Here is a 144,179-nt window from a genome sequence, read left to right on the forward strand (position 1 = left end):
GATGCTACTTTGCTCAGAAATTAAAATAGTGCAATCCTAATGATTTAAGTCTTACCTCCTGAGAATGATCCTGGGCTGAATTCTATTTATCCTGAAAAGTTAAGTCCGATAACACGTGTTGACCTGATATATTGACGAGGTGTTTCTGATAAAAAATACAACTACCTGGTATTCTTAGATAAAAATCCAACGATTTAATAAATATATAAAGACTACTGTGATTAATAGACGTGTTATTCCAGGAATTCATTGCTGTGGGATATTTGCTCAATGAGCAATTGAATACTATAAAAAGAAGTTTTACTGCTGCTTGATTACACAAACAGAAAAAAATGCTTTCAAGTTTCCTGGACAATAAGAATCCCTTCAATGTTACGGAAAATGGGAAAAAGTAGAACCAGGCTTCTGGTCATTACTCTGGGAAAGCATGTTTGGATTAAGAGGTCTTTAGTACACTAATGAAAATGTTCTGGAGAATATTGGAAAGAAGTTTGGTGCTAATGGAATACGTAACACACACTTCACAAGTCAGCATGAAGTGTTGGAAACACTTGTCAAATTGGTTTCATGTGAATATGCCACCTGCATGTGCTAACTATCCCCAACCCCCACTAAAGTAAGATTCCTGCTGTGGGTTGACTAGGGTTTGCCAATCCTATCACGAGGACTACTTACTAATTAAAACTACACAACATCCACATTTAAAAGAGTTAAATTCATGGTCTAAAAATATTAAACTTAATATGACCAAAGGTGTTCAAGTCAAAATATTTGTAACTGATTATGTTACATCAGAGGATCACAGTGTGGTGTGTAATTAAACTCCTGATGGCCTTGAGGAGCAGAAGTGTTATCACAGAGCTACACATGTCACTACTACCATGTGAGACAGGCTGGACTATTTTAAAGCCTGCATTACGCTGACGAGAACTTCTCCAACCGTGATCCAGAGAGAAATTTTTATTCTATTTCTCTACAAAGTTGATTTGTTTCACTTATTTTCTTATAATTATAAAATAACAAGATGACTAATAAATGAGTCTTTTTAAACCAACTAAGAGCTCAGGTCATTATTTTTATTGGAGGAACACATACCTTTACAACCAAGTTTTAGAGAGGCAATCTTGGTTTAACAAAACATCTCTCAGGCATATATTTTTTTTAAATTTACACTTCAAGAGGCAAGATAAACAATTAAATTCAAACATCTATATTCAGTGAGCTAAGCAATGAATCATAGAGCAACTTGTTTTCAGTGTCAAGTTCACAGGAATATTAAATGTTCCTTGGTAACATTTTTATGCATTATATAAAGCATGCTATTTGCTTATTTGGAATGTCTATTTGGTGACCTAAGCTTACTGAATGCCATTGTAATAAGAAACAAAGCTAACAGCCACCTCCTCTATATTCTCTGGAGTTTTATACATCTCTTCTTTTATGGTGTGGGAAAGGGAGGGTTTATTTGGATTTACAAAGGGTTCAGAGTCAGTCACCAAAATTGAGATGAAATGTAGTAGCTGGAACACCAAGCTGAGAGCTTGATCTTTTTTTAATAAATTTATTTTTCTTTGATATTTTATGTATTAATATTTCAAATGTTATCCCCTTTCTGTGCTCTCCCATACCCTCTCCCCCTGCTTTTATGAAGATGCTCCCATTCCTACGAACCCACTCCAACCTTAACACCCTGGCATTACCCTACATTGGGGAAACAAGCCTTCCCAAGACTAAGGGCTTTTCCCCCTTTTGATGCTGGACAATGCCATTCTCTTCCACAAATGTAGCTGGAGTTACGGGTCCCTGCATGTGAACTCGTTGATTGGTGGTTTAGTCCCTGGGAGCTCAGGAGGGGTTTGGCTGGTTGATATTGCTGTTCTTCCTGTGATATTGCAAGCCCATTCAGCTCCTTCAGCCTTTTCTCTATCTCCTCCATTGGGGTCCTCTTGTTCAGTCCAATGGTTAGCTACAACCATCCATATCAGTAGGGCTCTGGCAGGACCTCTCAGGAGATACTCATATCTGGCTCCTGTCAGCAAGCACTTCTGGCATCAGCAATAGTGACTGGGTTTGGTGGCTGCATAAGGCATGGATCCCCAGGAGGTGCAGTCTCTGGATGACCTTTTCTTCAGACCCTGCTCCCCACCTTGTCCCTGTATTTCATCCTGTGACTATTTTGTTCTCCCTTCTAAGAAGGAATGAAGCATCCACATTTTAGTCTTCCTTCTTCTTGGGCTTCATATGATCTGTGGATTTTTTCATAGATATTCTAATTTTGGAGCTAATATTCAGTTATCAGTGAGTGGATACCATTTGTGTTCTTTACCTCACTCAGAAAGATATTTTCTAGTTCCATCCATTTGCCTAAGAATTAGATGTAGTCATTGTTTTAATAGCTGAGTATTATGCTATTGTGTAAATGTACCACATTTTCTGTATCCATTCCTATTTCGACGGACATATGAGATCTTTCCAACTTCTGGCTATTATAAATAAGGCTGCTTTGAACATAGGACCATGTTTTCTTGTTATATGTTGGAGCATCTTTTGGGTGTATGCCCAGGAGTGGTATAGCTGGATCCTCAGGTAGTGCTATATCCAATTTGCTGATGAACCACCAGATTGATTTCCAGGGTGGTTGTACCAGCTTGCAATCCCACCAACAATGGAGTAGTGTTCCTATTTCTCCACGTCCTTGCCAGTATCTATTGTCATCTGAATTTTTTTATTTTAGCCATTTTAACTGGTATGAAGTGAAATCTCAGGGTTGATTTGACTTGACTTTTCCTGATGATTAAGGATGTTGAATATTTCTTTAGGTGCTTCTCAGCCATTTGGTATTCCTCAGTTGAGAATTCATTGTTTAGCTCTGCACCCCATTTTAAGAGGATTATTTTATTCTCTGGAGTTTAAGGCCCTTACCTAAACATAGTAAAGTCAATATACAGAAAACCAGTAGCCAATATCAAACTAAATGGAGAGAAACTTGAAGCAATCTCACTAAAATCAGAGACTAGACAAGGCTAAGAAGTCAAAATATCACTATTTGCATATGATATGATAGTATACTTAAGTGATTCCAAAAACTCCACCAGAGAACTCCGACACTTGATAAACAACTTCAGCAAAGTGCCTGGATATAAAATTAACTCCAACAAATCAATAGCCTTCCCCTACTCAAAGGATGAACAGGTTGAGAAAGAAATTAGGGAAATGACACTCTTCATAATAGTCCCAAATAATATAAAATAGCTGGTGTGATTCTAACCAAGCAAGTGAATGATCTGTATGACAAGAACTTTAAGTCTCTGAAGAAAGAAATTGAAGATCTCAGAAGATGGAAAGATCTCACATGCTCATGGATTAACAGGATTAATATAGTAAAAATGGCCATCTTGCTGAAAGTAATCTACAGGTTCAATTCAGTCCCCATCAAAATTGCAACCCATTCCTTCATAGAGTTGGCAGAGCAATTTGCAGATTCATTTGGAAAAGACAAAAACCCAAGATAGCGAAACTATTCTGAACAATAAAAATCTTCTGGGGGAATCACCATCCCGACTTCAAGCTTCATTGCAGAGAAATAGTAATAAATATTGGTACAGAGACAGGCAGGTAGATCAAATGAATAGAATTGAAGACCCAGAAATGAATCCACACACCTATGGTCACTTGATATTTGACAAAGGAGCTAAAACCATCCAATGGAAAAAAAAAAGACAGCATTTTCAACAAATGATGCTGGTTCAACTGGAGGTCAGCATGTAGAAAAATGTGAATGGACCATTCTTATCTCCTTGTACAAACCTCAAGCCCAATGGATAAAAGACCTCCACATAAAACTACATACACTCGAGCTAATAAAAGAGAAAGTGGTGAAGAGCCCCATAGGCTTGTTCAAGCACAGGAGTGTATAGTGGACCATACAGCAGCCAAGGCATACTATAAATTACATTTATTCCAAGTTTTAAAATTCCACAGTCTATAGCAGTCTTAACAATGTTAAAAGTCCAAAGTTCAGAGTCTATTCTTAGATCCATCCATTCATTTAACTGTAATCCTTATAAAATCAAAAAGTAAAAAGCAAACCACACATCTCCAACATCCCAGGATATAGATTACCATTCCAAAACATCACAGTAAGGAAATACTGGACATTCAATGTCCATCGCCTTCACAGATTTCCACTGATCCCTGGGGAGGCATCAGTTCATTTCAGGACAGGAGAGATGGAGCTTCTAACTCTGTGTTAATACTCTAGACATCATGGTAGTCCCGTAACAATAGGAAAGATACAGTATTTTAAAGTAATTGTCCTTGCTGCTGAGACTGGGGCTCAGGGTTTTATTTGGCAGTCAGCTGGGGAAGAAACACTAGTCTCCAAATATTTTCAAACTTTTCTTGTTCCTTTTTATAAAAAAATAAAAAATAAAAATTAAAAAGAAAAGTTGATAGAGATGGTCCTCCTAGCTATGTGCAATGGTTTTTCTGAGCTGCCATGGTTCTCACCCACAAGGTTGGAAAAATGAAACAGAAAAAAATCCCAAAAAGCATCATGTTAGATTTTAGGCTTTCTAATTAGTCCACTGTCACTTGTTAATGTATGTTTTATATCTAATGTAGAGGAAGCTGTAATTCAGGAGCTGCTTGAGAAATGGATATCTCTTCATGTCATTGACAGTAAAAGTGAGCAAGGGTTATGTGATCATACTTTTTCATGGAAAATATAAAATAATTAATAAAAAATAGAAACAAACCAACCAAACAGCAACAGCCATAAAACAAGCAAACACAATTGAAATAAAAATACATGCCTGAGACAAAAAAAAAACAGAAATTCTACTGACATAAAGCTTGTTGGTGTTTGATAAATATCTACTTAAATATAAATATAAATAATATATATATATATTTAAAATCAAATGCTCCATTAAAATAGCATAAACTTCTTATATGTTACATGATTTTAGAAACAGCAATTTTAGCTTGGACAAATAATGAAAAATATCTGTGTCTTCAGAAATAACTTAAAGTATGATCTTCTTTAGGAAGGAAGGCCTTGCCTGAAACTCACTTTCACTACACCTGTTGAGTCCTCATGAACCTACTGAGTGCTAAGCCTTCCATTCCAGTTATCCACTACCAAACCTGGCTCATACATTTTACTTTTATGAACTGTGTTTTATTTATATCTCATCTTTAAATGTCACAATATGCAGTGATTATCCACCTCATTCTCTCCTGAGAATGGCTTTCAGTATCAGTCCATTTGTTCTTTTGAGAGTAACATTACAGGAGCTTCAAAGAAAAACACATGTAAATATGAGTATAACCTAGACACTTAGATGTGGCAAACCATCAAATTTGTCTAGTATTTTCGCAGGATTGGAAAGTTCTCTAGAATATTAAGGGCAGATAGTTCAACAAAAAGGAACGCAATATAGTCTGTAAGAAGATATGCAAATATTCTTTTGCTTACTTGCTGATATTCTTCCAGTCAGGTGTCAGTTGTGCTGTATAGCTTGCTTTGAGTAATGATTAAATTATAAAGAATTTAAAACAATCATAATTTATCCATAAAATATTTGCCAAGTTTTATCACTTATCCTTATTATTGGCAGGTGCAATTGACGTCCTTATATTCATACCGTCAGCAGTTTTGGGATTCATGCTCAGCACTTCCTGCATTTTAATACTTATAAAAGAGATATAAACGATAAGGAAGGAAGTAGAAGGAACTTATACATTGCAGTAATATTTTATGGAAGAAATTCGATATTATGAATCTCTAGTATTATTTATTAGTAAGAAATATAGGATTAGGAATATATTATAAATTGTTCTATCATATGAACAAAAATTCTAAGTATTTATTTCTTTAGTAGAATTCACATGCCAGTGTAGAATAAAAATTAATATCTTATATTTACTCCTACATAGGAGTAAATTGAAGCTTAGAAAACTTATTTGGTTTGCCAAAGGTCACAGTTCAGAGACTTCAGGACTAGTTCAGTTTTAAAGGCAGAAAATAAAATTTCAGTATAAAATGAAAGACAAGACCACCAAAATGACTTACATGCCACAGATTTATGACCTGAGATATATTGATATTTGCTTCTCATTTCTAAAAAGAATCCTGGATTATTGAATCATTTAATAACCTTTTCAACAAATTTTATTTATAATTACAAAGTTCTACGACTTCAAACAGAAATTGAATGTTACCAGTCATAAACCTTCTAGAAACAATCTTTTTCAAGCAATAAAAGAATTCAGATCATTGTTGAGAACTGATATTTAACAAATAGTGGAAATTAACTTAAATATTAAAATTATTCCATAGGAAAATTATACACTTGGGAGAATATTTTAAAATATTTCCCCTATTTTTGAGATGATAATATAATTATACATTTTTAAATGAATATCTCTGGCATTTTGTTATAGTGACAACCAGATGACCAACATTGTAAGAGTTCACCAATGTACCCACAGTAAAATAGAGAGCACCAAGCACAATTGTTGTCATTTCTGAATATAAGATATATTTTCTTTAGGTCACTAAAGTAATGCTTATACTATCTGAATCTTGCACCATTAATCCTGACACATCCTCCCAGAAAGTTCTTCCCCAGTCCTGAAATGCATTATAAAAGGCCCTCAAACTGGGTCTTCAGAAGGCTGTCTACTCTGTTATAAAGCCAAATGCTTCTGAATGTGAAAAAAACTACTGCTGAGGCTGATTATAAAGTTTTTCAGTCAGAAGTAAATTGTGTGAAATGCCATTCTAATATGTCCATTCTAAGAACCACAAGATTTCGGACAACACGAAATCAAGATTGCACGAATGACAGAAAACCATGTATATCACTGTGTTGGTTCAATTCTATACTGAGAGACACTAAAAATGTGCATTTTTTGAATGATGGTTAAATATTATTTAGTTCTAGGGAATGATACACACACACACACACACACACACACACACACACACACACACTAAATGTTTAAGTATATTGCCTCCACAATGACAAGATTATTAGGAATTGTGTTTATGTCTTGGCTGTAAGATTGACAAGAAATGTTTCTTGTTTTTACGAATGGGTAATTTACCTAGTGGATTTCTAGTTTTGGTGAAGTAGAAATCTACTTTCGAAGGATCTGTTTATTCTGCACTCTTTGTGCTTCAATCCATCAGCACAATTAAGACCAAGAACATATCCTAAGACCCTGGCAATTTTTCTCCTCTTTTATTGATAATTTTTAAGGACATGCTTCTAAGAACTCTTCACAGGTAACCTGTATCTGCCTCCCAAAATCAAATGTTTGTTTACTCTTTCAGAAGTTTAACGTGAACAGAAAAAGAAACCATTAGAAATTTGATTTCTTTACTCAGGATAATTGATCTTGGATAGAAGCATGTTTTTGAGAGTGTCTATACCTCATTTATTAGTCTACCTAAATGATATTCTGCTGTATGAATAGCTCATTTTATTCATTCATTAACAGAGTACATGCGTTAATTATAACACGATTTTACTACCTTTATGTATGGCGTTCATATTTTTCTACATGTGGGGATATACTAGTTTTGGCTTACTATGTCAATCATTGTCATATGACACCTGCCCTGTGACACTAGCCTATGACTGTATTGAAGAATATTGTCCTCTTGATTTTCAAGCATATTTTTAGTTGGATTTATGACTATGTTTATTAAATGAAATATATCGCCAAATAAAATTGTGGGTGGCAATTTACATCATTTTTAGATGTTTATGCCTTTGTTTATTACTGTAGAAGGAATCATAGAAACTTAAATCAATAACAGAAATTTGTGATTTTATAGTCTAGGAAATGTTTACTCTAAACACATTATCTTCATATTGAGCTGCATTATCTTCTGACCAGGATAATACACTTCATATTATCCTGTAAATCCCATTTACTGGAACAGTTTTCGAACAGTTTCTGTTGCTATTAATTTTTCTTTTCAATTTTGCCAGCCTAATACCACCTTCAGAGGACTCTGCCTCAGTGAGCTTATTCCTACCCCTCTTCTTTTCAGTTGGACAGCCATCCAGGTTCAAGGCTCTGTGGGTTTCAGTCACAAAAGATCATTGGTTGATTGACCTCTGCATAACAAGAATGATCAAAGTTCTTTCATTTTTATTTTCTCTCACTGCTGCTCCATGGTAAACAAACAACCACGCTGCACATTTCCCCCCAAAATGGACATTTCCATTAGGGGAAAATTCACTGGAATATAGCTTATGCCTTAGATTGAGTTTTCCATTGTTTAATGCAACACTATTATCAAAAACGACGTTGGCAGGAAGTAGAATATTCACATACTAAAAATATGTATATTTAATAAAATTATGCTCTTGTGATTCATCAGTACCCAATGTTGAAGCTAAAAATGTATGTGATGTATAAAAACTAATGAAAGTAACCATGAAATCCTTATATTTGCAATATTCAAAAAAGAAAACTTACTAAGTACTAACCCATCTTCAGAATATTGCTAAATATTATCTTTAAAATCGGATTGATAAAGTATACCTTAATTTCAAAACAGTTATTTCCAAGTCATATTTTAAGTTATATTATTTCTTTTGTAAACATATATTTATTTCTAGTGTCATTCATCTATTATAAAATACATTCTTTTTTTAGTGTTTAATTCCCAGGACAGAATTTGTGAAATATTTTGATTGAATTTTGTTGGTAGCAACAGCAAACTCATAATCTGGTGTGAGTTTCAGTTGATTCAGAAGATAAATGATTTGAAAATATAGTACCTCTCAAAATTCAGACTGTTTTGCTCATGTCTTAGTTTTTAAGCAGCTTGGTATTGGCACCGGTTCCATTGACTCTGTGTTGTCAACACGAAGAGAGATGCTGATTCTTCCATTTGTAATTTTTCAATCGTTCTCTGCTTAAGTGTAGGAACAATGCTTCTCTGTCCCACAGAGAGGGTTTTGCACATTTTAGCTACTGAGAATGACGAGTTACCGGGAAAGCCATGACACTTGAACAAAATATCCTGCTTTTCTTTAGGAAAGCCTTTTCCTTTTCTTTAAACATTTTGGTACATGCATGGAGATTCATTTACACTCCACACAGGAGGATTTGCTTCTCTGTGCTTTTGACTGCAACAATTTATTCGAAAGGCAGTTTATTCCGGTATTTACTACAGATGTATTAGTCCTAATGGGAGCTATTTCAAAGATATTACATTTTTGTATAGTGTATACTGTATAGAATTTTGTCCTCTTGATTTTCAAGCATATTTTTATTTGCTTTATGACTATGTTTATTAAATGAAATATATCAGCAGATAAAATTGTGGATGGCAAATTATATCACTTTTAGATATTTATTCCTGTTTATTACTGTAGAAGAATTATCAATACTTCCATTTTTAAAACTGATATTACATATTTTGATCATCTTATCTACATAATGAGGTAGATTTCATCTAGATGGAATCATTTAACAATTATCCACATAGTAAAATTTCAACTTACCATATTTGATTTGTTCTCGTCTTAATTGTTTTAGATCACTAAGGTTGTCCTTGTCTGACCTCAGTTGAAATGGTAAACATTTATAAACAGCACAATAACATTTTCTTTGATAAAATAAATGCTGAGGTTGAAACTGATGTTCGAGTGTCCAGTCCTAGAGCGGGAATCCATATCAGGAAAGCAAGAACTTAGATATGCTGCTAGATCTTCACAGCTATGCCTGCTCGTGGTCACAATGTGTGTCCCTTTGTAGTTGAACATCTCTTAGGCCTCAGGTAAGAAGCTTTCACTATAACAGGAAATAAGCAACAGTGTATCCGCCCACACATGCACACTGATAAAAGGTCTGCTGAATCTTCAAAATCATGATATTGTTGTCCCATCATCCAATATTTCTCCCCTTTTGTGAAGATCATAAGAAATAATCCAACGGTGTGATCTGTTCCTCTAATATTTAGGAGACAAAAAGAGTCAGGTTACTCCATGAATATGCTAACTACTTCTTCAATTATCACAAGAACATTTTAAAATCCATAATAAAACCACACAAGGCTGGTCCCCACTTACAGGCAGCCTACGCTAGTCTTTCATTGGAGTATTTGCTCTGTATAGCTCTACTTAATAATCCATTCATATTGTTTGTACTCCATTGCTTAATTAGTTCCCTTAAAAAGACCTCCATAATGTTTTATTTCTTTTTTTTGGATATTTTATATATTCACATTTCAAATGTTTTTCCTTTTCCTGGTTTCCTCTCCACAAACCCCCTATCCAATCCTCCCTCTCCCTGCATCTATGAGGGTGTGTCCCCTCCCACCCACGCAATGCCACCTCATCACCCTGGTATTCCCTTAAACTGGGGTATCAAGCCTTCACAAGATCAAGGGCCTCTCCTTCCATTGTAAGGCAATCCTCTGCTTCATATCCAACTAGAGTCATGGATCCCTCCATATATTCTATTTGGTTGGTGGTTCAACCCCTTGGAGTTCTGGGTGGTATTTTTGGTGGATTTTGTTGTTCTTGCCATTGGGTTGCAAACCACTGCAGCTCCTTCAGCCCTTTCCCTAACTCCTCCACTGGTGTCCCAGTGCTCTGTCCGATGGTTGGCTGCAAGCATCTGCTTTTTGTCATGCTCTGATAGAGCTTCTCAGGAGACAGCAATATCAGACTCCTGTCAGCAAGCACTTCTTGGCATCCGCAATAGTGTCTGGGTTTGGTGTCTGGATATGGGATGGGTCCCCACATGGGGCAGTCTCAGGATGCCATTCCTGCAGTCTCTGCTCCACACTTTGTCCCTGTATTTCCCTAAGACAGGTTCAATTCTGGGTTAAAAATTAGGAGAGGAATATGTACCCCCATTCCCCAATGGTGGACGATGCCTAACCTCTGGGTATGGTCTCTACAGGTTCTCCCTCGACTTTGTGGGGCATTTCAGCTAATCTCATGCCTCTTGAGTCCTGGGAGCCTCTTACTCTCCTGCATCTGGGACTTTGTGGTGACTACCCCATCCTCCACTGCTACACAACTCTCTTCAATTTCCTGACACCTTGTATATTATCCCAGTCTTCTCCCACACCTGATCCTGCACTCTTCCTCCTCCCCTCTCCTCTCTTCCTCTCAAGTTCCTCCCACCTCTACCTCCTGTGAGTATTTTGTTCCCCCTTCTAGGAAGGAGTGAAATATCTACACTTTGGTCTTCCTTCTTCTTGAGTTTCATGTGGTCTGTGAATTGTATCTTGGGTATTCTGAGCTTTTGGGCTAATATCTACTTATCAGTAAGTGAATACCGTGTGTATTCTTTTGTGACTAGGTTACCTTATTCAGGATGGTATTTTCTAGTTCCATCTATTCGCCTGCGAATTTCATGAAGTCATTGCTTTTAATAACTGAGTAGTACTCCATTATGTAAATGCACCACATTTTCTGTATCCATTCTTCTGCTAAAGTACATCTGGGTTGTGTCCAGCTTCTGGTTATTATAAATAAGGCTGCTATGAACATAGCGGAGACAGGGTGGGGATGGGGGTTGAGGTATGGGATGTGGAACAATTGGAGGATGTACCACGAGGGGAATAAAATCTGGAGTGTAAAAGTAAGTAAAAATTTTTTAAAAAGTTTGCAAGCATATAATTTGAAAGATATTCTCTGGCTTTTAAATAATTGGCTGGTGCTGGAGTCATACCATAAATTTAATTTCTGTCCTCCTTTGCGATGGTGGTCATTAGGCAGAGGGTTGGCTTATAACCTAAGGGTGCAGGTGTGTTGTGGAGGGGAAAATAACCTGGAGAAGCTCATCTTATTGAGGGGTAACCTGGAGATGCTTGTCTTGTTGGGGATTAGCCTGGAGATTAGAGCTAGGCTCGGGTTTTGTAGGGGGGCAACTTGGAAACCAATGTTAGGTAACAACCTGTTAATTTACCTAAGTTCAAACCTAGATCATGTTCTCTAAAATGGAGTCTGCACTTAAAAGATTTGACCTCTCAGTGGCTTAGTCTCTGCGAGCCCTGAGGGGTCTAGGTTTGTTGATACCGTTTTTCTTCCTATGGGGTTGCAATCTCCTTCAGCTCCTGAGATTATCCTACCTCTTCAATAGGGGTCCTTGTCCTCAGCCCAATGGTTGGCTGTATCTGCATCTCTCTCTCTGTCAGCTACTGGCAGAGCCTCTCAGAGGACAGCCAGCTAGTCTCTTCTCTGAGGCAAAACATGGAATCAGTGATAGTGTCAGGTTTGGTGCCTGTGAAGAGGATGAATCCCACATTGTGCCAGTCACTGCATGACTTTCCTTGCCTCTACTCCATTTTTGTGCCTGAATTTCTTTTAGAAGGACATATGCTTCACTATGTTCTTATTGGTATAATAGAATAGCAACCTTATTAATAATAGCCAGAAGCTGGAAATAACCCAGTTGTCCCTCAACCAAAGAATGGATACAGAAAATGTGGTTCATTTATACAATAGAATACTATTCAGCTATTGAAAATGAAGATATCATGAATATTGCAGGCAAATAGAACTAGAAAATATCATCCTGAATGAGGTAACCCAGACCCAAAGAACATACATGGTATGTACTCACTGATAAGTGGATGATAGTCAAAAAAGTACAGAATGCACATAATACATCTCACCGATACTATGAAATTCAACAAGTAGGAAGGCCCAAATGAGAATGCTGCAATCCTACTTGGATGGGGAAGCAAAACAATCACTTGAGACAGGGAGCAAAGGACCTGGGGAGAAAAGGGGAGAGGAAATAAAAGGGGGTGCAGGATCAGGTATGGAGGGAGACAGGAGAGAACCCCAGGGGGCAGGAGAATGAATGGAAATGTGCAGCTGTGGGTTGTAGAGAGGAGGGGGGAGACCTCTAGAAAGCCCAGAGACCTGAGATGTGAGAGGCTCTCAGAACTAAATGGAATGATTGCTGAAATGTCGGAGAGTAGGGAGATAAAGCCTGAAGAGACCATCTCCAATGGATAGACAGGGCACGCAGTGGAGGGATGGGTTACCCACCCATCCTGAAATTACCTTTTAGTAAGATGAGTAATTCAGAAGAAAATGAAACAGTTCTCAGTGTATACATTGTAGAGAGGAATTATTGTGAAGTGTGTTTACAAGTAGAATTTGTTCTTGCAGGTGTTAAATAAAACCTTTTAAATGACATTTGGTTTTGAAACATATACCACAAAGATTTTTTTCATCTGAAATATGCTTAATATTCAGTTTAATAAACATATATAATTATAACCTAAATTTACATAAGAAAATTTGTCATCATAAAGCTTCACTCAGCAAACATTTGTTGAAATCCTAAAGTTAAGGTGAACAGTTTTATTCAATGTTGATTAAAATGACATGATTCACCATGATTTAGAAAAAAAACTAAATTAAATCATATATTTACTCTAATCTTAAAATTAAATTCAGCCAGGCTTGGTAGAAAAATATCTGTAATTACTACACCAACGAGGCAGAGATAAGAGTAGCAGGGGTTTGAGTTGAGTCCAAGGTCCAAAGGAAACTCTCTACAGACTAGTGTGTGCTGATGAAATTAATTTGTAGGGTGCTTGTCTTGCATGTCAAAAGGCCCTACTAGAGCAAAAAGCAGTTGTAGGTTAACTCAGCATTAAAAAGTGAATCACATGTTAATATAAAGCATTTTTAAACAGTTGTTTCAGGACTTGTGGATTTAAATATATCTGAGTTCAGTATATTTATCTATCTTCCTGACCAATGGTATACAATATTTTTTCCACCAATTTCTAGCTTAGCAAGTATGGCATTTACAGTATTTGAGAGAACATATTTGAAAAAGAATTTCCAAAGGGGAAAAAATGGTCCACATTCATAGCATGTATGCAGCAAATGTTTTTGTATGAGTGTTTGACTAGATGGTTTTTCTTTTATTGAACTGCTGAAAGTTTACTTACTGTTTGAATTCAATTTCTAGTGTTTGTCTTCAAAATTTAATTCAGAAAGAAGGGTACTAACATTTAAAAGTAAAGTCAAGTACTTGTTTGCATACATGCTCTGTTGAAACAGGACACAGCCATGTGGACAGGCTAATCTATATGCCTTTAGGTTTAGCATCTTGAATTATAAACTTTCTATCTTAATCAAGAGTTTTCACCTGAATCTATCAATTCTATGATAGCAACAAGTATAGTGTTTCTCTGTTAATAGATCAAAAAATTATTATTAACATTACAAATATTGGAAGACAATTAGCAATAAATAAACATTATGATTTTATCATCACTACTTTCTATCTATTGACTATGTAACATTTAGTAAGCCTAATTTGCATAGGCTCCAGAGTAAAATTGACAAAAAAATAAATTACTGGCATGACATTTATAGTAATGAAAGTAATAAAGCATATTTATCTATGTATCGTTTGCACCCATCAGCTCATTATTAACAATAATGGACCTATATAAGAACAAATAAAACAAAGAGGAGAGACTTTGAGGAGAGTATTTCATATTTTAATTCAGTATATATTCTTGTATTTCTTTGATTTTTACATAGGATACTCATATCTGACAAAGTAAGTGTGATGAAATAATAACATTTTGCTTTGCATTTTGTACGTCCATATTTATATCTTCACTGGGAAACTTGCCATTGATTTCCAAACTGCAAAAATAACATTAAAGTTGAGAAAATTAACATAAAATTTATGACATATCTAGACTCAATTTGATTTATAGTTAAGGACAAACAAAATTTTAGATAACAGATACTAGACAAATAAAGTATATTAGAAAACTGAAATCTTCAGAGTCTCAATAGCAACAAAATTATGTCCATTCCTACTTACATTGTAAAGATAGGCTTCTCAAGTCTCATTTTTTTAAACTATGCTTATACTATTAATAGGTTAAGATTATCTATAACTTTCTTTAGCTTTAAATTCTTAGCACTATTTTATTAAAAAAATTTACCCTCAAGAAATCAATAAACATTTTTCTTAAACAAGAGTATAATAAACAACACACTAATATGTAAAAGAAAAAAACGCATCATAATTGAATGACATCTAGAATATGATCAATGACAAAATAATTGTAAAGGCCACTGCATGAAGTTAATACTTTCTAAGTTGTGCAAAATAAGCACATGAAAAGCATAAAAGAATTTGTAGCTCTATTAAGGACAAGAATAGGACAAGTTCCTCTTTCCAATGTCAATCTACTCACTTGAAAAAAGATAGGGAACTGTAAAGGAGTAGAATACTTACAATGATTTTTTAAATCGTATTTATGTATTTACTGTAAGAGTTCCTAAATTAATGCTGGTAATTTGGATTATATATGTTATATGTTGTACTCTAGGTTTAGAATTTCCTTCTTTTTTTTTTTTTTTAAATTGGATCTGATTCGTAGATTGAATTTTTTTCCATTAAATAAAAAAAAATCTTATGGCCTTTTGTGAATAATTGTATTTTGATATAACATATTTACAACCCAGTTTTCCTGCACCAATATTACATTTTATTATAAAGTTGTAGGAGCTTCGTTTTAAAATCCCATAAGAACAACAATACCAACCAACCAGAGCTCCCAGGGACTAAACCACTACCCAAAGATTATACATGGACTGACCCATGACTCCAACTGCATATGGAGCAGAGACAGCCTTGTTGGGCACCAATGGGAGGAGAAGACCTTGGTCCTGCCAAGGCTGGACCCTCAGTGTAGGGAAAATCAGGGCAGGGAGGCAGGAAGGGGTGGGTGGATAGGTTGGGGGAAAAATGAAGAATATAGAATTAGAAATTTGGGAAGCATTATGGTCTTATTTATTTTATACCCAATCAAGACTGTTCTCTTTTCTCTGGGACCGAACATTTAATTGTAAATGGAAATCTCTTAAAGAGTTCAATAATGTTAAAATAAGGTTGGAGTGATCTTAATCTAGAATGATTAAGCCAGTTAAACGGATGGATTTTTTTTGAATAAATTTAGACTCATAGACATGAGACAGGTACACACAGAAGTTGGCCTGTGAAGATATGAGAAGACAAAGGTTATATATCCTAATAACAAGATAATTAGTCATTAAGTATTTACTATGTCTAGGTGATTAATCCCTGCACAGCAAGCATGGCTTGTGATTGGAGCACAAGCAGCAGCAGCAACAACAACAAAAATAACAAACTGAAATGAGAGTAGAACAAGTTATTTCTTTACTGCACACTGAACTTGACATAAGCTTGGTGAAGAGGGAAATGAAGAAAGAGATTGTGTAAGGCCTATCATGTAGCATTGCCACTCTGACTGTAAACAATGTAGTAGACAGGTTTGGTGCTGCAATTCCCATCTTTACAGAAGTGAAAATGGATATAAAAGTATACGACATTATACAGTGGCTAAGAGGAATGAATCCCAGGACATGAACAGCTTCAGTAAGAAACGAATCTATTACATTAACGTATTAGTGAAGTGTGTGAAACTGGGATAATTACTATGTTCTGCATCCAGCTGAAAAACATTTATATTTAATTCCTGGTAAAGTCATCACACGTTTTTCAGAAGAAATTGTTGGGAAGGTTAGCATCTTAAAAGGAAAAGGTTAACAGAATTAACTAGTGGCAATCTACTACAAATACTAGTGTTGGATTGCGGAGAGCCAAATAAGGTATGGCCTGGAAGATGACTGTTAGATAAAGAATCATAAACGTCTAAAGCAACACATTACTAAGTTTCTGTTAGTAGGAAAAGTCCAGTTCCAGTGGAGGGGAATGTCAAGGAGGGTGGGAAGGAGGGTGGTTGGGGAGGGGGAACACCCTTATAGAAGAAGGGGAGGGAGTGGGGTAGGGAGCTTATGGAAGAGAAACTGGGAAAGGGAATAATATTTGAAATGTAAATAAAAAATATCAAATACAAAAATGAAACTTATCTGTCAGAGTTTAATGATTGGACAAGTAGACCTATTGGTTATAATTGATATAAGCTATGATGTACTATTAAAAATAGAAAAGACTAATCCTTCAGGGAAGTAAAAAATGAAAACAAAAACAAAACCAATAAAACTTATTACATTAGAATTTATAAAGACCATTTTCCTGTGGCAAGCCCATGCCCACATTTGGACTTGTGTTATTTCTTCTTAAGAGTCTTTCTTCCTCTTAACCCTGTGCTTAAGCATGGGAAATGTAATTTAATGTCAGCATAAACTAGGACATTGAGAAAGTCATTTTTATAAGTAAAGATACTCTATAGCTAGTTACTCTTAACAGCACCAGAAGGCACAGCCTTAAATCTACATAACAAACATCACCTTTTGATCTTTGGTGCCACAGAAACTTGCTAAATCACAAGGAGATAAAAATGTAAACTGCCTACTTCTTTTTTCTGGTTATAGCTGAATTTCATGTGAGTCTCTGATAATTGTTTTCATATTATTTGAGTGGGGTGTATGGGGTTTTCAAAGAACTATGGAATAAAACTTGTGGCTACTTCAATTTTTTTCATTAGTTTTCCTTGCATTCTAAAAATGATTATGTAAATTTATTTTTGAAATGTCTCATTAAAATGCCTGTGTGTATATTTGTAAATTTAAGTATTTGGGTGATATATAAAAAGTTCTGAAAAATATATACTGCTTTACAAATGTGAATATTCTCAAATTTTTAAAAGCTATTAAAAAAAACTGTGGGTCCATAAAATGTTTTTTAAGACTTTAAAATGTTACTTGTTTATATAAACGACATTCACGTGCAAGGTAAATATTTCCTTAAGGTATGAAATTAATATATACATAGACTTTGGTAAGGATTTTCTTTCAATAAAGATTAAAAAAATAAAATTTAACTCATTCATAGTCAATGGATAATGCAAGAAACAATGAACTCCCTCTCCCAAAATATTCTTAAAAGCCAAGCAAGATGACACATTCTTTTAATCCCAGCATTGCAGAGGCAGAGGCAGAGGCAGAGGCAGAGGCAGAGGCAGAGGCAGAGGCAGAGGCAGAGGCAGAGGCAGAGGCAGAGGCAGAGGCAGAGGCAGAGGCAGAGGAAGCAGAGGCAGAGGCAGAGGAAGCAGAGGCAGAGGCAGAGGAAGCAGAGGCAGAGGCAGAGGAAGCAGAGGCAGAGGCAGAGGAAGCAGAGGCAGAGGCAGAGGAAGCAGAGGCAGAGGCAGAGGAAGCAGAGGCAGAGGCAGAGGAAGCAGAGGCAGAGGCAGAGGAAGCAGAGGCAGAGGCAGAGGAAGCAGAGGCAGAGGCAGAGGAAGCAGAGGCAGAAGCAGAGGCAGAGGCAGAGGCAGATGTATCTCTGAGTTCAGGGCCAGCCTGGTCTACAGAGTGAGTTCCGGGTTACCAGGATTGCACAGAGAAACCCTGTCTTAAAAAACAATACAACGACAAAAATCCAAAACAAAAGCTATATGATCTTTGATGTTTTTCACAATCTACCTTTCTGCCCAACTAGGTGTGGCTCCTGTGTACTGTCTGCGCATGCTCAGGTTTCTGTACATTTTACACAGCACCAACGGGGTGATCTGAATCTTATTCCCAGGCCATAGTCACTCACATTTGGCTCTAAGTAATCTATATAGGACATTATAAATATAAATATAAATAAATATATACATATATTATTTTCCATATAATATAATCTTATGTCAATTATTTAGGGACAGGTAAACAAATAACAAATCAGTCCAAAAAGGCATTGACAATAGATAACAAAGGAAATAATTATGTACAGCCTCAGCTTGAATATACCATGGTAAGTTACAGAATGGGTTAATAACGTACTTGCTATTTTGGTTTCTGTGAGTCCACATGGGCCCTGCTCAGTTGAATTGTTTCCAGGTGTCTTCCATATGCTTGGACTCCTACAGTCCTTTCTCACTATTTTCCTCAGGGTTCCCTGATCTTTTGGTTGGCCATCTGATGGAGCGCTGCAATTTAGAATCTTTCACATAATGCCTGACTGTGGGTCTCTGAACTTCCTCCAGTCTGCTTCCAAGAGAAACCTCGCGGAGGATAACTGGACAGGGCAGAACTCTATGAGTACAACAAAATATCATTAGGAAACATTTTATGGATTTGTTTTCTGCCAGTCTTCTTTCGTCTTCCTTAGGTCTCTTGGCTACCCAGTCTCTGGATTTTGGCAATCCACATAGTGTAGGGCATGGGGCCTGTCTTGGGGCCTTAAGTTAAACCAAACAATGGTTGGCCACTCCTATATGCTCAGAATGACCATGGGCCCAGCACAATCTGCAGACAGGACAGATTGTAGGTGGAGGTTTTTGTGACTGGATTGGTGTCCAGGTTTTTCTTTCTATAACTTGCAGAATACCTTCTTGTGCCTGCAGACTAGGGTGTTGGGGCAAAGAATACAAGTCTGCACAAGCTCAACCTCTCACTATTGATTGAGTAGAAATTGTCCTTGGCAATGGAACCCTGCTATCAGTTTTCAGACCACTAGCTTCTGTCCTTGCAAAAGCCTGGGTTGTTAAGAGATCTCCTCTGGACCCCTTTGCCAGGTACTCGGCCAAATGCCATGCAGTCTCATCACTAGAAGCCATGCCTGGCTATAAAGATGGCCAATTCAGACTTAGTAACCTCCATTACTGTAAGTCCTCACTAAGGTTACCCTCATAGATTACAGCAAGTGTTCACTGTACTAGGTTCCCATGACCCCTACACACAAAGCCCCCAAATTCCAGCTGTTTCTCCCCACACTCTTTCCCTGCATTCACCCACTTGATCTCTCCCACCTCTGCTCCTATCCTTCCCCTGTCTATCCATGATATCTATTCTATTTCCCCTCCCAAGGACATCATGCTTTCCCCTATAACTCTCCTCTTTCTCTAACCTCTCTAGGTCTGTGGACCCAGATAATAGCTTTATTATCATAATTTAACAGATAATACACACCTACAAATGATTGCACACCATGATTTTCTGGGTTACCTCACTCAGGATGAGTGAGGTTTCTAGTTTAAGCTATCTGTCTGCAAAATACATAATGTCATTTTTTAAACTGCTGAGTAATACTCCACAGTGTAAATGTAGAATATTTGGTTTATACATTCTTCAGCTGACACACATCTACGTTGTTCCCACTTTGTGGCTATTATGAATGAAGCTGCAGAGAACATGATTGAGCAATTTTCCTTGTGGTAATATGGAGCATCCTTTGGAATATGCCCAAGAACGGTATATCTGGGGCTTGAGGAAAAATGAGAATTTTTTCATGAGTTTGCATGCCATTCTTGAGCAGGGTTCAAGCTAATCTTCTTTATATTGTCCCAAATTTATTATATGTGCTCCCGAAGTGAGTGAAAGGTTTGGAATTTTCAGATACCTTTTAATCTCACAATTAATCTGAGTCAAAACATATCTGATTTTAAGGAATGTAGATATAATTGACACTCCTTTAGTAATATATACATAATGCTAACAACTTTGATAACTCTAAAGTAGGTATACATTCAAGGACTATATTTTGATGTATAAAATATTCTTCAAGAAAACCTTTGAGTTACATTAGTGTATAAATAAGTTTGGGAATGTAAAAAGAGGTAGTGTATTGCAAGTAGCAAAAGTCATCATTAAAGCTAAATTTTCAGTTAAATATCAATGAGATGCATGTGCAAGACATGGAGGCATGTTGATTCTTGCAATCTGTATTACTGTACATTAATATTCAGTATATTACAAAATAATTTATTAATGTATTATCATTCTCAAGAAATTTGTTTTTCTGGGAGGATATTGAACTTGAGGACACCCATAAATTTAGCTACACAAGCTGGATTTTGGATGAAACTCTCAACCTCAAATAAAGTAAAAAATAAAAATAGCATTCAGTCTATGGTCTTGGGTTCATACAGCAAATATGAAAAGTTTCTAATAATAACGGATGCTGGATAGTCCAGTAGCACATGATCTTTAGTTAGTAGGACTGTCTTATAAATCCACTTTTCTTTGTGTGTGTGTGTGTGTGTGTGTGTGTGTGTGTGTGTTTATGTGTGATACATTTCTGTATCAACGGACAGATGGATTACATTGAAATTCTGGATAACTATCACAGGCTCACATGTTAACATGTCAAAATTTGGAGCATTTGAGGAGTAAACATTCTGCAGATAAATGGGTTTTGTTAGACTCTTTTCAATTAAAACATTCTTAAATATTTGCCAAAACAAAACAAAAACCCTTTCATTGCTATAGTGGAGTCTAAACAGAAAACAGCTCAGAAGAAATTTACACAAAATGGATTCTCTCAGACAACTCATGATCTAAAGTAGGTTAAGAAAAATTTATGACCCCAGATGAATTATCTCCTCAACAGATAAATATCAATAAGGAAAAAGAAAAAATAACTTAAATACTTTTTCTTTTCTTATGAGGGACATTTAAAAACACTATGGACATGTAGGAAAAGTTTTCTCATCAAAGCAGATTAAAGTTCCCTGCCCCACCAGTCTTTCCTATGTTGATGGGGACTTAAAATAACTCTTCTTTGTAATGTATGGTGGATTGAAATGACAATGAAGAAACCTAAGAATAAATGAGAATAAGAATGAAACAATCCTGCAAGGAATGAGTTTTCTATTGAAAGTCAACAAAAGTAAAATAGGAGTCTGTGAACATAAAACTGGCATTTTAATAATCAAACAGGGTATTTCTTGTTCAGTGTGAAGAGTTGTAATAATTGATATACAATAGACAGTAGAGAGGAAAATGGAATTCTCTATTATGAGGGACTAAAGAGTAATAACTTTTTATAAAGGAGAAAAATAGTCTAAGCTTATTTGAGCAAAATAAAATTCCTGACCCAAAAAGTAAAACAAGGAAAGAAACTACTTGAAATAGAAATGGTTCCTTCCCACATCTAAAATTAAATCTGTAAAAGTATCCTTAAAACAAAACCATCTAAGCAAGAAAAAGCATTTGCAAAACAACTTTTTTATTTTTACTAGTAACATCACTAGACTAGTGATATAAAATTGCAAAATCTGGTTTTTCAGGATCCATTGAAGAATTAGATATTATACAAATTTTAATAAACTTTGATTATGTCTTAAAAGCTAAATAGAATATGTATAAGGAATAGAGGAAAAGGTAAAGAATGTTGCTTTAATAATAGCAGCAGTCAAGGAGACAAAAATGAAGGCTAAAAGAGTAGTTATGGTGAGCTGGAAGTGGACAAAGACAGCATGGTTCCATCACCATGGACATCTGAGGAGTTCCATGAATATTGTACCACTCAGATAAAACAAGGTAGGATATGCAGAAAACAGCCCCAGGTTAAGTTAAGAAGAAGCAAAAGTCTAGAAAAATTACTGGGACATGATAATGGTAAGGAAACCCTCACTCATCTAATTTGAGTCTCTTGTCAGCTGACAGTCAAAATTCCCACATAGTCAAGCTCGGTCTAGATACAAACTCAAGTTGTCTAGAGTCAGCATTTCTTTTTGGTGGGGCATCTGCTATATAGTATTTAACACAACTCTTTTCCTTCCAGACATGATTTCTTTTACATACATATTTTGTAAAATAACAATGTTAAAGTAGTAATAAGGCATGCTTGAGATCTGAGCATGTGTAGCCTGTGGAGCTTTACATCTCCTGATATTTTCTGGGGCTCTCACAAGTGAGACTATAAGATTATTTACCACCAGAACATTGTAACTCCCTAAACTGTTCTGAGCTATCTTTTCGCTTTATTTTGCAAGCTCTAATTGTACTCAATTCCTGCCAACCTCCCTGTGATTTCACGTAAAGCTCTGTTAGCAACTGTTTGAGATATCCTTCAGTTGTCACTAAAATAGCATATGTGGCTCTTAAAGAACAATTAAGTTGACTCTTAAGAAGTCAACATCAGCACATGGGTCCAAGACTTTCCCTTAACAATTGTTCTTTCTACTCAACCCTCTGCTTAAATTTATTTCACAGCATTTCCTCAGTACAGATCAACACTGCTGAATAAAGGCTTATTCTAAAGTTCATTTTTGTGACCAAAATCCTGGCTTCACTTTAGTCGACGTATAGAAAACATCAATTTAACATTTTAGCATTTCCTATTAGATACTATAAAAGATTGACAAGGAATTAAAATATTTTCATCTTCCCTGTCAATACAAATGATTAATACACCACTGAGTCAAAACTTTATTTGCATAAGATCCCTGCTTAATCTTAGATCTTGAATGACCCCTTCCAGCTTTTCTTGTCTTTTTTGTTTGTTTGTTTTTAAAAACTTTTTTGCTTCCTTTTTAGAAAAGATTTATTTATATATTTTATGTATGTGAGTACACTTCTGATCTCTCCAGACACACTAGAAGAGATTCTGTTACAGATAGTTGTGAACCACTATGTGGTTGCTGGAAATTGAACTCAAGACCTCTGGGAGAGCAGTCATCTATCCATCCCCATCCTCCACTTTAACTCCTATTCTTTTAAATTTAGCAATCATGAAAGAATGAAATGGTACCTCAGCCAATGGGGAAATGACAGAGCCATCGTCTCTGTTAGAATAAAAATCAAGAGAGTCCTGTTCTCCTTGTGCCTGTGAGCCTGGTTTTGGTTCCAGCACAAAGCATTTTGCATAAACAATTGTCTTGTCGAGCTTCTTTCTTCCAAGATTATTTTTTGATTCTCACAGAGGTCTCTGAGAACTCATACTCTACAGAATGTCACAGGGTATGCTGTCTCCAACCTAGGAATCTGACAGCATTCCTTCACAGGAGAACTTTCAAAAGTCACAGTCAACTCTCTAACAGCCTTCACTGATCAATTAAACTTTAGCATTTTCATTCCTTGTCATGTGGATGATTTCCATCAGCCCATTCCAGCTAAAAAAAATAATTTTTTCCTCAGTCATTAGGAGAAAAGGCACATTTGTTGAAGCTTTCCATCTGTGTGTGTTAATGAATTATTTATTTCAGCTAGCCTATAAAATTCATCTATGTTACCTTCCTCCATCAACAGCAAATACTATAAATGCTTGCAAGAAAATGAATAGAAGAGGGAAAGAATTATTGGGGGAGACAAATATAATAGAGAACTAAATATGATTAAAGTGTGTTTTACATAAAACATGCACATAGTTGATGAATTGAAACTCATTATTCTGTAAACTTTATTTATGAACTATTTTTAAGGACAGGTGTTATTCAATTAAACTTAGTGATAGAAACATTGGATAAGTTCAATACAAAGATACAAAATTAAAAGAAAATAGTATTCCTTACTCCTTGTACAGTTTTTGAATTCAACAAATGAACAAAAATCATGAAAAGCTTGTCTTCCTCAATCTGAGTTATTTTGTCTAATAGAATGTCTCCACTCTGTGAATACTACTATCCATCATGCAATAATTCTTTTTGCCAAGCAAGTTTAATTTGTTTGTTAATTTGGATAATTAGGGTTTTCTGTTGTTTTGCTTATTGTAGTGTGTATGTGCACCTGGCTTGACTGGAAGGAAGGAAATTTAGCCAGAGCTTGTAGGTACAATCTTAAAGAACACATCCAGGAACAGCTTCGGAGAACTGGTTCAATTTATTAGAGGGGTAAGGCATTTATGCCTTTCAAGAGGTGGCTTTCTGGGACAAAAATTGTGTTCAGAGCCACAGCATTGGAAGAAACTTCATCTGCATACTCAGGACCTCTGTGGTATGAGTCAGTAGTCACCTTATGAGGTCAACAGAGTGAAGCCTGATAACTGTTAAGGTAAGAAATTCCCTCTATGGTTGATGGTGGATGAGCTGACTTTATGGTGGCAGGTTAGGAGGAGGGGAGACAGCCAACTCCTACCTTACTCATCTGAGTATGCAGGGCTAAAATGACTGTGACCCTTTTTCTTGGGCCATTGACCTTCCCTGACCCTAGGTCATTACAGTCCTGTGTGTGTGTGTGTGTGTGTGTGTGTGTGTGTGTGTGTGTGTGTGTGTTAGTGATGCCATGACCAATGTCACTCTTAGAAAGGACCACATTAACAGGGACTGGTTTATAGGTTCTGAGGTTCATTCCATTATCGTCATGGTGGGAACCATGGTAGTGTCTAGGCAGGCATGGCACTGGAGAAACTGAGAGTTCTGCATCTCGTTTCAAAGACAAACAGAAGACTGGCTTCCATGCAGCCAGGAGGAGGGTCTCAAAGCCCACCCCCACAGTGACACACTTCTTCCAACAAGGCCACACCTCCCAGTAGTGGCATGCCCTGAGCCAAGCATATTCAGACCACCACAGTGTGTGTATCTTTGTGTCTGTCTGTCTGTCTGTCTGTCTGTCTCTCTCTCTCTCTCTATATATATATATATATATGTGTGTGTGTGTGTGTGTGTGTGTGTGTGTGTGTGTGTGTGTTTGTGTATGTCTGTGTAGCAACTTCAAAAAATAGAGTTTCCATCAAATTCTAAAGTGTAACTGAGAGCAATGACAGTGGTCTATAGGGTTTAGGGACATCTATGAGACCATAATACCCAACAACTCTGAAACGAGTAATTCATTCCTACCTCTGCACTTAGCTCATTGTTGCTTTTAGGGACTTTCTTGCTCTGTTAGATGGTAACTCTATTTAAAATATCTCAATATGCAAATATGGATTTGTTTTAGGAAGTTTCCACAGTGGCAGATTTCCACATCACATCCTCCATAAATCTTTAGTTTTATTTTTACCTCCTGATATTTCCTCCTTTACTTTACCCTTTCCCCATCCCTCAACCCATTTATTCTTCCCTGTGCTATTACTGTCCATTAAGCCATTATACTACAATGATCCTCATCCTCTCCCTTGAAATCCTTCCCCTGTGTGAGGTCTTACTTATCTCCTAACATCAGTGAGGATGCCAAGCAGTACATAGATACCTGAAGAAATAAAACTAATATTGCCAAATTTAAAAACAATGTGATTTTTTGTTTTTTAAGTCTTTGTTATTGGACTAAGAATGTCTGCCCCTCCATCCATTTAGCTGAGAGTTTCATGGTTTGTCTTTTTGTAACTGCAAAACAGTAGTCCACTGTGTAAATGTACCATCATTTCACTATCAATTAAAGAGTTGGTAAGCATCTAAGCTATTTCCGTCTTCTGGCTATTGTGAATAGATCAAACTTGATATGGGTAAGTAGTTATTTTTAGAGTAGGATACCCTTGGGTACCTGCCTAAGATTGGTATACCTGGATCATGTGGTAGGTCGCTTTTCTTCCCCCACCCCTAGCAATTTACTTTAATATTCCAGTAGCAAGTTTAGGCATCTTTTCATGTGTTTTGTGATAACTGTCTTTGTTCTGTGGGAAAAAATCTATCTGCCCAAATCCTTTAATCATAATAACATATACATATAAGTTTTTATCTGTTTTTAAAATATAGGAGAGTAAATAGCAACATTCTTTCTTTCTTTCTTCTTTCTTTCTTTTTCATCTTCCTCTTTTATTTCTTTCAGTCATTAGTGCGACACGTAGGTTAGAAACGAGTTCAGAGGAGACATACACTTTTATTTTCTCCCTTCTTATTCTTATTTTGTTAATATCTATCTTTGTCCTTAAGCCAATAGTGCTACACTATGATTCTAGGTCTCATCTGATGTGCTTTTCTCCTCTTTGCTTCTAATGTGCAGATAGAATTTGACTGATGGGGTTGTCTTAAGTGACAGGACAGCCTCATGTTTTTCCCACCATAATGGACAGCATGCCCTCTGGACCAGTACCTCCAAACAGATGCTTGCATCCATAACTTCCTTTTTTCAGAGTATTTGATCAAATATAGTAGCAACTGGCACCTATTTGGGTATGTGATAGGGCCCAACATCATAGACCCTATTGTTGTTAATGTTAGAAACTTAAACAGTCTACTCAGAGACAAAAAGGCCCTGCATTTTTCAATGTATATACTCAGAACAAAAGCCTTAATCAAAATGCACAGAGAGAACTGTGGAATGCTTCCTCCCGTTATTGTACAAATGCTAGGCTCTCATTTTTCTTGCTAATGCTTAGATTTTCATGAATGAAAGTTCTTCTATTCACTGTACATCCTTAGGGCAATGCTTAGAACCTTTAGTGATTATCCATTTATCATATTCTGCAGTTAAAATATGGTTCTGCTTTTACTCAGCTTGGCAGAGACTCATTTCATCATCTCAGGACTTACACTTTAACAAACTCAATTTGACATCCATTCTTTTCCCTTACCTATAGTGTTTCTGGGAGAATCCTTACTTGTGTATTTATAAAATTCTATTTGCTATTATGGTGTTTCACACAGCATTATAGATTAGAGAATGATGAAGCCTGTTCATTACAACTAAATGTAACACATTATAACTCAAGGTGATTGCAGCTAGACCACCCGAATCATTGATTGTACTTTGTGCTGAATAAAACAGATACCTGAAAGAAAAGAGAATCATGATTTTGTATACTTAGTTGCAATTCTTGGCAGTAACCCACCTGAAGCAACACGAAATTCATTTTGATATTTCTTCAGCAGCTAAGATGCATGCCACAAACCTAAATAAATCATATTTATGTGGATATGACTATGGGTCTTTTAGTTTTAGTATTCATGGTAAAAAAATGACCTTGCAAACGTAGTCATTACAATGATACTTCACCTGTGAACTATCATTTACATAAAAAAGAGTTTTCTCTGTCTTTTCCTGAGCATGGTAATGTAATGATTGACTATGTAGTCAGTATTTCACTTAGTGTATAAGCAACCTCTGAAAACACAGAATCAGGTAAAGGCTGCAAGAGATAAGGCATAGCATTGTTTAGTGATGTAGCCACTGGCTTCACTCCAGAAAGCAACAATTGACACATGTGAACCCACATACATGTAGACAATGATATTTATACTCTCTGGTCAAACACAAACACATACACAGGGAGAGAGAGAGAGAGAGAGAGAGAGAGAGAGAGAGAGAGAGAGAAGTAAAAAGGAGAGGAAGTTTAATTAAAAGAATTATATGTGTATTAAATTATGAGTGGATTTTTAAAAGAATAAATAGAGTTCATTGCTTGTGGGAATGGACTACATCTCAATTAATGTAAAGTGGTTTGTAAGACAATGTGACTGCCTTTAATCATGACAGAAAATCATGACATCCGTGACATGGAGAAAGGGAAGTCAAGCTAGATTGCCATTTTTAGTATTCATATATTCTGAGGACATAAAATTACCTGTGTGGCCATGGCTACTGAATATTGCCCACAGCTATATCACACAATCCAGAGAATCTGACTTTTTCTTAGCTGGAAATTGTTTTTACCAACAGTCTACTGATGGAGAGCTTGTGAAGTATTTGGTAGATGGGTTGGGAGGGTAACGGGTTTCCTTTATTTAAAGGTGGCTATTCTTTTTTAATAAGTAAGACTTTCCCATGGATTCCTGATTTTAATTTATGGCACTGACATATAACAGAATATCACCTTTGAATTCTGAGTATTTGGCTAGATGAACAATTGCTTAGATCTTGCTACCCGCTCCTGTTTCTTTATGCTAGCCTTGTGTTTTACTCCTCAAATGCTGTATCAATGTCATATTATCATATACTTCCAATGAAGACTCCCGATGGCCTATACTATATATCCATCTTTATCTCCACATTTAAGCTCCAATTCCTACATTAATTCCTTTACCTGCACAGCCAAGCCACAGCCAGTTTTAATATTAAACCTAAGAGCAACATGCCAAGTATTCATTTCTGATATAAACATGGTCAAATACTATATATCATGTACTAAATTTAGTCTTATTAAAATATACATATAGTGCATTGGTAAATTGGAAAGTTGGTTGTAATAGTACAATGATTGATTTTAACAGATCTTAACATTGAATATTTAAAGTTAAATAAAATGCTTTCGAATCTTTAGAATATTTTCAACATCTAAGGGGACTCTTTTTCACCTGGATATGCTTCTAGATATACCTAACTGAAGGAGGGACACAGAACTGTGAAAGCTGAGGATTTAAATTGCTGCCTTAATCACACTATGTTGAACACTTAGTGCCTAAGGCGGGCACAGTGGCATCACATGCAATGAGGGCATGGTTATGAAATGAAAATAAAGTGAGTTGGACCAGTTGATGTGCTTAGGAAATCAGGCAAGTAAACTGATCAATATCCATATGTCAGCATTATCTCACAGGGGTTCCCTCATTTCTATGTTATGGTCCTCACATACCACAAATGACAAGTATTTATGCATAAGCTTGATTTAGTAAAGTACATCATATTGATTCACTGTTAACCATTCATATAAATATGTACAGAACTTCTGAGAGCATTTAAGAGAAAAGGAAGAAACTACATTCTTGCACATTCCAGTGGAAATACTTCTGTGCCTCACACATTTCTAACACTGAGGCTGAAACTTCAACAGTGGTAATTAGGTAGCCTTGGAAACTAATGTAGCTAAAAATACATATTATGCTTAAATCTTAGATGAGTGTATCAGTCACTCAGCTTGGCCAGTTATATAAAGGGAGGAGGAAATAAAAACTGAAGAATAGAGGTGTTTTAAGAACTTCCCACAGTTGATGACGTTCATTGTGTAAGCAATCATCATAAAATGTGGTTCCAAAAATTGATTCTGCAGGAAAGAATCATCTATAAATCATTAGTGAGCTACAATCAATATAGCAATCTGCGGCATGCTCACTAGTCCAAGCTGATATTTATTTTCAGCTCAGTTGTCTTTAGGACTCAGTAGCTACAGCAATTAGTCTCTTTATGACACCTCAACCTATAAAGTGGCAACTCCCTACTGTCAAGTGCAGGGGTGAGCAAAGGAAGCTCATTGTAGGGAAATGGTCCATAACCTCTGTTGGATGCTGATTCCTACTGCACACAGAACTCAAAAGGCTTGGAAAAGATGAATGATAGTGAGTCCTACTGAGTCCAATGAACAAACTCCATTGTAACTTCAGCAATGCAGCAGCAACCTATCTTAAAAAAAATCATAACAACTAATGCCAAACAAACGCAAGGCACTCTATCACACTACAACTTCACAGGTACTCATGGAAATTATTCTTTTTTGCTAATAAATGACTTACATTAACAATGAATCCACATGAAATCCATTGGTGTCTATGAACTACTATCAATAGACTATAGGAAAAATTCTAAAGGAGTTTCAGGGTTAATAGCAAACACTTCCTTAAAATTTGTCTCCCAAAGTTGGTATCCGAAGTCTGAAAACTATTCAAAATATCAATGGTTGGAAATGTCATTTTGGCAAAATGGTGAAAATTACATTATATTTAGTTCTCAAATTACTAGTGAATTCACATTCAAATTAGTTTACATGTAATTTACATAAAACTCAGAGTTTCAAATGAATTCTATGACCAGCTATTGAAATGTTGATATTTAATTTAGGCTTGTACCATTAAGTAGAATAAAAGGCCATTCAGTACACTGGCATGAAATTTAAGAAAGAAAATTATGCTTCAGTTAATCACCATTGGGGATGTTTTCCTTAGGCTTAAGCAAAGAAAAAAATGTTTGCACTTTCTCTCAACAAAGAAACTCTCTATACAACAAAGGTACAGCGACTAGATTGAGTGTTTTTATAATAGTCTTAATATTTAAAAGCAAGAATAGGAATTCAATGAATCCTAATTATAAGCTAGGTTCTCAATTACTTAAAGGTCATATTGTTTTATAGAGTTGCCTGAGGGGAATCACACTGTCAATAAAAAGATACTTAAAAAAGGAGAAGAAAAATAACATTTTGTTGAAGTTACTGATTCATTTTACTTTAAAAAGCATGACTTCTTTTTCAATCTAAGTTGAGGCAGCTTGATATTGCTTCTGACAGTCAACGGATGCCACAATATTACCCACGTCCCTAGGAGCCTTACCCATCTCTCAATCTCATTTCTGCATCAAAAAAACAACCTCATGCATACATCCTTTATGGAAAAAGGAGAGAAAAATCACCGAAATTCATGTATTTAAGAGTCCTAATGGACTCAACAAACAAACCAGAACAGAACAGGATAGAATTAAAACAGAACATTTGAACATGGAACCAGGAACAAATACTAACCGTATTCAAATGAGAATTTCAATGTTTATTACAGGGTATTATTTGACATCCAAGTTTTTAAAACATAATCAATATTTAAAAACAATAAATTCCATCTCAGTATACAGTTTTAGGAGTATACAATAGAGTTCCCAGTTAAATATAAGGATTCTGGTTAATATTTCTAAAATATTTATTTATATTTATTTTATATGTGTGTTTGGCGTATGAGAATGCATGTGAGATGGTTTAAAGCCATCCTTAGCAGGTGCTGGGACCAAAATCTTGTCCTCTACAACCACAGCAAGTGCTTCTAAATGTAAAACCATCTTTCCAGATCTCCAGCCAAAAATATTTTAGTTTCTCATGTAAACTCTTTATAATGATCGTGATAATTGGAGTTTTTATTATTGTTATTATTCTTCAATCTTTTTTTAAAACAATCCAATTGTTATCCCCTTCCAGATCGGCCCCTCTAGCTGTACCTCACTCCATTCCTCCTAGCCCTGTCTCCAAGAGGTTGTGTCCACCCTCCTATACCTACTCATTGATCCTGCTCACTCCCTGGGGACTCAAGTCCTCAGGTCTCTCAAGAGTTAGGTGCAGCTTCTCTCATTGTAGTCCTCTGATGTATATGTGTCAGGGGCCTCAGATAAGCTCATGTATGCTGCCTCATTAGTGGCAGTCCAGGTCTGTTGAAACAGCAGGTCTTCTTATGGGGTTGCCTTCCTCCTCAGCTTCTTCCAGCTTTTCCCAGATCTCTGGTACTTTCTGGAGGGTCCACCCACCTCCTACCTCTCAGACCCTTCCTACCCCTCCTACCCCTCCTACTCCTACCCCTCCTACCCCTGCTACTTCTCCTACCTCTCCTACCCCTCCTACCCGATATCCACTACTCTGTACCTCCTCCCTCCTCCCTCTTCCCTCCTCCCTCCTCCCACCTCCCACCTCTAGAGTTTCCTGTTTCCATTCTTTCTGCTGGCCCTCGAGGTTCCCCTTTCCCCCTCCCCTTTCCTTCTCCCACCCAAGTCCTCTCCTTCTGCCCTCCATGATTGCTTTCTTCTCCCTCCCAAGTTGGATTGTTAATAGAAAAATATTCTCCCCACTATTATAGAGTAGCAGTGCCAGACATCTATATTTGACCCATTTACATACTTAGCTTTTCTCACTAGTGTGCTTAAAATCATTAAATCAGACAAGGTTGATATCTAAGTCCCACTATTAGAAAATAGAGTACTTCAAAAATGGATGCACGCACAGGTCATCGGCAGTCAAACAGTCTCACAGCTCTTTTGAGTTGATGAGTGCACTGGTCTCTTCTAATCCGGACGCCATCTTTTAATAGTTCTACTCAAGTTTGTCTTTTAAATTCCTTGAACCCCTTCTTCTGTAATGATCTGAGCCTGAGTTAAGGGTTTTGACATAGGTGTCCCAGTTAGGGTTAATGACTCCACACAGTAATTGTGACTAGTGGTTAGACTCTGTGTAACCTCCACATGCTGCACAAGGAAGCTTCTCTCATGAAAGGTGAGAACTGTGTTAATCTGTGTGTATGGAGTACGTAGGTTTTTAAAAATACAATCCTTAAACCAAAGAGCCATAAGTTCTCCCCTAGGGCTTTTGACCAACCAGCCATGATGACCTTTACATAATAAATAAACATATAATAGTGATTGTCTTCTAAGCTTTGAATTTTGAAACATTGTTTTCAAGATTATCATCTTCAAAACAGAAGTTTTCATTCAAAGAACAAATGCATCTTACAAGGTAAAGTAAAACTATATAAAGGACCCGATAAGGTAGGAACTGGGGTCACAACTTATCTAAGTGTATTCCCATGGCTATATTGCAAAGCTATTATTTTATTATAGTTTCCTATAAAATAATTGAATATTGTTTTTAGGTGGATAAGATTAGGACAGAATATCTCATAAAATGCAGTAATATGATGGTTTTGTTATGGATTATCTTTAATCCTATTAATTCATCAAAAAGGATTTCATTACTGTATAAAAGATTTTTGTTCATTTCTAACATTTTCCAACATTTATCTATTTTTTATGCCTCTAGTTGGAATGTATTACTTTCAAAGCAAGATACATATCAGTAAGCTATTACTATCTGTAACACTATATCACACAATATTTAATGCCTCATGATCTCAATTTTTTTGACTCACTGTGTTCCTATGCTCTTACCCGGCTGTGCATATTTCATATTCAACTGGTTTTCTCATATAACTACCATGCAAAAGCAGTATCTTTTACAAGAAATCTGGCATCCAATTTGTTTCAACATACTGGAAACCAGTAGACTTATTAATGGTTTTACTATTATTAACAAAACACTGTTTAGTTCATCACTATGATTATTAGATTTATACTCATGTTATAAAGTTTGTATGAATGATAGATTCTGCATGTATTTTATTATATATACATACATAGATACATACATACATCAATAGATGAACCTTGCATTTAATGCATGTGTTAAGACTAAGTATTTTCAATAATTGTAATATGCATGTGGCCTACAAATTTTATACTATAATATTAATAGCATAGATGAGATAAATAATACCTGCCACATGATGGGAGGTAGCTGGAGACTAGAAGAACCTCATGGGGCTCCAGGTTGAGGTGAGGCCAAGAGAGATGATCCCTAGGAGTAGCCAAGTGTGTGGGCCCAGGTGAGGAGCTAGCCTGAGATGCCCACCAGTCCAGCACTTAATAGGGCTAAGGGGCCAGTTCTTGCTTGAGATGAAACTTTCCTGGTGCCATAATGCATGGACAGGCCATAATACTCCAGAGATGATTCCTGAGACAACCCGAGGCACTCAGAGACCTGCGACACCAATAAGAGGAACACGTACGTGGTAGAGAAATGTAAAACAAAAAGAAAAAGAAGGATGTAGGCAAAATGAAGCTAGGTAAAACTGGAGAGTTGTGGGTAGTGAGAAATAGCCTAACGTGAGTATATGATGATGCCATCTAGCACCATAGTGACATCCTGGACTTTGCTGCCTCCAGGGGCCATATCTGGGTTTGTGACCCTGCAGGAGAAGATGTCTATTACTAACAAAGGTCAAACAGATGTCTCTGGTCTAAGCTGCCAACCAGGTACATGTCGATATCTGAGGACTGTGCAGAACTGGCCCCACCACTTGCTTCTTGCCTGGGATCATAGGAGAGCTGGCATGTTGGACATGACAGCAGGGGTGCTGACCCTACTCCTAGCCAGATGTATTACTCAGGGTAGCAGACCCCACAAATTACCTAGAAAGCACAGTACACCAGGACCTGGTACTAGGAGATAGAAGTGAGCCAGTATGAGCGTAGGAGAGTTTGTACTGGCACTCATCTACCAAGCAGTGGCAAGGCACCCTCCTCCTGCCTTGACCCTCACCTCTGTAGCAGGCAGGACATCTGGCCTTGTTTCATGAAAGCAGATTTGTCTCAGTCCCTCACCAGCTGCAGCACTCAAGAGAGCTTGCCAGGATTATGGAAGAGCGCAGGTGTAGGCAGTATGAGTTGACCTCAAGGATGTGAGCATGGGTGAACTGGCCACACACCTCTGCTTTTGTTCTTTCTGCAATGAGATGGCATGGGAGATTAAGAGATGCTCTCCTCCACCCAAACCCTTGCCACCTATAACAGATGAGAGAGGTGGTTTTGGGATGAGAGAGCAGGAGCGTTGGTTCTGCTCTCCATCAGCTGCAGCACGTAGAAGATCAGGCCCTGCACCTCACCTGAACAGCACAGAAGAGCTGACCCTGGTGATGGAGGTTGCAGGAGAGCCATACCCAATGCTATAAGCAGTGAAGGAGAGACAGCCCTGCCCCTTGTTGCTGTGGTGGACTAAGGAGAGAAGCCTTCCTCCCCTCACCCATCCCTAGCTACCTATGGCATGTAGGAGAGCTGGGACCAGGGTGATGAGACTTGGAGAACTTGCCTTTTCCCTTCCTCATTGGCTGCAACAATCAGGAGAGTGGGCCCTGCTTCTCACCTGGTCAGCAGGTTAGAGCTGGCCCTATTTGTGGGGGTTACTAGTAAGCTAGCACTAAGGATATGAGAACAAGACAGAGGTTTTGTGTGTGGGGGGGGCAGTTAACCAACTCAGATACATCTTAGGTCCATACCCAGAGATCCACCCCAACATCTACCTCATCAATGAATTGCTGGCTTGTGTAGGGGCTGGTCCTTCAGATCCAAAGCTGTATGATCTCCATGGCACAGAGCACAACATAATATCAGAGGGGAGTCCCAATGAGTTTCCAGGATTGATAATGGAACAGAAGTCAAAGATTTTGTAACAGCAACAACTCATTGCAATGAACTTTTGCAAGAAATGTGTACCAAAGGGTGTACTGTGGGACATACTACAGCTTCGACAAGGAGATTTGTTTTCCCTTCTGTTAGTAGGAAGGTTGTAAGCATGGAGGACAGGTATGAGGGAAGGAAGAGATGAGTGGGATTGGGGTGAATGGAGTAAAATTCAAAAAACAATATAGAGAAGGAAATAATAATTATTGGCACTATTACAGTCATTTTTATTAGGTAGCTTACTTGGATCTTTGTTGTATTTAATTTTTTTTAATTTTTATTATATATTTCTTACATTTATATATATCTTACTTACATTTCAAAGGTTATTCCCCTTCCCGGTTTCCTGTCCATAGCCCCCATTCCCTCCCCTCTCCCTCCTCCATACATGTATTCTCCCTATACATCCCCCTTATTGCCCTCCCCCATATCCCTCTGCACTGGGGGTCCAACCTTGGCAAGACCAAGGACTTTCCCTTCCATTGGTGCACCCGACAAGGCTATTCTCTGCTACATATACAGTTGGAGCCCTGGGTAGGTCCATGTATAGTCTTTCGTTAGTGGTTTGTCCCTGGAAGGTCTGATTGGTTGGCATTGTTGTATTTAAATTTTTATCTTCTTCCTATGTTGTCGATGTTAATCTCCTCTCAGATGTATAACTAGCAAAGAGTTTTCCTCATTCTATGGAATGTCTTCAGTTAATTGTTTCCTTAGAGTTTCAAGAGCATCTCAGTTTCATTTTCTCTCCCTTTTGCATTTCTAATATTACTTGCTAAGCTCCTGGAGGCTGTCAGAACATGGTCCAGGAATGGAGTCAGATGAGAAAAATTCTGAGTGATTGTGGATGAACATGAAGGAAACAAAGCAAGAGTATCATCATCTCAGTTTCTCTAAGACATGCAATTGTTCCTGTAATGTGTCCCCTGCTCGTCACACTGATAGCACATTCAATTAAATGTTTCTAAGCCCTGTGCCACTCACTATAGAAAACCATACTTTGTCAGACTTTGCCCTTGTGATTGAACACTGCACTAACCTGACTCTTCTTAACCCTCAGAGTATAAATTGATGCTCTGAATAAATTTGACTATCATATGAGACTTTAGTCTGCCTCATTAATTAGAGTCATCCCAGGTCCCACTATCTCTGAAGTGGAGACATTGGTCTTTTTTTTCCTCCTTTCTTTTATTGGATATTTTCTTTAATTACCTTTCAAATGACATTGGTATATTTTAAGAAGTGCCTAGAGCTATATCTTGGAGTATTTTTACCATTTTTAACCATATCACATGAGAATTCGTCTTACTGTAGGCCTTTCAACCATTTTAGATCCCTTAATACTCCCAAGTAGGCTAAGCATATTTAACACAACTCAAACGGATATTTTCCAACTCAATTAAGTTTACTGAGATGTATCTTGAGCATAAATGCAGGAGTCTCTGTCATGCTAGAAGAACAATTTGGAGAATGTATGCTTAGTATATATGTTTTTTGGGGGTTTAAAGCTGGTTAATTTTTCAGCTGAGTGGTTGTTACGTGTGCCTTTAATCCAGCATTCTGAAGGCAGAAGCAGGTAGCTCTCTGAGAGTTCGAGGACAGCCTGGTATATAGAGCAAGTTAATAATAATGAAGGCACTACAGAGAAATACTCTCAAAAAACCAAAACCAAGGAAAATAAAATATAAATAACAAAAACAACTAAACAAGCAAAAACCCCAAACCAACCAACCTACCAAACAAACAAAACAACAACAACAACAAAAAACAAAACAGAACAAAACAAAACAGCAAAACTGGTAAGTTTTAATGTTTAGCTCGAAGCAGGAACATAATTTAATAATTCACCCATCCAGGAACAAGAATAACAGTTGAAAATCTTAGAAGAGTGTGACAAAAACAGCTAAATATACTATAAATATCAAAGAGGCACTTATGTTATTTTGCTTTGCTTATAAGTTTAATGTGTAGTAATATAGATTTTCACATACCATATGGCTTTTATAACACATTTCAAATATATTCAAATTAAACATATAGCATATATAAACATACACTTATAGTTATATGCAAACACGTTTAAGTATGAATATGTCTATGTGATTGTACTATTCATATAGAGAGTTAAAATTCAAGTACAATTGTTGCTTGAAATATGCCAACTGATTTTCCCTAAAATGTCAGATGAGTTGGCACTGCTTATGAGTGATGACATAGACAAAAAAATGAGAGAAGTCCTCTTCTCTCATTTGACATGTTATTGGCATTAATAAAAAAAGAACACACAATATAGTACAATATTCTATTTTTAACTAAGTTTACCATGCATAGAGAAAGAAATGTAGTTTTGTTATAACATTTCACTTTCTACATTGCTGCAATCCAAATGTACCATTTCTTGGGGTTTGTTGTCACTGAGAGTTTATATTCCACAACAGATAAACAGTAGTTTGAAATATCATCAATTTGATATATGTATGTTATATCTTATGGTGGTATTATACATAGTGTCATTTTATTTCCTCGAATGAAGGAATGAGATGAGAGTCAGCCATACTCAAGCTGCTTGAATACATGGCTTCACCTGAGCCTAGAGTCCATTTATTTTCCTCTGTTGTAATTATCCTTAGGCCTATGCCTGGAAGCTTCTAGCCTATGTACAATATAATCTTTCAAGATAAGCTGACTGATTCAATCTGGCTTCTCTTGGCATCTCACTGAATTGCTCTGCATGGCTTCTCACCAACTTTGCCAAAATTTTCTAACATTTTGACTCCTCATTCTCTTATCATTCTGTCTTTGCCTGTATCTAGCTTGTTCTCTCTGCCACCTGTCTACATAACGCTGCAATCCATGAGCAACACCTTCTTTCTCTCTATGCTGTTAGAATGTCCTTTTCCTGTGCTGTTCTTATTTCAGTCAGACGTATCCTACCTCTGACACATTCTGTCAAATCTTTCTCTGTTTTATCACTTTTTCTCCCTCTCAATTAAGCATCAGTTTCAAACATGGATGCTTCCTTCTACAAACTAACTTTACATTCATTGTTAAGGATTAGAGGTATTTACTAAGGAATGCCTACATTCTATTCAGATGAAACATACCTAGAAGGTCTTTGGATGGAATGCCATGCACGAGCAGCCATGTTACTGGATTAAATTTCCTCTACAATTAAATATTGTTTAATTGCATCTTATGGTGGGGGATGAAAATAATTTGCAATATAGATTAAAAAAAACATACCTCAGTTATCCAGAGGAAGAAAATCAATTCAATAAAGTTTTTTGAAAAAGGAAATCAAATACATACATGCATGCATAAATACATACATACATAAAGAAAGACAGAAAGGAAGAATCTAGAGAAGTTGTAAAACCATGCATTTTATACTATGAAATCTTTTTTATGAAAGGTATGACTAATGTCTGGAATATAATGCCATAAACATGGAAAAGTGACAAAATATTTACTAGTATAATGATATAATAGTTTCATCTGGGGTATTAATGTATTAAAATTATAAATTTGATAATTCTGAGGAATCTAGAATTTGTATTACACAATAACGTGGCATGTATCTTCTAAATGGGAGTGTTTGAAAGCCAAATTTATTGATGTATTAAATAATGCACAAGTTGATGATAATAGAGAATAATGCTCTATTCGATAAAATCATATTTTATGAATATAGAATTGTATTAATCGCTTAGCATGCATTACAACTGTACCTTTGGCACACATTTGTGTATATTGCTGTTCAACATTTAAATTTGAATTAATTTAACACATAGGGAACTAGAAATTATAAAGATTAAGGAATTTACTGAAAATTACAAGGAAAATAATTTCTATGTCAGTTTTTGCTACATATTTTAGCTTGGTGTTCCCTTTCTCTGTTACTTTCTCTTTTTTCTGTTCTTATTGAAATTCTGGGAATTATAGTAATACATGTTCATTTTTTGTTTTGCATTTACCCCATAAAAAACCTACCTTTTAACAATTATTTTCTTCCATTCTGCTTAATGTCTATTATTTCTTTTATTCTTCTTAATCCTCTTCTAACATCTAACTTTTCCAACATTTCTTGGGGAAAATGAACATAAGAAATTATTATTTTGGCAATTTTCAAGTATTTTTATGTAGATCAAAAAATATTCTGCTGATACCTAATGACAGCAATGCTTACTGGCCAGATTCATGAGACTTTTATCCATTGCCAAGTGCCTTGATCTTCCTTTCTTTAACATTTTTTCTTATAAGTATTTTTAACTTTATTTTTCATGGATATTTTTGTGTATTTACCTTTCAAATGTTAGCCCCTTTCCCCCATCTCCCATACCCCTCATCCCTCTCCCTGCTTCTATGAAGATGTTCCCACTCACACCCACCTACTCCCACCTTAATGCCCTGGCATTCCCCTACATTGGGGAAAGGAGCCTTAACAGGACCAAGGGCTTCTTCTCCCATCAAATGGTAGTCTGTTATCTGCTTAAACAGAGAGAGAAAGGACAAAGCATGGGATGTGAGGGAATATTAGAGAAGTTGGGGACAGGAATAAATTTGCACAAACTACATTGTATCAAGGTATCAAAGAATGGATAAAAAGAATACAAAATGGTAATTTGAAGACAGCTAGTAAAAATGCTTTAACATTCAAATGTGACTCTCACAATTGTAGGGTTTTTAAGATTTTTGTGTTTTGTTTTATTTGTTTTGCTTTTGGTTTTGTTTTACCTATGTGACAGAATTTTACTTAATTCTTGAATCTTGCATCAAAAACAAAGTGTATCCTTGTGTGTATTTATGGTACTTGCAATGAAGAATCCATCATTTGACATCAGCTCACTTCTTTTAGAATTTCCGGTTAAAGTTGAAAAATTACTTAACATAGCAAGTTCTTGATTAGTTCAGAGCTAATTTGCGCTCGCGCTCTCTCTCTCTCTCTCTCTCTCTCTCTCTCTCTCTCTCTCTCTCTCTCTTTCTTTCTTTCTTTCTTTCTTTCCAGGACTTTGAGTATCTATGTAAAGGCTCTGTCACTGTGTCACTGTAGAGAAGTATTAATTTATCCGAATTCTATGCTGTTTGCTGATTAACATTTTGTTCATTAATGACTGTGCTGTCCCTTATATTTGTTTTGTAATGCATTTAACAATGCTTGATTATCACAATTCAAATTTAAAGTAGTTTCCTAACTATAGAACAAGAAAAATTAAAGAAAATAAAAACTATCAGCATTTTAATCATGAATGGGTATCCAGAAATAAAAATTATTGACATTTTTAAAAACAGGTTCTTATTAAGAAGCTATTATTAGTAGCTTTTAACATACCTTTAAAAACACTTAAAGGGAATGATGTAATGATAAGTATTTCAGTACTATAATAAATTATTTGAGACATTTCTTATACTACGGTACGAATATTGCAGTCCATAAAATACTGTTATTTTTTTTACCATATTGTTTTACTTTAATTGCCATCTTCTATTATAAAGACTTGCTAAAAGTGTATACATTTTCTACTTTTATTTAGTAATTTTCTCCAGTTAAGCAGAAATGTTAGGTAGTCTTTTCTTTTCATTTTAATTTGTTGTTTCCCTTTATTTCTGAAATGTTAGCTCAGACATTGAAACATGAACAGAAATCCTGAAACATCTTTTAAGTTAGAACACTTTTCAGTGAACTACTTTCTGAAACATTGTTTATGTAATATTTCTTAGCATTGCAAAGGCCTATTTCATCTAGGAGTCACAAAGATTAGACCAAACTGAGCCCTTAGCCTGAAAACTAGCTTATATTGACTTACAGATTGTTGTTTGTCAGCAAAAGATAAAATGCAAAGCAACATATTTCAATAACACACAGCACAATGTCTGAGTGTCCTTAGATATGATTATAATGTTTTTTGTTCATTGTGACAGCTCCAAGAGTGTCACACACATAGCAGAGTATTTATAACTGAAATATTATTAAATTAAACATTCTTATATTAAAAGCCATTAAAAAGATAAACCACGGCTTAAGAGAATATTTTTAGATGAGTATGCAAATTACTTATGACAATATATAAAGAACATTCAAAGTCAACACATTTTTTAAAAGCAGGCAAAATGTCCTAGCAGAGACCTTACCCATAAGATGAACACTATAAGTAAGGATGAAAAAATATACTCAATTAAATATGTCACTCAGAAAATACATATCTTCAAACAGAAATGATGTATTACTGCACATACAAAAGAGTTGTTACATTGGAAAACAATGATAACACTTAATGTTTCTGAAGGTATGAAATAATGGAAATACCCACCATTTGCTGCTCTTATTTCAATATAACTCAGTTAATTCAGCAAAGTTTGGTAACACTTCTTATAAACTTATGCATAATTTTATCATACCACGGAGAAATTATATCCTTTGGAATTTACTTAAATTAGAAAATAAAACTTTTGTTCATATGCAAATTTCTCAGATTTAATAACAGTTTTCTAAACTTAAAAGCAATAGATTTTTTTGCAGATGACACCTGGTTGAATAAATTGTGTCGTTTCAGTACAGCATTATGCAGCCTTAAGTAGTAAGATACAAAATCAAAGAAGAATATGGGACAAGGCAGACATAATGCAAAGGACAATAAATCAGTGGGATTGGCTTTATAATAGATGATTCCAAATGTGTGGTGTACTAGGAGAGATACACAATAGACACAAAACAAAACAAAACAACAACAACAAAACAAATGAACAAAATATAAAATGAAAGACCAGCCTTTTCCAAAGATTCTGGTGGATCAAGATATAAACAGGTAGATCACAGAGATAAATAGAATTTTGAAAGTATTCTGTGTGATACCATGATGGTGATTTCATCATTAACAGTTACCAGAATATAGATAGCACAACGAAGACAAGATCCCTATCATCATCTAAACTGTGGCCCTTCATGAATGACAATCCACAGACACTGATTCAGCTTTGGCAAGAAACAGATCAGACCAACTTAAGATGTCAGTAATGAGGAAAATATGGTGGAAACAGGGTGACAGTAGAATAAATGATTTCTTTGTGCTTGCCATGCAATTATCTCATAAACCTAAAACGCTTTTTTAAAGTTTACTAATCAAAAAACACTTATAACAGTAACAAAGAAAGATAATTTTTCTCTATTGAATGCCTCTAGTGGCTCTAAATATAAAATCACGTAATATTTTATAGGTTAGTGTGTTTTCCTCCATCAGTCCATTACAAAGTGTTTACTCAGTTTATATCAATATAGCACTTCTTAATATTTCTGGCCTATTAAAATATTTATCGCCCTTCTTTTATTTTCTTTTTTTTTCATTGAACATAGATTTTGCCCCACCTATCCTATATGCTGATTACAGTGGTTTTCCCTCTCTTTCTCCCAGTTCCTCCAGATCTTCCCTCACACTTGGATTCACCCCATATCAGGTGGAACCTCAGACCTCCCCTCCCTTTCCTTCCTTTCCTTCCTTGACACATTCTTTAATCTTGTTCCCAATACCAACAAACATGCCCTGAGAACCTACAGGCATGTCCAGGGAAGCAAGTAAGCTAACTGTAGATCTTTACCCATTTCTTCTCTGCTCCTATTTCAAATCCCCTGACCATCCTAAATATACAAAAGATGACATAAACAGGGCTAGGAATTTGCCCACATCTTAATATAACAACAAATGATAAATAATCAACAGATCACAAACCCATTATGCCAGAAAAAACGAGAGCACATATACTTCAAGGTCCCACCCCTTCCGGTCATGGGCATCCAGAGAATGCAGGACGTGGTATCAAGATTAGAGATGCCAACTCAAAGATAGCTGAGATCATCCAGAACTGCAAGGCCTGCCAACCTAATGTGGTGAATAACGAGAAGAACTCTGACAATAGGTTCATAGACATAAAGCCTGTCGCCTATTAGGAAACAGACTTCATGGAGGTAAAACCAAACTTTTAACTTTTAACTTGCTTTCCTTTCAAGTCTCTACCAAATATGAATTGCTCCTTTTAAAATCATGTTGGAGATAACCACCTCCAATTGTTCTTAATGTGAAGGTATTAAGAATGATGCCAATAATGTGAATGTCATTGCTAAATTCAACGATCAGCAGTTGCTGTACAATCTCATAAATGCCCAATGGGTTCATAGACATGTTTGGCCTAAACTTTGTAGTCTCTGTAAAACAGGTCCCCCTCTGAAAACCAGTAGCCTGGAGACTGGGTCCTAATAAAGGGACACCACCAGAATTCGTTAGAGCCTTATTAAAAAAGATCCCTATGTCATCATTCTGACCATGCCTACCACCCTAAATGTGCACAAGATTACAGCCTGGATCCACCACATACAAGCTCTAATCACAAACCTGTTTGCAGTTGAAAACAACACCCACCAAGATGAAGAACCTCAGGACTCCCCCCTGCCTCCCACTGTTGGGGCCCCAACCCAAGCTACAGGGACACCATGCAAATTGGACAATGATATACCCGAACCCCTCTAAAATATGAAGGTCCAGTCTTTTCAGGTCACTAATGTAACCAGGCCTGAGTTAACTCAGTCATAAATACAGCCCTGTTACTAACCCTTCATGAGATTAGATATAGCTAACACTGACACTGAGATAACCTCCCCGATGTTACAGAAACATACATTATGATAGACTAAGATGATAATTAAGGGTCACAGCCAGTCCCTCCATAAAAAAAGCCCCTAAGCTTTCGGAAAACCCTTGATTGAACCGTCTGGTTACCAGAGAAAGGGTGAAATGAGAGGCCAAACCTACTCTGCCTAAGAACTTGACCTGCAGCTCGACCTAATCTACACCCATGTATCAGGAAGGACCCCTTGGCCAAAAGTACTTCCTAGCTGCTTCCTCACAACAGTTAATCAAAGATTAGTCTGATTGTTTCAGATGTTGGCTGTGATTGTTCACGGTCTTGCCTCAGAAGCCTACGTGTAGGCTTACAATAGTCATTCAATTAGATAGTTATGATCTATCAGTGAGATGTGATCCTTTACCATGAGCCACACCCTTATTTTTTTTCTTTTCTTAATTCTCAGCCTGGGCACTTCATTTTCCACTCTCCTTCAGACACTCAAATACAGTCTAGCCTATCATTCTTTTACTAAATACACTTCATGTGTCTTTACTCATGCCCCAGACTGAGTGAATGAAATCGACTGAATTGTTTATATGTAAGTACAAAGCCTACCATTTTTACTTCACTCTACCTCACCTGTTTATGCTCTTATTATATATGTGTTACATGTTTATATGTTACATGTAACATATGTTACATTTTTCACTTTTCAATGTTATGACTAATGAAAATTTTCATACATAATATTTAAAACAGTTTTTCTAAAGTATCTAACATAATAGATATAATGTAAACATATTTCAATCTAGGTTTTTGTGTTTATTTCTAGGAAGACTATCTTACTCTGAGTATGTTCAAAAAATATGTTTCTAAACCTAAAATCCTCTTATTTCTCGTGTAGCCCCCTAATTCCAAGATTTTTGATACAATAACCCCATTGCAATAAAATTAATGTTTTCATTTTTGTTTAAATGTTTTTGTTAGAATATTATAAATTAAAGCAAAAGAAAATTGGACATATTTACTGATGAATAAAGATATGCAAAACAGGTCATTGTGTGTTTTAAAATATTTTCTAAAAGCAAATAATACATACAATATTCAAGCAGAATTTATAGAAAACTACTTTTTTATTTCAACAATATGAGAAACTGGTGCTTTATAAGAGAAGAGGCAGTTATTGGCATTTTAATATATATTTATTTTTTCAATGTACACAATCAAAACTTTATAATAAAATAACAAGTAAATAAAAAGGAATTATATTTATAAAGCTTCATATAATAGAATGTATTTCATAATGTAGGTTTGAGTCCACGAGGTGTGTTTCCATTGTCAAAATTTCTACGCTAAGAATCAAAGCATATGAATTGGTTGTTATGTAGTACTCCATCTGTCATATTATCATTTATTCCGAGTGAATATTTATACTACCGAGGTTTATAAAAATATCTTAATTTTTAGTGAAGAAATGTGACTAGTTTATCAAAATACTTTTAATTATACACACTAGAGGTACAGAATGTGCTGCAAAAATTTAAACAGCAGCATTCACTGAAGTATCCCACAGGACAAGATTAATTTCAATAATGCTTCTGCTTTAAACATCATCCGTATGTGTAAGATTAATCATATTTTAGCTAGAAGCATTGTTGGAATGCTTGCTGCATATTAATGTCCCAGAAGTTATGGTTATTTATCTTCATATTCAAAAGTTGTCACAATCTCAGCATTAATAATGTGCAAATTCACAACTCTGCAAAGTATCCTATTATGCACATTTTCTAATAGGAAAGGAATCTTAAAGCTACAATGTTAATCTCTTATGTAACATTGTTAAATATTTTTAAATGAGCACTGTCACCCTATTTTACATCTTTCATAATACGCCAATTTTAAGAAAAATTCCCCTTAATGAAACAAATGAAAAGAATATTAGTAAATACTCTCCTGAGAAAAACATTTTGCCTTTCACTCTTTTTTTTTTCTTTTTTTTCTTTTTTTTCCGGAGCTGGGGACCGAACCCAGGGCCTTGCACTTCCTAGGCAAGCGCTCTACCACTGAGCTAAATCCCCAACCCCACATTTTGCCTTTATATGAAGCTGTCCTTGCAATTAAACTGTAGAAAAATGTATATCTAAACCATATACATAAAATGCTTAGTTCAATGAGTACTTTCCTTTCCCTTTAATTGTTTTGTGAAGGCAGAGTGATGTGTGTGTGTGTGAGGGTGTGTGTGTGTGTGTGTGTGTGTGTGTGTGTGTGTGTGCGTGTGTGTGACTGTGTGTGTTTTGCCTTGTGTACATGGCTTGTTGTATACTCATTTATGTGGGTACATGTGTATGTGCATGTATGTACATATAGTGTGGTAAGAAACTTCTTGGATATCAACATCCTGATTTCAATTTAATTATATCATTTCAAACAAAAGAATTTAAGAAAACATAATCTATGCTTTTCCAGACTCCTAAATAAGGTAAATAGATTAATTAATTTACAACTAATCACTAATTACCCTATTTTATTAGGTAGTTTACTTTTTATTTTTTATGTTCATCAACATGGTAACATTTATAATTTCATATTAATAATGTAATAACAATCTTGTTCCATTTAGTGTTGCTCTTTGTATATGTTCTAGGGCTGGCTACTTGGTGTTGGATAACCAATCCAGGTGCTAATCCCTGCAGAATAGAGTCTCCAGTTCTCATCATCATAAGTAGTGGGTTACTATCCATATAGACACAGGGCCTTTTGAGATGTCCCATATCCACAGTTGGCATGTCAACTGCTGTTGGCATTATTCAGTCTGGTTTAGGCTACCATATGCTGCATACTTCCTGGGCGCAGTTCTCTGTCCTGTGTAGAAGATGAAATCTTACAGTGGATGTCCTACTCCTCCGATGCTTATTATCGTTCTTCCCCTTCTTCCATGATGCTCCTTTAGCCTTAGGTACAAAGGCTGTGCTGTACATAGATCAGTTTGAGGTGGGAATCCAATGGTCAGAGTCCTGCATTTTTATCACTTGATCATTTCCATGGTGGTCTCTTTGTGCTACAAAAGGAACTTCTTTGATTGTGGCTGTGAACTAAACTCATCTCTGGGCTATGAGAACAACTATTTACAATTCATTTAGAAATTACATTGGCTTAGAAAACTAGCAGTAGTACACTCTCATTTCATTTCCATATACTCATAGTTATAAATAGTTGGCTATATTCATTGTTTCATGGAGTAATATCAACCTAATGATTGGGTCTTATGTCCAAATTAGACACTTTATTACTCTCAAAGTAAAACATGCCACTATTGTACCACTGAGAATATCTTGCAGTGGGTCATTGGTGTTTATCATAGATGAAACAGCTGTGTACAGATATTGATTCTATTCTAACCAGGCACATTTAATAGCATCTTTCCAACTATGAGAGTTAGCCCTCTGAGAGGAATCATCAGGGCAGTTTCAGCTTATGTCCTGCAAGTGCAATGTGCAAGTGTGTAGTGTCTTCAGCAACCAGGGCTTACCTACAAAAAATTTACATATATTTTCCCTTCCCTTCCCTTCCCTTCCCTCCCTCATAATTCTCCCTTATACTTCTTCTCTTTCCTTAAAACCCACTGACTCTTACTGACTTACCGGACATCATTATTTTCTAATACCACAGCTTTTGCTTCTAAAGATCTTCCTAAATGTCTACACCAACCTCCAGCTTAAGACAGACTCCTTCCCTGTGAGTAGTTGAAATGACATTACAAGCACAGAAATAACTGTTACCTCACTTTCTTAACTCTATAACTCAAAATATTCTTCGTAGATCATGGTAATAAAAATGATAATGATTGAAATATTGGAGTGATGTCAATGTGCATAGATAGCACATGATTAGTTTTTCTTCAAAAGGAGTATGTTCAGTAATTAATTCTAATATTAATTTCTCAAAACATGACTGTGCCAATTATTAATATTTCTATTAGTTTTATTTTTGGTCACTTTAAGTTTTCTTCTTATTAACATAACATTCTTTCTTATCACATGGAGAATATAGAAAATATAGATGCAGCAATGAAAATGATCCAGTCCAGCCTTCAAGATGTTAATCCATTGGCATTTTCATGTGGCTCCTTCCAAACCCTGAGGCAGCATTAGATTTTTAATTGGCTAGTAATGTATTCTGTTATCTTCTGTAGCTGGACATGTAACAGGAAGGCAGAATCTTACACACTTGTTTAATGGCTTCATTATGTACTCCATACACACCTGTCAAATAGTTATTTCTCAAAGCTTACTGTCATGAACCATGACATTACAAAGCTTATGCATGAGGATTAGTTCATGAGGTGGACGGATCTAGATTCAAGTTCAGATGGATGGAGCTGCCTCCTGAGTGGGTAGTGTTGTTCCCACCATGAGCCCTTTCTTTTCATGTCTTTTGAAGACTCACTAAAGGATGTGTGTGTGTGTGTGTGTGTGTGTGTGTGTGTGTGTGTGTGTGTGTGTGCTCGCGCGCGCACATTCATAATATACTTATGCCCTTGCAGATGCACTCCCTAGTGGGAGGCCCAAGGTAGGCACTGGGTGTCTTTCTTTCCACTGTAGTTTTGAGACACCATCTTTCTCAATGAACTTGCTAAACATTTTGGAGAGACTGCTTGGCTAGTTAGCCCCATGGAGTCCTCCTGTCTTTATTCCCTGACCAGCTCTGGGGTTACTAGAATGGTGCTGTCATACCAGTCTATTACATAGATGCTGGAGATCTGAGATCAGAGCAAGTGCTTTTGTCCCGAGCTGTGTCTACAGACGCTGGTCTAGACACATCTCTTGTTTTTATGTGCATATGTTTCACTACCAGAACAGCTGAGCATCATGCACATGTCTTACTGAAGTCTCTGAAGGGCTCTTGGATGTGAAGTTCCTTTCCTTACCCATAGTGACCACCATACCGGAAATAAGACCAGAGGGCCAATGGGGTCAAATATCACAAGAAAAATGAAAGTTGACAGTAGCCCACTTGAGAACCAGATTAGCCCTCAAACAGCATTACGATTAAATAATGTACCTATCTCATCCCAGTCAAGATCCTAGAAGGGGCTGCAGAGAGGTTAATTGGGGAACAGGCTTTCTCCAGGAAGGACTCTGTAGCAGAAGAGGCTCCTCCTTGTGCCTATCAACTATCTGTGGTTTTCTCCTGTAGCGGAGTACTTGCAGCACATTTATTTTCTACCAGGATTGGCTGGCCAGACTGATTCATGAGGGGCTCTATTTGCCTTTTCTTAGTCAGGCTTGCATTTTCAAAAACTGTTTCAAAGGAGAGAGTGGCAACAGTTGCTGGCATCTTTGATGCCATTGTGTTTAAGATCTCCACGTGCCGCTCATTGAGCTCTGTGGCTTGTGAAATTCTCATGGCTGATCCTATTTGAGGAAGGAGCCTTGACCGCACAGAGAAGATACCCAGTTGCCAAAAGCACAACTGATGTAGGTTTAGGTGGAATGACTCGGGCCAGCACCTCAAAGGCCAGATAACCCTGAAGTCAAGAGCTGTGACTCAGAGGCTCACATTCCTGAGTCGAGCTTTTTGGAAAGGAGAGCATTTGTGTAGGTTTCTAGCTGCTGTTCTGGGGAGTGTGCTTGCAGTTGTTGGCAACAGTTTCTGCAGCAGATTCCAATTTAGAGATGATGAAAAAGCTCGGGGGAGGTCAGGACTCATTGCAATACTCTGCTTTGAGAGACATCAAAGGCCACCCGGATTCATCTGTCTGCCTAGAGGTACAGCTGTTCCCAGTAAGAGTCTATCGCTTGATGCTGTTGGTGGTCCTCTCTCTTTCCCATTCTAGTTTGTTAAAAAAACAGGCTGTATTGGTACTATTAATTGCTCTAGTCCAGTGTGGCACAGACCATCAATGCCCTAGTCTCAGCATTTGAGAGTTTACAGCACAATGATCTAGAGTTTGAGAGCCTTCAGTGCATAATAAGGCTGTCTTGTATATTAGTGGACCCAGAGGTACAAGATGCTTGTCTTGCCCCGATGGCTTTCAGTCTTGCTTCGATAATACACTTCATTTCTATGCTCCATTCCTCCCTTTTGGAAAGCAACATTTATTATCCCAGCTATACACCCATTGTTATTTGCTTTTTCTCCTGGCCACATCTCTCACAATGGCTACCTCCTCCTTTAGTCCAATTATTAATATTTTATTTGGTGATATTTAATGTACTTTACTAAAATGATTAATTGAAGAATAAAGAATTTTTGAAAATTAATAAAATATCATTACTTCTTGCTCTTTGCTTTTTTAAAAACTGTTCTCATGCTATATAAGGATTAATTTTAGAATAATTTTCATTATCTGATACTATTTGTATTGAATGTGACATAATTTTATCACATTATTTATTAAGGTAGCATAAGTTTACTATCTATATTGTTCAATTGATTTGACTAGCTTTTGTTTTGTGATGATTTTTGTGTTGTTTTAAGTCCTGCAAATATGTCTCCCATCTATGTTTTAATTTTTCTTTCAGTTAATAGTACATTTTGGGAACTATTGTTTCTTCAATGTAGTATAGCAAATACTTATTTTTTTTTCCTTCTCTAGGTCTCTCTGTGGAAACAGTTAAAAGCAGAACAAATTTAACTTGTATTTTTCTTATGATTTTCACTGAATATTTACAAGTGAATATATTACAGTTGTATATAAATCAACTAAGAAATTAAAGCCTTCATAACAGTAGCTCTAAAATCATTAAATATTTACATCAAAAACAATCTATCAATGAGCAAACAACATATTAATTATTATCAGTACAGCATACAATTTGTATCTGACCAGGTATATAAAATTGTACTACCAAGCTTCCTATAATGGGAAGATGGTTCTATACACACCGCTCTAATACTAAGAATAATTTGCACATATTGCCAAATATGATGATTAATTTCAGTCTTCAACTGGAAGCATTTTTCAGCCACCATGGAAACATACCTTTGTGTGCACTTATATGGATATTTTCAGAAAGGATTGAATGAGAAGGGAAAGCTCACTCTGAAGTTGGGCCGAAGCATGGCAGAGACTAGGGTATTAATCTGAAAAGGACTGTTCATATTCCTCTGCTTACAGAGTGCTAATGCATGTGACTACTGTACCTGAGAGCCTTGCTCTCCTACTCTCACAACCCTTTTTCCCATGATGCACTGCTTCTTCAAACTATAGGCAAATTAAACCCTTCCTTCTATATGTTCCTCGTATAATGCCTTTAATCACATCATACTAAATGTAACTAATAAAATCGTACAAAAGTATGAGGCCATTGCTGTGATAAACCCTGCAGTTTTTAGTATTGGGAGACTGATTCATAGATGAAAGGTAATATGTCAAGGTGCAGAAATCTTTAGCATATTTAGATTTCAGTCCCTATTTAAATATAGTATCTATACTTGTGCTGTAAAACAGCCTGAAAATGTTCACACACGCTTTCATTCATGTATTTTCCTACTAAACAGTGAAGACTGATAGCCATAAGGAAATTAATAAAATAAATTCTGCTTGAGGCCAATACCCTAATTTTCAAAGTTTAGGAAATACATTTTCTCATAACGGACTGTTATAGATTCTTTACTAAAACTGCTTGTAAAGTTAGCTGACTTCGCCCCATCACTCTGAAGTGCAGAATCCTAACTATATATGGGTCCTTTCATCGGAAGGGTTTAGAACATATAATTCATGATCAGTGTGCTTTGTAAGGCACACTTTATTTTCCTAGTTATTTAAAAGTGAAATTTCATGTGATTTGATTTTTGGTTTTATTTTTTATTGGATATTTTATGTAATATATTGAGGTGATATCCCCTTTCCCCTGTCTCCCATCCCCCCATGCCCTGCTTCTATGAGGATGCTCCCACTCCCACCTAAACACCCTGGCATTCACCTACACTGGGGAAAGGAGCCTTCACAGGACCAAGGGCTTCTCCTCCTATTGATGCCAGACAAGACTGTCCTCTGCTACATATGCAGCTGGAGCCATTGGTCCCTCCATGTGTATGTACTCTTTGGTTGGTGGATTAATACCTGGGAGCACTGGTTTTTGTACTTAACATTAAAAAGCTTTATTGAAAAGAAAGAAAATGTATAGAGTCAGGATGAAGGTTAGGGAGAGACATATCGTCCAGTCTCTTGAGTACATTTCTGTCTCAATTTTCGTAAGGATGGGCAGTATGCTATGTTTCATACAAACAGACAATTTTCTTCCAGGGAATGGCATGATATCATTGATTTACTGTTAGGTAAATAACAATTTATCTTGATTACCATCTAGCACTCAATGTAGCACAAGTTATCCTTCCTAGTAAAGAGCATATATTGTAACATTTTTATTGGTGTGTGTACATCTCAAATAAAAATAGAATGTAGTTTTGGTTCTTAGCATGACCTTGTCATTTGAAAAAAAACATTACATTTTAATGGCATATAATTTAAAGTGCCTGTAGGAGTGAGTTGAATTTACTGAGATATTTTTGAGAGTAATTACTTACCAGAGGATGTCAGAACACTTGTGCAGTACCAACCTTCTTCAGGGCAGATATTTGAGACTACTCGAAATGAATTAACACTTCTACCATTAATGTTTGATGGGAGGCCATAGTGAAAAAGATGGATGCTTATATAATTGACATCCTTAACATTTAGAGCTGAACACTTAAATGCCAGATACATAATTCGGAATAAAATGTCAGGACCTAACTCGATAATATTTAATGATGTAACAGGACATGAATGAGAAGTCAGTTTACATTATTAATGAAATTATTAAAAGTATGTTTAATTATTTTTATGCAAAATGAAGTTTATGTCCATATAATTATTTAAGACAAAAAATATGTCTTAAATTTCTTTTTCTACCAATTAGAGATATCTAGTATATTGCTTATTCTCATAACTATAAAAGATGTTTATGAAAAGAAATGGCAAATTTATTAAATGTTTAATACTTTAAATTATAATAGGTGATATAGTATCAAATTATGCTTTATATCATATATAAATATCATTTTCCTATTATTCTCTTAGCAAAGTATGTGTCTGATAGACATATTCTAGTGTATTTAGTAGATATGTACAATAAGAAACTGAGGAAAAAGTAAAGGTTAATTTAGAAACAATGTCTGTCTTAGGGTTTTACTACTGTGAACAGACACCATGATCAAGACAAGTCTTATAAAGGCCAACATTTAACTGGGACTAGTTTACAGGTTCAGAGGTTCAGTACAGTATCATTAAATCAGGAACCTGGCAGCATCCAGGCAGACATGATACAGGGGGAGCTGAGAGTTCTACATTTTCGTCTGAAGGCTGCTAGCAGAATTCTGACTTCTAGGCAGCTAGGGTGAGGGTCTTAAGCCCACACCCACAGTGACAGTTCTACTCCAACAAAGCTATACCCCCTAACAGTGCCACTCCCAGGGCCAAGCATGTACAAACCATCACATTTCACTCCCTGGCCCCCATAGGCTTGTTCAAACATATGAAGCTATGGGGGCTACACCTAAACATATTATAATGCAAAATGTATTTAGTCCAACTTTACACATGGTCTATAGCAGTCTCAACAATGTTAGAAGTCCAAAGTTCAAAGTTTCTTCTGACATTCATTCAATCACTTAACTGTAATTCCCAAGATAGCTGGTTAGATGGGCAAACTCCAAACTCGACATGTCCATATTTGATGTCAATGTGGTCTTCAGATATCCAACTCCTTTTTCTTCTTTGTTGACTGCAACAAACTTCTTTCCTGGGCTTGTTCCACTCCCTATAGCAGATTCCCTCTGCAGAGAGCCCACACCTCTGTCATCTAAAACATCTTTGGGTCTCAAAGGTAACTTAAATGTTATAGTTTCTTGTTTCAATATCTGAGAGCCACACATGATCTTCTCAGCTCCTCCAAAGAGCTGGCCTCAATTCTTCAGCTCTGCCCTTTGTAGCACTCTAAGCTCAGGTTGATTCACTCTACTACTGTTGTCATTCCATGGTAGTGGCATCTCCAATACAATAGTGTCTTCTGCTGCAACTGGGCTTCACCAATAGCCTCTCATAGGCTTTTTTCATGGTGCCAAGACTCAATTCTTTGCATGACTCCCTTAGTCCAGGGCCATCAACTGGAATGGAGAAGGTACACCTTCCCCAATGGCATTCTATGGACTCCCACAGTGCCAAGCCTCAACTGTTCTTCATGACCCTTTCATGCCTTCAAAAACCAGTAAAAGCTGGGTGACTCTTACACATTACCAGTAGAGCTGCAACATGGGGCACAACCTTGGCTCTCTCTGGAACACAGTTTCTTTGTGTTCTCAGAAAACACTTTCCAGAAGATTTTATCTCAGTGATGCTGGTCTCTTCTTAATAACCTAGAATTTCTCAGCTCTTCTACTAGCTAGCATCCCTTGTCTCAATAGTCACTTCTATTTTCACTCTAAGCCAGTGCCACATGACCGAAGCCTTTGTGTTCTGCTGCTTTCAGGAGCTGCAATATGGCCCCTTGTTCTTTTACATTGTCATAAGCTTTCTGTTTCCAACTCTTTCACTGCCTAAACTTGGCTATCCTGGAACTTTCTCCTTTGACTGACTTTGAACCCAGAGATCTGCATGCCTGTCTCCTAAACACTGGAATTAAAGGTATGGGCTACCAAACCTGGATTTAAGTTTTTCTTTACCTAGATCATGCTTTGTTCTAGGCTGACTTTGAACTCAGAGATCTTGTATTTACCTCCTGGGATTAAAGGCTTGTACTACCATGCCTGAATCTAAATTTAGCTGGGTGGAAACTTGCCAGAAGATCATTGCTCCCATAATCTGTTATCTCTTAGAACACAAGATTCAGCTTTCTTTCACTTTCTGGTGTACCTTTACTACTCTAAACATATATTTTATCATATATTTTATAGTTTTCATTTCTAAGATTGCTATGCTTGTTCAAAATTCTCCTCATGAGACTTAACCAGAGAATGAAGTCTCTGTTGGCCTTTTTTGGGACTTACTTGGTCAATTAATTAAATTGCAATTAATTAAAATCACTTTACCTTAGCCTCTGGTAGAGTCTTCAGACAAGGGCAAAAAGCAACCCCATTCTTCAACAAAATATCACAAAAAACAGTCTTTATGCCACCTTCTGAAATTCTTCTCCTCTGAAACTCTTGGGCCGGGTATGAACAGTTCAAATTGTTCCCAGCAACAAAGTCTTCCATATTCCTACTAGGATGACCCATTAAACCCCATTTAAAACATTCTACTGCCTTCCAAATCCAAAGTCCCAAAATCCACATACTTCCAAACAAAAGCATGGTCAGCCTTATCACAGCAAACCCCTAGTCCCTGGTACCGACTTTTGTCTTAGTTAGGGTTTTACTGCTATGAACAGACACCATGACCAAAGCAAGTCTTACAAAGGAAAACATTTAATTGGTGCTGGATTACAGGTTCAGAGGTTCAGTACAGTATCATCAAAGCAGAAATATGGCAGGCATGGTACAGGAGGAGCTGAGAGTTTTCATCTGAAGGTTTCTAGCGGAATACTGACTTCCAGGTATCTAGGGTGAGGGTCTTAAGCCCACACCAAAAGGGACGGACTTACTCAAAAAAAGCTATACCTCCTAACAGTGCCACTCCCTGGCCCATGCATGTACAAACCATCACAATGTCTTTTAAAGAATGACTGAAACATTAATTAGCACAGTTATAGAATATCTAAGGGCAGGATAGGTGGCTCAGCAGTTGAAAGCTTATGCTGACTACAATTGCAGAAGAACTGACTTCAGTTTTCAATACCCATGGTTGTCTGTTGATGACCATGTTTTTAATTTTTAGGAAGCCTGAAACTTAATGGAATGTATGTAGTCAGCCATGAGCATGGATGACATTTATTAAGTATTTGCCTTGATAGGAAGATGATGAGACTCTTGGCTCTACTTTGTACAGATTTGTGTTTGAACCTATAGTGTGTGTACTGGTTTACACATGTGCATGTGGAGGGAAAAGGATGATTTGAGTGTCTTCCCATGCTGCTTTTGAACTTATTTTTGAGACATGGATTCTCACTGAGCCTAGAGTTTATTACTTCAGCTAGGCTGGATAGGCAGGAATCCCCAGGGATCTGCCACTACTAAAGTATCAAAACCAAAAATGTTATGTCATATACAATTGCAGAAGAAATGACATCAGCTTTTGTGTGGATGCTGGGAAACCAAAGCTGTCTTCATGTATAAAGGTCACATTTATTTGACAAATGTAATTGTCATCTCAGAAGTTTACTGCTGAATAAATTCACCCTTTCTAGCTCTTTCTGAACTCTGACTGGCTGGTTAAACTCAGCTGTCCTGGCCCAAACCCCTCTCCAAGCTGACTGATGCAAAGTGGCTTCTCTCAGTTTCTCACTGAATTACTCTATCTTCAAACTAAGTCTGCCAATCTGTTCTAATCTGCAGGCTTCCTCTCATTCTCTGGCTTGTTCTGTCTTCACCTGCAACCTGTTTCTGTAAACCTCACCTGGCCTGGTAAAATCTCTCTGTGTCTCTGTCTTTGTCTCCATTTCTGTGTGTCTGTGTCTGTCTACCTCCCCCCCCCCCCTCTCTGCTGTTCTCATAAGACTCCTGTCTTTACAATCTATTTTCAGGAAAGATGGACCTATCCTATCTCCGACTCATTCTGTCATCAAACCTTTCTCTGATTAATCACTTTGCAACTTAATTACTTTCTTTCTTTTTTAAAAAAGTTTTTATTATTATTATTATTTTCATCTTTATTAACTTGGGTGTTTCTTATTTACATTTCGATTGTTATTCCCTTTCCCAGTTTCTTTCAAACACAGTTGCTTCCTTCTACAAACTAACTTAACCTTCATTGTTTGCAATTAAAGGTGTGTGATAAAGGTATGTCTATATGTAGTCCCGGACATCTTTTTCTGACTGGATCATATAGACCTAGAAGATCTTTGGATATGATCCCTTGACAGAGCAGCCATCTTGGTGGAAAAATTTCCACTATACAATTATGTTGATATACAGACATGTGCATGCACACAGGTACATCATAGGCATACATAAAATTTATAGCTAGTTAATTTTTCAGTGCTCCTAATTAATTAAATGTCACAATTTACTGCTTCTATCTCCATTGCTAATCTTCCTGAGTATTGAATTCAAACCCTTGCTTAGAAGTCATGAGCTCTGAGGTAATTTGTAATACAAACAATTTTATTTACTTGCCTCACCATTTATGGTGTTTGGAAGGTGATAGCATGAAGGTAAGAATGATAAAGAGGCTATATTTTGAGTTATATCCTAGATGGCTTCTCCCCTTGTACCCAGCGTCCCTCTACCAAGAAAAGCTTCAAGATAACCCTGATATCTTCATCCAATTGTGATAGGGAAGAGGACTAGACAGAATCATAGAGGTGTGTAGAACATATCATTGATATCTGCCACACAAGTCCTCATCTAAATGGTCAGACTTCAGTCATGCTGTCTTGATTCACAATCATAATGCCAATCAAACAATTTTTGTATGCTTAAAGGGAAGGAAAAATATGATTAAAGCAAGAGATTGTTCTATGAAATAAAGTATCCACATAAGGCTGACTAAAGTCAGTAATTTAAGGATAATAGCCTTACCTTCTCCCATTCTTGCCCAAACATGATTGACACAAAGACCTACTGTTTATTAACAAATTTTAAGAAATATGACTATGCAGACACTCATCTATTCTAACCCTCTAAGATATCCGTTTCCTAGCCACATGATCCATTAGCTTCAATCTCAGTTTCACACTGGCTTGCTCTGGTGAATTGCTTGGCATCCTAATCATTACTCCTCTTGGATCCTTTGCTTTATAGCCACCTCTTTCTTCCCCTCCCACTTTGGGACTTTCTCCTTGGATAGTAATTCCTGCCTTCTCCGCCCAGTCCATAGTTGATCAGCTCTTTATTAAGCAATCAGAGACAATTGGGGAATATTACTTATGTGTTATTGATATAGGAGATGGTTCAGTAAGCATGGCAGTACTAGCGTGCAGACTGTTGTGTAAGCAGATCTCCGCAAAGAAATCTGACTCTAAATAAATACTACACAAAACCAGCCCCCAAGTGCTGACATTTCAGGAAAGTTTTAAATACCAAATTAAGAAAGAATTCATGGGGTAAGATAATCTTTTGAATCATAATGAATCATAATACATATTTTTTAAGATTAGTACAGTGGTTTCAATATGCTTGGCCCACGGAGTTGCACTATTGTTAGGTATGCCCTTGTTGGAATAGACATGGCCTTGTAGGGAGTAAGTTACTGTGGGGATGGGCCTAAAAAAAGTCTGTTTTTGCCTTCCTTCAATGAAGATCTAGAACTCTCACCTCCTCTAGCACCATGCCTGCTTGGTACTGTCATGTTTTCTGCCTTGGTGATAATGGGCTAGACCTCTGAACCTGTAAGCCAATTCCAATTAAATGTTGTCCCTTACAGGACTTGCCTTGGGCATGGTATCTCCTCACAGCAGTGAATCCCTAAGACAATTAGAAGATATGTGAGGACAGCAAGAGACAAGACATGAATTTTTCACCTGGATAAATTTTTATTTGTATTCATTGTCTTAGTTAGGTTTTTATTGCTATGATGAAACACCATGATCAAAGTGAAAATTGAGGAAGAAAGGGTTAATTTGGTTTACACTTCATTATCGCCATTCATAAGCAAAGAAAATCAGGACAGGAATTGAAACACAATAGGAACCTGGAGGTAGTAACTGATAACGGAAGCCATTATGGCCAATTCAGCCTGCTTTCTTGTAGAAATCAGGATCATCAGCCAATGGTGTGTGGCTGTCCCTCATCAATTATTAATTAAGGACATTCTCTACAGGCTTGCCTACAATCCAAAATTATAGATTCATTTTCTTAATTGAGGGTCTCTCTTCAGATAACACTAGCTTGTGTAAAATTTATATAAAATTATCCAGCATAATCACAGTTAGCTAACATTCACACTCTGACTAATAAGTTAAGGAAGAAATTTTGATTCTAAAATTCTGGGTAAAGTATGATCAGTAGTAATTCATATTTGCAAAAATGAAGACAGTTACTATTAATATGAATTTAATTGGCCCTAAAGGTAACATAATTCAAACAATTACAAAGTTACTTCTAGAAAAATTGCTAATCGAAATAGAAGCACAAGTGACATGTCTCCTCTCAGTTGAGAATTTTCAAGGAAATTGCAAATGCACAGATATCTAAGCTAGTGACTTTTAGATGATGAACTATAAGGAGCAAATTTATAAGAATGTGAGTCTTGGTGGATGCATATGCAGTTCTATATTGTGATTTAATTGGGTTGTGAAGATTTGCTGCAACATTATTGGTCTTTTTATATAATCTACAGGGCAATTTCCTCAGGATGTTTATATAGAATTGAACATTTATGATATGTTTTTAAATTTCTTTCTGAAACTGCCAATATTTAGCAAATAGGTGAGCAGAGCTATTTATGTTTCTATCTATGTATCTGTCCATCCATTTTTCTATCTCTCAACTTATCTGTCTGTCTACCATCATTGTTGTCATCGTCGTCATCGTCGTCATCATCATCATCATCATCGTCAGTATCATCTACAGTCTATCTCTCACTACCTTTTTCTTTCTCTCTTTCTCTACTCTCTCAGAAAGGAGCATATACAACCATGCTTCTGTTCCTCCACACTAAATTACTGATCAACACATTTAATGATGCATCTGACATTATTTTCGCAGCACAGTTTTTATGTGATTACTTTGGATTGTGTTGACATCGGTGTAAACACTTAAAAACTGAAAATAAGTTCATCTTGTCTGTTAATTAGTTTGAATACTTGACAGCTCTGATAAACAATCTTTGCCAGCCTTTTCTAAAGGAAGACAATTTCTCATTTGTCGACAGTTTTTGTCACTTTCTATTTTATTATCTGGACAGTATAGATACAGATACCTAAAAATACAAAAAGAAATAAATGTGAATTAACTATGTATAACTAAAGTGAAATTTACTTACTAGGGATTAATTTACGCTAGTAAACTTAGATGAAAAGACATTGGAAAAACAATAAAGCAGGAATATAAATAAGCAAGTAGCTCAATTATAAATATTGATAAATAATAAATGTATAATATTGTAGAGACAGACATAGACAAAAGTCGTGAGGCTTGTATAAGAATATTTTACATATGCAATTGCAGTGGTTTTTGGATTTTGGATTTTGGGGCTTTTTGTTTTTGATTTTTGTTGTTGGTGGTGCCTCTTTTTAACATAATGATGTAAAAAATGTTTCATAAATCTTACAATAAGATACACAGGAAGTCATGAAATCTAGATTGGCATCCCCTCCAGCATTTTCTTTTAAACATAGGCTTTCTTTGGTTATGAAACATCTTTTGTGATATTTCTAAGAATCTTAGGCTTCTTAATGTAGTTAGTTTTAAATCTCTTTTAATGAATGTAGAATTATGAGAGAGACATAAACTAAGAAAACATAAATAGTTAATGCACATGTGCCTGCCTTCTTTGATATTTAATGTCAATACTAAATGTGCAAACATTCTAAAGTACTGAAGTAGACAGTATCTGATGAGTGGGAGGAAAAATGATTCTTAGGATAAAATTAAAATGAAGAATAAGTAACTTGGATAAATTAGTAGAAGATAAAACCTAAGTTTTAGTGCAGGAGGATACCAACCTAGAGCAGTCTTGATTGGACCAGGAACTAGCAAATTCAGGAAGTTCAGGAGATAGATGTGCTAGTAGCTTTGTACTTAGCTAAATTGGATAGCTAGTGACCCTAGATCAAAAAATTTGTCCTAGTTATACAGGATTGAACATAAAAAATAATTCCTAAAATCTGTCCTAGCACAGAACAAAAGGAAGTTAAGAATATTAATGTGGGAAATACTTCATATCTTTTATTATGTTATATGTATATATATATATATATATATTTATAACATGTTGATTACGAACTATTTTATATTACAGTTTTTCAGTTAATGTACCTATCTTTCTGCTACATTTGGTGTTGGAAGGCACTATGAACAAGGGCAGAAGTAATAATCCAAATTTAATGGTTACAGACAGAATGAGGGAGATAGAGAGAGAGGGAGAGAGAGAGACAGAGAGGAAGAGACTGGAGGGAATGTTTTTGAATTTCTTTTGAAAATATTGGAGGATAATGAGATTTTATTTACAGCAGAAGACTGCTGGGTTTGGACTCTGTCAGAGATTTACCTAGCCCTCAAGAGACTGGAGGCCCCAGAGAGTGAGGAGGGCTGGTTGGGTGGGGGATGGGGACATCCTTTTGGAAATGGGAGAAGGAGGTATGAGATATGGAACAGGCAGAGGGTGGACTAGAAGGGGGATGAAATATGGACTGTAAAAAAGATTAAATAAAATATACACATAAATAAAAAAGACGTTGCAAGGCATAAAAAAGGAGAGAGATTTTATTAGTCCAAGTGCATCAATACATAAGACTCATCAAAGACTATTCTTTGACTCAACTCAGACATTTATTTTTTCCCAAAGTATCACTTTATAAAATGTTGTTTTAGAATCCAATTTTAAGACAGCAAAACTCCCCAAGCAGCAGAATATATTGTGCTTTAAATAGCTCTGTTACTCTGCAGATTCGTAGATCATAACTGATACATCAGATCAGAAGTCAAAGAGATACACTCATGCATCTTTTATTCCAATTTGTCCCCCAGCAGAGATCAGCAATAGTCATTCAACAGAACACAAGCCGTAATTGAAAAAGTGACACCATGCCAATGTGAAGCAAACATCCATGCAGAAGTATATTTCATATTCATTAAGGCTTGAGGTGATGGGGAATTCTCGGAGAGACATCTTTGCATTCATTTTCACATGAAAATACTCAGGAAGATACAAGCCTAGTTCTTCAGGTCTCCTCTCACTGGGCATTTCAGGCTCTCCCTGTGCTGAAGTCTCTAGTTTCTGATTTCTATATCCATATTGCATTTATACATTTAGATTTTTGTGATATTTAAAATAGAATACATACTTAAGTAATGTTTGTAATCATTTTGGGCTATTAGATAACCCTTTAGAAATAAAAGCCATGTATAATGTTCATTTTGTATATTTTATTTAATTTTTTGTATTTATAGAAAGAATAAACTTTTTGAAGTTAAGATAGCAACAGGGTAAATGGATAAATTTAGATATAATATCAGACAGGTAAAATTTAGATATATTTAATAAATATCCTCATTATGAAAATAGTACCTTTGTATTTATTAATAATACACAAATTTTACACTATGTATACCATTACATCAGTTATTATATTGTATGAAAAAAGTATATACCTGTATGGTTACTGCTTAAAGAATTGACTGAACGGTAGCCAGTTCAAACTAATATATAATATCTGGTCATCCATATTTAACAATTGAATGCAGATCATTTACTTTTAAATATCCATCAGTTCATTTTTATTAATTATAATTACCAGTATGCAATGAATATTTGTTGAAGAAAATGTCTGGGGACATTTTATTCACACTAACATGAAATTTGGATAATTCATACGTGGTTCCACAACCTACATGCATTTCACTACTGACTGCATTCCAATTGCTTCCAATATAATTAAATCTGACCAAATTGTAAGTAGATTAAAATGCTTTCTATGTAGTAGAAATGAAATTGTAAAAATATTTTGATAGATTTATGCAGCTAATTTTTTTATGAAAGAACTATAATAAAAAGTTGCCGTTTTAAAAATCAATAATAGGGGAGGGGGGAGGGGGATGTTTGCCCGGAAACCGGGAAAGGGAATAACACTCGAAATGTATATAAGAAATACTCAAGTTAATAAAAAAAAAAAAAATCAATAATAGGGCTTAGTCACTTTTCTTTGATAAAAATTAGTAAGAATTCAAAGAAACACTACCCCGTGTGTGTGTGTGTGTGTGTGTGTGTGTGTGTGTGTGTGTCTGATTCCTGAAGACCAAGATAAAACTTTTAATTACTTCTCCGGCATCATACTTGCCTGCTTACTGCCGTGCTCCCTGTCATCATAATCATACACTAACCCTCTGAAACTATAAGGTCCTAACTTACTGCTCTCTTCTCTAACCTGCCGGGCCATGATATGTCTTCAAAGCATAGTTTATCTTAAAATGGTAACTAAGACAAAAGTTGTTAGCAGAGAATCCTGTATTGTGATAGGCCTGACCACTATGCTTGGGGCAGACTGTAGATCTTGGGTCTTTGGATTAGAAAAGTGGTTGAATATTCAAGGTGTGTTTAATGGACCATCCTAGTAGGGTTTCAGAAGAATGTGCTGCTGAGAACAACATGTACTCACAAAGCTGTCCAATAAGTCTGCCTAAGGTGAAACTGAAAAGGTTTGGATTAGGGTAATCAGTGGAGGCTGACAGGAACCGGATGTAGATCTCTCCTGAGAGACACAACCAGAATATGGCAAATACAGAGGCGAATGCCAGCTGCAAAACACTGAACTGAGAACGGGACCCCCATTGAAGGAATCAGAGAAAGGACTGGAAGAGGAGCTTGAAGGGGCTTGAGACCCCATATGAACAACAATGCCAACCAACCAGGGTTTCCAAAGACTGACCATACAGGGGCTGACTCTGGGCTCACAACTGCATAGGTAGCAATGCATAGCCTAGTAAGAGCACCAGTGGAAGGGGAAGCCCTTGGTCCTGCCAAGACTGAACTCCCAGTGAACGTGATTGTTGGGGGGAGGACGGTAATGGAGGGAGGATGGGGAGGGGAACACCCATCTAGAAGGGGAGGGGGAGGGGCTAGGGGGATGTTGGCCTGGAAACCGGGAAAGGGAATAACAATTGTAATGTAAATAAAAAATACCCAATTTAATAAAGATGGAGAAAAAAAGAGATATTTTAAAAAAAGGTAATCAGTGGAGCTGATTTGAAGACAGCCTAGTATTGATCCTGTTCCACGGTTATCGGTGAACAAGCTTATGAAGAGATTTACAATGAGAAAAAGCAAGCAGGGGAATCAGCATAAAAGGCAGAGTTTGAGGAGAAACAAAGACAATCAGGAAATGTCATGTTGTAGTCCAGTGTTCCAGAATATGATAAGCTTAAAGAGAATCCGCATGCTAATTGGTAGATAGGGAAAGTATCCTGAGGAAGAGACTGCATCATGCCGCCTGTGAAAGCAAAAGGTCTGAGGAATTTCCTAGGCACAAAGAACACTAGAAAGCTTATAAAAATGAAATTTGGAAAAGGAGCCAGTGTATAGCCTCAACAAACAAAAGATCGGTTGCTTTAGCCAGTAGTTTTGGATCTAAATATGTATAAAAGGGTTAAAGAAGGCCCCTAGACCAGGAACATGTCAAGAGAGTTTCTGCATGGAGGCCCAGAAAGGTCATTGAATGAAGCTGCAAAGAATCCTTGATTGCATAGATATTCCAAGCTGTTGGAGACTCCAGAGGCCTGGACTGTCTCCCAAGGAGATCTGCAAACTGGCTGTGGGGCCACTCCAAAAAAGCAAAGTGTGCTATAGTCAGCAAAGCTAGAAAAAACGAGCCATCTCAGTACTTTGTCACTCTCCATGGCATTACTGGAGTTGTCCCCGCTGGGTTTTGATTTGCCTTTGGTACTGTATTTTGTCCCTTTGCCCACTTTACTCCCTTCGAAATGGTTTGCATATTCCACTTTGTTTTATGTTCCAAGTCTATGATTTGCTTTTTATTTTTATTCTAAAGTGGGGTATAAAATTAAGAGACCAGTTTGCATTGACCGGAGCAGGAGGAATGCCCTGAAGAGCATTGGACTCTATTGGAGAGTATTGGTTTCCTTTCTCCCTATATGTTTCAGTTGTAAATAGTTCTTCACTCCTGTTGATACTTCAGGCCTACTTGCTGTTGTTGGTTTTAAAATTTTATCTTGCTTGGGCTTATACGAATGTTGGGTTCAGTGTCACAGTCTCTATAAATTCACATATGCATCAGCCCTGAGATGTGTGGAATATGTTATTCCCTCCCTCTGTCTCTGGTTCTTAGAATATTTCCATCTTCTTTACTATGTAGATCCCTGAACCTTAGGGTCAGGCTTGATAAAGGAGCCCCACTTATGTCTGAGGGGACACTGTCCAGTAGTGGGTCTTTTGTTTTAATTACCATCTGGTGCAAAAAGCTTTTCAGTTGAGGGTTGATTGGTACAATGGACTATGGATAAAACAGTATGTCCTCAGGAGTCACTTTACTGTTCTGTTCATTCAGTAGAATAATGGTAGTAGGCTAACTTAACTAGAACTTAAGACCTATCTAGGCTCAGGATTGTGGCCTCATTAACAGTGTCAAGCATGGAGTCAATCTCATGGAGTAGGCTTTAAATCTAACCAAGAGTTTGGTCCCCAGCTCCGAAAAAAAAAAAAAAAAAAAAGCTAACCAAGAGTGGTTGGTTTCTCCCCTAATGTTAATTAATGCCATTATTGCATCAGTATTTCTGGCAGGAAGGCTATGTTTTAGGTCTCGGGGTTTCTAGTTGTTTGAGAATGATAATTGCCCTTCTCTGGGAGCATTTAGAAATCATCTTAGTACTATAAATGCTAGTGAGGAGGCATGAAATTTCCAATAGAGTGTCAGATTGATTTCTCTATGTTCAATGACATGTAAGTGTCATCTTCAGCCTGGTTGTCAGCTCTCAATGACAACAAATAACAGTGGCAATTTTGTGTAATATGTGGGAGGTATATGGCTCCTCTTTTCCAATGATTATACAATGATTTTACATGGCCCATTTCTGGTACTGAGAGATTAATTTCATAGTATGTGATCTCTACTAGGAACATTGTCTCAACCATAATAAGAAAGCTCTATTTAAATTCCTTGCTTTTTAAGTGACCCTTAATGTTAGCTCTTTTTCTGCATACTCCTTCTTAACCATGATTTTTCAACCCCTAACCGTTTAATCCTCCCATTCTAGTTTTACATTTATCCCTTTAAAACACTCTATTCTATTTCCTTTTTCTTGGAAGTTGTCCTACATCCCACCCCCCAAATACCTAACCTCTCTATCTTTGACACATCAATATAAATTATTACTTTTTCTATAATGTTCCAAGTTGAATTTTGATCAACATTCTATATGTAATATATATATATATATATATATATATATATATATATATACACATACACACACACACACTTGTGTGGAGTTTAAGGAACATTATCTTTATGGTAAAAATATAATATTCATAATATAAAGTCTTTATCTGTTTTGAATTTCTCTTTTATTTCACTGTCACAGGTGCTACACAATCAAATGAATCAAACATATATCATATACATAGACCTCATTTTATAAATTTATATATTGTATTAACTGTTCACATTATTTTAGCTTATTATGACTTAGTGTCTGTTAATCTATGGGCCACATTATTTTTGAGGACCATGAAAATAATGTAGATGTCTCTTTTTAACATTTGTAAACATAATGGGTTTTGCTATCATTAAATGTATGTGCCATTTTAAAATGCATATGGTATACTTAAGCCAAAATGTATTAGGAAATACTTTATATTTTTTCTAAATAATTATAGAATAAGAACTACAGGGAATCACCTATACACACTTTCTATTTGTTCTATGCCACATGCTGAACTCTTCAACTCCCAGCCTCTAAAACTATAAGAAATAAGTTTATATAATTGGTATATGACTCATTTAAATATTTTCTTAAGTTACATAAATAGATTAAAAAGAGTAGAAATAAACAGAATAATTAAAGAAGACTATATTAGTTTCATCATTCATTAAAAAATCATTAGGATTTTAAACCTTTGATAAACGTTTTGTATAAATACTTATCTACCTGGACACAGATACTTATAGCATATATCTATATCTATCTATATCTACATATATATATACAATTATGATGTCAAAACAATAAATTTCTTGCCATGTCACTGAAAATTCTGAAGAAAACTGGTCAAGTGAATAGGCTTAACTTTAGAATTACAGTGTAACATGGCTTGATTTCCTAGGAAATTGCATATCATTATTTATTAAATGTGGAGTATATTTATGGTAATCTCAGTGATGTGGAAAGGTTCTTACACTGCAAATTCTGGGCCACAAATATTAATGTCACATATTTACCATACATTTTCAGTTATTAAATTTTTCTCTTAAGTGAGTAGCTTTTTGGAAGTAATTCTTTTATAAACTTCAATCAAATTGAATTTTTATTTTTTTTCTTATTTGCCAAGAGTTCTCAGAGAGCATCTGGAGTAAAAACATGCTCCTGATAATTTGGCAAAGAATATTTCTGCTCAAGAACTCTTCTCAAGGAGACATTGATAAGGTTTGAGTTAAGGGAATTAGCAGAACTTGTTTCAAGAGAGCCTATTATTGACTATGTCATATGCCTATTAGTGTTCTCTCTTCTGTATATCTACAATGAAAAAGAGCAAGCAAACAAATGCAGTTTGAGTTGAAAAAGAGAATAAGGAAATGTAATGAGAATCCTTTCTGTTTTTTTTTTTAAGGGGAATTTCCAGCCCTGATTTCTCATAGAAATTTCTGTAGACTGGCCACACTTCCTTTTCTGACTAGCCACAAAGCACAAGTTGACGTTATTGCTGGTGACTCCTCAGGTATATGTGCTTCTCCAGGGTCATTGATGTCTGCCAACAGGACCTTCAGGGCCAGTGGTTCTTTCTACTAAGAGTTTTCAATTGCTAAATTTAGTGAAACCATCTACCTTAATTTATAATAAGAGAGTAAAAACTCTCCGGTAAAATCAAGTATAGAGTATTTTCGAAGGAAATTTATTTTTCAATTATCACTTGTTAATATTCAAGACAAAGAATATCTGTCTGTGAGAAGAAATTCAGAGTTTTCTGTTGTTTCTGTTATTGTTATTTTTGCTGGATTCTTTGTTCTTGAATTCTTTGTCTTTGACTTTAAGCCTATATGTGACAAGGCTCAGTACAACACATACGACCTTGTAAATACACAAGCTTACAAAATCTATGGCAATAAGTATGCTATTCATGAAATCATCTCCAGGAATATACATTAGATAATACAAGCCAAAGCATTGGCAAGAATGAAGCTCTTGGAGAAATGATTATTTCCAAAGGGTCTAGCCAAAGACTCAGGACATAGGGTGCACAAACTTAGCATTCACAAGTATTAAAACAAAACTATCAGAAGACCTGTAAGTATTAGACCTAGGGTTAGACTAATAGCAAAATGAATTATAAACTTATTTTAAAATATGACTAATATACCCATAGTATCCTCCTTCTCCTTTTCCTCCTCCTCCTCCCCCTCCTCTTCCTCCTTTTCCTCCTATTCCTCATCCTCCTTCTTTCATTTTTGCTCCTATATATTTTAAAATTCAAGTTTTCAGATGTATATCTCGAGGCAGTAAAAACGGCAAAGCTCTAAGCTAGACACTGTGCATGACATGAAGATTGTTTTCTGGTTTCATGAATCCTGTGCAATAATACAGTGATTGGCCATCCAACAGAGGGGCTCTAATTGTATAGGACTCTTGTTGGATTTTATTTGGTAGAAAAACAAGTGAAGTGTAGTGAACTCTTAGAGTTGTCCTGTTTGCAAATGGAGAATTTAATGTGCAGATTTTTTAAATTATACAAAGCAATGAACGGATGCAAATGAAAGAGAAATGGTAAAATCGTCAAGAAAATTAATAGACATGAAAGATTTTTAGAGATTAAATTAAAGGTGACATTTAATAATATATGGGGGAGCTATTTAATTTTGATAGATTGACACAAGAAAGTAGGTTCTCTGAGTACGCTATGAATATAGACTTTAAAAACATTAAAAATGTTTAACTTATGAATGCTTTCTGAAAGCATAATTGATTTTGCCAAATGCAGCACCAATTCAAGACAAGTTGTTCAACCTTCACATTTGGCTTCTTTGCCTCTTTTTACTCTAGTTAAAAACTAGTTGGATGAATTTGCATTCATCTGGAATAGACCCCAGATCTACTCATGGATCATAGATAAAACATGTAATCAATGCATTGATTATTTCATCTTAATTTCTACTCCTGATTTCCATAACCTTATAAAACACAATATTAGATTAAGTCAAAGGTACCGTTGTTATATTAATCATATAATGTTGACATTTAAATCTTTACAACCAGCCAATATTTAATTAAAAATACTTATTGGTGATATTATCACCAGTGGAGTCATAATTAAGCAAGAAGAAAATACAGGGATAGGAATAAATTGCAGACTGCTTTGGTGATAATTAAACAACAGCCATGGAGAGAGACTTCAGTCCCAAGTAAGGCATTACCTCTTCCAGAACCAAATCAATGGACTGAAATGGATAGAGATTTTAGTCCAATGGTGAAGGCAGAAGTAGTGTTAGTACTTGTGATGGTTTGTATATGTTTGAGCTAAGGAGTGGTACTATTAAGAGGTGTGGCCTTGTTGGAATAGGTGTGTCACTGTGGGTGTGGGCTTTAATACCCTAATCCTAGCTGCCTGGAAGTCAGTATTCTGCTAGCAGCCTTTAGATGTCAATGTAGAACTTTCAACTCTGCCTCCACCATGCCTACCTAGATGCAACCATTCTTCTGCCTTGATGATACTGGACTGAAACTCTGAACATGTAAGCCAGCCCCAATTAAATGTTGTCCTTATAAGACTTGCCTTGGTCATGGTGTCTGTTCAAAGCAGTAAAACCCTAAGAGAGTAGTCCTTCATCAACATGGAAATTGGATGGATTTGGTTTTTCTTCCAAGAGTATACCTTCATTCCCCAGATTATTAATCTACTGTTGACATAATTCAGGATCATTTTCTGAAATTCATCACTGTGATTAGTGGATATCAGGAAAAATTTGAACTACTCTGCAGAAAACACTGGAATTTTTTTTAAAAAATGGGCTATAATTGCAACTTAAAGGATATACAATTTAAAAGCAACTTCAAGTTGGATTTTAGGGTTTAGTTGAAATTGTTCTTATTGAAAATGTTTTATATGGTCTTGAAACTCAGGATAAAGTTGAATATATAAAATATTCACTGCTAGATAAGCATTGATTATCTAGATAACACTATTCTGAATCTTACCAGGTGTCTTAGTTCGAGTTTCCATTGCTGTGAAGAGACACCAAGACTAAGTCAGCTCTTATGAAGGACAACATTTAATTGGGTCTGGCTTACAGTTTCAGAAGTTTAGACTATAATTATCACAGCAGGAACAATGGCAGCATCCAGGCAGGTGTGACTGAAAGAACCTGAAGTTCTACATCTTGATACAAAAGCAGCCAAGAGAAGCCTGGAACACTGGAGAAAGCTCTTCCATATTGGGTGTAGCCTAAAGATAGAGGGAGACTTCAAAACCCATCCCCACAGTGACTTAAATCCTCCAACAAGGCCACATATCCTAACAGTACTACTCCTAATGGTTTGAACATATCAGAACCACCACATCACATAAAGAACATTTATAACCGTGGTGGCTAGGGAGAATATAAATAAAAGTGTCCTTTCCACATTTAAATAAAAGTTAGTTTGGAAGCTCCATATGATATTGCTCTGGAAAAGTCAAGGATGGAGATATGTATATTATATATTTTATTTATAGTCTCCCCTTACCCTGTAACTATGACATGAATATTTTGTGACAAATAACCTACATAAATTGAGGAAAAGAGAAAACTTGAAATGGGACAGAGGAAAGTTAAAAAAAATGAGCCCTACTTTAAAAATAGTGCCATTGACCTTTATCATAGCTGGAATATCATTTATTTTAAGAGAAATCAGGTGGACACAAGAATGGAAAGATTACACTTCTTTAAACAAATAAATGAAACAATCTTAATGTATGATTCACCATTATAGACATACATATGGAAAAGATTGGTCAATAAGCCCAATGGAGCCAAGGATATCCCTCTAGGCAAAACTATTAGGGCAATGTACAGTATCAAAGCAGGAAAATTCAAAACAATAACATTATGAGAGCTGTGGTTCTCTGATCTCTGCAAATTCCTAATAGAAGAATGAAATTTGTGTAGGGCTTTCATTGCTTCTAAATCCCACACACAAATACATGCCAGATGCACTTATTAAGATGTGTAATTGTAACTAAAACTTAACGAAACCTAACCAAGAAGTTTCTACTATGTAGGGAGTGTGAGCACAGATTAAACTCTTGAAAAATACTGAGTATAGCTATGTTCTATACATGTGTTAAATATAAGGTCCATGACAAACTGAGAATCCAAAACTAACAAAAATTGACTGACATTTTATGTTGTCTTCCATGATAATACTTCATATACGAATAGCAGACACTTTGTAAAGAAACAGTGTGACAGTCTGTTGTGTTACTTCATGACTTCGTTTATTTCAATACATACAATGATCTTCCCATCTAATTCTCCAATGGTCTTTTGAGAAATGATTCCACTGCTTCAGCAACCATTCATTGGTCATGAACGAGTCACTGACACCTCATGAAGGATGGGATCTCATAGGCACTCTCACTATTAGTATTTTTTTATTTTTATTGGATATTTTACATTTCAAATGTTGTCCCATTTGCCCTCCCTCCCTTTCTCCATGCCACCGTCCCCAGGCTTCTATGAAGATGCTCTTACTCCCACCCACCCACTCCCACTTCAACACCCTGGCATTTCCCTACACTGGAGAAATGAACCTCCAGAGAACCAAGGTCTTCTCCTCCTATCGATGCCAGACATTGCCATTCTCTGCTACATATGAGGCTGGTGCCATGAATCCTCCCATGTGTACTCTTTGGTTGGTGGTTTAGTCCCGAAGAACTCTTGGGCAAGGGGTCTGGTTGGTTGATATTGTTGTTCTTCCTATGGGATTGCAAACCCCTTCAGCTCCTTCAGTCCTTTCTCTAAATCCTCCATTGGGTACCTCATTCTCAGTCCAATGGTTAGCTGCAAGCATCCTTCCTCATCTGTATCATAAGGCTTTGGCAGAGCCTCTCAGGAGAAATTCATTTCAGGCTCATGTCAGTAAGCACTTCTGGACATCAGTAATAGTAAAATAAAAAGAGTGGAGCAGGGACTGAAAGAAAGGTCATCCAGAGACTGCTATCAGTGGTTTTTACAACCTCAGTAAATCTTAGATTCCTGGATAAGCCCTATTTGGTTGTTCTATGGTATTCTTTTATGTATTGGCTTAATTGGCGACTATTTTGCTAATTTTTACATATGTAAATGTAACTTTTATTTGCCAGACATAAATACCATCTTGGAGGCTTACTTCTGAATAAGCTTACTCTTTCTAGCTCTTTCTGAACTCTGGCTGGCTGGCTCAACTCAGCTGTTCTGTCTCAAACAGAACAGCTCCAGCTGATTGACTCAGTCTGGATTTTGAAGGCTTCTCAGTGAATTGCTCTGCTTACTGTAAAACTACTCCCGGCAGTTTGTTCTAGACTTTTAATTCCGTATTCTCTGCCTTCAATAGGCTTTGCTGACCTGAAATGCACAAACTTCACAAAATGAACAGAACTCAGGAATGAAGTCAACTGCACTGCTGGAACTGCACTGATTGAGCTTCAAATCAGTCAAGATTAGCAAAGACCTTGGTCTCTGCCTGTTAGAAATCGAATGAGCGGCTGAACATGGCTCCATGGTGAAGATTACATTGCTCTCTTGCAAAGGGTGTGGATTCATTTTCTTTTACTCATATTGTGGACCACACCATAGGTAACTCTATTTTCAGGAGTGATTATACACACATGTACACAAACCCCTGCAAGAATAAAGTAAGCATTACCTAAAAATTCTTTAAAAAGAGAAATAGTTGGTAAGGGAGAGCTGTGGAAGTAACCAAGAACCAGTGGAGGCTGCATGGCAGGCAGAATCTTGAATATCTCACTTAGTTTCTAGAACAACCTAGAACTGAACCAAAGACTCTGTAGACTCTGAAACCTCAAATGAAGAATGAGATTAGTAACAGGAACATGGGTGTTCTCCCTACTACCAATGTTGATGTTGGTGCTGAAGTATGGGCAAGCTCCTTGATAGTGTTTTAAAAGTGATTTTAATTGAATAATTATTCTTGAGCACACCAGACCTATAATTGGTTGATTTGCTTACATTATTTTTTTAAGTTGCACAAATAATTAGCCTTTTGTATATAGGTTTTTGATTTTTGTTTAATAAATAAATACTGGAAACTCTGCTAGGAAAAACGATCATAAACAATTCCCAATCAGAAATGTATGGACAAGTGTTAGGGGGTTGATCGTTTAGAATACAGTTAAAGCTGGTCTGGTAAATATTCTTATATATGGAGAAGCAAGACCAAATCAATTTGACTCTTGACGAGTTGAGGGCAACTATGTAATGTGTGGTACAAAGTACAAAATTGCCTGAAGTATCAATTGTTATATCAATAATTTTTGAGTGATTAACAGATTGGAGAAATAATAATCTGACTGGGATTATCTGACTTTGCTTTCCTTCCAAGTTACTATTAACTGCATTGATTATAATTTGCACTGAAAACCAAACATTACATGCACATACGACTCATGAAGTGCTTCCTCCTAGAAGCCTTGATTGTCCTCTATCTGACTATAAATGAAAGCTTTATGAGACTGTGTTTTGTTTATTTTTGTACATTCACTACTAAAGTTAAAGTTAGATCTTCGTCCAAAGTACAAAATTAAAAATGGTATGATCTCGCATTTTTTTTTTATTAACTTGAGTATTTCTTATATACATTTCGAGTGTTATTCCCTTTCCCGGTATCCGGGCAAACATCCCCCTCCCCCCTCCCCTTCCTTATGGGTGTTCCCCTCTTGCATTTTAAGTGATAGACAAGTAAAGGGTCCATACAAAGTGTGTGTGTGTGTGTGTGTGTGTGTGTGTGTGTGTGTGTGCGCGCGCGCACGCACATACATAAAATAATGAGTCACAGAGCCTTGTAGGAAGTGTAATGGCAAGCAAGTTAGATTCATGGAGATTGCCCACTGTTTGCATGACTGTAATGGGGGTGTACTCTGAGAGGCAAAGGCCAGAAACTTCATTCCATTCATATCATTCACTGCTGATATGCCTTTTTTGTCACTATTACATTGCCTAATGATTCTTTGGCATCAGCAAAATATCGGGCAAATTTCCTCAGAACAAAATGAAGATGTATTTTCATATAATAATTCATATAGTTGAGTTAATGACTTCATAGAAATCCTGATTCAATTCATGTAATTTAGGAAGAGAGTTTAAGGAGGTGGTTTCAGTTATTTTGATATTAAGGTATAATAGTTTAGAATCAAGAATATAATGTGACCCCTACATATAAAATAGTAAGTAAAGACTGCATAATAAGGAATACAATGAGATTTCTTAAATTGCACTAAGAAGAGAAATAGGCTTCCAACAGATCAGAAAAAAACATTCATACCAAGTCAAGTCTAAGGTTGAAGCCACAGGTGCAGGCTACAATAAAGCAAGGCAATATTAAACTCTTTCTTTGAACTTATAGTGAGGTTATAGAGTCAAATATTGTTTTGAACTTACTAGCAGCATCCTTCTGTAACACACCTTTTGATAACAATTTATCTGTGAGGTAATTTAAGGAACTTTTGTCTAAGGAGGTATGAAAAGACTGAGAGAAAACAACGACTTGATGAAATTCATAGGCAAATAGGGGGAACTAGAAAATATCATCCTGAGTGAGGTAACTCAATCACAAAATCACACATGGTATGCACTCACTGATAAGTGGATATTAACCCAAAAGCTTGGATTAATCAAGATACAATCCACAGACCACATGCAGCTCAAGAAAGAGGACAACCAAAGTTTGGATGCTTCAGTCCTTTTTAGAAGGGGGAACAAAAATATTAATAGGAGGAAATACAGAGACAAAGTTTGTAGCAGATACTGCAAGAAAGGCCATCCAGAGACTGCCCCACCTGGGGATCCAGCCAATAGACATACAGTCACCAAATCCATACAATATCGCTGATCCCAAGAAGTGCATACTGACAGGAGTCTGATATACCTGTCTCCTGAGAGGCTCTGCCAGAGCATGACAAATACAGAGGCAGATGCTGGCAGACAACCATTGAACTGAGAGTGGGGTCCCAATTGGAGGAGTTAGAGAAAGGATTGAAGGATCTGAAGGGGTTTACAACCTCATAACAACAACAATGCCAACCAACCAGACCTCCCAGGGACTATAAATCACCACCCAAAGACTATTCACGGACTGACCTATGGCTCCAGCTGCATATGTAGCAGAGGATGGCCTTGTTGGACACCAATGAGAGGAGAAGTCCTTGGTCCTGCCAAGGCTTGACCCCTCAGTGTAGGGGAATATCAGGGCGGGGAGGCAGAAAGTGGTGGGTAGATGGGTGAAGGAATACACTCATAGAAGAAGGGGAGGGATGAGATAGGGTGTTTATGGACAGGAAACCAGGAAAGGGGATATAATTTGAAATGTAAATTTAAAAAATCCAATAAAAAAGATTGAGAAAAAAAAGTGTGCCTGTTGGGGCTCTGCTCCATCCACCAAATGTGTATATATGTCTGTCTGTATTTATACACAATATGTGTATATGTCTGCCTGTCTATGTGTATGCGCATGCATACATATATAGGTATATGTATATGTATATAAGTATACACGTGCAGTTGTGAAATCAATGAAATAGGTGGTCGAGCCCAACAAAGTGTGTGTGTGTGTGTGTGTGTGTGTGTGTGTGTGTGTGCATGCATGCGTACATGTGCATGCCTGCACATGGGTTTGCATTGGTATATGCGCATGTGCATGGCATCTGTTCCTTCTTTTTCTTTCTCTCTGGTTCATGGTGAGTTAAATTAAAGAGTAAAAAGCCCAAGTAACTAAGTTTCTTTTCTTAATCCCCTGCTGTTATCAATAGGAGTCAATTGCCAAAGTCATCAGCTTTTGGCCCCAGAATAGCAAGACAGGATTGCCAAAAGCCATCAGCTTCTTGCCCCCAAGAACAGTAAGAGAGAATTAAAGGCTACAGGTCATTAGCCTTTGGCTTTGTGGGCACCAAGTACCACCTCAGGACCTGAATGTCAAGGCGTAACCCCAGCAGCTGAGAGGCTTTTTAAAAATGTACCATATAATGTATATTATTAAAACCTTAGGTACAGGTTTTGATTTTATTAACTTTAGAAGTGGTTAACATAATATTCATAAAAAGGAGCAAAATCATGCTTAGTGTTTAGGATGCTTTGCTAGTCACATTTTCTCCGAATAAAATTGCAGAAAAGAGTTCATAACTAAAATTGTCTGCAAGTGTAAGTTGCAGAATTCAAAAAGAAAAAAAAATAATCAGTTCTTTCAGAAAGTACAAATCCAATGCTCAGCACTGAGTAAGGTATATTGAAGATTCATCCAAGATTTACACCATCCAAGTTTACCTAATGAAGTCTGTCACTGATCCAGTCTGATGACCCTGCTATCAAAATGCCCAACTCTTCCTGTTGTGTAACAGCACAGGAAAAGAAGCATGACTGTTATGTTTCTTAACTATAAGCCTCCTAAACGTCAACAGAGCACTGGCTCCATGACATTCAAATTAAACTAGTAAATAGCATAGCTGTACTCTGGAAAGCCTGTCCAGTGACATTGGGCATGATGGGCAGCTTGGGACTACATGGTGATGCTACGTGACAGGGGAAGGTACAAACACTAACCATTACATTAAGCACTATGAGCACAGTAATCTCAGAAGATTTGAACCATTTTAAGATCCCTACAGCTAAAGCCAATCAAATAAAAATATTTCCTGTAAAAAAAAGTCTCTATAACTTTTTCTTAGTGAATTTTACATTTTGCACCCCAATTCCAGTCCTTTTCCCCTCCCTAGTACCCAACCTATATCCTTGCAACATCCCCCTCAACAGAGAGAAAATAAAAGCTCTCATTGTGGGAGTTGTAATGTGTCCCAGTGTATCCCACAGTATATATGCTTGTCTACACTTCTTTGGTTGTAAATGTTCATTGCAGTGACTTGTTGATCTGGTAGGAGGACTCAGGCTTCTGTTACTCTATGAGTACAGGAGCTTCTCTGGGATGACTCTCAGATAACCCATTGTTGTCCTGTGTTTTTGCCCTGTGTTGCAGTCAGTGAGGAAAATTGGCAGCTCTTCCACTCTCATGACCAAGGAAGGGGTCAGCTCTCCCACCTGCCACAAACGGTCATGGACTAAGGAGGGGAGGAAGGTCCACTCATAACAACCACCACCTCCATCAGCGTCAGCATTGCAGGTGTGCCTTTTGTGTCACATGTAAGTGTCATAGAAAACAGAGGTTATATCTACGACGATGCCAAGTGTTCTGAGCTATCAATAACTGAATGAAGGGTAACCTAACATTCACTGAAAAATAGATTTTTAACAAACAAAATGGACTTAGATTTTATTCCAATGAATTTGATTTCAAAATGTAAATTTCCATTGACTGAAATTTAACTTAGTGACGATGATGAAATTTCATTCCTTTCTTCAGCACTAAAATATTTGCAAGCAGATGAGAGGAAGGTTGGTAGATTTGAAGAAGAACATTTTAATGCAATCCGATATGAATAAAATTTGTTTTATGTTAGTTTGACATTTTTGAGAACAGGGTTCCATTTAGTCCAAGCTCAATTTGAATTCCTTACAGCCAAGGATAACCCTGAGCTTCTGAATCTCATGTGAACTATATAATGAGCATACATGTCCCATGACCACTTTGTACAGTGCTGAAGATCGAACACAGAGCATACTAAGCAAGTGCTCTACCCACTAAGCTATATCGCCATGTCTGATTAAGTTCAGAAGATAGTTTATAGTAATACATTTATGGAAGCAAAATTAAAAACACAGTCTAAACAGACTTATACTTATATAATATGCTAAAATAATATCGTGAGTGTATTTAAAAGATAAAAGACACTGGGTGAGGTTTGCTTTTATTTTAACTGGAAAAGTAACACTGATGCATGATAGACAGATATACATATTGCAAAAATTAAATTCAGTGACGTATGAAACTTTCCTATAAGTAAAAAAAAACATTCCAAGCTTGGATGAATGTTTGGAAAATCAGTCATGTCACTTCTATATTCATAAGCAGTGTGTTCCCTCAAGCCTCCAGCTCTGTGCTGCAAAAGTAATAAAATGCACTCCTTAAAAGAAATAAAGTCTCTGCTCCCAAACCCTGTGGGAGGGAGACCTCACCGCTGGACAGGTGGGGACTCCTGAGGCTGCAGAGCAGAAGAGACCACCAACACTGCCCACCACTGCCCACATCCCTGGCCCAAGAGGAAACTGTATATGGCCTCTGGGTTCCTGTAGAGGAGGGCACAGGAGCAGCAGGTCTGCTGCATCTGAGACAGCGCCAGAACTTGAAGGGACCTACCATATAAACAGTTCTCTGCACCCAAATCCTGTGGGAGGGAGAGCTAAACCTTCAGAGAGGCAGACACGCCTGAGAAATCAGAAGAGACTGCACTCTGCACACATCTCTGACGCCAGAGGAAAACACCAAACACCATCTGGAACCATGGTGCACCGAAGCTCCCGGAAAGGGCAGCCCAGATCTTCCTGGTTGCTGCCACCGCAGAGAGCTCATAAGCAACAGCCCACGAGCAAACTTGAGCCTCGGAACCACAGGTAAACCAACTTTTCTGCTGCAAGAGACCTGACTGGTGAAGTCAAGACACAGGCCCACAGGAACAGCTGAAGACCTGTAGAGAGGAAAAACTACACACCCGAAAGCAGAACACTCTGTCTGCATAATTGGCTGAAAGAAAACAGGAAAACAGGTCTACAGCACTCCTGACACACATGCTTATAGGACAGTCTGGCCAGTGTCAGAAATAGCAGAACAAAGTAACACTAGAGATAATCTGATGGCAAGAGGCAAGCGCAGAAACCCAAGCAACAGAAACCAAGACTACATGGCATCAGAGCCTAATTCTCCCACCAAAGGAAACACGGAATATCCAAACACACCAGAAAAGCAAGATCTAGTTTCAAAATCATATTTGATCATGATGCTGGAGGACTTCAAGAAAGATGTGAAGAACTCCCTTAGAGAAACACAGGAAAACATTAATAAACAAGTAGAAGCCTACAGAGAGGAATCGCAAAAATCCCTGAAAGAATTCAAGGAAAACATAAATAAACAAGTAGAAGTCCATAGAGAGGAGTCACAAAAATCCCTGAAAGAATTCCAGGAAAACACAGTCAAACAGTTGAAGGAATTAAAAATGGAAATAGAAGCAATCAACGAAGAACACATGGAAACAACCCTGGATATAGAAAACCAAAAGAAGAGACAAGGAGCTGTAGATACGAGCTTCACCAACAGAATACAAGAGATGGAAGAGAGAATCTCAGGAGCAGAAGATTCCATAGAAATCATTGACTCAACTGTCAAAGATAATGTAAAGCAGAAAAAGCTACTGGTCCAAAACATACAGGAAATCCAGGACTCAATGAGAAGATCAAACCTAAGGATAATAGGTATAGAAGAGAGTGAAGACTCCCAGCTCAAAGGACCAGTAAATATCTTCAACAAAATCATAGAAGAAAACTTCCCGAATCTAAAAAAAGAGATACCCATAGGCATACAAGAAGCCTACAGAACTCCAAATAGATTGGACCAGAAAAGAAACACCTCCCGTCACATAATAGTCAAAACACCAAACGCACAAAATAAAGAAAGAATATTAAAAGCAGTAAGGGAAAAAGGTCAAGTAACATAAAGGCAGACCTATCAGAATCACACCAGACTTTTCGCCAGAGACTATGAAAGCCAGAAGATCCTGGACAGATGTCATACAGACCCTAAGAGAACACAAATGCCAGCCCAGGTTACTGTATCTTGCAAAACTCTCAATTAACATAGATGGAGAAACCAAGATATTCCATGACAAAACCAAATTTACACAATATCTTTCTACAAATCCAGCACTACAGAGGATAATAAATGGTAAAGCCCAACATAAGGAGGCAAGCTATACCCTAGAAGAAGCAAGAAACTAATCAACTTGGCAACAAAACAAAGAGAAGAAAAGCACACAAACATAACCTCATATCCAAATATGTGTCACACGCCCAATATCCCGCCAGCAAGAACGACACGCAGCAACAGGATTCTTCTGCGAACAAGCCTTTATAGTGTTACAGCTCTCTTAGTGTTACACCTCTCTTAGTGTTACAGCTCTCTTGAACAGGGACCCCGAGCGGCAAAGTCGCTCGACTTATATACACAACAGTATGCTAATTATCTTTCAGGGATTGGTGGGGCATGGATCACCCCACTATCACCCCACTACTTGTCCTCCAGGGATTGGCGGAGAATGAATCACCCCATTAGCATGGTACTGCCCCTCATTAGCATATTAACGGTCAACTGACACCTGGTGCAAAAACCTCACATGTGCAGTGCCGTTGTTCACCACGGGAGGGCGCCCTACATCTCATTATTGTATGGCCGCCCTAGCAAGGGGACAAGCCTACACATGCGCAGTAAGTTGTCCACATCCAGACAAGGCTGGATTGTTTCGCCGCGCCGCTCTCTACAAATATGAATATTACAGGAAGCAATAATCACTATTTCTTAATATCTCTAACATCAATGGCCTCAACTACCCAATAAAAAGACATAGATTAACAAACTGGATACGCAACGAGGACCCTGCATTCTGCTGCCTACAGGAAACACACCTCAGAGACAAAGACAGACACTACCTCAGAGGGAAAGGCTGGAAAACAAGTTTCCAAGCAAATGTTTGGAAGAAGCAAGCTAGAGTAGCCATTCTAATATCAAATAAAATCAATTTTCAACTAAAATTCATCAAAAAAGATAAGGAAGGACACTTCATATTCATCAAAGGAAAAATCCACCAAGATGAACTCTCAATCCTAAATATCGATGCCCCAAATACAAGGGCACCTACATACGTAAAAGAAACCTTACTAAAGCTCAAAACACACATTGCACCTCATACAATAATAGTAGGAGATTTCAACACCCCACTCTCATCAATGGACAGATCATGGAAACAGAAATTAAACAGAGACATACACAGACTAAGAGAAGTAATGAGCCAAATGGACTTAACAGATATTTATAGAACATTCTATCCTAAAACAAAAGAATACACCTTCTTCTCAGCTCCTCATGGTACTTTCTCCAAAATTGACCATATAATTGGTCAAAAAACGGACCTCAACAGGTACAGAAAAATAGAAATAATCCCATGCGTGCTATCAGACCACCACGGCCTAAAACTGGTCTTCAATAACAATAAGGGAAGAATGCCCACATATACTTGGAAATTGAACAATGCTCTACTCAATGATAACGTAGTCAAGGAAGAAATAAAGAAAAAATTAAAGACTTTTTAAAATTTAATGAAAATGAAGGTACAACATACCCAAACTTATGGGACACAATGAAAGCTGTGCTAAGAGGAAAACTCATAGTGCTGAGTGCCTGCAGAAAGAAACAGGAAAGAGCATATGTTACCAGCTTGACAGCACACCTATAAGCTCTAGAACAAAAAGAAGCAAATACACCCAGGAGGAGTAGAAGGCAGGAAATAATCAAACTCAGAGCTGAAATCAACCAAGTAGAAACAAAAAAGGACCATAGAAAGAATCAACAGAACCAAAAGTTGGTTCTTTGAGAAAATCAACAAGATAGATAAACCCTTAGCCAGACTAACGAGAGGACACAGAGAGTGTGTCCAAATTAACAAAATCAGAAATGAAAAGGGAGACATAATTACAGATTCAGAGGAAATTCAAGAAATCATCAGATTTTACTATAAAAGCCTATATTCAACAAAACTTGAAAACCTGCAGGAAATGGACCATTTCCTAGACAGATACCAGGTACTGAAGTTAAATCAGGAACAGATAAACCATTTAAACAACCCCATAACTCCTAAGGAAATAGAAGCAGTCATTAAAGGTCTCCCAACCAAAAAGAGCCCAGGTCCAGAAAGGTTTAGTGCAGAATTCTATCAAACCTTCATAGAAGACCTCATACCAATATTATCCAAACTATTCCACAAAATTGAAACAGATGGAGCACTACCGAATTCCTTCTATGAATCCACAATTACTCTTATACCTAAACCACACAAAGACCCAACAAAGTAAGAGAACTTCAGACCAATTTCTCTTATGAATATCGACACGAAAATACTCAATAAAATTCTGGCAAACCGAATCCAAGAGCACATCAAAACAATCATCCACCATGATCAAGTAGGCTTCATCCAAGGCATGCAGGGATGGTTTAATATACAGAAAACCAACAACATGATCCATTATATAAACAAACTGAAAGAACAAAACCACATGATCATTTCATTAGATGCTGAGAAAGCATTTGACAAAATTCAACACCCCTTCATGATAAAAGTCCTGGAAAGAATTGGAATTCAAGGCCCATACCTAAACATAGTAAAGGCCATATACAGCAAACCAGTTGCTAACATTAAACTAAATGGAGAGAAACTTGAAGCAATCCCCCTAAAATCAGGGACTAGACAAGGCTGCCCACTCTCTCCCTACTTACTCAATATAGTTCTTGAATTTCTAGCCAGAGCAATCAGACAACAAAAAGAGGTCAAGGTGATACAGATCGGAAAAGAAGAAGTCAAAATATCACTATTTGCAGAAGATATGATAGTATATTTAGGTGATCCCAAAAGTTCCACCAGAGAACTACTAAAGCTGATAAACAACTTCAGCAAAGTGGCTGGGTATAAAATTAACTGAAATAAATCAGTAGCCTTCCTCTACACAAAAGAGAAACAAGCTGAGAAAGAAATTAGGGAAACAACACCCTTCATAATAGACCCAAATAATATAAAGTACCTCGGTGTGACTTTAACCAAGCAAGTAAAAGATTTGTACAATAAGAAATTCAAGACTCTGAAGAAAGAAATTGAAGAAGACCTCAGAATATGGAAAGATCTCCCATGCTCATGGAATGGCAGGATTAATGTAGTAAAAATGGCCATTTTACCAAAAGCAATCTACAGATTCAATGGAATCCCCATCAAAATACCAATCCAATTCTTCAAAGAGTTAGACAGAACAATTTGCAAATTCATCTGGAATAACAAAAAACCCAGGATAGCTAAAACTATCCTCAACAAAAAAGGACTTCAGGGGGAATCACTATCCCTGAACTCAAGCAGTATTACAGAGCAATAGTGATAAAAACTGCATGGTATTGGTACAGAGACAGACAGATAGACCAATAGAACAGAATTGAAAATCCAGAAATGAACCCACATACCTATGGGTACTTGATTTTTGACAAAGGAGCCAAAACCATCAAATGGAAAAAAAGACAGCATTTTCAGCAAATGGTGCTTGTTCAACTAGAGGTCCACATGTAGAAGAATGCAGATCGATCGATCCATGCTTATCACCCTGTACAAAGCTGAAGTCCAAGTGGATCAAGGACCTCCACATCAAACCAGATACACTCAAACTAATAGAAGAAAAACTAGGGCAGCATCTCGAACACATGGGCACTGGAAAAAATTTCCTGAACAAAACACCAATGGCATATGCTCTAAGATCAAGAATCGACAAATGGGATCTCATAAAACTGCAAAGCTTCTGTAAGGCAAAGGACACTGTGGTTAGGACAAAACGGCAACCAACAGATTGGGAAAAGATCTTTACCAATCCTACAACAGATAGAGGCCTTATATCCAAAATATACAAAGAACTCAAGAAGTTAGACCGCAGGGAAACAAATAACCCTATTAAAAAATGGGGTTCAGAGCTAAACAAAGAATTCACAGCTGAGGAATCCCGAATGGCTGAGAAACACCTAAAGAAATGTTCAACATCTTTAGTCATAAGGGAAATGCAAATCAAAACAACCCTGAGATTTCACCTCACACCAGTGCGATTGGCTAAGATCAAAAACTCAGGTGACAGCAGATGCTGGCGAGGATGTGGAGAAAGAGGAACACTCCTCCATTGTTGGTGGGGTTGCAGACTGGTAAAACCATTCTGGAAATCAGTCTGGAGGTTCCTCAGAAAATTGGACATTGAACTGCCTGAGGATCCAGCTATACCTCTCTTGGGCATATACCCAAAAGATGCCTCAACATATAAAAGAGACACGTGCTCCACTATGTTCATCGCAGCCTTATTTATAATAGCCAGAAAATGGAAAGAACCCAGATGCCCTTCAACAGAGGAATGGATACAGAAAATGTGGTACATCTACACAATGGAATATTACTCAGCTATCAAAAACAACGAGTTTATGAATTTCGTAGGCAAATGGTTGGAACTGGAAAATATCATCCTGAGTGAGCTAACCCAATCACAGAAAGACATACATGGTATGCACTCATTGATAAGTGGCTATTAGCCCAAATGCTTGAATTACCCTAGATCCCTAGAACAAACGAAACTCAAGACGGATGATCAAAATGTGAATGCTTCACTCCTTCTTTAAATGAGGAAAAAGAATACCCTTGGCAGGGAAGGGAGAGGCAAAGATTAAAACAGAGACTGAAGGAACACCCATTCAGAGCCTGCCCCACATGTGGCCCATACATATACAGCCACCCAATTAGACAAGATGGATGAAGCAAAGAATTGCAGACCGACAGGAGCCGGATGTAGATCGCTCCTGAGAGACACAGCCAGAATACAGCAAATACAGAGGCGAATGCCAGCAGCAAACCACTGAACTGAGAATAGGTCCCCTATTGAAGGAATCAGAGAAAGAACTGGAAGAGCTTGAAGGGGCTCGAGACCCCAAAAGTACAACAATGCCAAGCAATCAGAGCTTCCAGAGACTAAGCCACTACCTAAAGACTATACATGGACTGACCCTGGACTCTGACCCCATAGGTAGCAATGAATATCCTAGTAAGAGCACCAGTGGAAGGGGAAGCCCTGGGTCCTGCTAAGACTGAACCCCCAGTGAACTAGTCTATGGGGGGAGGGCGGCAATGGGGGGAGGGTTGGGAGGGGAACACCCATAAGGAAGGAGAGGGGGGAGGGGGATGTTTGCCCGGAAACCGGGAAAGGGAATAACACTCGAAATGTATATAAGAAATACTCAAGTTAATAAAAGAAATTAAAAAAAAAATGTGAATGCTTCATGCCTTCTTTAAAAGGGGAAGAAGAATACCCTTGGCAGGGAATAGAGAGGCAAAGATTAAAACAGACACAGAAGGAACACCCATTCAGAGCCTGCCCAACATGTGGCCCATACATATACAGCCACCCAATTAGACAAGATGGATGAAGCAAAGAAGTGCAGGCCGACAGGAGCCGGATGTAGATCACTCCTGAGAGACACAGCCAGAATACAGCAAATACAGAGGCAAATGCCAGCAGCAAACCACTGAACTGAGAATAGGACCCCCGTTGAAGGAATCAGAGAAAGAACTGGAAGAGTTTGAAGGGGCTCGAGACCCCATATGAACAACAATGCCAAGCAACCAGAGCTTCCAGGGACTAAGCCACTACCCAAAGGCTATACATGGACTGACCCTGGACTCTGACCTCATAGGTAGTAATGAATATCCTAGTAAGAGCACCAGTGGAAGGGGAAGCCCTGGGGCCTGCTAAGACTGAACCCCCAGTGAACTAGATTGTTGGTGGGAGGGCGGCAATGGGGGGAGGATGGGGAGGGGAACACCCATAAAGAAGGGGAGAGGGAGGGATTAGGGGGATGTTGGCCCAGAAACCGGGAAAGGGAATAACACTCGAAATGTATATAAGAAATACTCAATAAAAAAAAGAAATAAAGCAGTTACTGAAAATGCAAATACCCTTGCGACCCACATGCGTACATCATGAAACTGAAGCCGTGCACTGTAATCCCCATGCCCTTCTCTGAATCTGAAAGGTCTCATGAACTTGAACTCAGGCTTCAGAGGCAGCAACAATGACTTTACTCACTTTGGAGTAAAATGCTTAATAAGTTTTGAGTAAATACTTTGTATAACAGATTTTGAATGTTCCTTTTTAAAATACAACATGAACTCAAATGGTTTGGGTAGCTTCTATGGGGTTCTAAAACAGGCATTCTTCAGAATGCTAGAATGCCTTTTCTTTTCCATTTATATATTTTTATGGGTGTTTTGTTTGTTTAAGTTCCATAATGCAATAATTTTTTTTCTTTTTTTTTTCGGAGCTGGGGACCGAACCCAGGGCCTTGCGCTCTACCACTGAGCTAAATCCCCAACCCCGCAATAATTTTTAAGATGGAGATTATGCATACTACATTATGGCACTATTTGTCTCCGTGGATAACTGCTTCCTTAGACATCTCTACTTGGGAATACTGACATTACAGAATATGAGTGATTCACTGTAAAGTTTACCTTACGTTTGAATATTCTCCTTTCTTCATTTAGCTACCTTAAAAGTAAGTTTTCCTTTCCCAATGTATACCATCCATGGATTAGTTGGGAAAGGAAAGTTATAAATCAAAACAGATTTATCTTAGACTTTATTGCTCTCTGAAAATCTCAAGCTTTTCTTTCTTTAGTTCTTTCTTTCTTCTTTTTTTCATTTGCCCATTTTTAGAATTAATCCTCTTTTGCTTTTTCTGAATTAAATAACGGCATTTGACTACTGCAATGTTTTGCCCTGGTTTTTCATCTGATTTTAGGATTATTATTGAAAACCTTTTTTTTTTGTTTGTTTTTTTTTTGTTTTGTTTTTTGTTTTTTGGTTTTTGGTTTTTGGTTTTTTGGCTAATGCATTAGCATTGGGCTATTTGAAGAGTTAAAAATCTTCACCTGTTTTTCTTTTGTATATATTCTATATAGATAATCTTATTACATTTCCTGATTAATGGCCACAACTTGTCCTCTGGACTCCTTTCCAAATAACTGTACATCAAGATTTTCCCAGGTAGATTTTTACTGGAAATAAAAACTGAAACTACCCATGTCTGTATTTCTTTTACCATTTATTTGGCACTGTTTTGTGCATTAAATTACATCTTACACACACTCACCTCCATCGTTTCCAACATTGCAAAACTTTTCATTGAAAACTGTACTTACTCTTATGCTTGTTGTGTGTGATGTGTAAGAGTGTAGGCGCACATTCCTGAAGGGCAGCAGATAACACAGTAAATTCTCCACATCCATTCGAGGATTCAGGGACTTATTGCAGGTCTCAGTCTCTAATGCTTATATCTGCTGAATCAGATCGTAATACATTTTCCCCCTCCACAAATTAATAATCAAATCTTTTCTAAGAAGGTAATTGTATCTGCATAAAATTCAAGCCAAATCTTATTCCAATATTAGCCAAACCTTTCTCTTATTAGTCAGCAAAGTGTGAAACCTTGGCAGCTCAGGAAAGAATAATAGACTTTGACCCAGTGCTATATCTCTGGTAACTTTATTATTTTAGTTTCTTAAAACTGAGTTTTCTAATACCCAGACCCAGATATCTATGTGATTTGCTGCCTCTTTTCTTTCTGAAAGAAAAAAATCACTCCTCATTAGCAAAATAACTCTGCCAATGTTAAGAAAAAATATGCAACCTTATATAATTTTCTTTTGTTCTTTCGTCTCCTATGATATGATCTCATAATCATATACCAATGTTATTAAATAAAGTAATGTCTCGAAGTATTGATAGTTTATTTATGGAATGAAGTTGTAACTGCTCAGCTCAGTGTAGTAGTACAAGCCTCTAATCTTGCACTTCGGGAGGTAGATGCAGGTGAACATCTGAGTTAAGTCCATCTTGGTCTGCATTAGGAGTTCTAGGCAATCCAAGGGCTACATAAGTGAGACCCTTTCTCAATAAATAAGGCTTCAAGGACTCTTTATCTGCTATGCTATGTTTTCACAATACTTTAGGGAATTTTTCCTAACAATGACGATTTCTATTTCTCTTTGCCAAAATCAGAATGCCTTTAACCTTACTATATTTTGAGGTTCCAATGTAATCATTTTACGGCCTAAGCATGTGCCAATCTTAACAATTGAATTATTTATTCTATCATGCATTTTACCCAAAACAATGTATTCTGTGTGTATGTACAAATATTGCGACGACCATTTCTTGAAAACCACCAGCAGTCTGAAGTCAACACTAAAGAGCAAACTAGAAACCTCATGTGAATACATGTTGTTGACCTCTGCGTGCACTTTCTCGTGCTGTTCTTGGTCAGCTGGAGAAAATAAAGTACCTTCTTCCCTCAGGTAAGATTTCGTATACCTCATTCCTTTTCTATACTGTGTTTTCTGTGCTGCTCAATTAATATAAAGCAAAGCTCTTTGTAGGCACAAGCACAGATGTGAGCAGACAGACAACAAACAGTCCAGCAATACGAACTACAGACAGGCGGAGGTATAAGGAGAGAAACTGAGAATTAACACTGGGGAGCCCTCCTGGTCTAAACTACTACAAATGGAAGCCTTTGTCCTTCCCTTGATACAACAAAGACACAGTAATGCTTCCTGTTTAAAAAGAAAAAAAGGATAATCCTTTAATATGGACATTGTGTCTTAGAAATGATGATTTTTCTTGTATGATATTACATCTTTCTTTCATTTCTATGGTATTTTCTATGAAATTAATTTGATTGATTTATTATATTAATTCACATTCAAATACTTTAGTCATATTAGAAAATCTGACCATATATTTCCTGAGCATCTTGACGTGTCTTCCACTCAAACTCCCAAGGTGAGAGCTTTATTTTCTTACTGGCTTCAGTAAGACAATCTCCCTCCTTCAATTTTAGAATTTCTTTGAACTTCTTTTTTTCCTTTTTATACATACATCTTCAAATATTATAACCATTTCAAAGCACTAAAGAGATAAATTGAATAAGATAGTCAAAGATGGCAAATCACCTGCTCATAGTGTTGGGTTTTTTTTTGTTTGTTTTTTGTTTTTGTTTTTGTTTTTTTAAAGAAAGAAATCATTGGCCTACCAAAACTACTGTTAAGGAAAATCCCAATGTAAATGAATGGATGAGCAAAAACATCTGTGCGGGGTCTTCTGTTACTTATTTGCAGGAGGGACCTTATATTAACAAGGGATTTCCTAAATATTGTCTTTGGCCTCCATCTTTTCTATGCCTTCTTCATTGAACTTTCACTTTTAAAATGTCAACCACAGCACAGCAGTCATATCTCCTACTCTCTGAGGCAAGGGAGGCAGATTGACATGGAAATGGCTTTCATTATAATGTGAAATCCATCCTCTAGGAAACAGAATAGTTAGCAGGAGTGAATATATGAAAAAGGCTTTGATAATATATAAGAGAATATTCATGCATTTAAGTGCCTACTTTGAGAACACATCAAAAAGAGATTCCAATGTTTATGGTGATAAGAATAGAATATTTTAAGCTTCATATCTAACATGATTACTCTTTTATATGAGTCACATATGAGAACCTGTGAGTGTGCTATGACTGAATAGAGAAAACTTTCATGTTTGAGTTTCAGCAGACAGAAATGTCTAATTTGCATTCGGTCATGAATAGTAAATGCTACAATTGAGATGAGAACCCAATAGGAACTATGGCCCGGTGCTCTGTTACTAAGTGGTTAGGGATGCTCCCTTAAAATCACGAACAGAATTAAAAATATTGTGAGCAACTTAGAAGATAAACTAAAATGAAGACATAGAGCTGTTTAATATTTGAAGAATTAATTTGGAATCTTGGCAGAGACAACATGGGAAAGAAACAAATGAAAATGCGTTGGAAACAAACAGGAGATCGTGATTCAGCACTAGAATGATGCTCACAAATTTAAGTGGCATCAACAGAAATGTTGTTCAAAGTGAGAAACCAAATAGTGAATCCTAACAGTGATGCCTCAGTGTTTTGCTAGTGAAATGTTTCATAATGAGCAAGTTCAGAAAATTCCTGATATTTGCCACATAGCCACAGAATTAATTAGAAGGAGTGTGAGGTAGGCTTACCTTTCCTCAGGACTAAGTAAAAGATTGATGGAGTTAGAAAATGTTATAATCATAAGAAAATTTGGCTAAAATAATATAGTCAATCTATAAAGCATAATTTATTAATATAAATTAATAAGCATAGGAAATGTTTTTAAATTTTTCTGGAAGGAAATAAAACCCATTTTTTGAACTCATGTATCTTTACTCACTTCTCGTGAATACTTTTGTGCTTTTCTTTATAAATGACAATTGAACAACATAGACTTCTGTTGAATATGGCAACCCTGTCACCTCATACCCTTAAAGATTCCAAAGTGTATTTCTGAGTAGGAGAACATGGAACTGTACTAAACAGATATACTCTAGTCAGCTTTCTATGCTAGTCATTAGTGGCATGGTCAGAGGGCACACACATCAGCCAGTGCACATGCGACCCCATTAGAGACATGGCCACCACCTGTCTGACATTAGCTTCTGGGAACAAGCAAAGAAAATATGTAGTAAGCTTAATTAGGGCGTAAAAAAAAGTTTAGCAACAATGGATGGCAAAGATATAGAAGGCGCCTCAGATGGCTCTGATTCTGTCACTTAATGTGCTAACTTAATTAACGGGTGCTCTACTCATTAGGAGATAATGACATGTCAAAATGCTATTCGTTACAATGAATAAAGTGATGAATTGTGATTATATAAGGCTAATTCTTGTGGATATCTGGATTTAATGAAGGGATAATTGCACACACATGTGTGCACCTGGAGTAATTTTAAAACTCAAATTGCCTTAGTATATAAAAATGTAACAGGGGGTTAGGATTAGGGCAGAGGGACTGCCTGCCCTACAGGTAGCTCTCCAGTCTCCTCTCTGGGACTTTAACACCACCATCTCTGGACCTGTGTTCTGGAAAGCCTGCTCAAATCACAGAAACCTTCACTTCACTCCGATGTATATGGTCTCTCTCACTAGTAGCCATGTCTGATCCCCTAATCACAGTTCAGCCCAGCCAGTACAATTATGTCACACCATAGCTCTAGCAGTCTCTATGGAGCCTAACCTAAACAGGGCCTATTCACAGTCAAGTATAGTTGTGGGAGATGATCGTGGAGCCATACTTCTTTGTACTGATCTATTTAAAACTGATGAATTCTGGGGTGAGGGGAGGCATTGTTGGCAAGAGGGTACTCACTGATGATGTAACTGGGCTTCATAAGAATAGCACAGATAACTCATGAACATCAGGAGGGAGCTTGAGGCTTGTAGTAAAGGAGATCAGAGAAAGATTTTCAGAAGGAGGTTATAAACATCAGAAATTAGACATGTATGAAACTGTGGAACACACTCAATACAATATTTTTAAGAGGAGTAAAAACATGTTGAATGTTATGTATTTTCCACATGCATTAATGGGGGTGTATATAAAATTATACTTATATATCTGCGATTACTTAAAATACTTGGAATTCCTACTTTCATTGTTTTCAGAATGATATGAAAAACACACAGAGTATCCCAACTTAAAGTCATATTTTAAAATCAAATTTAAAATGCGGGCCTTAACATTAATCTATCACTGATAGTTGATTTACCCATTAATAATCAGTATAGCTTAAAAGACACGTTTTATAATTTCTAATAACAAACTCAAAATCAACCTATGTACTTACACACACAAAAGCAACAATAACAACAACAATAACAACAAAAGAAACCCAGAATATATTCACAAAATAATCTTGAAGTATCTTCAGGCTTTAAACATAGTATGAATAAAATGTATCTCAAATATTTATAGAAGATTCACTTCATTTTTTCATCGTGTGTTTAAGTGACATGTACGTATAGATGAATGTAGGTCTTAATGGAGGAAATGGGCGTGGTTTGTGAGTATGGGTGATGAGAAACTAACTTGGGTCCACTGCAAAAGTGGTATGTGTCCAGAGATGCTAATCCATATCTACAGTTCATAGGTCAGAATAATTAATTGATTACTTCATTATAATGCCATACCAAATATTTCATCATTAAAAACATTAACCTATCATGAGTAACACATGAGTTTTTATAAAAGAGTCATTTGAATATGGATTTAGAAAGTAAACCTCTATTTTTCTGTTTGGCTAGTCAGGGAAGGTCAAAAGTGGGACACTTTTCCTAAAATCTAGAGTCCATAACTGAGAATTAGGTGACATTATTCAATACAAGGAAAATTCATAGCCAAAATTATGCTCTCAAATGTATTGTCTTATTTAACACATTAATGATATCTCACATGTTATATTATCCCATTTCCTTAGTTTTAACTTAGAAATGGTAGCAAATGAAATAGAGATTGCCTTGGAGAATAAATAGAATTTAGAATATGAAAGAAATTTTAATTGAATTGATTTCCCATTATTTTACTAACAAACAAAAGATTGCATGTGAGATTTTAATATTTGTTCTAGACAATCAGTATCATGTGGTTATTTCAAGATGCAACAGAATATGTTTTTACCTAAAGCACTAAATAAATTAATTTCCTACTATTAAGAAAATTTGATCCCGGCCCGCAGCAGCTCTCTGATCCCAGACCCGGTGAGAGAGAGACCCAACCGCCTGGTCAGGTGGGCACTCCTGAGGCTGCAGAGCGGAAGAGACCACCAACTCTTCTCACCCCTGCCCACATCCCTGGCCCAAGAGGAAACTGTATAAGGCCTCTGGGCTCCCGTGGGGAAGGGCCCAGGAGCGGCAGGACCCCTGTGCCTGAGACACCGCCGGAACCTGAAAGAAACAGACCGGATAAACAGTTCTCTGCACCGAAATCCCTTGGGAGGGAGAGCTAAACCTTCAGAGAGGCAGACAAGCCTGGGAAACCAGAAGTGACTGCTCCCTGCACACACATCTCGGACGCCAGAGGAAAAAGCCAAAGACCATCTGGAACCCTGGTGCACTGAAGTTCCCGGAAGGGGCGGCACAGGTCTTCCTGGTTGCTGCCGCTGCAGAGAGCCCGTGGGCAGCACCCCACGAGCGAACCTGAGCCTCGGGACCACAGGTAAGACCAAATTTTCTGCTGCAAGAAAGCTGCCTGGTGAACTCAAGACACAGGCGACAGGAACAGCTGAAGACCTGTAGAGAGGAAAAACTACACGCCAGAAAGCAGAACACTCTGTCCCCATAACTGACTGAAAGAGAGGAAAACAGGTCTACAGCACTCCTGTCACACAGGCTTATAGGACAGTCTAGCCACTGTCAGAAATAGCAGAACAAAGTAACACTAGAGATAATCTGATGGCGAGAGGCAAGCGCAGGAACCCAAGCAACAGAAACCAAGACTACATGCCATCATCGGAGCCCAATTCTCCCACCAAAACAAACATGGAATATCCAAACACACCAGAAAAGCAAGATCTAGTTACAAAATCATATTTGATCATGATGCTGGAGGACTTCAAGAAAGACATGAACACACTTAGGGAAGCACAGGAAAACATTAATAAACAAGTAAAAGCCTACAGAGAGGAATCGCAAAAATCCCTGAAAGAATTCCAGGAAAACACAATCAAACAGTTGAAGGAATTAAAAATGGAAATAGAAGCAATCAAGAAAGAACACATGGAAACAACCCTGGATATAGAAAACCAAAAGAAGAGACAAGGAGCTGTAGATACAAGCCTCACCAACAGAATTCAAGAGATGGAAGAGAGAATCTCAGGAGCAGAAGATTCCATAGAAATCATTGACTCAACTGTCAAAGATAATGTAAAGCGGAAAAAGCTACTGGTCCAAAACATACAGGAAATCCAGGACTCAATGAGAAGATCAAACCTAAGGATAATAGGTATAGAAGAGAGTGAAGACTCCCAGCTCAAAGGACCAGTAAATATCTTCAACAAAATCATAGAAGAAAACTTCCCTAACCTAAAAAAGGAGATACCCATAGACATACAAGAAGCCTACAGAACTCCAAATAGATTGGACCAGAAAAGAAACACCTCCCGTCACATAATTGTCAAAACACCAAACGCACAAAATAAAGAAAGAATATTAAAAGCAGTAAGGGAAAAAGGTCAAGTAACATATAAAGGGAGACCTATCAGAATCACACCAGACTTCTCGCCAGAAACTATGAAGGCCAGAAGATACTGGACTGATGTCATACAGACCCTAAGAGAACACAAATGCCAGCCCAGGTTACTGTATCCAGCAAAACTCTCAATTAACATTGATGGAGAAACCAAGATATTCCATGACAAAACCAAATTTACACAATATCTTTCTACAAATCCAGCACTACAAAGGATAATAAATGGTAAAGCCCAACATAAGGAGGCAAGCTATACCCTAGAAGAAGCAAGAAACTAATCGTCTTGGCAACAAAACAAAGAGAATGAAAGCACACAAACATAACCTCACATCCAAATATGAATATAAAGGGAAGCAATAATCACTATTACTAAATATCTCTCAATATCAATGGCCTCAACTCCCCAATAAAAAGACATAGATTAACAAACTGGATACGCAATGAGGACCCTGCATTCTGCTGCCTACAGGAAACACACCTCAGAGACAAAGACAGACACTACCTCAGAGTGAAAGGCTGGAAAACAACTTTCCAAGCAAATGGTCAGAGGAAGCAAGCTGAAGTAGCCATTCTAATATCAAATAAAATCAATTTCCAACTAAAAGTCATCAAAAAAGATAAGGAAGGACACTTCATATTCATCAAAGGAAAAATCCACCAAGATGAACTCTCAATCCTAAATATCTATGCCCCAAATACAAGGGCACCTACATACGTAAAAGAAACCTTACTAAAGCTCAAAACACACATTGCACCTCACACAATAATAGTGGGAGACTTCAACACCCCACTCTCATCAATGGACAGATCATGGAAACAGAAATTAAACAGTGATGTCGACAGACTAAGAGAAGTCATGAGCCAAATGGACTTAACGGATATTTATACAACATTCTATCCTAAAGCAAAAGGATATACCTTCTTCTCAGCTCCTCATGGTACTTTCTCCAAAATTGACCATATAATTGGTCAAAAAATGGGCCTCAACAGGTACAGAAAGATAGAGATAATCCCATGCATGCTATCGGACCACCACGGCCTAAAACTGGTCTTCAATAACAATAAGGGAAGAATGCCCACATATACGTGTAAATTGAACAATGCTCTACTCAATGATAACCTGGTCAAGGAAGAAATAAAGAAAGAAATTAAAAACTTTTTAGAATTTAATGAAAATGAAGATACAACATACCCAAACTTATGGGACACAATGAAAGCTGTGCTAAGAGGAAAACTCATAGCGCTGAGTGCCTGCAGAAAGAAACAGGAAAGAGCATATGTCAGCAGCTTGACAGCACACCTAAAAGCTCTAGAACAAAAAGAAGCAAATACACCCAGGAGGAGTAGAAGGCAGGAAATAATCAAACTCAGAGCTGAAATCAACCAAGTAGAAACAAAAAGGACCATAGAAAGAATCAACAGAACCAAAAGTTGGTTCTTTGAGAAAATCAACAAGATAGATAAACCCTTAGCCAGACTAACGAGAGGACACAGAGAGTGCGTCCAAATTAACAAAATCAGAAATGAAAAGGGAGACATAACTACAGATTCAGAGGAAATTCAAAAAATCATCAGATCTTACTATAAAAACCTATATTCAACAAAATTTGAAAATCTTCAGGAAATGGACAATTTCCTAGACAGATACCAGGTATCGAAGTTAAATCAGGAACAGATAAACCAGTTAAACAACCCCATAACTCCTAAGGAAATAGAAGCAGTCATTAAAGGTCTTCCAACCAAAAAGAGCCCAGGTCCAGACGGGTTTAGTGCAGAATTCTATCAAACCTTCATAGAAGACCTCATACCAATATTATCCAAACTATTCCACAAAATTGAAACAGATGGAGCACTACCGAATTCCTTCTACGAAGCCACAATTACTCTTATACCTAAACCACACAAAGACACAACAAAGAAAGAGAACTTCAGACCAATTTCCCTTATGAATATCGACGCAAAAATACTCAATAAAATTCTGGCAAACCGAATTCAAGAGCACATCAAAACAATCATCCACCATGATCAAGTAGGCTTCATCCCAGGCATGCAGGGATGGTTTAATATACGGAAAACCATCAACGTGATCCATCATATAAACAAACTGAAAGAACAAAACCACATGATCATTTCATTAGATGCTGAGAAAGCATTTGACAAAATTCAACACCCCTTCATGATAAAAGTCCTGGAAAGAATAGGAATTCAAGGCCCATACCTAAACATAGTAAAAGCCATATACAGCAAACCAGTTGCTAACATTAAACTAAATGGAGAGAAACTCGAAGCAATCCCACTAAAATCAGGGACTAGACAAGGCTGCCCACTCTCTCCCAACTTATTCAATATAGTTCTTGAAGTTCTAGCCAGAGCAATCAGACAACAAAAGGAGATCAAGGGATACAGATCGGAAAAGAAGAAGTCAAAATATCACTATTTGCAGATGACATGATAGTATATTTAAGTGATCCCAAAAGTTCCACCAGAGAACTACTAAAGCTGATAAATAACTTCAGCAAAGTGGCTGGGTATAAAATTAACTCAAATAAATCAGTTGCCTTCCTCTATACAAAAGAGAAACAAGCCGAGAAAGAAATTAGGGAAACGACACCCTTCATAATAGACCCAAATAATATAAAGTACCTCGGTGTGACTTTAACCAAGCAAGTAAAAGATCTGTACAATAAGAACTTCAAGACACTGAGGAAAGAAATTGAAGAAGACCTCAGAAGATGGAAAGATCTCCCATGCTCATGGATTGGCAGGATTAATATAGTAAAAATGGCCATTTTACCAAAAGCAATCTACAGATTCAATGCAATCCCCATCAAAATACCAATCCAATTCTTCAAAGAGTTAGACAGAACAATTTGCAAATTCATCTGGAATAACAAAAAACCCAGGATAGCTAAAGCTATCCTCAACAATAAAAGGACTTCAGGGGGAATCACTATCCCTGAACTCAAGCAGTATTACAGAGCAATAGTGATAAAAACTGCATGGTATTGGTACAGAGACAGACAGATAGACCAATGGAATAGAATTGAAGACCCAGAAATGAACCCACACACCTATGGTCACTTGATTTTTGACAAAGGAACCAAAACCAACCAATGGAACAAAGATAGCATTTTCAGCAAATGGTGCTGGTTCAACTGGAGGGCAACATGTAGAAGAATGCAGATCGATCCATGCTTATCACCCTGTACAAAGCTTAAGTCCAAGTGGATCAAGGACCTCCACATCAAACCAGACACACTCAAACTAATAGAAGAAAAACTAGGGAAGCATCTGGAACACATGGGCACTGGAAAAAATTTCCTGAACAAAACACCAATGGCTTATGCTCTAAGATCAAGAATCGACAAATGGGATCTCATAAAACTGCAAAGCTTCTGTAAGGCAAAGGACACGGTGGTTAGGACAAAACGGCAACCAACAGATTGGGAAAAGATCTTTACCAATCCTACAACAGATAGAGGCCTTATATCCAAAATATACAAAGAACTCAAGAAGTTAGACCGCAGGGAAACAAATAACCCTATTAAAAAATGGGGTTCAGAGCTAAACAAAGAATTCACAGCTGAGGAATCCCGAATGGCTGAGAAACACCTAAAGAAATGTTCAACATCTTTAGTCATAAGGGAAATGCAAATCAAAACACCCCTGAGATTTCACCTCACACCAGTGAGAATGGCTAAGATCAAAAACTCAGGTGACAGCAGATGCTGGCGAGGATGTGGAGAAAGAGGAACACTCCTCCATTGTTGGTGGGATTGCAGACTGGTAAAACCACTCTGGAAATCAGTCTGGAGGTTCCTCAGAAAATTGGACATTGAACTGCCTGAGGATCCAGCTATACCTCTCTTGGGCATATACCCAAAAGATGCCTCAACATATAAAAGAGACACGTGCTCCACTATGTTCATCGCAGCCTTATCTATAATAGCCAGAAAATGGAAAGAACCGAGATGCCCTTCAACAGAGGAATGGATACAGAAAATGTGGTACATCTACACAATGGAATATTACTCAGCTATCAAAAACAACGAGTCTATGAAATTCGTAGGCAAATGGTTGGAACTGGAAAATATCATCCTGAGTGAGCTAACCCAATCACAGAAAGACATACATGGTATGCACTCATTGATAAGTGGCTATTATCCCAAATGCTTGAATTACCCTAGATCCCTAGAACAAAGGAAACTCAAGACGGATGATCAAAATGTGAATGCTTCACTCCTTCTTTAAATGAGGAAAAAGAATACCCTTGGCTGGGAAGGGAGAGGCAAAGATTAAAACAGAGACTGAAGGAACACCCATTCAGAGCCTTCCGCACAGGTGGCCCATACATATACAGCCACCCAATTGGACAAGATGGATGAAGCAAAGAAGTGCAGACCGACAGGAGCCGGATGTAGATCGCTCCTGAGAGACACAGCCAGAATACAGCAAATACAGAGGCGAATGCCAGCAGCAAACCACTGAGCTGAGAATAGGTCCCCCGTTGAAGGAATCAGAGAAAGAACTGGAAGAGCTTGAAGGGGCTCGAGACCCCAAAAGTACAACAATGTCAAGCAACCAGAGCTTCCAGGGACTAAGCCACTACCTAAAGACTATATATGGAATGACCCTGGACTCTGACCCCATAGGTAGCAATGAATATCCTAGTAAGAGCACCAGTGGAAGGGGAAGCCCTGGGTCCTGCTAAGACTGAACCCCCAGTGAACTAGACTATGGGGGGAGGGCGGCAATGGGGGGAGGGTTGGGAGGGGAACACCCATAAGGAAGGGGAGGGGGGAGGGGGATTTTGCCCGGAAACCGGGAAAGGGAATAACACTTGAAATGTATATAAGAAATACTCAAGTTAATAAAAAAAAAAAATAAAAAAAAAAGAAAATTTGTGCTTTTCAGTATTTCTAAAGTTTTCTGAAACGATTTTGAAGATTAAAATCATTTACAGAAATTCGAGAATGGGGACAGGAAAGATGTTTCACTGATTAAGAACAATGGCTACTCTTCTAGGAGATCAGAGTTCAGCTCCCAGCACCCACAGGGTGGCCTACCAACAACTGTAACTTCAGCTCCCACGTGCCTGTGCACTCTTCTGACCTCCAGTGGCATGACCAGCAATCGATACACATACATATATCCAGGCATAAACACAAGTTTCAAATGCTCTTACAAAAAACTCATAACTTTTTAAATAATTCTGCCAGATTCTATTTTTTTCTGCCTCTTGATCTACTGCATTTTATGGTCTTCACATTTTTTCCATGCCCATCAACCTCTCTTTCATTTGGTGATTTACTTTATCTGTTTTACTCTTCTAGATACATCTATTCAACTGAACTGCACTTTGAGCCACATAGATTTTCCTCATTTCCTAGACAAGTCATTATATTTTGAAATGTAGATTTGGATCACATTTACAAAAATAAAAGTAATGCCTCATGGTAAGGGCTTTTATAATAACTAATCTCTATAAATTCTTAAAATAAAAAATATAAAATTAAACTAATGAGAAAAACACAAAGTGGTTGTTAAAAATAGCTAATCAGAATTAAATGATACTTCTCTTGCTAATATCTGCTCACTATGCTCCCAGCTAGCATTACCATAACTGTTTATTATAAAAAATACATTCAGAAGCTACATTAAGAATATTAATTCATACCAGCATCAAGAATGTAGTGAGAGGATGATTTATTATTAATATTTTTATCAGTTCATCACATTTATTTTTTCCCATTTTCTTCTGTTTATCTCTTTCTACTTCTACCACTCTCTAAATACTGGATGTCCCAAACCTTTCTCATCTTTACTGGGTGCAAATATGATCAATCATATGGTCACAAATTAAAATATTGTCTATCTTCTCTTTCTTCCAGAACTCCAGGAAACCCTAGTATACTCAACACATTCTACTTCATGTGTAGTATATGCAAGTGATAATAAACTAGAAGTTCTTTTCTTCAATCCTGCTAACCTTCAAGTATGCTTAGTTATGACAGTTTTTGCTGTCGTTCCTCTTATAGGGCACGTGCAATCCATTAACCACCAACCATTTCTACTTTTTAAAGTTGAGTTCTTTATAGCTCCACTAAAACATCAATTTCAGTAGAAAAAACTACACTATTAGATTTGTCTGTCAGAGAAAAAACAAAAAGTATATATATATATATATACACAAAAAATTATGTATATATTTGCAGATGATACAAGTTTTCTGGCAGTATGGCCCATTTCTATGTCATGAAACTTATTTTTTTCCTTTCTGAGTGAACCATTGAATAACAAGAACAACTGTCTTTATATGTAGTTCACTCTCAGAATGTGAGTGTGCTAGTAAACGGAATCCAGAAGAGGGAAACATTCTTAAAGTGATGTTGGGCCATAGTATTCCAAGGACATCTAAGGAGCAGATGATTTCAAACCATAATTAGTGACTGATTACATTTATATCCCTGGAAAATTAGGGCATGGTCCATTCTTCCTCTGCTAAAAATATACATGAAAGACTTCCTGCCTCTCGTGCTACTCTAGACTCAGAAGTTCTCAGTGAACCATTATCAAAGGGGTTAGGTAGGAAACACAGTTTATATTAAGAATTTTCAAAATCCTAGAACTGATACCTGTAAAATCTCAACACTATGACCGCTCATACATCAGCTCAACAACGGCAACACAAACGGACAGGCTGTACTGAGTGGGGAAATGTCCAGGAGGACGCAACCCTAGACAAAAACCCCTGACAACTACTATTGTCAGTAAGAGAGATCATCCCAGGGAAGCATATGCCAATTGGTTGTCTTGTATAAAAAGGTCAGCCCTGAAAACATCCCTATAAGTAATATTATACAGACTGAGTAGATTAGAAATAGAATATATGTGCCTATACATGTATGCTTGTAAAAGTAATTAAATAAGAAGGAGGCCATGGATTTGAAAGAGAACAATGAGGGAGATATAGGTGGGGTTAGAAAGAGAAAAGGTTTGGAATAAATGTAATTATAGTGTAATCACAATAATAAAAGCCTTTGCATACCCCTCAGGCTGATCTGAATGGTTTCGTCTTTCCTTCTACACTTCGGTTTTCAGATTCATTTATGCCTAGGATGTGAAAAAGTGTGTGTGTGTGTGTGTGTGTGTGTGTCTGTGTTTGTGTGGGGTGTATGTGTGTGTGTGTGTGTGTGTGTGTGTGTGTGTGTATGCGGCCAAGTTACAGTATATATGCATCGTTTTTTATTAAGTCGGATACATGGCCCTATATAAAAAGCCTATTCTTCATTTAAAGTTTATGTAATTGCTTCATCTATCATCCTTGAGTCTTTTATAATTCATCATCACTTGTAATTATTGTGTATAAGATATATGTAATATATACACACACACACTTTGTGTGTGTGTGTGTGTGTGTGTGTGTGTGTACATGTGTTTTTGAGTCAGGGTTTCTTTGTGTAGCTTTGTCTGTCCTGGAGCTTACTTTGTAGATGAGGCTACCCTAGAACTCACTCTGAGAATTTCACCTCTCTCTGCCTCTGAAGTGCTAGGATTAAGTGATACAATGCCACCACCACCTGCCTACGATATTTATATTATTGTTTAGACAATATGACACAGTTCAGTCAGTTTTACTTATACAGATTTTAATAAACAATCTCCTTGAAAGCAAAAGATTTCCTTCAAGCTAATGAATGCATGTTCGTAACTTCAAATTGTTATGAAGAAAACACAGAGAAAAGGAGGATTCACGAAATTGTTGTAAATTTACCAACTTGTTTAAAAGTACAGCCCACTATTATTTGGACAGGACTCTGAAGTGGCACTGCACAAACAGACACCAGAAGGAAACTTCTGTAAATTACAGCTCTGCAAATAGTGATGATCTCTTCGGCAAGTGTTGTTTTTTTTTTCTCTCTCTCTCTCTCTTTCTCAGTTTTCACTTCTATTTTGAGAACAGTTATTTTCAGGCCTTCCAGCTGACTTTTTCTCTTCTGGAGAAGAGGGCTCAGGGCTCTTGTCGTCATGCTGAATAGTGGAGTACAAAGATCAGCCAGAAGGCACTCCTTAAAGCTGGATTTAAAAGACATTACTGTTTAAGAACATGGCCAGCCACATGTTCTTGAAAAGTCTTTGAAGTTTTGTCTCATTTCATATCTAAGGTATACCTGTTAGTCATTCACAAGGATGTTTTCACCTTTGTTAAGGAAAGAACCAAAATAGTTACTGGTCCCAAACAGAATGTTGATGGAGAGCAGGTCATTTGTTACTTTTGGAAGCATATAAAATTTCAGTTCTGATTACGTCTCTTGTCAACTGTTGACAACGAAACGAGGCAAAACTAGGTGATTTATTTTTTCTGATATGTAATTTTATGTGGCCATTTCTGTTGGGCTCTGCTAAGTAAAGTCAAAATATACCATTGCCCAACAGCTCTTATGAGCTCAGTGCAAAATGGAGGACTCCGTTTAAACTCTCTACCAGCAGGACTTTTTCTTTGCTGATCTTGTCTGGGGAACCAGACACTCCCACCCTCTACCTGTTGGAGTGACAGGCAGTCGCTGTCTTAGTCTTCGGAACTCATCTCTGACTATGTCTTTGTTTTCATGTTGTCCTTCGGCACCTTTCCCTACTTCAGACTGCCAGGGGTTAGCCCGGCATCCAGTTTCCTAAAAAAAAGCAGCAGAAGGGCATAGGCAGTCAGCAACGGGGGCCCAAATTTTCTTACTTTTAGTAATTTAACTCTTTCTTTAACTCTTTGCTACTCTGGAGCCCAAAGTCGCTGGCGTCTGTCCATTTAACTCCTGCTGATAGCAGTAGGGAATTAAGGAAAAATATCAACAATGATAAAAGACACAAACAAACAAACAAAAACAAAATAAAACTTAGTTATTTGGACTCCTTTCTGGCTCCTGGATCCCTCAGCCCAGGTGAGAGGCTTGTAGTTCCTTGAGACTTCAAGACTTTGTGAGTCAGAGTGAAAAGGAAAGACACACTTTATTTCTTTTCTCATTTTTTTTATATCTTCTTAGATATAAAAAGTTGTTTCTCAACTTGCTTCATAGGAAAAAAGGTCACACAAAAGAAAGATGTGGCTAGTAAGTTCAAAGCAGTATTTCATTCTGTAAGTACACCTACAAGTTCAAAGCCACATGGCCTTGCTTTATCATGATGCATCCCTGTGGCCTCATCCATGGAACTGACCTAAAATGAATGTTGCTCCTTGATTGCAAATGTGTCCCAAGTACACTTCTCGTCTTAGTATTGTCAAGGTTCATTGTATTCCTATTTAGGCAGCCTTCACTTACTATTAAATGAGGAGGGGGAACATTGTATTCTGGATTCTACCAATATTACATCTTTCTGGCAAAACGACTAAAGCCATATCCTTAAACTTTCTTCTTAATTTTTTTCAATCAAATCAGAAGTTCTATAAATCATAAATTCATGAAATTTCATCTTCATGTTGAACTGCAGGAAATTTGCCCAAGGTAAGCTCTTGCCCAAGGAACCGTTACGCTAAGTAACGATGGAAGGAAGGTCATATCAGCAGCAAGAAGTAATTCTGGGATGAAATCTCTGGGGCTATACTTCTCCAGAGTGCAACCATTGCAGCCATGCAAGGTGATGGGCTGTCTCCAGGAAACTCACTGGCTTGCCATAGCCTTTCCTAGAGTGCTTCTCTCATCTGACTTTTAATCTGATCACTATAGAACAGTTGTCTTGCACTCTGGACACCTCTCCTAAGTAAATCCTTTGCTGCTTTAGAGATTTTCAGAAGGCTACCACCCTTATATGGGATTGAATTTTCCCCTGAAAACTCAGTGCTCTTTGCTAGCTGGAATGGCCCTCCTTTTAGCACTGGCTGACCTAGAGAAGGTTCTTTTGACTTGACAGTTCGTCTTCATATACATGCTTCTTTTCCTCAGATACCTTGACACCCTGACCAAGCTCTCTATGGTACAGCCTCGGAATTTCTTCAGTCTATTTGATAGGAAGACCAACAACTCCTCTAAACATGTTACCACTACATAGGAGTGGGACCTGATTGGATGGGAACCCTTGAAGTTGGTTCCTGGGGACAATAGCAGAATATTCTGCAGACCCCCCCAAAACAATTTATTGTGATTTTCCTCCAACAAGCCCAAAATGGGATCATAATATGCCTCAAGGTAGAGAGGCACTCAAAGTCTATCACCAGATTCTAACGAGAGTCTCTAAGTACACTACAAAATTGTTCAAAAGTAAGTCTGAGAGTCCAGGGACCTAAAGATTCTTCTAATGCTTTCCTGGAAAAATGGTTAAACGCCTACAGAACTTATAGGTCTAAATTATCAAAAATTGCTAGCAGCACTTTCAAAAAATCAAGCAGTCTTAAGGATAGACAGACAAAAAACTTGGTGAAAGTCCTAACTGTGGCCCAGATACCTCAGAGAGGCTGAAGCATGGACTCCCATTTGTTTGAGATGGAGACAAGACTAATAAATTTCAGCCTAGACTCCTGAGGAATTAATATGACTACTGCAAAGAAAGGAGCCAATCATTGGAAGGGAGAGCACCCCAAAGGCACTAGAAACCAAATGTGAAACTGAGGCAGTTAGGCCTCAAAGACACCTCCAGGGCCCTGGCTAACCCTAAAAGTCGAACAGGTCTGTCAGTTCTCTGGTAGATACTAGAGAGAAACATTCAGTTCTCCAAAAGCACTTAGGGTTTACGACACCCCAGACCATCCTAGACCAAAGCAGCAAAGACACCACATCCTACCCAAGAACTACCAATCGATTTGTAGATTTGGGGGAAAAGACTGTCACTTACTCTTTCCTGGTAATTCCAGAATGCCTTTATTGGAAAGAGACCTCCTAACTAAAGTACAGGCTCATGTCCATTTCTCTCCACAGAGAAAGGTGTCCTTGCATGATGATTCAGCTCTGGTCTGCATATTCTCATTGAAAGATGAATACGTACCCATCTTACATTGTTTTACATTGCTACGGAGTACTTTTCTCATGCCTGGATTAACCATTAACCAAATATCCAGTTAGATTCTATGCTTTGGAGGTTTTGGAAATTTCCCAGCTCCTCTCCCTTCTCTAGAACTAATGCGATAAAGGTCAGTTTGAACTGCTTTGTATCGTTAGTTAGGAGAAGCTTGGACCTGAACCAACTGCTGTCACGCTGAGAAGCAGCACTTCCGGCACCTGTGTGTGAGACTTTATGGTTATTATGAGGTTTTACTGTTTTAGTTTTATAAGCTGCCCCTGGGAAACAGTTGGGGATACAGTCTCAACTCCTACATCCCTGTTCCTACAACCAGTTCCGGGGTGTGTTCAATAAACTATCCCTGTTTGAATGAGATCAGTGTCGGAGTGGTCTGTTAGGCAATTCCTGGACAACAAAAATTAGTGTCTGTTGTACAGTTTGTTCAATGTTGATGAAAGTTATTTCATGAAAACTAGCATTGCTCATGCATTATCCCTGCTTCTACTGCAGCCACCTGTTGCTACTGTATACTAAATGCGTGTTATTACTTGTATTAGTTCAGCATTTTCCACAAAATGTTGTCACAGGAAAAGAAAGTATTAAACTTAGTTGCTCTACACCACATGCTATAAATAAAGCATATACATTTTATGGCTCATATAACCTATACCTATTTAAGGTCAGTTTTACAAATACAAAGTTGAGATTTACTATTTTTCCATTTAATATGAGTACATCTACTTTAACATTTAAAATTTCCATTACTTCTATGAAAGAAAATATCATCATGTGGGACTTAACTAGTTTTAAGAAATTTAAATATTAATGTGTTTTTACGTGTATATATGTATGTGTTGTGTTTATACATAGTTATTTATGAGTCCAGCTGCCTATGCACATGTGGTGGTCAGATTGTGTATTATTTTTTAGACGACCTTACATTTATTTATTGATTGATTGATTTACTCATTTTTTCATTTATTTGTTGAGGTAAGGTCTCTCACTGGCTTACAAATTATCAAATAGTTAATTGTCTAGTCAGCCATCCCCAGGATGTGTATGTCTATGAGTCCTCAATGCTGAGATTAGAGGACTATACCACTAGATATTTTTATACATAAATTTTGAGAAATAATATGAGGTCCCCATGCTTTCAAGCAAAGCACTTTACCAACTGAAGAATGTCTGTATTTTCAAACAATAACAACACTTCTATATTTTTATCCCATTTTTATATCAAAGTTTTAAATTTCTGGACTCATGGAGAAAAAAAATTTCCAAAGGAAGTTTTGGAATCATTTCAATTCTTCGGCAATGAAAGAAAAATGCGTTGCTCATCATGTTCACACTCTGTGCTACATTATTTAAAAATACACCCATCCTGGAATAATGATTGTATAAGTAAAACTGTCTGTAAGCTTTTAGGTTACACCGAGCAAACAGGAATGCACAGTTGATTAGAATTATTTTTAGAATCACTGGAAAATAATTCACTTTTAAGTTCTTGTGGGAACCTTATTTATCTATTCACCACCGAAAGTCTTCTCTCCATTATTGGTTTTTTTTTTTTTTCAAAGAAGTTACTCTATCCACTTACCAAGGAAACATGATCCTTATCACTTACAATATGCTTATATTTTAATACAATCTACTTCACTTGATTCTCACGTCTGCCTAATGTGGTGAGGACCAGCATTTATGACATACGGTTAGTATTTTAGAGGCACTGTAGTCATTTGATTGGCTATGTTCGGATGTCAAGAAAAAGGTGATGCATACTCCAATAAGAACTTATTGTTAATTCCGTTAGTGGTGAGCTTCTCTAGCTTTAATATCTTACTGCTTAGGTCTCTATATTGCTTTATGGAATACACTTTTCATTATAAAACTAATTATACTGACTAAAAATGACATTTTCATTTGAATAAACAAAATATGATTTTATTCATATATTAATACTGAACATTAAATTTCAGCTTGGTTTAAATACAGAAAGGCAATCAATATTTTAATATTGTTACTAATATTGAGTGCAATATTTGTCGTGTCCATTGATTTTATTAAAATACTTACTAATAAGGGAGAAGTATTTGTTATAGGATATTTAATCATATAGGGAAGCACAAGTTTGTGATACTTACTTAAAAAAATTCCAAAACAACAACAACAGCAAAACCTTTTAGCTGTGTTGTGGCTCAGCCCTTAGCACACACTTTTAATCCCTCTGGCTGGAGTACAGACACAACCCTTTAATCTCAATCAGTGAAGGTAAAGTTAGTTTGTAGAAAGCAGCAACCACATTTAAAAGTGGTGTCTAATCGAGTTACTGACAAAATGACAAATCAGAAAAAGATTTGACAGAATAGGTTATGCCTGACTTTCAGGAGAAGAGAGGGGAAAGGGAAGCAGGGAGGCTACTTACAAGAGCAGGAGAGAGGGGGGAGGGGGAGGGGGAGGGAGGAAGAGAGAGTGAGAGAGACAGAGAGAGAAAGGAACAGAGACAGAGACAGAGACAGAGAAAGAGACAGAGAGACTGAGAGACAGAGAGAAGGAGGCAGGGTTGCTGGGACACTTATAATGAGATAATGTGAAGAGAAAGAACGAGGTAGATCGAGAAAAAGACAGAATGAGCTAGAGAGTGAGAAGGAGCCAGAAGATCAGAACAGATTGCTAGAGTATGTTTGTGGCCAGGCAGAGCGAGTCAGGAAAAAAACTGAGAGAAGTTAGATTGAATCCATAAGCTTGGAGAGACATTTGAGCCGGAAAGCTGAGTTGATCCCACAAACCAGAGATCCGAGCAAAGTAGAAAGGGTGAATTTATTCAGCAACAAATCTCAGAGGCTAAAAATATTCTAGCCTAGGTAAGATCGTACAGGGGACTAGAAGCTTTCAGGATTAAGCCTAGCTTAGCAGAACGAGACAGTAAGATTCAGAGAGGACAATTACCTCTGTGGAATAGAAGTTACAATTACAGGTATTAATACAAAATTCTCTTTTTAAACATAACATCCAAAGCTACATAGGTACGTGTTCTGCCTGGAGCTTCTCCTGTGAAAGCAGAAAAGCACATCGGCTGAACATTTCAGAATTCCTAAGCAACAATGGGATGGTTTCACTCGCAAAGTTCAGATCTGTTAAGTGAGTAAGCCTTGAACAAGTGATACATGAGTTACCATTCACTCTGACTGCAGTACCACCCGGGTACAAACTGGGGAGCATGCCTACTCAGTTTATGTAGTATATTTTTGTATTTTGAAAATGTATACCAAAAGTTTAAGAAATAGAAAGAGAATATGTTATTTTGCACTGCTTTTAGACTTCCATTTCAGACTTCAGTTTCAGGTCACTGATGCTGTTGTAAGAGAATCCCTTAAGTGTGTGATGGGCTCCCTTAAGTGTTTTATGAAATAAGAGAGCTAGAGTAAGGAAGGAATCAGGTACCTTTGTGACTCTAAATTGCTTCACTTTGAGCACAGAGCTTAAAAGCATCTTGCCTTTTTACAAATTAATGAATAGCTTTGACTTCCCACTGTGCCATAAGAAGTCTCTTGTTTCCTTTGCAAATTACACTTGCCACCAGATAACTTATTTTAACACAGCTTTTTTTTTTTTTTTTTTTTTTGGTAATCATTTTTCACTCTGTGTGGAATGTGCGATGATTTCATAATCTCTAAATCTTAAATGAATATTTTATTACAGAACACAGGTTATTTTTCATTTGAACACCAGCTGTTTAGTCTCCAAATTTGTTTTTGTAATCAACAGCAAATATGGGAAATAGATTACCAGTTACGCTCATATAGAAGACTGCAGTTCCTAATGTGAGACAGAAATCACTCTGTGCAGTAGAAGTTAGTGCTCAGATATGTTTTAAATAATGGATATACAAGTAAAATAAATCCTACTGAAGAAATGTTAATATAGCGTTCTACGATAAAGTTTAAGAAAAAAAAAGTAAGTTTATTTTTCTTGCCTGATAATCTGCCATGCTGAAATTATTTTTCAATACAATTGAAATAGGAGTAAAGGGGTTTTAAAATAAAATTTCTATTTTTAAAACATGTTATTAAATAAATATTTTATAGTTTATATTTTAAAAATAGTTCAGATACCACAAGGTATAAAACTTAGATTCAACATTTAGTCATACCTTAGTTTATTAGAAAAATTATACACTTTGGCATATTGTATTCTGAAAGAAAAAATAAATCTCATAAATTTAAATGTTATTTATATAAGAAGGATATAAGCAAAGGTAAAAAGTTTATCCTCTATAATATATGTAGTCCAATGATACTTATATTTATAGGTAGACCGTGAACAAATCAAATGAATATTAAAAGCATGAATTCAAGGAAATAGTTCTGTGTTTATGCAAGGGACAGGACAATATTAAATTGTACGAAATACACTTTATCTCATTTTCTCTTATTCTATAACAAAGTCTTGCGTTTATGTGTATTTGGGAAGTGTGTGTGTGTGTGTGTGTGTGTGTGTGTGTGTGTGTGTGTGTATTACAGAAGATGTATACAATATTGTATTGAACTTTAACCTCTAAGAAAAGTTAAGGCATGAAATTGCTCCATGAAAGATTAAAAATCTGCCCTTAAATAAAATTGTCCATACCCATTTCCTTTTCGTAGGCTCTTAGCTATGTTTCTTTACTATTGATTTCATTCTCAAGAGGCATTTCTTGTTTCATCTTATAAAACGGTTCCCTGTAATTATCTACTTTACAATTCTAAAGTTTTCTTTGAAGAAGTTTAGCCATCTGTTTACAAACCTCCGATCTTCAGGAGCATAGAAGAATTTGTCATCCACTTGCATCCTTTGTTTTATTTTTCAGTACAAGGAAATGCATGTCTTGATTAACCCAGGGTATTATACTGAATAATGTTTCCCAAGAGATGATGATGTCTTATTTCTTGGGCACTAAAAATGTTTTATCCAGCATAGAATTGATACAAGATGAAATAGGAGGAGAGGGAGAGGGAAAAGGTGGAAAAAGAAGAGATTCTACATAGAATTAAGATCATTTTATCATTTGACCTGAAAAGTAGATTACTTTGGCGTGTTTACTAGTCTGAAGATCACTGTTATTTGATTGGTTTACCAACTTATTAGAAGTGTAGAGTAAGCTACAGGCGAGGTCAGAGTGCAGACATATGACAAGAGTACTATTATAGTAAGGCATGATGATGAGCTACAATGACTCAATTTTTGCTCACACTAATTAAATTGGTTTAAATGCTTACAAAATATTCAAAGACTCTACATAAGTTACCAGCAACAAACAGTAAACGAAGAGCTATTTACTAAAATAATTTATGCTAGGATATTAAAAGAGATTTTTAGCAGTAGTCATTGAACCCAAATAATTATTTGCTTTTCTTGTCTTCCTCTTTTGCCAGACTTCAGGAGATTGTGTCATGAAAAAGAAGGAGTAGGAGGAGGAGGAGGAGGAGGAGGAGGAGGAGGAGGAGGAGGGCACAGGAACTATGGAGCATCTGGGGACAGGATCCTTCCTGTCTCTATGTGTGCCCTGGAAGACTAAGGCTGGTCTTCAATAACAACAGAAAAAACAGAAAGACCACATACAGTAGGAAGCTGAACAATGCTCTGCTCAATGATAACTTGGTCAAGGAAGACATAAAGAAATAAATTAAAAATTGTTTAGAATTTAATGAAAATGAAGATACAACATACCCAATTTATGGGACACAGTGAAAGAAGCACTAAGAGGAAAACTCATAGCTCTGAGTGCCTCCAAAAAGAAATGGGAGAGGGCATATAATAAGATTTGGCAGCACATCTGAAAGCTCTAGAACAAAAAAAAGCAAATAAATCCAAGAGGAGTAGACAGCAGGAAATAATCAAACTCAGGGCTGAATTCAACCAAGTAGAAACAGAAAGAACTATACAAAGAATCAACCAAATAAGGAGTGGGATATTTGAGAAATCAACAAGATAGATAAACCCTTAGCCAGACTAACCAGAGGGCACAGGGACATTATCCAAATTAACAAAATCAGAAAGGAAAAGGGAAGCATGAGAAAAGAATTTGAGGAAATTCAAATAGTTATCAGAAGAAGAAGAGGAGGAAGAGGAGAAGGAGGAAGGAGGAGGAGGAGGAGGAGGAGGAGGAGGAGGAGAAGACGAAGAAGAAGAAGAAGAAGAAGAAGAAGAAGAAGAAGAAGAAGAAGAAGAAGAAGAAGAAGAAGAAGAAGAAGAAGAAGAAGAAGAAGAAGAAGAAAAGCAGCAGCAGCAGCAGCAGCACCACCACCACCACCAGAACCAGAACAGGAAAGACGGGGAGGAGGAGGAGGAAGAAGAGGAAGAGGGGAAAGGAGGAGGAAGAGAAGGAGGAGAAGGAGGAGAAGGAGGAGGAGAAGGAAGAGAAGGAGAAAGAGAAGGAGAAGAAGAAAGATGTTTAGTCTTAGTCAAGTGGATATGATGAACATGGTTTGAATTTCTTAGCCAAAGTTATCAAGTGAGAGTTCTACCTGAATATAGACCTTTTGAGAACTATGGTTTTATGTCCATTCCTATGTCAAAGATTACAGCTTGTGATATGATAGGCAAGATAAGAGAAGGCCAATTGTGATCATAACTACATTGGGAATTTACACACACACACACACACACACACACACACACACACACACACACACACACACGCACAAACCCAGAAAACAACAACAAAAAACTTGCTCATTATCCTGCTCTACCCCACCCCACTCAAAAGATCTAGTTAAAATATTGCCTAAGGAGGATAAGAAGACGAAGTAATGTTAATACTTCCTAATCCTTTTTCCAAAAGGACTGATCTGGCAAGTTTAGACTAAAGTCTCTCTAAACAATGTATACTCTAATAAACATATACTAGGAAAGAACAATTAGTCTAAATAATTCAAATTCTACAATAGAAGCTAGACAGTACACAAGAGAAAGCAGGAAACTAATTTATGTATTTGTCCACCTAACAGCTAATCAAAGACTACCAAAGTATTTGGAGAAGACAAGAAAGGAATAATGAATAACAACATTTGAAAATTTCAATTTCCAATAATTAAATACACAATGTGTTTCTTGCAGAACATATGTGAAAAGTCAAGAGTTAAAATGCCTGAAAAAAGTTGTATTGGTTAGTTTTATGTGAGCTTGACAAAAGGAGTCATTTGGAAAGAGGGACTGTAAACTGAAGGAAAATTCGTGCACTAGATATTCCTGTAAGCATTCCTTTAGGGCATTTTCTTCATTAAGCCTAGACTGTTCACTGCACACATAGGAAGCTTCTTAATGCTCAGAGTATAAATTGTCTGATGTCCTAAATAAAGTAACAGGTTGTAGATGATTAAAGATACAAAAGAATTTAATTTTGTATTTGAGGGGACAGAACATTCTTATTTACCTTTCAAAAGAATATTAATATGTGTATTACCAAATAATAGACACTTTGTATGGAATAAAATGTTTCTAGAAAAGTAAAAAGCACCCAAATTTATTCAAGAACAAACGCAATGCCTGAATAAACTTTTAAAAGTTTTAAACAATTATCAAAAAATACCAAAACCCAATAACATTGTCAAAAAGCATCAAACTTGGATATTTTACCAAGCAATTAACTACAGTTTTTAATATATTTTTATTGAAAATAAAACATCATTCCTGCAATATATTCCGATCACACTTTTCCCTCCTCCAGCTCCTCCCATATTCTCCCATCTCTCTATCCACAATCTTCGCATTCTTGCCTTCTCTTTTTCTATAGAAAATAGGCAAACAAAACAAAAACAAACAAACACTGAAAAACTACAACATGTACCTACACGCGTGCGCACACACACACACACACACACACACACACACACACACACATCACCAAATCAGAAGCAGTAATATGCAAGCACAGTTTCAATAAAACAGACAATATGCAAAAAATTACAAAAACATCACTGTGTTCCATTTTTGCTAGCTAGATACTGCTGGTCACATAAGGTTCTACCTTATGTGAATCACATTGAGACTCCATTTGAACAGCCTGTAAGACTCCATTTTTCCTTTGTAAGTGGGTGTCAATTGCAAATAGATTCTTTGATAGAGGTTGAGAGACAGGTCTATTTCTATCTTTTAGTCCAAAGACTGTCTGGCTTGAACCTATGTGGTACCTATGCATGGTGCAATAGTCACCATGAGTTCATATGTGAATGAGTTCTATTGCATTTGGAACATACTGTATTCTAGGAGTCATGTATCCCCTCTATTTCTTAAACTGTTTCTGCTTCCTCTTTTCCATAAGTCCTTGGAACTCTGAAGAGATAGATTTTATGAAGACATCCCATTTAATACCGAGTGTCCCAGAATCTCTCCCTCTCTGTACATTTTCCAACTCTGTGTCTCTGTGTTAGTTCTCATCTACTGTAAGAAGAAACTTCTCTAGTGATGGCTCAGTTAGTCACTGATCTACTCCATATCAAAATGTCATTAGGAGTCATTTTATCACTATGTTCTTTTAGCAAAACAACAGTATTTATTTTCACTCAGGCTCATAGTAACCTAGCCTCACATACTTGGTCAACTGAGGAGTATCAGATATGGGTTCCATCTTGTGAGGTTGCCCTTAATTCCAACAGAGATTTGCTAGATAATCTCACATCTTTTACACTACTATGTCGCTGACATGGCTTGCAGCCACCACACTGTTCAGGTCCTATTTGTAACTAGCCTAATGGAGGTGTGCAGATTACCTTCTAGTAGAGGTAAAAACTCTAGTTAAACACAACTCAACTTCTCTATGACCAATGAGCTGTATAACTATTGCCTTCATTGCAATTATTCTGTAGAGAACAACAAATAACCATGGTAATATCCTACAATATTAGGAAGTCTACATGGGAACACTTTGGCCAATGAATAAAATTGATTAAGCCAATATGGCACTGGACATTTACTTGGTCGAAGTTGTCTATTATAGGTGTATTCTTCCCATTATTTGGTGATAGCATTTAGATTTCTTTCAGACATGTACTTATTTTATGAAGATTCTACAGTAATAATTTTCTACATAACCTTTCAAATGTCCCATGACAATATTCATCCATTTCCGTATTCCTTCCTTTAACTGTTTCCTTCATTAAACTTCCCATTTATTCTTCAAACTCCAGGTTCTACCCTGCCACTTCATAAATACCCCTTTCCATGGAAAATTCTCGCTTCTCCCTCATACATATTAGGTACCTAACCTCTGTGGTATATGGGATTTAGTATGTACATCAAAGACTTAAAAGTGTATATCCCCATGTAATAGAAAATATACACTATTAAGTGTTTGAATATGAGTTACCAGCTCAGGATGATTTTTTTCTAGTTCAATCTATTTATCTGTGATTTCATCATTTTTTCTTCTTTTTAAACAACTGAAAATATTCTATTGTCTGAAACAACCTCATTTTCATGATCCATTCGTCTGTTGATGGACATCTAGAATTTTTCCAATTTTTGATTATATTATGAATAAAGCATTAATGAGCACACAGACTATCTTTTTAGTAGCATATTAAAGTCCTTCGGGTACATGTCCAAGAGTGATATAGTTGTATCTTGACAGAGATCTATTCCCAGCTTTCTGAGAAACTGTCACAATGATTTCCAAAATGGCTGAACAAGTTTGACTCCCATCATCAATGACTAAGTGTCGCCTTTCTTCACATCCTAGCCAATATGAGCTATCATTTGTTTTATTGATCTTTGTGATTCTGACTTATATAAATTTCAGAGTAATATTGATTTGCATTACCCTGATGACTAATGCTGCTCTACATATCTAGACAGGCTTCTCAGCTATTCCTGTTTCATATTTTGAGAATTCTCTCCTTAATTCTTACTGTTTGTTAAGAGTTTACAAACAAAAAAATAAAAGAGAATTTGTCCATTGAATTCTATCTGTCAGTAAGATCCTGATTCTAACACTAGTCATATATCAATAAAGAAAGAAAAAATAATAGAAAGTTATAAATCAAAGGAAAATTATAGGCCTATATGTCTCATAAATGTGAATTTTGTACAGTTTGACCAAAAGAATTAAGCAAAAAAATAAGTATGTGATATAATCAAATACTATTTAGATAAACATATTTTTTAGCCATTGAAAATCAATTTATTTTAATTATGTCCTTCCTTTTTTGGATTGTTTCTGGCTCCCAGTTCAGTTTGGTCTTAAACTCCTCGTGAACATCCTGTTTAAGTCTTGTAAATGCTGGAACTAGAGATAATGAGTCACAAAACAGGCTTTGTAATATTTCTTTTAAGCAGAATAAAAACATGAGGTCCTGATCATCTTAAGAGAGGCAGGAAAAGCATTTGTGTAACGACAAAACACTCTCAAATAAAAACTCCCAGCAAACTCGGTACAGAAGGAGATTTCTTCAAATTGATAAGGGGTATTCGATGAAGGGTGTAGCTGTAAATATCACACTTGTAAAAGGTTGGTTTATTGTTATACCAGAAGCAAAGACAAAGGCGAAGGTTATTATATACATATATATATATGTACACACATTATTATTTATTATTATTATTTATTTATTATTATTATTATTATTATTTCTAAGTGTCTAAGCGGACAATCTGCCAAAATTTTTATATTTAACTGTACATTTTCATTTACATTTATTATAGTAATAATCGTAATTAAAGCCTGTTAAACACTGAAGGAAGAGTAAAGCTTTTCAATAATGCAAACATATGCCTATCCTGACATAAGAATCACTTGACAGATTTAACAGTATTTAAAGCATGTGGCAATATGGGAAAAAGCAATTAAAACTTTAAATTCCTATCAACAAGATATGTGTCAATATCTGAATATCTAAGCCATTAAGCCCAGGCCTGTAATCATGCCTGTCTGAATGCAGTGATACTGAGAGGAACCAATAAACACTTGAAGACACTGGAAAATCATATCAATATTTATCAACACCTCTTCTACTGCCCTATGCAATTTGCATTATTTTTTATTTATAAATTATGGCTCTGAAAAATTAGTCTGAAATAAGTGCTGCTTGTGAAAACAGATTAAAATGCAAGCTGTGGATGAAAGAGTGAATCGTTTCAAAGGCTAGTAGGATCTGCAGAGCAATTGTTTCACACCTTAAAGTTTATAACGGAGTGTGAGAGCAGTGTGTATTCAAAATGCACACATGGAATTACATGTGTGAGTGCAACAGAAGCCAGATAAATTTTAACATTGCTTTTATTCAAACTGAACAGCAAGCTTCTGTTCTTTATGAATTTGCTATCAAATTTATTTATATAGAAGGTATGATATGGAGCATTGAGCAACAGTGGAAGAGAAAGCAACTGATATTAGCACATAAAACAAAGGTGTTCCATTCATAAGGAACACTGATAGAATTCTTATTAAAACCACTTCAAAATACATCGAATTATTCTCTCATGACTTCTTTATGCATTCATGATTCAATTTTTATAACAGGAAAATAAAACATAAAATTTAACACAAAAATGAGTGAGCCAGGAAAACACAAATAGCTAAAAAGGTTGAAATATTTTATACCTTGTTTTGTTTTTAAAATATTAAATATATCCCCTTTCATCCTACTCACAAACCAGGGGTGGGGGAAATGTTAAATTATATTTCAATCTGTCTCAAAAAGGTCATTATCTCTGCTAAAACCACTCTATAAAGAGATTTATCTGTAGGCTATTGTGAGTCAGATTTGATACAGGAATAAAACAGGGAACTTATAAAAACAGAGCAAAGATGGAAAGGAAATGAGAGGTTTCAGTCAACACTGGACACATCGTTCTCTCAGTGATGGGTCTAATGTTTTAGTCAGAAATGCATTTGTTCAATCTGCTTCAGGTGTTCTTTGCCACTTATTCTCTAATCATCTAGAGAGGATCAAGGCATCCTCAGTTACTTGAAATTTGGTTTTCTATTCAGTCTCTGAGAGCTACTACTTATTCAGAGATCATTCTGATACTATGAATACATGACCTTTGGATGTGCTCACTGCTAATAAGTAACTAACCTTCTTATTAACTGCTTTATTGTATTTTTATTAGATATATTTCTTCACTTACATTTCAAATGTTATTCCCTCTTGCGGTTTCCTGTCCATAAGCCCCCCATCCCCTTCCCCTCCCATATATGGTGGTTGGTTGTTCCTCCCATCCACCCCCATTACCACCCTCCCCTCCCCCGGGCATTCCTTGCACTGGGGATCCAACCTTGGCAAGACCATGGGCTTCCCCTTCCACAGGTGACCCAACAAGGCTATCCTGTGCTACGTATGCAGTTGGAGTCCAGGGTCAGTTCATGTATAGTCTTTCGGTAGTGGCTTAGTCCCTGGAAGCTCTGGGTGGTTTTATTGAATTTTATACAATTTAATACATATTCCATTCAACATTTATGTGTAATTTGAGTTGGGGAATATTTTGCCGGTTATACCATAGAAGTCTTTAATACCTAGACTATGTAAACGATTGTGCTAATTTAACATCTCTCCCATGCCGAATTCTTCCAATAAATACATGAAAAATTGGGACAAACAGGTATTTCCTAAAAGAAGAAACACTAATATCCACTACTTTCAAAAAAGTTATTAACAAACTGTTTACCATCGTGGCAACTGTAACCCGCTGGCTTGATTTTTATGTTTTTGACAGAGATTAGATTAAATGCAGACTATTAAAATTGTACAAACAGAGAGTAAAGACTACAGTTTCATCTAATCCCGTCCTCAAAATGACTAGGGCTAATGGTGGTGAGCACAGCATTGTGAGTTCATTCATGTGTAACATTGAGTAGTTGCCTGGATGGCCTCATTAAGGCCTGACGAGTTGAGGAAGAGCGTTAAAGAACTGTCTGCATGGAAGTTCCCATCCACTTTCCCGCCGGCTTATACTTGTGATAGATACTGTGACTTATTTATATCATCTGTTCATGTAGTGTGACTGTAGGAAGAAGCAACCAAGCTCGAATAGAAAAATGCTAAGTGAACCGTTTATAGCATCACTTTCCATGTTCACCCGTGAGGTGAACAGGTGTTGTGATACCAAGGAACAATACTATTGGCTTTCCAACCTTATAGATATTTATTGCCTAATAATGCCCAATAAGGCTATAATAGAAATTTTCAACTTCCAAGAACATATTAATCTCAAATATTCATATTTATCTCATGTTTTAAGGGAATCCATTGTAACAGAAATTGACATCTGGCAGGAATTTAGTATGTATATTAAAAACAAATGACAGAATTTATCATTTTATTTAACAATAATATTTAGTTAGGATAAGGGTTTTTTTTTAATTAAAAAATGTAGTGTGTAAGAAGTTTAGTATTTTTCTTTTTTTCCCATCAATAATCACCAGTCATGGCCTGGGTTAAATGTATATATAAGCAAGAATCCAATATTGTTAACCTCTTAAATTTGTACAAACACACATTCAGTAATGTGTTTCAAACTAATCAAAATATTTACTTCTTAAATTTATCTGTAATAATCTTGAATAATTGTTGTTATCTGGTATATAAACTCAATGAGATTACTCTTAAAATAATTCTGATATTTGAAAGTCTCATAAAAAACATGTTAGAGATTATAAGAGATTCCTAGGCTTATGGTTCTGTTAAATCTCTGACTGAACATTTTAAAATTTGCATCAATATTTTTTTAATATTTATTTATTTAATGTATATATGAGTACACTGGAGCTGCCTTCAGACACACCAGAAGAGAGCATCGGATCCCATTACAAATGGTTGTGAGCCACCATGTGGTTGCTGGGAATTGAACTCAGGACCTCTGGTAGAGCAGTCGGTGCTCTTAACCACTGAGCCATCTCTCCAGCACCCTAGCATCAATATCTAAAAGCTACAATATTTGTTCTATTAGTAGCTTATAAATTGTTATTTGTAATTTGATTACTCTCACGGCATGAAGGGGTCAAAATTCCCTTGGGATCAGGGAGAATGTGGAATTTTATATTTGCATGTATTATATTTTAAGTATGTTTTAAGAGAAGACTAGAGATGCACTCACATGTTTAACTGTAGCTTAATAGGAACTAATTTCCGACCAGTTGTGTTCAGGTGAACCGGTGCCAAGCCACTCTTACACTTAATAGCATCAGGGAGCCTGGGATCCACCTTCCCTGTGGACTTTCCTCTGAGGGCCTGAAAATGGTGTAGTCATTTTCTTTCTCTCCGTAGTACAAAACAGAATTTTCAAATAATTGTTTCTAAACAGCAGGAGAGCTTAATTAAATTAAGGCATTGAGTCATGAAAACAAGCGTCAGGAGAAGGGTCTTCTTGAAATTTAGATTAAGAAGAAAAAAAATCTGCTTTCACATTCTACAAGTAGAAGAATAGTTTGAAAGCATTTTATCTAAAATTCTCCACATCAGAATACAATGTAGGTTGTAAATTTTGCATCAATCAACTGTTTATTTAAACTGATAAGGAACAAAAATAATATAAATTTTTCTCTTAGTAATTGTTTTACACTTGACCAATGTTTTTACCCAATCTTGACATAAATATAGACTTCCAGTATATCAAGGAATAGACAAAAGGTAACAGTATTTTCTGTAGGTTACTATTTTTTATACCTCCCTGCTCAATGACATATTATTGTATCTTATCAATTTTGTTGATTTATTTTATATTTTATGAAGTGCTAAAATCATTCATGATAAATTTACATCATGAAGTTTTGTAATTGAAGAACATAGTCGAAATTATAATATGCTTTCCGGTTTTCCTTATTTTTGTCCTCTGCTTTTAACGAAACGACAGAAGAGCCATGTTCACATTAGTTGTTTGAAAACTCATGAGCCTTAATTCAGTTTCTTCATTCTAAAGAGGTCTATTCATAATTTGAAGAGAAAATAGCAATTTTCCACATAGTACATAAAGGGATCTTGACTAGAATAATGTTTTCATGTCTGTCATTGGCAAAGTTAGGAAATAGAATACACTATGATAAAATCAATTTTATTCAGGCCATTGGACATTCAGCTCAGCATGATTTTTCAATTTTATAAACAGTAGGGGACTCTTTGAGAGATAATGAGGTAAAACAGGACCATGAAATCACTGGCAAAATTATTTCTTTTTTCCCCCTTTGGCCTTTTAAGTCAAAACTGAATGCTCTTAAAAGACCGAGTTGGGTGGAATTTGTAGAATCCCCGGCAACTAGACTTTCCATGAATGTACAGTGAATTCCCACATTTTTCTACCTCTTAAGTACCTTGATAATTAATTAGAAATGCAAATAATAAAGTTAAATTGTAATGGACAAAAGAGATCATTCCCCACTGGTTTAGTCCAATTGGACCCAAAGTTCTAAATTTTAAATTGTAAAATAAAACATTGGCCTGAGTCAGAGATTGTCTCTTTAAAATTATAAAGGGAATCATTTCTCTGAGGATTTCACTCCTTGTCATTCAATCATATTCATCCGCACCTGAAGCTCCTCCCACACCCACACCCCTTCACATCCCATCTAAATTAATCACCCCCTTTTGTTTTCTTTACACTTATCAGACCCAATGTGTGCTGCCGATATATTTTCAGTCCTGTGTTTACCTGCCAAGGAGCTGTTTTCTTAAAGAAAACTGTCTCTGCATCTGCCTCAGGTATCGACTGCCAATGGCCCCTCAGCTCATGATGAGACTTCCTGCCCAACTCCCCTTTCTGTTGGGATTTTTTCTGGCTACAGTTTACAAAGGTTCTGTGCATGGTGCTACAACTGAGTTTGTATAATGTACAGGCAGCCTCCCTGCTATGTCCTGAAAATCTGTTTCTTAGAATCATCTGTCACCTCCAGTTCTTCCAGTCTTTCTGTGTCTTCTTTTGCATTGATCCCAGAGACCTGAGAAAACGGTGTGTGATACTAATGTCTCATTCGGGGCTGAGATTGTCTCTTAGGAATATTCTTCGGATATCCATTTAGAGAGTCTTAACAAGTCTACCTTTTTCTTTGAAAATCAGTCTCTAGAGAAGTGTGCCAAATTTCCTAATATGGTTATGGGTCTTTTATTGGTAGCTTAATTTTTCTCACTTTTGAGTGTAAATTCCCATCTTGTGCTTAAATTGCAATACAAATTCCTTTCTAATATAAAGTTTATCATTACATATATGTTTTTTCAGTATGATAAATTTATGTTGTCATATTTAAGCTAGATAATTTTTTAATGTAATAGGTTATTTGATCTTTCCTTGTAGAAAATACTTTTCAAACTAATTACTAGGAATTATTCTCTCAAATAGGAAAACAAATTAGTCCTCATACAGTACAATTTATATGCTATAGGAATCACACTTTGTAGGAGAAGGCATAGTTGAGTAAATTTAAATTGATTGTTTTTAAACTTTTAAAAATTTCTGAGATTTTGTCTGTTTTATATGTATGAATGACCAACCTGCATGTTGGTCAGTGCTCGCCTGGATATAGTACCTACAGCCACCATAAAAGGGCAATAGATTCACGGGAACTGTCTTTAGAGTGTGTGGTCAGTTGCCCTGTGGTTGCTGGGAATTGAAGGTTTAAACTGATGCTTTGATAAGCATGGTTTTGAATTTGAGGATTGTTTGGGAATAATGTGGCCTCTTTAACAATATGCTCAGTAAACAAAAGATAGAATAGCATTGCTTTTTATTCAAATTCTTATATGAACGAATTAGTCTCAAGTTTTGTTTCACCCTGTTAGTTGATTTTTTTTTTAATACTTTTTATTGATTCCTTGTGAATTTCAAATTGGGAGCCCAATTCCACTCATATCCATGCTGCTTCATATCCACATTCTCCCCTTGCAAGCTCCCCTCCTCTGAGACCGAATAAAATAAGGAAACAGGGAAAAAATAATCTTGTCATATGATTTATAGTGTGTAGCAGTATATCACACTGTATGCACTTTTTTCACACATCTTTACTTGCAAATATTTATTGCAAAGAGTCTTTGGTCTGATTTGCAGTCTCTGGATTCTGCTACACTGTCAATACAGGATCCTCATGGCGACTCCTCTCAGGTATCTTGTTCTCGCTTTTGGTCACAGAGATTCTGCAGCTTTGGGTCTGTAGGACCAGCCCTTTTACACACCCTCTTCCATAATAGATGGGGTGGGCATTGAGGTGGGCCAATTGAAACTGAGCCTGGGAAATAGCTGAATTGGTCAGGTCACTTACCACAAAGGGAGCTCTCCAGCTCTGCTCCAGCTACCTCAGCCTGCGCTACAGACATCGATGGGTAGGGTAATCTCCTGCGTTCACATGCCCTTGAGGTTAACATACCTCTGCCTTTGTCACTAGGGCCAGAAGTACTTTTTTGTCCAGGAGAGATTCAGGGCCAGATCTCCATAATATCATAGTAGGCGAGCAACGGGGTCGTCTCTCCCATTCTCAGGACTTCGGGGTTAGTTCTCCCACACGCTAAGCCACCCTGAGGTAAACAGGAGTGGGACTGGCTCTCTGAGTCAGCTCTATTGTGTTCCTCAGGCAACGATCATTGACAGCTCAGAACAGTGCCTCAGATGGCAATCCAGGAACATCTATCTATATGGTCTTTGGTGGTAACATGGGCCAACATAGACCTTAGCTCCTGCAGTGCCATGGATCAAGGCATGCACCCAAGCCAGAACCTCATCACGGCCTTCTCACGTATGCCAGTTCCTCACTGCCTTCAAGCTTCTAGTTCCATGTTTCTCCACAATATAAAAATGTTTTGACTTCCGGTTCTTTTCCATCTCTCTACTGTGTACTCCGTCTTTCCCATCTCTGCATCACATACTTGCTCCTTATAGCCACTTGTGTGTCTTTCTTCCTGACATCTTGACCAGTGTGGACAGGACCTCATTAGTTATATTTATTTCTTGGTATTTTGTTATTCTTGTAGCTATAGTAAATGAATAGAATCTAAATAGAAATATATATTTAAATCAACCAACCAGACATGCCCAGAGCTCCCATGAACTAAACCACCAACCAGTGAGTACACATGGAGGTGCCCATGGCTCCAATTGCATACGTAGCAGAAGACGGCATTGTCCAGCATCAAGAAGAGGAGAAGCCCTTGTTCCTGTGAAGACTCGTTTCCCTGGTGTAGTGAATTCTAGGGCATTGAGGTTGGAGTGGGTGGGTGTGAGTGAGGGCATTTTCATAGCAGTAGGGGGGAGGGTGAGGAAGATGAGAGAGGAAGGGGAAAGGGATAACACATGAAATGTAAATCCATAAAATATCCAATAAAGTTCCCCTTAGTACCTGAGCCGGCTTTAATGGTAGTTCCCTGAGCCATACTGTTCGGTACTGTGAGGTGTGCTCAGGCAAGCTCCGAGGTTGCGAAATGAGTTCTCTTTAAAATGACAGAGTTGGCAGCCCTCTGCTCCCAAACCCCATGGGAGAGAGACCTCACCGCCTGGTCAGGTGGGCACTCCTGAGGCTGCAGAGCAGAAGAGACCACCAACACTGCCCACCCCTGCCCACATCCCTGGCCCAAGAGGAAACTGTATACGGCCTCTGGGTTCCCGTAGAGGAGGGCCCAGGAGCAGCAGGACCACTGCGTCTGAGACACCACCAGAACCTGAAGGGACCTACCAGATAAACAGTTCTCTGCACCCAGATCCCCTGGGAGGGAGAGCTAAACCTCCAGAGAGGCAGACATGCCTGGGAAACCAGAAGAGACTGCAATCTGCACACATCTCTGACGCCAGAGGAAAACACCAAACATCATCTGGAACCCTGGTGCACAGAGGCTCCTGGAAAGGGCAGCACAGATCTTCCTGGTTGCTGCTGCCTCGGAGAGCTTGTAGGCAGAACCCCACGAGCAAACTTGAGCCTCCGGACCACAGGTAAGACCAACGTTTCTGCTGCAAGTGACCTGCCTGGTGAACTCAAGACACAGGCCCACAGGAACAGCTGAAGGCCTGTAGATAGGAAAAACTACACGCCCGAAAGGAGAACACTCTGTCCCCATAACTGGCTGAAAGAAAACAGGAAAACAGGTCTACAGCACTCCTGACACACAGGCTTATAGGACAGTCTAGCCACTGTCAGAAATAGCAGAACAAAGTAACATTAGAGATAATCTGATGGCGAGAGGCAAGCTCAGGAACCCAAGCAACAGAAACCAAGACTACATGGCATCATCGAAGCCCAATTCTCCCACCAAAGCAAACACGAAATATCCAAACACACCAGAAAAGCAAGATCTAGTTTCAAAATCATATTTGATCAGAATGCTGGAGGACTTCAAGAAAGACATGAAGAACTCCCTTAGAGAACAAGTAGAAGCCTACAGAGAGGAATCACAAAAATCCCTGAAAGAATTCCAAGAAATCATAAATAAACAAGTAGAAGCCCATACAGAGGAGTCACAAAAATCCCTGAAAGAATTCCAGGAAAACACAATCAAACAGTTGAAGGAATTAAAAATGGAAATAGAAGCAATCAAGAAAGAACACATGGAAACAACCCTGGATATAGAAAACCAAAAGAAGAGACAAGGAGCTGTAGATACGAGCTTCACCAACAGAATACAAGAGATGGAAGAAAGAATCTCAGGAGCAGAAGATTCCATAGAAATCCTTGACTCAACTGTCAAAGATAATGTAAAGCGGAAAAAGCTACTGGTCCAAAACATACAGGAAATCCAGGACTCCATGAGAAGATCAAACCTAAGGATAATAGGTATAGAAGAGAGTGAAGACTCCCAGTTCAAAGGACCAGTAAATATCTTCAACAAAATCATAGAAGAAAACTTCCCTAACCTAAAAAAAGAGATACCCAGAGGCATACAAGAAGCCTACAGAATTCCAAAGAGATTGGACCAGAAAAGAAACACTTCCCGTCACATAATCGTCAAAACACCAAACGCACAAAATAAAGAAAGAATATTAAAAGCAGTAAGGGAAAAAGGTCAAGTAACATATAGAGGCAGACCTATCAGAATCACACCAGACTTTTCTCCAGAAACTATGAAAGCCGGAAGATCCTGGACAGATGTCATACAGACCGTAAGAGAACACAAATGCCAGCCCAGGTTACTGTATCCTGCAAAACTCTCAATTAACATAGATGGAGAAACCAAGATATTCCATGACAAAACCAAATTTACACAATATCTTTCTACAAATCCAGCACTACAAAGGATAATAAATGGTAAAGCCCAACATAAGGAGGCAAACTATACCCTAGAAGAAGCAAGAAACTAATCGTCTTGGCAACAAAACAAAGAGAAGAAAAGCACACAAACATAACCTCACATCCAAATATGAATATAACAGGAAGCAATAATCACTATTCCTTAATATCTCTCAATATCAATGGCCTCAACTCCCCAATAAAAAGACATAGATTAACAAACCGGATATGCAACAAGGACCCTGCATTCTGCTGACTACAGGAAACACACCTCAGGGACAAAGACAGACACTACCTAAGAGTGAAAGGCTGGAAAACAACTTTCCAAGCAAATGGTCAGAAGAAGCAAGCTGGAGTAGCCATTCTAATATCAAATACAATCAATTTTCAACTAAAATTCACCAAAAAATAAGGAAGGACACTACATATTCATCAAAGGAAAAATCCACCAGGATGAACTCTCAATCCTAAATATCTATGCCCCAAATACAAGGGCACCTACATACGTAAAAGAAACCTTACTAAAGCTCAAAACACACATTGCAACTCACACAATAATAGTAGGAGACTTCAACACACCACTCTCATCAATGGACAGATCATGGAAACAGAAATTAGACAGAGACGTAGACAAACTAAGAGAAGTCATGAGCCAAATGGACTTAACAGATATTTATAGAACATTCTACCCTAAAGCAAAAGGATATAAGTTCTTCTCAGCTCCTCATGGTACTTTCTCCAAAATTGACCATATAATTGGTCAAAAAACGGTCCTCAACAGGTACAGAAATATAGAAATAATCCCATGCGTGCTATCGGACCACCATGGCCTAAAACTGGTCTTCAATAACAATAAGGGAAGAATGCCCACATATACGTGGAAATTGAACAATGCTCTACTCAATGATAACCTGGTCTAGGAAGAAATAAAGAAAGAAATTAAAGACTTTTTAGAATTTAATGAAAATGAAGGTACAACATACCCAAACTTATGGGACACAAAGAAAGCTGGGCTAAGAGGAAAACTCATAGCGCTGAGTGCCTGCAGAAAGAAACAAGAAAGAGCATATGTCAGCAGCTTGACAGCACACCTAAAAGCTCTAGAACAAAAAGAAGAAAATACACCCAGGAGGAGTAGAAGGCAGGAAATAATCAAACGCAGAACTGAAATCAACCAATCAAAAAGGACCATAGAAAGAATCAACAGAACCAAAAGTTGGTTCTTTGAGAAAATCAGCAAAATAGATAAACCCTTAGCCAGACTAACGAGCAGACACAGAGAGTGTATCCAAATTAACAATATCAGAAATGAAAAGAAAGACATAACTACAGATTCAGAGGAAATTCAAAAAATCATCAGATCTTAATATAAAAGCCTATATTCAACAAAACTTGAAAATCTGCAGGAAATGGACAATTTCTTAGACAGATACCAGGTACTGAAGTTAAATCAGGAACAGATAAACCAGTTAAACAACCCCATAACTCCTAAGGAAATAGAAGCAGTCATTAAAGGTCTCCCAACCAAAAAGAGCCCAGGTCCATATGGGTTTAGTGCAGAATTCTATCAGACCTTCATAGAAGACCTTCTACCAATATTATCCAAAATATTCCACAAAATTGAAACAGATGGAGCACTACCGAATTCCTTCTATGAAGCCACAATTACTCTTATACCTAAAGCACACAAAGACCCAACAAAGAAAGAGAACTTCAGACCAATTTCCCTTATGAATATCGATGCAAAAATACTCAATAAAATTCTGGCAAACCGAATCCAAGAGCACATCAAAACAATCATCCACCATGATCAAGTAGGCTTCATCCCAGGCATGCAGGGATGGTTTAATATATGGAAAACCATCAACGTGATCCATTATATAAACAAACTGAAAGATCAAAACCACATGATCATTTCATTAGATGCTGAGAAAGCATTTGACAAAATTCAACACCCCTTCATGATAAAAGTCCTGGAAAGAATAGGAATTCAAGACCCATACCTAAACATAGTAAAAGTAAAAGCCATATACAGCAAACCAGTTGCTAACATTAAACTAAATGGAGAGAAACTTGAAGCAATCCCACTAAAATCAAGGACTAGGCAAGGCTGCCCACTCTCTTCCTACTTATTCAATATAGTTCTTGAAGTTCTTGCTAGAGCAATCAGCCAACAAAAGGAGGTCAAGGGGATACAGATCGGAAAAGAAGAAGTCAAAATATCACTATTTGCAGATGATATGATAGTATATTTAAGTGATCCCAAAAGTTCCACCAGAGAACTACTAAAGCTGATAAACAACTTCAGCAAAGTGGCTGGGTATAAAATTAACTCAAATAAATCAGTTGCCTTCCTCTATACAAAAGAGAAACAAGCCGAGAAAGAAATTAGGGAAACGACACCCTTCATAATAGACCCAAATAATATAAAGTACCTCGGTGTGACTTTAACCAAGCAAGTAAAAGATTTGTACAAGAAGAACTTCAAGACTCTGAAGAAAGCAATTGAAGAAGTCCTCAGAAGATGGAAAGATCTCCCATGCTCATGGATTGGCTGGATCAATATAGTAAAAATGGCCATTTTACCAAAAGCGATCTACAGATTCAATGCAATCCCCATCAAAATACCAATCCAATTCTTCAAAGAGTTAGGCAGAACAATTTGCAAATTCATCTGGAATAACAAAAAACCCAGGATAGCTAAAACAATCCTCAACAATAAAAGGACTTCAGGGGGAATCACTATCCCTGAACTCAAGCAGTATTACAGAGCAATAGTGAAAAAAACTGCATGGTATTTGTACAGAAACAGACAGATAGACCACTCAAACTAATAGAAGAAAATCTAGGGAAGCATCTGGAACACATGGGCACTGGAAAAATTTCCTGAACAAAACACCAATGGCTTATGCTCTAAGATCAAGAATCGACAAATGGGATCTAATAAAACTGCAAAGCTTCTATAAGGCAAAGGACACTGTGGTTAGGACAAAATGGCAACCAACAGATTGGGAAAAGATCTTTACCAGTCCTACAACAGATAGAGGCCTTATATCCAAAATATACAAAGAACTCAAGAAGTTAGACCGCAGGGAGACAAATAACCCTATTAAAAAATGGGGTTCAGAGCTAAACAAAGAATTCATAGCTGAGGAATGCCGAATGGCTGAGAAACACCTAAAGAAATGTTCAACATCTTTAGTCATAAGGGAAATGCAAATCAAAACAACCCTGAGATTTCACCTCACACCAGTGAGAATGGCTAAGATCAAAAACTCAGGTGACAGCAGATGCTGGCGAGGATGCGGAGAAAGAGGAACACTCTTCCATTGTTGGTGGGATTGCAGACTGGTACAACCATTCTGGAAATCAGTCTGGAGGTTCCTCAGAAAATTGGACATTGAACTGCCTGAGGATCCAGCTATACCTCTCTTGGGCATATACCCAAACGATGCCCCAACATATCAAAAAGACACGTGCTCCACTATGTTCATCGCAGCCTTATTTATAATAGCCAGAAGCTGGAAAGAACCCAGATTCCCTTCAACAGAGGAATGGATACAGAAAATGTGATACATCTACATAATGGAATATTATTCAGCTATCAAAAACAATGACTTTATGAAATTCATAGGCAAATGGTCAGAACTGGAAAACATCATCCTGAGTGAGCTAACCCAATCACAGAAGAACACACATGGTGTGCACTCATTGATAAGTGGCTATTAGCCCAAAATGCTTGAATTACCCTAGATGCCTAGAACAAATGAAACTCAAGACGGATGATCAATATGTGAATGCTTCACTCCTTCTTTAAAAGGGGAACAATAATACCGTTGGCAGGGAATAGAGAGGCAAAGATTAAAACAGACACAGAAGGAACACCCATTCAGAGCCTGCCCCACATGTGGCCCATACATATACAGCCACCCATATAGACAAGATGGATGAAACAAAGAAGTGCAGGCAGACAGGAACCAGATGTCGATCTCTCCTGAGAGACACAAGCCAGAATACAGCAAACACAGAGGCATATGCCAGCAGCAAACCACTGAATTGAGAATAGGATCCCCGTTGAAGGAATCAGAGAAAGAACTGGAAGAGCTTGAAGGGGCTCGAGACCCCATATGTACAACAATGCCAAGCAACTAGAGCTTCCAGGGACTAAGCCACTACCTAAAGACTATACATGGACTGACCCTGGACTCTGACCTCATAGGTAGCAATGAATATCCTAGTAAGAGCACCAGTGGAAGGGGAAGCCCTGGGTCCTGCTAAGACTGAACCCCAAGTGAACTAGATTGTTGGGGGGAGGGCGGCAAGGCGGGGAGGATGTGGAGGGGAACACCCATAAAGAAGGGGAGGGCGGAGGGGGATGTTTGCCCGGAAACCGGGAAAGGGAATAACACTCAAAATGAATATAAGAAACACTCAAGTTAATAAAAAATATATATATATATTCAATAAAAATATATATTTGAAATTATTCAAGCTAAAAAGGAACAGCAGCAAAACTGTATAGAATATTGCATATATTTAAAATTTATGTTTGATAAAAGGAATAATATATAATATATAAATATATTATTATTCATTTTTATAGTAAATATTATAAATATATCAATGTTAAATTCTTAATATAATATGTATTAAACAAATCCAATACAGGAAACTAAATGGTCAAACTAAATACTAGAGAAAAATATTTTCATTACTATGCAATAAGGGACCATTTATTCTGTTTCAATCTATTTGGTGTTCTATGTTTATTTTACAGTAATAGGCATCTCTTTCTTTAGATTAGAACAGTTTTCTTCTCTAATTTTTCCAAAGACGTTTTCTGGGCCTTTAAGCTTGGTCTCTTCTCTTAACTTTATTCATTTCATTCCTGGAATATTAAAGTGTGAAGGGAAAATTGACAAAATAACATGCACAGCAAGAACTCTTAGAATTACATCAGACTTCTCAGGGGACTCTGAAAGCCAGAAAATCAAGAACAGATGTGAAACAGAATCTAAGAGTCCACAGAAGCCAGCCCATACATTATACCCAGCAAAACTTTCAATCACCATAGTACATTGTATCAGGTACATTACTAACTAATGTAACTTAATCAGTGAGGACCTGGTCTAACTGAGAGACCTTGTCTCATAAAACAATAGGGAAATATCCTTTGAAATAACACTACATATATATTCATAATATTTATACCCAAATTATAGATATGTATTCATATATATTCATATTATTATACTCAAATTATATATGTATTCACTCATATATATTCACTCATATATATGTATTCATCATATATATTCATCATATATATATGTATATCTACATATATATGAATGAATGATTGGCAGGTGTCAAGAAGCCATTATCTGAAATAAAACTTTTTATACAATAATTTTCAACACTCAGAAATTTTTTCAAAGTCATAGTTCTGAATTATTGTGTTTTCAAAGTCACCACATACTTGCACAGAACTAAAACAATCAAAATTCCAGCATTGGAAGGGGAGTTATACCAATGATATTGTAATTGGGAAATTAGGAAGGGAGATTCATTCTCCCTTGGGGACTTGACTGTTACTGTAAAATTATAAAAACTGCTGTCTCTTACCCTGCACTAGGTCCAGCACTGTAGTACCCCAAGATATCTGGTAGATGTCTTCTTCTCAGTCAGCAAAGCCTCTCACACACTTTGCTCTATCCCATATCACACTGCTGATGGCTTTCCTCTGAGTCTGGCAACAATCTCTTTAGTCATCTAGTTCCCAAGGCAGGTTTCCACCATGCCAGAAATATACATCCCAGTTCCGTGGCAGACTAGTGTCTCCAGTCACCACATACTCTCTTGAACTTAATTCACCACATGAAAGAACACACAACACAATAACCTCTGATCCAGTTGATAAGATATAACTGCCCACCTAGACATACAAAGCCCATAAGAATATTCATGACAACCTGTAAATGTTCAGAGAGGAATCTTAACATCAGTCTCCATGTTCTCTCTGCTCCTTCTTTCTCTCTCTATCCAATCTCCTCCTCTCTCTAAAACTTTTCTCCTGCCCATCCTTTCTTCTTATCCAATGACAGGCCTCATTCTATCTTGTACCTACTTTCACCTATATGACATCACCGTACAGTTGACCACTTGTATTTTATTCTTGCTCCAGTGGATGACTACTCAGTATTACGCACATGTAAAATACTAGCTGAAATCAGGAGTTATTCATAACATAAAAATGAGCACAGGAATCAATAAGGTTGAAGAAGAGGGCAGCACCCAGAAAAATTCTTGGGAGGTTGGGCTGGAAGGATATGATCAATATACACCATATAAATATATGAAACTTTCAAGGAGTTGAAAATATTTAAATAAATAAATAAATAAATGAATAAATAAATAGTGTACTTCTAAATGTATTCAAGTAGTGAATTAAATCTAAGACATAATTGTTTACTTCCAAAGCAGAAAATTTAAATATAAATTGACACATTATTATCATAAAATATAAAAAATAGATGTGAATTAATTAATCTCTGGTCACAAAAATCATATATTAATTATAAATACTTTCCTACCTAAGTGGTATAGAATTCCTTGTATTTAGTTACATTTTAATATGTTTTTGTTAGAATAAAACATATGTAAGTGGTAAGGTAATAGAAAATGAGTAGAAATTCATAGTGGAAAAACTGATGAAGTATCTATGTCAAAGTTAGCATTTGTCATGCTGCTAATATGCAATTTTGATATGAAAGGATAACATTGGTGTGTAACTCCTTTGACTTTCTTAACTTACTCTTTATTTTCTTTTTTTTAACTATTGATTTTACTTACTCACTTTTTGTCCTGTTCACTGCCCCATCCTAGTCATAATCTCCCATAATCTTTCCTCCCATTCCTTTTCACTTTTTAAAAATTTATTTATTTATTTATTTATTTATTTATTTATTTATTTATTTATTTAATTTACATTCCAGCTATTGCTCCCCTCTAAGTTCCTCTCCCATAGTTAATCATCCTATTCCTCCTCCCCCTTGCTTATGAGAGGGTGCTACCTATTTTCACCCACCAGGTATCCCCAATCTCTGGGGCCTCATGTCTTTGGATGATTAAACACATCCTATCCTATTGAGGCCAGATATGGCAGTTCTCAGCTATGTGCCAGGACCCCAGGCCAGCCTTTGTCTGCTGCTTATTGATGGCTCAGTCTCTGGGAGTTCCCTGGGGTCTGGGTTGAGTATACTGGTCTTCTTATGGGTTGCTCTCTCCTTCAGCTTCTTCAATCTTTCTTCTAACTCAAACATAGGGGTTCTGGACTTTAGTCCAATGGTTGGGTGTAAGTATCTGCCTCTGGGTCAGTCGGCTGCTGGTTAAGGCTCTCAGAGGACAGCCATACTAGGCTGCTGTCCGTAGGCACATCATAGCATCAGTAATAGTAATGGGCCTTTGATCCTTCCCTTTAGATCTATCCCAAGTTGGGCTGGTCATTGGACTGCCTCTCCCTCAGTCAGTCTCCTCTCCATTTTTGTCCTTGCAATTCTTTTAGACACGAACAATTCTGGGTCAGAAATTTTGACTGAGAGTTAGTTACCCCATCCCTCCACTTGAGGGCCTCTTGATCTACTGGAGGTAAACTGTGAACTGTTTGAATTCCTTCTGTCCAATATTGTGGATTTTGGGTAAGGTCACCCTCATTGAGTCCTGAGACTATCTCACTTTTCAGGTCTCTGATACTTTCTAAAGGGTGCCCCCACCTTCCACCTGTAGAGGCTTAATATTTCCATTCATTCTCCTGGACCTCTAGGCTTCTCTCCTGTTCTACCCCACACATCCGATCCTGTTCTCCTACCCTCCCTCCTTCTGCCTCCATCAATTATTTCGTTTCCCTCCTAAGTGGGATCGAAGCATTCTCACTTGGGAATTTTTATTACACTTCTTACTGTCTGGATCTTTAGGTTGTATTCTAGGTATTCTGTAATTTTTGGCTAGTATCCACTTATCAATGAGTATGTATCATGCATGTTCTTTTGGGTCTTAGTTACTTCACCCATGATGCTATTTTCTAGTTCCATCCATTTGCCTATAATATTCATGATGTGCTCATCTTTAATAGCTGAATAGTATTCCATGATGTAAATGTACCACTGTGTAAATGTTCCACATTTTCTGTATCCATTCTTCCATTGAGGGACATCTGGGTTGTTTTCAGCTTCTGAGTATTACAAACAAGGCTGCTATGAACATGGTGAAATGCATGGGTACTTGTGGTATGGTGAGGCATCCTTTGGGTGACAGGTATATCAATGGAGTAGAATTGAAGGCTTAGAAATAAAGTCATACACTTATACACACACACTTGATCTATGACAAAGAAGCCAAAACCATAGCGGAAAAAGAAAGTATCTTTAAAAAGTGATGCTGATGTAACTGGTGGTCATTATGTTGAAGAAGAAAAGTAGATCCATATTTATCACCTTATGAAAAGCTCATGTCCAAGTGAATCAAGGATCTCAAAGTAAAAAACAGATACACTGAATTGATTAGAAGAGAAATTGGGAAAGAGCCTTGGACTCATTGGCACAGGAGGACATTTTCTGAACAGCACAGCAATGATTTGGTCTCTAAGAACAACAAATGACAAATAAGACTCCACGAAACTGAAAAGCTTCTGTAACTCAAATGTTACTGTCAACAGGACAAGTGAATAAGCTACTGATTAGGAAAAAGTCTTCATTAAACCTATACCCAACAGAGTGCTAATATGCAAAATATATAAAGAACTCAAGAAGTTAATTCCCCCAAACCAAATAACCAAATTTAAAAAACTGGGGCATAAAGTTAAATAAAGAATTTACAACAGAATAATCTCAAATTGCCAAAAAGCACTTAAGGAAATGTTCAAAGTCCTTAGGCATAAGGAAAGTGCAAATCAAAGCAACCCTGAGATTCTAACTTACACCAATCAGAATGGCAAAATCAAAAATTCAAGGGACAGTGTGTGCTGGCAAGGATGTGGCAAAGGAGGAAGTTTATTGCTGATGGGATTGCAAACTGGTACAACCACTCTGGAAATCATTCTGGCAGTTCCTCAGAAAAATTGAAAATACTTCTACATGAACACCCAGCTGTACCACTACTGGGCATATACCCAAAAGATGCTTGACCTATTTTATTCTTTTCACATTTTAATAATGAAAAATCAATCAGCTTTCTGGCATTGGCATTCTTAAATACAGCTTTTTTTTTTAAGTTGGGTATTTCTTATTTATGTTTCAAATGTTATTCCCTTTCCCGGTTTCCTGTCCATAAGACCCCTAATCCCTACCCCTCCCCTCCTCATCCTACCTCCCATATCACCTCCGCACCACCCTGACAATCCCCTACACTGGGGGTCCAACCTTGGCAGGACAAAGGGCTTCTCTTTCCATTGGTGCCATCCTTTGCTACATATGCAGTAGGAGCCATAGGTCAGTCCATGGGTAGTGCTTTAGTACCTGGAAGCTCTGGTTGGTTGACATTTTTGTTTTTATGCGGTTGCAATCCCTTCAGTTCTTTCAATCCTTTCTCTAATTCCTCCAACAGGGGTCTCGTTCTCAGTTCAGTGCTTTGCTGCTAGTATTTGACATGTTCAGGCCCTGTCTCTCAGGAGAGACCTATATCCGGTTCCTGTCAGGATGCACTTCTTAGCTTCATCAATCTTATCTAGTATTAGTGGTTGTATATGTATGGGCCATATTCATGGGCAAGCTCTGAAGGGCAATTCCTTAAAGTCTCTGCTCTAAGCTTTGCCTCCCTATCCCCTCTTATGGATATTTTTGTTCCCCCCCCCTTTTTTTTATTAACTTGAGTATTTCTTTCTTTTTTTTTTTCCGGAGCTGGGGACCGAACCCAGGGCCTTGCGCTTCCTAGGTAAGCGCTCTACCACTGAGCTAAATCCCCAGCAACTTGAGTATTTCTTATATACATTTCGAGTGTTATTCCCTTTCCCGGTTTCCGGGCAAACATCCCCCTCCCCCCTCCCCTTCCTTATGGGTGTTCCCCTCCCAACCCTCCCCCCATTGCCGCCCTCCCCCCATAGACTAGTTCACTGGGGGTTCAGTCTTAGCAGGACCCAGGGCTTCCCCTTCCACTGGTGCTCTTACTAGGATATTCATTGCTACCTATGGGGTCAGAGTCCAGGGTCAGTCCATGTATAGTCTTTAGGTAGTGGCTTAGTCCCTGGAAGCTCTGGTTGCTTGGCATTGTTGTACTTTTGGGGTCTCGAGCCCCTTCAAGCTCTTCCAGTTCTTTCTCTGATTCCTTCAATAGGGGACCTATTCTCAGTTCAGTGGTTTGCTGCTGGCATTCGCCTCTGTATTTGCTGTATTCTGGCTGTGTCTCTCAGGAGCGATCTACATCCGGCTCCTGTCGGTCTGCACTTCTTTGCTTCATCCATCTTGTCTAATTGGGTGGCTGTATATGTATGGGCCACATGTGGGGCAGGATCTGAATGGGTGTTCCTTAAGTCTCTGTTTTAATCTTTGCCTCTCCCTTCCCTGCCAAGGGTATTCTTTTTCCTCATTTAAAGAAGGAGTGAAGCATTCACATTTTGATCATCCGTCTTGAGTTTCGTTTGTTCTAGGGATCTAGGGTAATTCAAGCATTTGGGCTAATAGCCACTTATCAATGAGTGCATACCATGTATGTCTTCTGTGATTGGGTTAGCTCACTCAGGATGATATTTTCCAGTTCCAACCATTTGCCTACGAATTTCATAAAGTCGTTGTTTTTGATAGCTGAGTAATATTCCATTGTGTAGATGTACCACATTTTCTGTATCCATTCCTCTGTTGAAGGGCATCTGGGCATCTTTCCATTTTCTGGCTATTATAAATAAGGCTGCGATGAACATAGTGGAGCACGTGTATCTTTTATATGTTGAGGCATCTTTTGGGTATATGCCCAAGAGAGGTATAGCTGGATCCTCAGGCAGTTCAATGTCCAATTTTCTGAGGAACCTCCAGACTGATTTCCAGAATGGTTTTACCAGTCTGCAATCCCACCAACAATGGAGGAGTGTTCCTCTTTCTCCACATCCTCGCCAGCATCTGCTGTCACCTGAGTTTTTGATCTTAGCCAATCGCACTGGTGTGAGGTGAAATCTCAGGGTTGTTTTGATTTGCATTTCCATTATGACTAAAGATGTTGAACATTTCTTTAGGTGTTTCTCAGCCATTCGGCATTCCTTAGCTGTGAATTCTTTGTTTAGCTCTGAACCCCATTTTTTAATAGGGTTATTTGTCTCCCTGCGGTCTAACTTCTTGAGTTCTTTGTATATTTTGGATATAAGGCCTCTATCTGTTGTAGGATTGGTAAAGATCTTTTCCCAATCTGTTGGTTGCCGTTTTGTCCTAACCACAGTGTCCTTTGCCTTACAGAAGCTTTGCAGTTTTATGAGATCCCATTTGTCGATTCTTGATCTTAGAGCATAAGCCATTGGTGTTTTGTTCAGGAAATTTTTTCCAGTGCCCATGTGTTCCAGATGCTTCCCTAGTTTTTCTTCTATTAGTTTGAGTGTGTCTGGTTTGATGTGGAGGTCCTTGATCCACTTGGACTTAAGCTTTGTACAGGGTGATAAGCATGGATCGATCTGAATTCTTCTACATGTTGCCCTCCAGTTGGACCAGCACCATTTGCTGAAAATGCTATCTTTTTTCCATTGGATGGTTTTGGCTCCTTTGTCAAAAATCAAGTGACCATAGGTGTGTGGGTTCATTTCTGGGTCTTCAATTCTATTCCATTGGTCTATCTGTCTGTCTCTGTACCAATACCATGCAGTTTTTTTCACTTTTGCTCTGTAATACTGCTTGAGTTCAGGGATAGTGATTCCCCCTGAAGTCCTTTTATTGTTGAGGATAGCTTTAGCTATTCTGGGTTTTTTGTTATTCCAGATGAATTTGCAAATTGTTCTGCCTAACTCTTTGAAGAATTGGATTGGTATTTTGATGGGGATTGCATTGAATCTGTAGATTGCTTTTGGTAAAATGGCCATTTTTACTATATTACTCCTGCCAATCCATGAGCATGGGAGATCTTTCCATCTTCTGAGGTCTTCTTCAATTTCTTTCCTCAGTGTCTTGAAGTTCTTATTGTACAGATCTTTTACTTGCTTGGTTAAAGTCACACCGAGGTACTTTATATTATTTGGGTCTATTATGAAGGGTGTCGTTTCCCTAATTTCTTTCTCGGCTTGTTTCTCTTTTGTATAGAGGAAGGCAACTGATTTATTTGAGTTAATTTTGTACCCAGCCACATTGCTGAAGTTGTTTATCAGCTTTAGTAGTTCTCTGGTGGAACTTTTGGGATCACTTAAATATACTATCATGTCATCTGCAAATAGTGATATTTTGACCTCTTCTTTTCCGATCTGTATCGCTTTGATCTCCTTTTGTTGTCTGATTGCTCTGGCTAGAACTTCAAGAACTATACTGAATAAGTAGGGAGAGAGTGGGCAGCCTTGTCTAGTCCCTGATTTTAGTGGGATTGCTTCAAGTTTCTCTCCATTTAGTTTAATGTTAGCAACTGGTTTGCTGTATATGGCTTTTACTATGTTTAGGTATGGGCCTTGAATTCCTATTCTTTCCAGGACTTTTATCATGAAGGGGTGTTGAATTTTGTCAAATGCTTTCTCAGCATCTAATGAAATGATCATGTGGTTCTGTTCTTTCAGTTTGTTTATATAATGGATCACGTTGATGGTTTTCCGTATATTAAACCATCCCTGCATGCCTGGGATGAAGCCTACTTGATCATGGTGGATGATTGTTTTGATGTGCTCTTGAATTCGGTTTGCCAGAATTTTATTGAGTATTTTTGCGTCGATATTCATAAGGGAAATTGGTCTGAAGTTCTCTTTCTTTGTTGGGTCTTTGTGTGGTTTAGGTATAAGAGTAATTTTGGCTTCATAGAAGGAATTCGGTAGGGCTCCATCTGTTTCAATTTTGTGGAATAGTTTGGATAATATTGGTATGAGGTCTTCTATGGAGGTTTGATAGAATTCTGCACTAAACCCGTCTGGACCTGGGCTCTTTTTGGTTGGGAGACCTTTAATGACTGCTTCTATTTCCTTAGGAGTTATGGGGTTGTTTAACTGGTTTATCTGTTCCTGATTTAACTTTGATACCTGGTATCTGTCTAGGAAATTGTCCATTTCCTGAAGATTTTCAAATTTTGTTGAATATAGGTTTTTATAGTAAGATCTGATGATTTTTTGAATTTCCTCTGAATCTGTAGTTATGTCTCCCTTTTCATTTCTGATTTTGTTAATTTGGACGCACTCTCTGTGTCCTCTCGTTAGTTTGACTAAAGGTTTATCTATCTTGTTGATTTTCTCAAAGAACCAACTTTTGGTTCTGTTGATTCTTTCTATGGTCCTTTTTGTTTCTACTTGGTTGATTTCAGCTCTGAGTTTGATTATTTCCTGGCTTCTACTCCTCCTGGGTGTATTTGCTTCTTTTTGTTCTAGAGCTTTTAGGTGTGCTGTCAAGCTGCTGACATATGCTCTTTCCTGTTTCTTTCTGCAGGCACTCAGCGCTATGAGTTTTCCTCTTAGCACAGCTTTCATTGTGTCCCATAAGTTTGAGTATGTTGTATCTTCATTTTCATTAAATTCTAAAAAGTTTTTAATTTCTTTCTTTATTTCTTCCTTGACCAGGTTGTCATTGAGTAGAGCATTGTTCAATTTACACGTATATGTGGGCATTCTTCCCTTATTGTTATTGAAGACCAGTTTTAGGCCGTGGTGGTCCGATAGCACGCATGGGATTATTTCTATCTTTCTGTACCTGTTGAGGCCCGTTTTTTGACCAATTATATGGTCAATTTTGGAGAAAGTACCATGAGGAGCTGAGAAGAAGGTACATCCTTTTGCTTTAGGATAGAATGTTCTATAAATATCCGTTAAGCCCTTTTGGCTCATGACTTCTCTTAGTCTGTCGACATCACTGTCTAATTTCTGTTTCCATGATCTGTCCATTGATGAGAGTGTGGTGTTGAAATCTCCCACTATTATTGTGTGAGGTGCAATGTGTGTTTTGAGCTTTAGTAAGGTTTCTTTTATGTATGTAGGTGCCCTTGTATTTGGGGCATAGATATTTAGGATTGAGAGTTCATCTTGGTGGATTTTTCCTTGTATGAATATGAAGTGTCCTTCCTTATTTTTTTTGATGACTTTTAGTTGGAAATTGATTTTATTTGATATTAGAATGGCTACTCCAGCTTGCTTCTTCTGACCATTTGCTTGGAACGTTGTTTTCCAGCCTTTCAATCTGAGGTAGTGTCTGTCTTTGTCTCTGAGGTGTGTTTCCTGTAGGCAGCAGAATGCAGGGTCCTCGTTGCGTATCCAGTTTGTTAATCTATGTCTTTTTATTGGGGACTTGAGGCCATTGATATTGAGAGATATTAAGGAATAGTGATTATTGTTTCCCGTTATTTTCATATTTGGATGTGAGGTTATGTTTGTGTGCTTTCATTCTCTTTGTTTTGTTGCCAAGACGATTAATTTCTTGCTTCTTCTAGGGTATAGCTTACCTCCTTATGTTGGGCTTTACCATTTATTATCCTTTGTAGTGCTGGATTTGTAGAAAGATATTGTGTAAATTTGGTTTTGTCATGGAATATCTTGGTTTCTCCATCAATGTTAATTGAGAGTTTTGCAGGATACAGTAACCTGGGCTGGCATTTGTGTCCTTTACGGTCTGTATGACATCAGTCCAGGATCTTCTGGCCTTCATAGTTTCTGGCGAGAAGTCTGGTGTGATTCTGATAGGTCTCCCTTTATATGTTACTTGACCTTTTTCCCTTACTGCTTTTAATATTCTTTCTTTATTTTGTGCGTTTGATGTTTTGACAATTATGTGACGGGAGGTGTTTCTTTTCTGGTCCAATCTATTTGGAGTTCTGTAGGCTTCTTGTATGTCTATGGGTATCTCTTTTTTTAGGTTAGGGAAGTTTTCTTCTATGATTTTGTTGAAGATATTTACTGGTCCTTTGAGCCGGGAGTCTTCACTCTCTTCTATACCTATTATCCTTAGGTTTGATCTTCTCATTGAGTCCTGGATTTCCTGTATGTTTTGGACCAGTAGCTTTTTCCGCTTTACATTATCTTTGACAGTTGAGTCAATGATTTCTATGGAATCTTCTGCTCCTGAGATTCTCTCTTCCATCTCTTGTATTCTGTTGGTGAAGCTTCTTTTGGTTTTCTATAACCAGGGTTGTTTCCATGTGTTCTTTCTTGATTGCTTCTATTTCCATTTTTAATTCCTTCAACTGTTTGATTGTGTTTTCCTGGAATTCTTTCAGGGATTTTTGCGATTCCTCTCTGTATGCTTCTACTTGTTTATTAATGTTTTCCTGTGTTTCCCTAAGTGTGTTCATGTCTTTCTTGAAGTCCTCCAGCATCATGATCAAATATGATTTTGAAACTAGATCTTGCTTTTCTGGTGTGTTTGGATATTCCATGTTTGTTTTGGTGGGAGAATTGGGCTCCGATGATGGCATGTAGTCTTGGTTTCTGTTACTTGGGTTCCTGCGCTTGCCTCTCGCCATCAGATTATCTCTAGTATTACTTTGTTCTGCTATTTCTGACAGTGGCTAGACTGTCCTATAAGCCTGTGTGTCAGGAGTGCTGTAGACCTGTTTTCCTCTCTTTCAGTCAGTTATGGGGACAGAGTGTTCTGCTTTCGGGCGTGTAGTTTTTCCTCTCTACAGGTCTTCAGCTGTTCCTGTGGGCCTGTGTCTTGAGTTCACCAAGCAGCTTTCTTGCAGCAGAAAAGTTGGTCTTACCTGTGGTCCCGAGGCTCAAGTTCGCTCGTGGGGTGCTGCCCAGGGGCTCTCTGCAGCGGTAGCAACCAGGAAGACCTGTGCCGCCACTTCCTTGTTCCCCTTTTTAAAAAGAAGTGAAGCATCCACATTTTGGTCATCCTTCTTCTTGAGTTTCATGTGGTCTGTAGTGGATTGCATCTTGGATAATTTGAGCTTTTGGGCTAATATCCACTTATCAGTGAATGTATACCATGTGTATTTCTCTGTGATTGGGTTACAAAGCAAGAGTCATAAAAACTGTATTACCATACAGTTGGTACAGAGAGAGGCAGATATATCAGTAGAATAGAATTGAAGTCACAGAAATGAACCCACTCACCTATGATCACTTGATCTTTGACAAAGGAGCTTAAACCATCCAATGGAAAAAAGGTAGCATTTTCAACAAATGGTGCTGGTTCAACTGGAGGTCAGCATGTAGAAGAACGCAAATAGATCCACTATTAAATACAGCTTATATTCCTCAATATTTTAAGGTCACCACATATGAAGGCTGACTGAGTAATGTAGTCAAGAAGACTTTTAGGGACCATCCATTGCAACTTGCCTGAAATTTTATCTTCTTTACCCTATTATCTATAGATTTTAAATCATATATGTATCAATGTTGGTACATCAATTATGATAATTGTAGCATGTAAATGTAAGGTGGTATTTAGTGTAGAGGAAACAGCCTGAAGAAATGTATGGGAATTCTTTGTACTGCCTGTCTTCAGTGTTACTCAAATCCAATACAACTCTAAAACTCTTTTGTTTATAAATTGAGTAATAAAAATAGATTTAAAATACCTATAGCATTACATGATTCCTTTCATCAGTAGTACTAATAATATTTCCAGAAAATTATTAGTCATTACAAAATATTCCCAATGATAGTGTTACTCTAGAGAGTTTAATTTTTCTCTTAATGTTTTTGCATTTTAAGTACTTGAAATTTAATAATTCCTGTGTTTATATATTTGTACATAATTTTCAAAATCCTATTCTTGTGAAGAATATTAAGTGAAAACTTTGAAATCTGATTGTGGAAGCAATACCTAAACTGTACTTACTGATCACAAGATTATTTGATCGAAATAGTTATTTGGTTAGCTCGGTACTGTGTTTAAATTAATACCTTTTATACTTTTCAACATGTGAGCTTCCAAGTGTATCTTGAGCATATAAGTATTTTCTGCATCTATAAAGCTGAACACATTATTGATTCTTTAGGACCAATTTAACATATTAAAAATGTCTATAAATTATACATTTGCTCTAATAGCTCTCTAAAGATTCTGATTTGTTTGAATATATGTATGTAACTCTGTCTCATGGGCTGGCATAAATAAAATTACTCTGCATTACATAACATCTAACTGTTCGATGTCAAATTGATTTTTTTAATATTTGCAATCAATATCAAACTGACATTCTTCCAATTTCCTTTTCATTATATCTAATCTATGGCTCTTGAGATATCTTATCATACTCAGTAGACAGAAGAGTTAGTAATTTCTTCACTAACATAAACTCCATATGAGTACAGGTAATGTTATTTTTAAAGAGACTTGCTCATTTTTCAATTTCTCTTTGTTGTCAATATCATCATGTCATCAGTAGTGGCCCTTATATCCTGTGGTTAATGTTTATATGTTTAAGTGTCACAATACCTACTTGTCTTCCATTATCCCATTGCATTCTCAATCTACATACATTCTTAGTGAGTACACTGACTCAAAGTTTGGCGATAAAATATGAAATATTTTAGCTTACTTCCTTATTTTTTCACAAAATATTTATTCTCGAGAAAATAAAGTTTGAGGTGTTTTTTTTTTAGTGCTAACAACAATATATAAGGTTATCAAAACATACACAGCAGGCATCACTTAGAAGATGTAACTTTCAATTTTATCAATACATTGCTTGACATGCATTAAATGCTTTCCTAAATAATAAAGTAGAAACCTTAATCCAATGCTATTTTTGTGAAAGATTTACATTAAAAACAAACACAATGATTTTTCTTTTTTACTGTAGCTGAAAATAATACAGTGTTGTATTAAAACTAATAAAATAAATCATTTCTAGTAGCATAACGGCACTGTGGTAATTTGAATGAGAAATGATCTCTGGAGGAGCTGGCATGCTGACATTTAAACACTTGGCCCCAGTTGGTTTGGTTCTCTGAGATGCTTGTGAGGAAGTGCAGTCCTGGTGCTAGAAGTCTATCACAAGGATTAGGATTATCAAATACATAAACTCCCTCATGTCAACTCACTGTGTTTGTTCTTTGGGGTTAAATATTTTGCAGCTTCCTGCCATGGCTACCATGTGCACAGCTATCTCGCTACCTCCCTAAACGAGGTACTATTAAAGTCTGTACACCAAAATAAACTCTTGCTTTTATAAATGGCCCCTCTGCTAATGATGAACCGAAATGTAACTAATACAAATACCCAATATATACAGACATCAGGACACAACCAGTAAACAATGTACATAGTAAGAGAAAAGAACTCACAATCTGGTGATGGAATAAAAGCTGACGACATACAATTATTGCAGTAAGTAATAATCAACTTTCATGGATATCAGCAACCTCATGGAAGAAAAGTCACGAAGGAGAGTCAGTCACAGGATATTTTAGTTCAGAAATAAATGTTTCAACATGAATTAACCAAGGTATCACAATCTTTGTGCATGTGGAAATTCCATGTTAAAGGCTACTTCTTGAGGCAAAGATTCAAATACGATTTGTTGACCTGATATACTAACACTTAGTTCAAATTTGCAAAGTGTTCATATTATTAGGCTGTTCATTATTGAGTTAGCTTGTTTAATCAGAAAAAATAGCTTAAAATGTTTTAGAAGAAACCACAATGATTATGTTATTAAGCAACTTAAACCTTGAGTTACAATTATAATACTTATAAGAAAGTAACCTGAATATATACCTGAAATGTATATTTTCAATGTTTTAGACTTTGACTATCTTAAATTCTGAAATGCACAATTTGAAATAGGATTTTTAAAGTCATAAAGAAAAGCAAGATTGCTTAAAATATGCACATATTTTCTTATATATTACTAAAATTAAGAAATTAAATATTTATTCATTGTATTATATCCATTTAATATAGAC

At 37.1% G+C, this 144,179-nt stretch overlaps 1 non-coding gene across 1 annotated transcript; it reads right to left on the reverse strand.

The window, feature by feature from the left end:
• Positions 1-20,217: 20,217 nt before the first annotated feature.
• On the reverse strand, positions 20,218-20,324 carry LOC120096750 (U6 spliceosomal RNA). The gene has a single exon (XR_015637818.1). It is a non-coding gene; the product is annotated as a U6 spliceosomal RNA (small nuclear RNA).
• Between the last annotated feature and the right edge of the window lie 123,855 nt (positions 20,325-144,179).

Source organism: Rattus norvegicus, chromosome 14 (genome assembly GCF_021556685.1).
Source record: "Rattus norvegicus strain SHRSP/BbbUtx chromosome 14, alternate assembly SHRSP_T2T, whole genome shotgun sequence".
Classification (NCBI taxonomy): Eukaryota; Metazoa; Chordata; class Mammalia; order Rodentia; family Muridae; genus Rattus; species Rattus norvegicus.